We start from the raw sequence: 144,179 nt of genomic DNA on the forward strand, positions 1-144,179 counted from the left end.
AGGATTCACAATTTAGATACCAGTGACAGGCTGTTTAAAAAAAATTCTTAAATGAAAGATACTGTTGGCTCTGTTTATTAACTACCAGTTATGAATATCTGCCTAATTCCTTGTATCTTGCAAACGCTAAGTTATTTACCAGTGTCTTTAGATTTAACTCTTTCAGTGTCCCTAGGACATCAAGAGATTTTAAGGGATTTTACTGGTGTACAGAAGCTGGGGTACAAGGCTAACAATTGATACAAATCATACATGGAGCCTGTGATTGAAATAAGAATTGGACAGATTATTTTCACTCCTTTAAAAAAAAAGTTAAGATTTTTCATTTTGACACATTCTGAGATTAAGCTTACTTAAGTCTAATGTAAAATTGAAAAATAAAAGAAAAAAACTATGCTAAATGAAATATTTTAAGTCAAGCAGTGTGTTTCATTTGATCAGAACTGAAATATCTTTTCTTTCATTTTCATTTTGGCAAAAACAACAAAAAAGACATTTTGGGTTGACCTGAAACAATTTTTTTCTCAGTTCAGCCAGTGAATGGAAAGATTAGTTATTTAGACAGCGCTACTCCTAAATTCAAATGCTGTGCCATTTCCAGCAGGCTATCCTTCCTGCCTTAAATGAGCTTTTCATCCTTATATATGTGTTTATAACAGCTGATGAGAGAAATATTGAGTAATCACATAGATCCCAGTCAAAGTTTCAAAATACCTTTAACTATTTGACCTTCCTTTCTTGGAAGTGCATCCTGTGGATGTATGACTTGTTCATCATTCCAGTTTATAACGAGGTCTTTTTGTTTTTGACTGTGGCCATTTTTTTGTTATTTTAAAAATAAAACCTTTCCATACTAATTTGTTCCATCTCTTGCTTTGTAGTACATAATTTACAGTGATATGTCTGGCCCTAACTGAATGCAGGTTAACTTACAGTAGGAAGGAGTGTTAGAGAAAATACATTGAGTTGTCCCCAAAATAAATAAACCTTGCTTTTTAATTTTGGTTCTGCCAATGACTCTTTGATAATGAATATATAGAAGCAGTATGTTTGTTGACCATCCTACAGATGTCTAATGTTTCAGTCATGTCTAATGAATCACTTTTGCTCTAGCAGTGTTGGCTCATGGAGAAGTAAGTGGTATTTTTCTGATTCATCTTCTAAAAAGATATTACTTTGGAGAAGTTATTTATGAAACACTGAGCGTTAGACAGTTCTGTTTGTTCTTTTTAATTCCTCACCCATTTTTCTACTTACAACACCTTTTCTGACATGAGATGTGCAGCATAAACTTTGTGTCATGCGTCATAGGGTAGAAAACCTAAAATGCTAAACACACTAGTGCTCTTTGGGTAACACCTACAATCATAATGAAGTGTTTCCTGGCATGCTGCACACTGTACCTTAAATCACTTTTATATTGAGCTCAGTAAGTGTTAAGTCTTTTCTCAGCTTCACCCTTCCATTAGTGGCTGAGGAAGGGAAGCAGGCCACGGGTAGTCATTCCCTTCCCACGGCAGCAGGGCTGGTGGAGGTGGCCACCACCATCGGCTTCAGTGGTTTGAGGGGCTGGTCAGAGCTAGCCCGGCTGGCGCTGGCTGCCGTTGGATCGTGGTCGTGCTGCCAGCAAAGCCGCAGAGCTGGGAGCAAGGGAGGAGCAGTAACCTCTTTCACCAACACAGCAGAGTCCAGAAGAAGAAATTTGTCCAGAGCTTAACGCTACAACCCCAGGTCAGCATGGTATTTACGCAAGTGCCCCTCTCCGAGCATACACGCTGCTCCTTTAAAGTCAATGCCATTTCTGACATTATTAAAATGGGTATGCACTTTACAGTCTGATTAAGAGAATTTGCAACTTTTTACAAGGACAGAGAATACTTAGAGAGGCCTGATAGAGCAGGAGGCAAAAAAAATGAAAAGAAACATTGTAGGATAGTGAAGAAAATCCTCCAAATGTTGATAATTAACTGAGAATTCAGTAATTCATACAGAAACCTAGGAAACATAATGCACATTAGATACAACATGCATCTGAAATGCATTAGAAACACTGTAGAGGTCTGAGGTATACTTAAAGTCCCTCAGTTGGGAACATAATACTCTTTTTTCTTGATTATGTTGGAAATAAATGTTACAACTGTGTATTTTAATTCGCTGTGATGGTGTGGGTTTTCAAACCTTTTAAATTTGCTGAGTGCTAAACATTTTCCTAAACAGCCTGACCACCTGATAGCCCTGACCACCTACAGGCCATAACTGCTATCCAAATTTGAAAATTACCATATTGGCAGAAAGCTATTGGTCTTCAGAGAAAGCCAAAAAGACCTAAACTTGTATTGCAAGGCAGTATGAGATGGAGTAGATAACATTAGATAATATTATAGGCATTGTAAAGATTGCTTTCCATATGTGTATGCCTGTGCACATATCAACAATTAATTGTATCTGTCATTTTATTACATAATAACTTAGTACTGTGAGTACCATCCTTCTGCAAGTCTTTGGAAATAATACTCATTTTTACTGCCCCTAAGAATTCAGCATTGCTAGAAAAGGTTGTTCAACTACTGCAATTCTAGGAACTACTTGTCTCTGCCTCCTCAGTCTCACGTAACTGATTTAAAAAACTGGACTTCAGTATCAGGACTGTGCTGCCAAGCCACGGCAGACAAGCAAGAGCTAGAGGTTAGTCAGGCTCACAGCTTCTGCTGGGGACACAAGGCAAGTCTACAAGAGCTCTCAAGAATATAGATGAAGAAGGCAAATATTCAAACTAGATAAAAAATGTGAATGGTAGGGTATATAGAAAATAATAATTTTGTAATGTGATTAAGTTAAAAGAAAAAAATAAGCCATGGCTAGAGAGAACTTTCATATGACTTCAATGAAAATAGTTTTTAAAGGCTGTAAATTAAGCAGGCGTATACATAAAAGTGGACACATTTCCTTCGATTTACACAGCTTCCGTGCATTTCTCATGGATATGAGCTCAAGTCACGTATAAGCTGCAGTGAAGTGAGCCAGAGTGTGGATTTCTATAACATCAGCCATTGCATCCATGGGTGCTCTTGCTCCACAGCTAATGTGAAGTAACTTACATTACCTCTGGCAGCTAGGCTGGCCACTTATGTATGTTAGCTGAAATAAATGAAAATCAAAGTCTACAGCTAAATAAAGGAGTCACACAAGGATTTGAAATACTTAGATTAAATCAGTTTATAGTTCTTTAAGATGTTACATTCTAGGGTACACAAGCAGTTAGGATAAAGATTAAAAAAAAAGTCTTATTGACAGAAACATTCTATGGACTTATTTATGGAATAGTCTCCCAAATTTGTACACTTCTTTGTAATCTTTTAATCTATAAAAATCAAATTAATAGGAGACTATTCTGTGGAGAAAAATCCTGCACTAACCAGGAGAAAGACTGGATGGTGTAGTATTTCTCTGTTATTTGTATCTGATGTGACTATGAGTGAACCACTGAATACTCTTCATTCGCTTAATTTAAGAATGTCTTTGCTATTTTTAAGGACTCCTTCCAAAGTGAACCTTCCCATTCTGCTCATCTTCTGATTTATGCTCATCTAAACCGGGGACATTCTCAGACAGCCTGATATAGATAACTAAATATTATTTAGTTTTTTATTACTGCTGTGGCTTCAGGTCTTTCTCTGAAATGGTTTGGATTTTTTTTTCCTGAAAAATGATCTTTTCTCACTGTATTCATTATCCACTCATAGTTTTTGTGTGAGATCCAGTGAGGACAAATATTTCTTCTCAAAGTTTTAAAAAAGCTCGAGCTGAAGAACTCTGTGACAGGAGTCATTTTTATTACCTTGACACTCTCTTCTTCAAGCTGCATCTCTCCAAAGAAAAGCCTATGGCCATGCTAACAAACCAGCATATCCTGACCCTTTAAAAATCACCTCTGATCTTGGAGCAGAGCTTCCATGTTTCACATGAATACAACCTTCCTTCCCAATCTATTTTGGATATTTTACAATCCCCATGTTAGCCAGGAAGTCTCTGAAGCTCAGCTCCTACCAAAACAGTTTTATACCTTATACCTTTGACAGGAACTGCTGGCATTCGCCTGCAGGAAGCTGACAAGTGATTTAGGAGGGGATAAAACATGTACATGTTTGTTACTTGAATTTTACAGCTCTGTGGGGAATGAAAATCTTTTTCACAAAGGATTTAAAACCTTGGCTTTGTTCCCCACTTGAAAATTTCAAAAATTCTCTAAAGGGAAATTGCAAGATGAAGTTAATTTGGAGTCAATTGAAAGGTTTCAGTCTGACCAAAACAAAATCCTTTTGACTTTCATATTTATTTTTTACATTACATTAATATACTGAACAGTATAAAATATGAGATGTTAGCCCTAATGCTTTAAAGAAATTCTTGAACATATGGCCCAAAAGTAACTGATACATTGATGTCTAGCTGCGTTTATGGAAACCCTAAAACAACAACTGTGGGAGATGTGAAATGAGCTATTCATCCTGATTGGTGTCCAGGAGTGATACTTAATAACATTAATATTTAAAATAGTTTATCAAAGAACATGAGAAAAAGATGAATAGGAGAAAAGAGAATGATAACAGGAGGACCAGGTATTATAAGAAAAATCTTTGTTCAGTGTCAAGAACAAATTACATTTGATAAAAATAATTCACTTATATTCTTTCCAAGTCAAGAAGAATGAAACCTTGAGGAGTAAGGAAGCTCTCGTAGGGAGAAATGGATTCTCAGGAGCTGGATTATTTAGAATCACCAAATCTGGAATCACTGGTCTAATGTGCAGTCACACTTGAGTAGTGGAACATTTTGGTGTATCATTTGTCTGAAACCTATTTTATGAGAAGAGTTTTACCACCACTTCATTACTGCTATTTCCAAATGCATGAAGGTAATCAGGAGCAGTCAACAAGGGCTGATCACACTTGACCAGCCCAACTGTTTTTCATGAAGAAATGACTGGCTGGGTAAGTAAGGGTGTAATACACTTTCATTTCAGTAAGGCTTTTGATACCATTCCACAAAGTATTCTCATTTGTAGGCTCAGGAAGTCTGGTCTGGACTAACTGACTGCTAGATGGATTGAAAATTGGCCAGACTACCTCATTCAAAGGATAAGAATTAGTGGCTCAGCATCAAGTTGGCAGAGCACTCCAGGAACTGATACTAGGACGAATATTGTTCAATGTCTTGATCAAAGAGCTGGGTGACGAAACAGAATCCATGCTTGGCAAATGTGTGGACAATAATTAAAGGGAGAAAGCAGGGTTTGATACACTGAACAGTAGAGCTTCAAGCCAGAGGGACCCTCAGAAACTTGAGGACTGGGCTAACAGAAACCTCAAGATGTTCAGCAAGGAGAAATGCAAAGGTTTGCACCTGGAGCAGAGTAACCACAGGCAGGGAATCAACTGCGTGAAGAGCAGCTGTGCTGAAAAAGACCTCGAGCATATACTGGACACCTGAGTAAACTATTAGCCAACAGGCTGCTCTTAGCACAAATACAGCACACAGCATAGTGGGTTACATTAGGAGGAGTGTGGCCAGGAGAGCAAGGGAAGTTACTGTAACCCTCTGTCCAGCAATGGTGAGGCCATGCCTGGAGTATCGCATCCTGTTTTGTCCCCCCAGTTCAGGAAGGATGTTGAGAAACTCAAGAGGGTCAAAAGGAGGACTACCAAAATGGTTAGAGGCCTACAGCACATGATCTGTGATCAGAGGTTTTAGGAGGTTTTAGAGGACCAGCAGATTATTTAACAAGGGGCAACATAAAAAAAGATGCATCTTGGGAGGTTCACCTCACACTTCAGGAAAAACTTCTTCCATAGGAGGGTAGTACAACACTGGAACTCACACCCAGGTGGAAGCTCCATCCTTGGAGGGTTTTCAGAACTTGGCTAGATGTAGTCTCAGCTGGTCTGATCTATTTTTGGTCATAGTCCTGCTCTGATCATCATATTGCTCTAGATGACCTCCAGAGATCCCTTCCAAACAGTTTCTATGATCCTGTGATTTACTATCTCCATTCCTCCTCTCCCCCCTCTCCTCCCCTCTACCTAGCCCCATTCCTGTTCATCATAACTACAGACATCTTAGAAAGGTCAAATTAAAGTTCAGAGAATCTCCTCTTTGACTATGAAACCATACAAAACCCACTTTGGTGTACTTGTTAAAATAAGCAAGAATTTTTGAAAGCGTAATTTGAAAACAGTATGACTATACCAGAGTGTGTAGTTAACTCAGCTGATAAGCCAATTTGTCTTGCAAAGCCTTTATTACTTAAGGCAATATGCATCAGAGAACGGTTTCACTTGACTGCTATATCCTACATCCTATACAGGAATGGCAATCAAAAATCTAACCCTTTCTTCCCTCCTCCCTCCCTCCCACCCTCCCTCCTTCCTTCCTTCCTTCTTCTGATATAGATTCAATAAAATAATGAAGAGGACTGAATGTGGGAATGCCACTGATTGTGGGATTCTGTTTCCTGGGCAAGTCCAGTATGCAAAAAGAAATAGGAATCATCATGACTAATTGGGAATGAATTCAACAAGCTAAAGTCCTTTCAGGAACCATCAGGCTCGTGAGAGAGGTAATAGAGTACATAGTCTGGCCCATCATTTGGAATTTAGGTCCAAAGTCCTAACTATATCCCAATTTACACTAAATTTAGGCCATTTATGATGGCATACTCTGTCCTTTTCTCTGATGACAGATGCATTTAAATTCTCCATTAAAAAAAAAAGTGGTTAAAAAAATTAAAAATTAAAAAAAAATTAAAATCCTGCTAAGATAACACTCTATCATTTCAGTTCGATTCACTTCTAGTGAAACTCCACTGATTGGACAAATTTGACCATTCAGCCCCACAAACACAAATTCATGCAAGCTTGCATCTCAGACACAGGGAACAGTTTAGTGTTACTTTTTAAGATATATGTAAGATAAAATTCATGTAGTGGGAAATAATACCTACATACAGATTCCCAAGCAGGCAGATAAGAAACAATACAGTGAAACAAGAACCAGCAGAGAAGTTTGCTCAAACAGGGAATTGAAAGTTGTTAATACAGAGATTTTGAAAATGGGCAGTTCTGGCCTCTGGAGAGCCTTTTTTCAGTCTGTGTGGCCCTTGGAATATTTTCATCCAAAAGGAGTTCCCTTGGATGAGATCCTTGGAAAATATTTCCCTTTGATCTCTGGTGTATTACTCCTCTTTTGCAGCCAGCCAAAGTTTAAAACTAACTTGACTCCCCTTTGACTGATACAACTTCTACAGTTAGATGCAGAATTAATGTAGCAAGGATCAGAAAGACCCAGAGAAGCACTGCAAATAATCAAAATGCCACTTCTGTTGGTGTGTTGGACAGTGGGCAAGATGAAAATTTGGGAGATGTCTGAAGGGGTTTGTCACTACAGCACTAGATCTATATAAAGATGTGAGTGAGGGAGAGAATCATCAGCTAGTCTAGAATTCACAACTGCACAGAAGACAATGCAACCAGATCAACCAATATCATCTGAGAGTCTGAGAATCTGGGCCCTAAAGACTGAAATCATAACAATGGCCCTAAAAATAAGTTCCCACAAACTGGCCTACTCGTCAGCACAGCTTCTTGCTTTAGTGAAGCTGGAGATCTGCTACTAATACAAGCTTTTCTGCCCTAAATCATTTAGTTTGGCAGCTCATAAAATATGGAAACTCTAACACTCAATATTCCCTACTCTCTCTTGATTACTGTTCAGGGACAGACTCTTTATATCAAACAGAAACTTAAAGATTGTGGCATGTTATCAAAACCATAATGAAATCTTGTGCAAGCACAGTAATCAGAGAGGGCTATTTGTCAAGACATACTGTAGAGAAAAACAAAATCCCACAGTAGAAACAGGAGTGCTTGCTCTGCCGAGAGATACTGTGAAAATGAAATGAGGCTCTTTTTTCCTCCTCTTTAATCAAAACCCAGTATGAAAACAAAAATATTACCAAATAACCTCTGCTGATAAAAAAAAAAAGTTGGCTGGAAAGGAACAGCGCATAATTTATATAGCAACAACATTAAAAAGGGGATTGTTCACATAGATATTTCTGAGTGTGTGATCAGAAGTTTTGGGCCTGGAGGGAGCTCATGTTACTGCCACTACTGGGTTGAGGCTGGATTTGACTCTCTCTGTGAGACAGTCAAATCTGGGAAGTTGCTCAGGGAATGTTGGTGCGGGCAGATCTGATATTACTTATGAGATCCCTGATGAATGTGTGCCTGCATTTTGACCCCACCTGCTGCTGGAGGTTACCAGCCCTATCCACAAAATATCTGTAGAGGTTTAAACTTGACTCATTGCTTAATGATGAGAGTGCTAGAGGGGGAGTTACACGTTCTGGGATCTCCTTCTGGCTGTGCCATTGATTTGTGAGCCAGAGGCCTACTCAGTAAATCAGGGATAACATTATTAAGTTACTTCAATGGGCTGTCGGGATGTTAATTACCCAGTACATTTGTGGTCAGTTTGCCCTTGTGAAAATTAAGCCACTTTGCTGTCTAAATGATGCTTAACTCCGGGTGCAAAGATCAAACACTTCAGCTTAAACATCCCCATTCATGGCTCTACATGCTTTCATAGTGCCATCATATTTTCAAATACCATCCCACTTCTGGAAGAGGAGGGCAGTGTCAGGTCAGGATTAAGTTTCAACCAGAGATCTGTGCGGAAGATCTTAAAAGAAATAGTGCTTATCTAGTGTTATTGGTTGCACAGTTGCATGAGCACTAAATTACTGAATGTGTATGTAAATACTGATGTGTAAAGGGCAGAAAGGGTGGATGACTGCAGGGGTACAAGAGGATACTTTATTTCTGATCATAAGCACAATCTATTACTGAGGCAGAGCAATGTAGGGTTAGTACCTGTCAACAAGACAGCTGGAGGTCTCTTTTCTGCTGATAAATGTTGAGTGCAGCTGTGCTTGGCACATGCTTGTGCTGTAAACAGGAGCCATGGCTTTAAACACCAGTCTGATTTTCCACTTCTGCTAATTGCTGCTTCCACTTCATTGGGGGTAGCATCCCAGCCACATCCTGAAATCTTTTTAAACCCAGACAGCAACCTGGTTCCTAGAACTGCCTAATTTTGTAGGCACCTGAATTCATTAAGAACCTCTGTATCAACTGAAAGAATTATGAGTGCTTAATTTTAGTTATACTGAGATGCTCAGGAGTTGCTGTTCTTGGTAAATAACCACAAATAGTTAGGCTCCTTTTCATGTTTTTCACATTAATGAATAGCTTGTACAGCAATTCACCTTCAAGAGAGGGAATGAATATAATGTCTGCCAGGGATGACATGATGGTCTTATGTCGGGGCATTTGCCAGAACTGCAGGTTCATTATCTTTAAGGTAAAAATTCTGAGAATCCAGGGCTCCTATTTCCTGAATTTTGGGGCATTATGGAAAAGGCAGTATCTGGAGCCAGGCTTTCAGAATCATCCAGATGTCCATCATAAGAAGAAAGCTATCTCAATTAGAATGAGGTGCTTAATATTATCTTTTTTTGATAGGTCCGTGCCCCATGGTAATGCTATAGTTTTTCCAAATGTAAATTGTATGTGTAGGAAAATTCAAATATTTACATGAAAGGAGAAGGATGTTAGAGTAAAATCAAGACACAAAACATATGAGAGAAGGTAGCAGACAGCAGCTAAATGTTTAATTCAGAGCACTGGGTCCAGCAAATCCATCATTAGAAATGGTCTTCAGCTTCACTTCCTTCTCTCAAAATGTAAAGACTAGTAGGTTGAAGGAAGGAACAGGATAAAAGGACAGGAAGACAAAACTTCCCCTACTTATGAGGATTCACCAGTTTGCTGTCTGTGGGTTATAGGAGTTGTGCTGTGGAATTTTTGAGGCAATGCACTTTGTTACGGGAGGTTCATTTGCACCCTGGCTGTTGCCATAGCACTGTATCATTTCTCTATTGAAAATCTACTACTTTCTCCTCATAATGTCCTCCAAAACGATCTTTGCCAGACCCTTGTAATTTTCCATTCACTTCAAACTCTTTCTCTTTGACCCCCCAAAGCCACTTCACCTCACTGCAGAGCCTTCAAAGTGAGACAGATAAGGTTATCTTCCTTGCTCATTATCCTAAACAAGTACTCTCTCTCCTTTCCTTGAAATCTCTTATTTTTTGGCTTTTCTCTACACTAAATTAAGACACATTCTCAACCTAGAAATCCCTTCACAACTCCAACACCAGAAGTGCTTCTTTTTCATATCAGCTCCTGGTTCCACTTTTCTGCCAACTGTATGAGCCTTCATTGCCATTTTATATTTCTCTGAAACTGTCTTCTATTTGTCTCCATCTATCACAGTGGACATCTTACTGAAGCAATACTGTTTTAAGTCAAAATTCTTAAGACGTTTCATCCACAATGACCAAACTAGAGACCAGGATGAAGAGATTTTTAAAAGCATGTGAATCATACATGATATATTTTTAAAAACTCTAAGCCTTAGTTATAATGCTCTCTCCATATATGGCAGGGATGTGCCTAGATGGCCTTTGAAGGAAGCTGCAAACTAACTCTGCCTGAGATCTGTATCAACTGAAAGTCAATCAGTTCCATTTCAGTGTGCAACCACACTTAACGATGCTGATTTGGAGCTGACTACTTTTCAGCTAGCTTGAAGCACAGGCAGAGACGCCTGGTAACATCTGTTTGACCAAATGTAGGTATCTACAATGTAAATGTCAACATGTAAGCCAGTTGTCTAGGCTGTCTTTATGGTCAGTGGAGAGAGACAGCTGTTTCTAGCGTGCAGTTCAGCTCATCCTAAAATTGCTGCCTAAAGTATGTCAGACTTATTTTGCTTAGTTAAGCTGTATGCGTGCCTATTTGTCTCTATTAACTATAAAAAGAGCTTATGGTAACTTGACTCAGATGCAGATGTCTGCATTATGTGCCTGCAAATGAATGCATAGATTCATAGTTTGGATTCAGTTCCAGCATGAATCTCTGTTTGGAGTTGCTTTTTTTCTTGACTGAATGCACAGGAAGCCTGTGCGAGCCTATGTCCATCTTCTAGGCTTCAAATAGCATTGGAGATCAAATTCATATTGAATGTGGATAAGAATGTGTCAGGTTTCAAGTGGTTACACAACTGGGTCTTCATTTATAAACTGTTTGGTCAGGGATGTTATCTGCTGATGGTGTACTAGATCAGCTAGAATTTTCTTCAACATGATAATGTTTGCAAATCTTAAATATAGCAAAGCAGAATGGTGTGGCCCTCACTGCAGCTGCAATAGCAAAGCAGCAGTTCCCATCACCCTTGGTGGTATCTGTACACTCTGTAGCAGAATGGGGCACTATTCCTGCTGTGTGGTGACTGGACACGATATCACCTCTTTACTAGCAGCATGTGATACATATGATAATGACTTAATACTTACATATATTAAAACTACAATTAAATTTCCATACTGTTAAGTAACTCACCACAGAAACTATTTTAATAGGTGTACAAATTTATCCCTGCAAATAATCAAATTATTTCCTCCAGCGGTGCCCAATGAAATATCACACATAAATCTGGAAGCATTATTTCCTTTAAAATTTTCCTTCATGGTGTTTTATTGATCTCTTTCTTGTCATTGCACCACTACGAAACATCTGTGTTTTTCCTTCAGCTCACCATCAGTTCCCATTTGAAAAGTCTGTAAATTTTGTGCTCCTCTAAAATCTATAGATAATTGATTCCAGGAGTGTGTGTCCACAGCAAACTGCATAGCTGCAGTTCCACTTCATTTAACAATATACAGTTCTTTGTCAGGTAGAGATCAAAGAATATAATTTTATTAACTTTTACTTGCCAGATTTAAAAAGAATGGGCTATTTTAGAAAAAGCAGGTCTAGTATTTTTCTTACGGAATATAGAGTGCAAAGAGAGGTAAAACAAAAACGAAAGTAAGTCATAAGTATCTTGAAGTAGTTTGCAATCAATAGCCTTAATGTACCATTAGGTACTGTACCATTACTACAGAAAAATGTCACTACCAAATGATGATGAACAAGAAAAATGCCTGGGAAATGCAGAAGTAAAGAATTAGTTACCATAATTGTTAGCTCAGAAAACAAAGAGAAAAGAGAAGATGTTTTAAATTCTGTTATGTTCCTGTCCCTCATGTTTTTATGCATTTGAGCAACATTATATAAATCTACTACTCTCAGTACTACCAATTAGCATGAGTACATGTTTTCAGGATCAAGTCTTGCCTGTACAGAAAAGAGCAATGTTTAAGTGCCATTCTACTATGTCTAGAATCCTGAGGTAGTGAAATACAAAAGCATATGTCTAAAGCATGTGACGAGACCTGATGACTTTAACAAAAATATGGCACTCGCATGCCTAAGTGAGGTGAGTTACTTTTGTGCCATTGATTTCAGAATGCTCAGAATCACCCTAAAGGCCTCTGCATTGTCTCAAACTTCCGCAGATTCCTGGCAAATTAAGAAAAACACCTCCTTGCTGTTTCTGAGTTAAATTCCTTACTAAAAGTGCTTGAAAGCAATGGCAGAACAATTTCTACTTCAAATGAAACTCAGAATGTTGAGAGAGGTGAATTAAGCAAGGCAAGGAAGGATGAAGATGCTTTGGCTCGGACTGGAAAAAAGATGAAGAATAGACGAAATAGAAAAAATCAAAACAGGATGTCCTGGAAAGCAGCTGCCAATAGCAGCAAGATTATATTTTGGAATGGAGAAGTTCTCATCTTTTCTTTGGTACTTTATTACTGCTGTTTCAGGTTTTGGAGGCCCGTGTATTTGTTTCTACTTGAAGGCTTGGTGGGGATAGAAAGCAGAGGTCAGTTTTCCTTCACTGTAAATTAAGTGTTTTTGGAATGTGTAATCATCTAAAAAATTTGACAGTGATGAGTACCACGGAACAGGTTAAACAGTTTTGGATACCTGACTCTGTTGATCGACAGAGGTTGTTTTTTCATCTGTGTGACAAAATAGCACAGGCCCTGATTCTTATTTATTTTATAAGGTCATTTATGAAGCTTTGGCTTCCTTAAGATGAGGTTCATGTTCAGAGTATGTAGAGTTAAAAAAGGGACTAATTATTGTACAACATGGCATTATAATTTGAGCTGCTTGCCTAAGAGTTTTAAATTAAAAAAGAAAAACACAGCAAACAAATCCTGACAAAGTGTGAATGTTTGGAAAACAAGTTGTTTTTTACAGTTTTGTGTTGAAAATTATAAACAATAGGAAGAGAGCCCAGAGTTTGAAGTGGGCGTTTTTACATTTTACACTACTTTGTATTGAAATGATTTATTAAATTATTTTTCAAATATTTCACAAATTCAAGATTTGAAAGATTTTTCAATTTTATCTAACTGAAGTGTTCAAAATGAAATATGATTTACATGATTTTTGAAATTTTTAAGAAATTCTCTTTTGGCCTGGAAAAATTTCAAAGTAGTGTAATTCCTTGAGTTTCTTTTCAAAAATTTCCTGTAATTTCAATTCAAAATACACATCAAAAGCAAGACAAAGAGACTGTTTTAGAAAGTGGGCCTTTACAGTATCCAAACAATCTTAACTTTGCAATTAGTAAAAATATATCAGGACGAAAAGTATTACGTTTAATACATAGTAAAAGTAGTTGTTTCTTTGTTCTTCCAAGGCTAACCACAAAAGACAGATTTTATTGTCTTTTTTTTTAATTTCTTCTCATTTATTTTTGTTAAGCAGGAAGTCAAGATACTTGTTTTCGAGGAATGTTTAACACCAGTTAAACATGATGACCATTTTTATGCACCTTGTTTTGTTCTTCTGAATGGGTCTCTGCGAACAATCACTTAGGGATCCAGTCTTGGCATGACTGCCAGTCATGCCAGTAATGTTTCTGAAGGTGGCATGAAGGTCTTAAAACACTGTCCACCTCACACAGGAAATCTGTGGTGCAGCAGGGCAACTCAACCCAAGTCTACAGCTATCAACCAAGGATATCCTTCATATCTAAACATTTTCTGACTTATGCAACTCTTCCCTGGAGTTCAAGCCAGTATTTGCAGCATGAAAAAAGGGCAATGGGCATCTACCGTCAGTTGTTAGATTTGGTCTGCTGCCTGGCCAGATGAGATCTTTCAGTTGTCTTGTGGGCACAAATATAATTTTTGAATTGCATGTGTATATATCTATGTTATCATATTCTTTCACTGTGAAAGCAGTAACTACTGTATGTGGTAAAATGATATATTGTTGTCCGCAAAATGTCTTTGGCAACAGGATGTTCACTAGCCTTGGAATTTTGCCTTGTATAAATATTTTTAATCTACTCCATGTAGGCATATTTTGGCTGCAAAATAAAGGGTTTTGGAGATTAATATATCCAGGCTCAGTTCTGCTTATACATCCTACATACATCAAGGTTTTATTGAGCTGTGCATCTAGAAACTTTGTGTAGCAGCTGTTTTGGGGCCTTCCTTTCTTTTTTTTCCCTGCTTTGCTCAAAGGAGGATTATGACTATATCCTATTTTTATACTCTACAAATGTAGTAATTTAATCTACAGATATATTTTCATTCTTCAGATGTAACCTATATAAAGCATGTTCAAATTTATGATCATTGCTTTTCCTGTAAAGAATATTATTGGCTTCTTTTCAAATGTCCACATTTTCCCAAGGACCATCTAAATAGCTCTTTATCAATGAATAACGAATATAACAATTATTTGACAGTATCAAGTACCTTTCAGCTGAGTATCTCAAAGCTCTTTCAACTATTTATTAATCCTCACTATGCCCTTGGGAGACATCTTTTACTAGTCTATTTTACTGGCACAGCAACTGTGTCTCAGAGAAGTTACGTGCCTTGTTTCAAGTTTGAGAGTCCATCAGTCACAGAAACAAAAGCACAGCCTAAAGCTTGTGCCTCACTGCTGCTCAGTGGAAAAGTCTTGGGCTTGCTCCCTTAAAGCTTCTGCCAGAGCAAGATGAAGTTTAAAGGAAGGCTGAGATGGTTATTCCACCCTGGTGTATTTTACCTGCTCTTTTCCAAACTGCTAATATCGGGGAAAAATATATACGTACACATATATCATGTAATCATTTAATGAAGTTTGCATTTCTGCTGCATTGAGTGTGTGATGCTGGCTTCTTCCCTGACTGTGAATCCTATGGCAGAGAATGCAGCAAGTTAACAGATGAGTCCCCCGTACCTCACCCCTTGCCGTGCCAGCACCCGGACCCTGAAGAGGAGTTCACTATAGGAAAACGAAATTGCAGGGCTGCTGGGGAGAGGGAGGTGAAACAACGTACCAGAGGGGGGTGGTTCTCTAATTCAAATATCAACAGTTCTACTGTGAATGCAGGAATAGCTTTCAGATGGACCACGGACATTAACATCTTTGTCCAATTTCTGCCTGAATCTGGATGTGATAAGATTCCTGCAAACGCCAGTTCAGAATAAAATCTAGCAGCCTCCCAAAGTGCCATTAGTCAAACTCTGTTTTAGCAAAAAATGTTTCCCACTTCTCACAAAACTAGAAATTGCTGCTCGCAGTGGTTATATGTGCTTTTCTTCAAACAGCATTACATACATTTCATATGCTATACAAGTAATATTCATTCAAAGAGATTGTGAGGTGTTTTATTTATGCTCACTACCACATGATTTTTTTCAACAGTTTTCTGGGACAATTAGTCTAGTATTCCTGTAAGCTTATATCTCATTACAGGGAGGCAGACTGTGCCTCTACAACACAGGGACGCATATTAACTCTTTATAGTGGAAATGAAAGGGAAACACTGACAACAGGCTCTGCACCTTCCACACCTGCTGAACCGCCTCTGCGATGTGTGAGTAGGAGAATGCAGTGCTGCAAGGATGGAAATGATTCTTCTTCCCTCGCACTCTCCTGTCCCAGAAATCTGCAGAAAAGTGAATGCATCTCTTCCATGCTTTCAACAAATATTTGGCAGAGATCAGTGCCACAGGAGCAAGATCGGATGGGGTGACTAGACACAGATTTCTAGAAATGCAGTGCAATGCAGAAGGATAAAAATGGCAGTGACTGCTTAGCATGGTTAGAAATGTAATGGGAACCAAGAGATGCTGCCTTTCCGAGAGGTGGCACCTGTCCTCAGCTTGACATTGCCATCACCCTGTCGTGAATTACTCAAAATTGTCACTGGCCACTGATCTAATTTATCCACTGACCTGGAAAGAGAATCAAGTATTACCTAGGTCATGCTGAACATGATGTAGCATTTACACTGTTTCTAGAGTGTCCAGTGAAAGGAGATAGGCTCAGCCTGTCTAGATATCTTTCCTGAACAAACCACAGACAACTGTATTGAGTTGCTTATCACAGCAATCATTGCTGCAGAGAAAACTGTTAGTTCTTTTTTTTTCTTATATTCTGAATGTGGAAACCAATTCCCTGTTTTCCCCTCCAAAATACGTGTTATAGAAAGGAAAACTACATTATACACTGTTTTGTTGTTGTCGTTGATAGAGAAAATAAACCCAATCCTTTCAACTTTTCTTTGGATATCACATTTTTAAAATTCTCTATCACTTTTACTGTGAGTGTTTTCTTCTGCCCTGTATCCAACATAGCTACATCCTCCTTGAAGCCCAGAACTCATCACACTGCTTTCTCCAAGACCTCTGTGAACTAAATTCTCTACCATGATTTATGAGGATTACAAAAGCATCAGGTTGTTGACTAATAAGAAGGATGGGATTCACCTTACCCTCAAAGTTATCTTCTGCTCTACTGCTGTGATGCAGAATCGTGGGGCTTTTGATTTTGGACCTCACAATGATTCTGTGGGTATACTGATTCTCAGGTTCAAACCAGCTGTTTATTTATGGGCCAGAGAAATACTATCTAATCTTCCCTAACGGATTGATCTTGAAAACATTCCCCTTCCCCAGAGACTTCCCCTTCTTTTCCTGCATGGTTTCCCACAAAAGGAGAGCAATCTGGCCCATGAAATGGATGCCATTTTATGAATAGTTAGCTTCACGTGTTTACAATGTGTTAATGATAGTAAAGCATAAGAAGTCTTAAGCTAATGCTATTGCAGACTGAACCATTGTATACAAAGAGACTTTTTTCTTCTTGCCACCACCTTTTTAAAAAAACAATTTTCTCTGTAATCCATTTCTACCTTAACTTCACCATAGAGCAAACTGCAGGCCTCTCCAACAGGCATGGACCATTTCCAAACACAGAGACCTGTCTCTAGCAAAAGTAATTTCCAAGTCTTGCCACAGAATAGCTTCTCTTCCCAGAAAAAGAGGTTATAACAATATCACATGGCTCATGTGACCTCTGTAAGCTTTTTAACGATGGTCACTGTTATACACTGGAGACATGACAAGTGTTGGTGGTAGCTTTCTTCCTTGATCTCTGTGTCCTTGTCTATATCTACCTCTATTTTACCACCAGAGATCATGGAACTAATGCCCTCACACTCCCACGTTGTTCTAATCTAAACTGAAAATCCTTAATCTTGCCTCACAGGCCTTTCTGGATACATTCCTCCTAAGTTTGACTTCACTTACTTCACCCTTCAGGATGTTATAACATTTGATCTTCCATAGTTTTATTTATTATGTGACAGTACTGGCTTCGCTCCTTTGGCTGTACAGGATATACATTTTGCATCCCAGGAGTCACCAGGGATCGTGTGAATGTCCCAGTAACGAAGCATGTAAAAAGTCCAAGATTCAAATACAAAAATGGGAATTAAACTCTTAAGAGCCTGTTTTATACTCAGAATTCTCCAGCTAATGTACCAGCGCTCCTGGCTAGAGACTAGTAATAAAATGTTCTGCTATTTTGTTCAACAGAAAAATTTCAGAATAATATTGCACTTTGGTTATACATGTATAATTGAATAATGCACATTTCTGTGGTTTAGGTAGTCATGTTTGACATGATCTGTAACAATTAGCAAACCTTGTTGACCTATAGCACTCTCAGCTGCAAAGTTGAGTGTGTGAATTGCTCCTTGAGGAAAATTCATCCTTAATGTAATTCCATTAACTTCATGTCCTTGAGATTTATACTGATATCTACCAACAACATCAAAGAGTTTGGCTAATTAAAGTGGCAAATAAAAATTACCCTTTTCCATCCTTTAAAATTCCACCTAGGCTAGAAGGGAAGTCCCCTGTGGTTTTTATTGTCCCTTCCCATAAGGATAAACAACCTTCTCTGAGAGCTCTTGTCTTTACCCACTGTGACAGTTAAACGGACACTGCTGGGTTGAAAGTAATGCTCCTAATACTGACTCTTATTTGCACTAGTATAAATCACTAGTAACTCCACTGCAGTGAATGGAATTACAAAGGTAAAAAAAATCAATATAGGTGGGAAGCAAAACAGACCCTCATATTTACAGCAAATGAAACCGCACTACCTGTATGTGTTGTCTATAACCTGTCAGACTCCCAGAACTGTATTTGTTCTTCTTAATCTAATTTACTTATGCTATTTAATTCATTGTCTTCATAAATGTACAAGGTTTATATATTTAAATTACATTTTCTGTTTTCACCACATATAATAAAAATGCTTTCAACTAGTTTTCTAGTATAATATATAACACTTGTAAACAGTAACATCAGCTAAGTTTTCTACAGTGACATTAAGTATGCTACCACTTTAAACAGTGAAATGCCACTGCATATTTCAGTGCCAAATAACATGTAGGTGTCAAAGTCTGAGAAGCATAGCTGAAATTTTGGAAAGTCCATAGTGTGCATGTGTACTCTCTCAACAGCATTTTTATGCCATAAGCATGGGCAGCTGTGTACCAAGTCAATTCAAAAGACTACTGAATTAATTTTAAGTCAAGATCTTCCCTTTGTGGGAAGCTACCTTTACTTAAAATTATTATAAACCACAACACTACATTTTGGAAAACTAGAAATATCAAAACATTCTATGGAAAAGAAACTTAAAGTAAAAAAGTTGTTTGGTCATAATGGAAATATCATTTTGAAAGTTTCAGAATTTAAGTGCTTGGAAGCCCACAAAGCTCCCCAGGCATGGCTTCCACACCACCCAGCTCCACCAGGACTACAAAGGGTCAGGATATGTGCAAGCTGGGGCCGAATTTGGAGTGTGGCTCCCAGCACTATTAGCCAGAATCTGGAGGACCTCTAGTCTCCAGTCCTGGAAGGACATGGACAGGAGCTATGGACTCTAAAACCTCAAGCACTTTGTATGTCAAAGCCACTCTATTAATATGAACCTTAGAAAAATAAGTGATTTCTGTTCCCACTGCAATCTGTGAGCAGGTTGGCAAAGAACAAGGTAGCTTTCCAGTGGGACCCTGTTTGTATTTCATCAAAAGTTCATCAAAACAGACACATTCCTACAAAATACTTCTGTTTCCCCAAACTGGCATTTTCCAACAAAAGAAGTGTTTGATCGTTGGCTTCCAACCAACTCTATTCTAAAGCGCTCTGTACAACCTGGTCCATAAAAAGTAACAGGTTATTTCCAGCAGTTTACACCTGACTGGCACATACTCAGCTCTCTTTCGCTATCCAAACTATTCCTCCAGGCACTTTTGTTTACACACATATCCTTTGGATAAGAGCATAATTTAGTCTCACTAAGAAAATATATCAGTGGTTACTGATCAATGTAATATACTTTAGAGACTAAACCAGATTAAAGTGAGCCTATTAATACTAGAAAATACCAATCAATATTTGAACTGTTTATCTATATATATGCTAAAAGTGCATTAGCAAAATAGCAGCTTATATACAAAGCAGCCCATTGTACCCACGTTGGTCCATTTTTCTTCAGTCTACAGCTGTGCACGTAACCCCACTGGTTGTAAAATGCCAAAACACTGCTCCTGACAGATCACACCTGCTTCAAATAACACATCTCACCCCACACTAATCTACAGCTATAGGCTGGTTTTAATGATTTAAAAATGCTGGTATTAACTCTTAATGCTCAACTGGTTTTTATGGAAGCAGCAGAGTCCATTTTGTCTCGTTTTAATACAATCCCAATAAAACAGCTGGGAAATTGCAGTGCCAGGGAAAAGACATTCAAATCCACCATTTCCCCTATTGTAATAATAATCAGCTTGACAAAGTCAGATAGTAAAGCAGATTGTAGCACTTTGGGGCTTTTTATACATATATTTAATTATATTGTTAAGTTCCCCATTTGAAAGCAATTAAAAAAATACTTTCAGTTCAAGATTATAAAACTACCCACTTCTGATTTCAGCCTGACATTTTTATTGGTAATCTGAGTTATAACATGCTCAGGTTCATTCCTCGTTGATTGGCTGCTGAGCTTTCTGCCAGAGTTTTATAGCTTTATGGGAAAGTACAGTATTTAAAACTCCTTTAAATTCATGGGCTACTCCTGCTTCTGAAAAGGCTTCTCTTGATTTCTCAAAAATGCATAACAAGAGCCCATGTTTACTTAAAAACATCTGCTTCATCCTTTTCGGTGTAACATAAAAAAGTGGGCTGATGTTTTCCATGCTTTCCCTTTACCCTTGTGTCAAACGAGAGAATGCAATTTCTTTAGGCCCAAACCTGCCGAAAATAAACACAGCTAGTGGAGTTCTGCATGAAACACTACAAAACAGGCGTCCCTGGGGACGAGGTCACACACCACTTACCACAGTCCTGTAAGACTTTGACCTAACTCTTAGCTACCACCTGACAAGGAGGCGACGTGAGCAAATAGCGGGCAGGAGACTTCACTGCCTGGGCTTGCTGTTGGTTTCCTGGCTGGGAATAAAAGCTGCATGAAGACCACTAGAAAAATCAGAGAGATCAGAAGGATCTCTTTTGCAGGTCCTACAGGGAAACTCAGATCAGATTCTGCTAGTAAGTGCAAAGAGCTATTCTTTACACTACAGAAATAAAAAAGTACATTGAAGTGGCACAATATTTTTTATACTTATTGTTCTCCATCATTTCAGTTTTTACATTATTCTGTTCTGAGCTATTTTTGAGTTACAGTTTTTCTTTATGGAGAATGTCGTCAGCATCCCCCTCCCACGCCACAGGACTGGGTAGGTGGGGGAGCAGAACGGAAGATGACACAGGGCTGCTGGCCCATCTTGCCAGGGAGAGGAGAAGGTACCCAAACGCTCTGCTGCCCCCTGAGCAGCCCAGTGGGGGTAGTGTGTACTTGAAGAACTCGCTGCATGATGCCCTGCTCTTGCAAGACTCCTTAAGCATCTGTGATAGTTCCTCTAGCTCAAGAACTATAGCTGTAGTCTATATCAACAAATGCCCAAATAATGGTGTACTTGTGAGCCTCAGAAGAATGATCTGGGCACGATCTGTACTGAGGCCGACTGACAGGCATGCACTTGGATCCATTTCCAGTAGATACGTAAGTGGCTACTGGTGGTAGACATTGTTGCAGTTCATGAGCACAACAATAAGTTTTATAGATGCTAAGCTGCTGTCAACAAATGAGGATTCTCACACCAGACTTCCAAAATACACTTTTGATGTCTGTTAACCAAAGATGAACTGCCTTACATTCACTTACATTGATGTAGGCTTAACCTCTGCAGTGATTTTTATGCCACATAAATGCAAGCTTGCTTCTCCAGAACCTTTTCTAAGAAAGCAATGATTCACAGCTAAGTCTCCCTCAAACTTAACACTGTACTTACTGAAGGAACACAGGGGTGCATGAAAGCATAACAGTAAGAAGCTGTTTATACCCTTTAATATTGTAACTCAGCTTTTGTCATAAATCTCTCTCCTTGATTGCACATACCTCCAGCATGAACTCATGCTCCTTTTGATTTTCCTCTTTATTACCCTTAGCCAACTGAGTGATGTGTGAGTTCCTGTCATGGTGCTGACTCTATTACAAAGTGCAAAGGTAATTTACATCACGGGGCTGGCAGGGCAGCCAATAGCACCATGCCTGGGAGGTGTGCGGTTCCAACAAGCCTCTCTCTTTTATGGATGATGGAGGGCAATATTTTTTTAAAAAACAAACTATAAATTTCTGTGCATGGTCAGAGGCAAGTCCTTGAGCTGGGAAACAAATTTGCACTCAGTCCACTAGCAGCATCATGAGAAGTCAGCATCTTCTTTCCACTGAAAAGCCCCAAGAGCAGAGCCTGAGCAACCCCCTCCTTACCTGAATTTCTCTGCTTCATAGTGGGGGAACCTCCATCTAGAGAATTCATGTTTCTTTACAGAAAAGGTTCACTGTAAGCCAAGACTCCCTGGAGTCAGAGCTGCAGCTTTCACACAGCTCTATACTCTGAACTATTTGGAAATTTTCATTCAGTCTGGATATAAACAAACCTTCACTCTATCTGAGTTCAGGCAGGGGCAAAAGCTCTCCCAGGAGCACAGCCTGAGTGAATGGGGTCAGTCTTCAGAGGGTTGGGAGGAAGCAAATCCTTTCCAGGTGGCACTCAGTGCACACTCACACTACCAATGGAAGTAACTAATTTCGGAGGCCAGTCACCCTGCACTCTCTTTATAGTCATTAAAGAGAGATAGGTACCTCAAAAAGTGGTTCAGAGAATCCTAGTTAGGCTCTCAGTATGATCGGTCCTTTGAAGAGGACGAGCCCTTTCCACTGATATATAAACTGTACTCCTACCTGAGATAAGAGCCTATGGTTAGCCCATACGAATCCACCCATCCGTTGCTCTGTGTGACTCTGGGGCTGCCCAAACCTGTTTGTGGTTGTGGACATAAGCGGAGTGTCAGCCCCATCCCAGGATGTCAGACTCTCTTCTTCTGAGGAGATCAACTCTCCTTTGAACCCTAAACTTTATATGCAGAAGAAAAAAAAATCTTGCTCTTTTCAACAGTTAGACAGTGGTACATCTTTGATCAGATGAATCTAAATTTTGTATCTATCAAACTTCATCATATTTTCCAAACACATTTCTAATATTAAAAATGTTGTCAAACACAAGAGAAAGAGCTGTTAACAAAGACAGTTATTAACAATTATTACAGAAACTCTAGTGAAACTTGAAACCAATACACACATGAACTAACTGCGGAAGATGCAGTGAAAATCTTTTTACTATGGGGTGCTAAAGTGACATGAACGCTCCTATGTATCTCTATTGCCTTTCACATTGCTGAACCTCTTAAAAAGTGAAATGAGACTATCACCATCTAAATGTAAATGTGTGTAATGCATCTGGAGAAGAGGAAGTTTCCTGCCTTCCCATTGCTTATGTGTGAAAAGAGCAGCAGTCAAATTCTTATTCTGATGTTCATTTAGCCTCAGAGGAAAGGCTGTTAACTCAAGATGGTTGCTATAGATCTTTACCCATTTATACATGGATGCACTATATATCTTAGCCAGCTGAATTTCCTAGAAGCTTGCATTATATGCTCAGGATGATTCAATATAAAGGTTCATCTACTTGCTATTACTTTGAGTGCACAGCTTAATTCAGGTCCTTTCATAAAGGACCTTAATATAAGCCTGTGAATTAGGATCTTTCCATAAAAGTATGTTTCCAACCCCTCCCTAAGCAGAAATGGAAAGGAACTGTGCTCAGCACAGTGTTAAGAGAGCCTCAGCATTAATAAGAAAGGAAACTGTGTAGCCTCTCTGTAAATAATCTCACACCAAACATTTCTAGAGGACTTGTTTTTGCAGCAGTAGCTTAATTCCAAAGACATATAAATCTACCTTGTTTGTAAAACTACTGTACGGCAATACTGTATAGCCAAATCTTAGTTCTACTGACATCCATAAGACCAATAGCAGCAGAAGAAAGCAATACTCCCATATGTTTATTATGTAGTATTTTATATGACTGTCATGCTCTACTGCCTTTTCACCGAGTTGAAGGCTGACCCTCAGCTTAGGAAGAACATGCAGGGCAAAGTGATTATACGTAGACAACTCCATTTACTGGCCATCCCTGGGTGTTGCATTATCTCCCTCTGGGGCATGTTCTACATCTGCTTTAAGGGTGTGTTTACACTGGAGTGAGTGTAGTTTGAATAGGCATTCCTAAGCAAGCTTTTTAAGGAATATCTGAGTACTGTTTGCAGCACAGCTGTGATAGCACGGACTTCAGCACAGACTGCCTACCCTCATATTTACTCGCTTTTGAGCTGGGCTACTTGTGCCCAAAACTGATCCATGAGAGACCAGAAGAATCTCTCTGAAATCAAGGGAACTTGAAGACTTCAGATCTGTGTTCTTGTACTGTGATCCTGTGCAAGGAACAATCTGGTGACGTGATAGTATCCACAGCAATTGACTGACCAGCACATTCGCTATCCCACTGTCAGCAGACATCATGTATTAAACATACTTATTAAATAAATCATGTTCTAGACAATTAGGAGAAAAACATATAAGCATGGACTTACTCCTAGGCTGCCTGGACTTCAGCTGAAGACAAAGGTCTATTTGCCTTTAATGATGAGACCAGCATGAGCTCTTAAGTACAGTTTTTGTGAGTGTTACAATGTTGAAGTACCAAAATATTATCCTTCAAAGCTGGGTGAGCTCAGTATCTATTCATCAGCTTATGGTTGCTTTGACTATTCTACATGTCTTTCCTATTCTCTTGGCACTTGGCTCACCCCTCAATTATCTTAGGCAGAGTGAACCAACCCAAGCCAAGTCAGGGGTGTTCAATAAGAAAGAAAAAGTAAACTTAGATGTTAAGTTGACAAGAGGAAAAACCATGAACAGACTTCTCTGCATTGTAGGAAAAAAGCAAAACAAAATTTTCTACTTTCTTGTTATTGCTGTTCTGGTAAAATAACTTTTTGTGCCTCCCACCCCTGCAACTCATACATATTTGTATTTGTTAAGTGTCTGTTGAGTCCCTGTGACTTATAGATTGCATCATTTTTCCTGCCCTTCTTACCTACATTTAAGTAATTACAGTCAGTATGGGAGTATTTTCATGCATGTGATAGGGTCTCCTTTTCTCCTCGACACTCCTCAAGGCCCAGCCAGGGCTCCCAGATTGAATCCTTTTAGATGGTATCTGAAGCGATGCTGCTTATTCAGAGAAAAATGCACAGAAGACATCATTGCAATCTGATTTAAGGACACGGCCCTTCTAAAGACAGTTCTCCAAACAGAACATGTCATCTTAGGTAAAGATGCAAACAATTGCATGAAGTATAACCATTGCAATCAGTGCTATCATGCTCCTGTAAACTGAATTAGGACCCAGGCCATCTGGGGATCATTCTCATGTCTGACACAAGTTTACTGGATGGCGCTGAACAATTTTTTTTACTTCTGAATACCTCAGTTTCTTCATCAGTGAAATAGAGGTAACACACATTTCCTCTGGAATTCCTTTGAGATACATTAATGACAAGAGATATGCACAGAAGAGAAGTTTTACAACCGATTATATTGAATATCTTCATCTTTTGTCAAGTCCACCCTTATTAAAGAGCTGCTGTACTGGTGGAAATTAAAATGGGTCTGGATCTTGCATAGATTTTTACAAATCTGACTGTTCAGATCTGTCAATGTTTGTATCTCCATTTTCCTAAAGAGAGTAAGATTTTTTTATTAGAACTTTCACTGTGCAACATTTGAAATAACTATTCGAATCAGTGGCAGTGAAGCCTGTATAGAGGACAATTTTGGCTATACCTGTAATATTTATAATGGCATCCTTTTATGTATCATAACAGTTCCAAACAGTAAGCAACGTATTACTACAGCTAGCTATTTATTACATCTACTGTACAAAAGAGAGCAAGTCTTTTTTTTTTTTTTTAATTCATATAGATGTTCCTCTAAACCAGATAGTCAAGTGATGTATTTATTTTGGTTGCAAGCCAGGCAGAAATATTTAAATCCTACTTTTGGAAGCAAGAATTATCTAATCACTCACTAGCTTTTATAATAAAACATTTATCATGGAACATTAATCCATTAGTACTTATTTTCCATCCCATCCTTTCACTAGCACCTAGCTTTGAACAAGGTTGAGTTTGGCTGTGATTTTTCCTTTTATCATATATCATAGTTACATGATGGGACACACCAACATAGAATTCAGAAAAAAAAAAAACCCTTGCACTTTGCTTGAACTTGGCACCCAGATGTTCTGCTTGTGCTTCCACTGCTAACAAAATACTGCATGTGTGAGTTCTGAAATTAGTCTTTCATCGTTACGTACCAAGGTTTCATGGCTGCAAGGAGGCAAGTGGAAACAGCTAAGAATAATTACCTGCTAAAGAAAAACTTGTGTTTAACTAGCTTTGTTTCTTCATGGCTTTCATTTGCATAGCACATCACCAAACTGCCACGCTTAAGCTCTCTGGCATTAAAGGCAAAAATGAAACGCTTCGGGGGGATTTCTGGTTTATTTTGTTTTGTTTTGCCAAATTAGAGATTAAAGGTAACCCCTGACTAAAAAGTGCAGTCCCTGACTCTGTGATGCCACATCACCTGTGGTGTCGTGTAAGTGATCAAAGGTTTGACTCCATCGGGCTCTTGCCAGACCCAGTTTTAGAAAGCCACTGCTCCAGCAAATGTCAGTTGAGGACCAACACAAACGGAGGGTGACATGTTCCCTTACTGTGCAAAACCTCTGAGGGGAAGGGGGGCACTCGGGGAACTCCACAGTCCCACTGCATTTTCTTCAGCTTTGAGAGGAAAAATAGAAAGAAAAGAAAGTCAAGAAAATGGGGAAGGGACAGGAAGAAAGGTCTTCAAGGAACCGACCACTCCCAAAGGATGTCTATGTCACTGGGAAGTCTCAGCTGACCTACAGCTCTCGCGTGCTGCTCTGCTGCAGTATCAGTTAGATGCCCCGGTAAGTATCTGCAGAGACAGGTTGCTACAGCTGAATCTCTCCGTCATTCCTCACTGTAGGCTGGGACGGGGAACGGGGGTTTCACGCTGCAAGGCTAACTGTCAGGATCTCAGCTGAAGCCAAGACCATTCCCTTTCACTCACCTCAGACGCTGACATCCTTTGTTTCAAAATGGGGTTCAGCATGCCAGTGTGAAAGGGAGGCTGCTACCTTTGTTCCCAATTTCTGTGAAGACTTTTCTGAGCCAAAAAAACTTCTCTTTTGTAGCACGCATTATAGAATGTACAAAACATTAGAGCCAAATCCCGCAAATTCTGGGTGTAGTATTTACTACTGGAGTAGACCCCTTGCGAGCCATAGGTGTAATAAATGCTGTGTCAAGTTTATACAGAATGAGAGCCAAACTGTTATTAATAATAAGACTGGAAGACCCTGATTTATCCCACCTCTTTTCAGACATTTAACTGAGGTGCCTATGTAGAGTGCCTGCTGTAGGCAGACGGGAACTTGAGAGGATTACTGGCTTTAGTTTTTCCCTGTAGTTAATTACTTGCAGTTGGAAGGAACGATTGGTAGGCAACATGGAGTTCCCACTGGAGCTAGCTAAGTCAAATAAAATGCACACAAAGACAAAACTGACCACGAAAGAAAATGACTTCTGGGAAACAGAGGATAGAGGAGGAGATGATTTTGAAGAATATGTATTGTTCCAGTATCCAGACATATTCTCCCTTTGGTTTTTATTAGATCAATGAGAGTTTTGTGATCTTTGGACATTCCCCAGAGGAAAGCGCCTATCACCCTGCTGGTAATTTACATAGCAAAAGCAGCTGCATACAGAGACAGGAGTATTTCTTTATATGTTTTGGACTTGATGCTTAATAAGAACTCTCCCCTATGATTTTGGTAGGGAAATATTTTTCCTATCAAAATCTTCTGACTGTAAATGTTTAATCCTCAGATGATCATTCTACACCTGCACTTCCTATGGAGCTTTTTGGGGCATTAGCAAAAATTTTGTATGCAAAGAAAGATGGAGGGCACTTTCAAATAAACAAAGCTAATTGTTAAACATCACCCCCCCCCAAAATCACTTTTAAAAATCTTATTGTTGTCCATACATTTACATCAAGAACACTACAGTATGCTCATTGTTCAGAAGGGAACATGAAAAGCAGAGTCCTTAACTAAAGTACATTTTCTTTAGCAGTTTAAGTGATTCCTTTCTCCTGATTTATGTGCAGGTTTTATCTTTGCAAGATAGACCACATGTATGCACAAAGCTATATTATTTTATTTTTTAAAATAGGCCTATTCTACTTGTATTTGCAGTAGACAAATCTAATGTTTACATTTAAAGGCACTTATTTTTTATGTCTCTATTTCACTTTTTTACTAGAAATAGCTCTTACGTATTTTTTAGGAAAGGTAATTCAAAATTATATTTAAAAATGTATCTGGACAGATGATCCGGAGTTATTGCAATTAATAGAAATGATCAGTTTCCTTCTTCACATTGGGGAAACATTAACTGCATTCTCAGAACCAAGTTATCAGCACAGATATCTGAGGATTGCTTGTCATTGAGATGGTATTACCTCATCCTTTAAGTACATTGAGCTGTCAGTGCAGGTGTGTAATAAGGGTTATGAAGGAATTCCCCCAGCACCTACTAAGCCAAAGATTAGTTTAGCACTTGTGTCAAATAGAGTACCATGAAAGCTACCCTAGCTTTTGTAGCTAAAGGCTATCCCAATGGGAAATATAGCAGCCAGACATAGTTAATGAAAAAACACATCCATTTCACCTTTTCTCTTCTGGAATCTGATTCACTTGTATAAATAATAGTATAGAGCATAACATAATATGACATAACGCAATACAATACAATACAATGCAATAATAATTAATTCTAGCCTTGCTGAGGAGTTAGAAAACAGATATTGAACTTTCTATCAATTTCTAATATGAGGGGATTCTTATGAAAGCGTTTTCATACCTTCCTCTGATGAACCTTCTGTTGACCTTGCCAGGGGATGTTCCTACACGATGCAACATCATGTTTCATCCAGTATGGTAGCTTGCACTGTTGTCCTTAGATAGGCTCATAATGTATCTACACATTGAAGAGAGAGACCTCTTTACAGTTGACCTCTATCAAGTACAAAGGTGAGATTTATGACCATGTAAAACAGGCCTCCTGCTAATTCTCTTATGACAGAGAAACTTAATCTTCCAGGACATACAAGCATAGCACAGAACTCAAAGTCCTCTGAATAACAATTCAAATACATGTATATGACTTGCCTTTTGCACTGATTAATTAACTAGTTACAGAAAAGCTCTGCATAAGAAATTTTAGAGATAGGCAGATATTTATGAAAAATATAAAATTTATCATGTCCTCTTATCATAGTGATGGATATGGTGTTAAGGCACCAACTGTTAGCTAAAGTTGCTCTCTCAGTCTTCCAAGAGAATTTTAAATATATTTTAATTTTGTGATTTCCCACCTACAGGAAAGGCAACTCTTCCAATATTTATCCTTTATAAGACTACATAATATTAGTAAATACATTATAGGACTTGTTATTTGGATTTTACCAACTCCGGTAAAATATTTAAAAAACCCACTTCACTAAGGAAAAAGCTGAATGGAAAAAAACAATAACATTGCCTAAGCAATACTATCATATAACTAGATTGCTTGGCGTTGGTTTAATCCATGAAATGTCCTCAGTTCTCATACTATTTTCTGTCTCAATTGAGGAAGGAACTAAAAGACCAGGCTTTTTCCATTGCTAAATTTTCCATTGTGAAATTTGATGTGTTCATGACCGTAGAATCTCTGTTAATCAATAAATCACTAGACAACTTTGATTAATTAACTAGTCAACAGTTCATAAGACAGTTCATTAAGACCATCTGCATTTCCTCTTGTCCTATGTGATTTTTCAGTGAAGTAAAACGTGGCTGTTTCTGTTCCCAGACTGTATGTTTTAAATGTTCAGTGGAAGAATTATGTATTATTTTTATTTGTACTTCAGTAGCAACTAAAGGCCTCCTCTAAGTTCCAGATTTGTGCTAGGTTTTATATGATCCTTTTTCAATAGACAAGGCTGGAGGGAGAAAGAGAGGCACAGCAATTTGAGGGAAGCTTGCCCGTACCCCTGCACAAGCCTGGAGGCAAAGCCAGCACCAGAGCTCTGATGTCTGCAGTCCTAACCCAGTGCCTCACCAGCCACGCTGCCTTTTCTGAGAGAAAATACAGAATGCTCTTGTTTAAGCAAACAGCATTGTTTTCAAAGACAATTTGCCAGCATGAGCTTTCCTCTAAAAGGAACCATTTTATTAGCACGCTGGGTGGGATCTCATTCTCCTACAGGATGTCTCCCATGAAGGCATCTAACCTGCACTTACTTAAATGTTAGGTGCTGCACACAGCTGTCCTTCCAAATTAAGTTTCCTAATTCCTTGGACAGTCAGCAGGGGGGCTGTGGAGGCCTGTAGCAAGCAATGCAGAGGCACCTGTGGTAGGTCACAGCATTTCCCCCTGTGGAAAAAAAGTAAATTTGTGTGTGTATTAGTCAACACAGAATAATGAAGATTGAACATGGCTGGGTCATAAATTCACTCACATTGGTACCATTTGGATATGTGCCACAGACACAGATCGTTCATAGGGAGACAAAATATAAACTTAATCTGACTTTTCACCTTGATGTTCCTATAAAATTACCTCATATTTCAAATCTCTTCAAGAATGTAATAAGGAAACCCTGCATTTATATATTGACATATATTGTTTACTATGCCGATCAGGATTAGACTCTTCGATTACTTTACGTTTCTTCTTTTACTTCAGATGTAACTTTCTCACCTGCCCCACTGACTTTTCCAAACTCTCCTGATCCAGGGAAGAGTTCGGAACCTTCTGCCTGCTCTCAGGTCCTGCGGGGCCTCTTAGCTGCCTTCGGCTGCCCATACTCAGACCATACCTGACCCCGTAATCTCTGTATCCAACTTAAGAGTTTGCCCAACAAATTGTTCTGGTTTATTTAAAGATGTAAGATACTGTATGTGCTCTTATTTTTATTCTCTTTCTACTGATGGATTATATCAACTCATGTTAGACCAATTCTTCCTTCTGTGTTTACCTATGACCTCCTGAAATAAGCTAGTTTTAAACAAAAATAAAAATGTCTATACAGGCTTTTATCATCTTTTGAATTAGTAGTCCATTCTGCTATGTATCCATCTAGTGAGTTTCAACTCACTGTTTTTGAAGAATCACACCTGGATGCAAGAGGATGTTTCAGACTTTATGTCCATTGAGTCTTTTTGAACTACCTGCTAAAAAAAAGCTGGTCTGAATTGTTCTGTCAGAAATGTTTCTGGTAGAAATGCTTCCTTTCACACAGTATCTTAACACAAAGCTCTCTTCTTCTGGCTCAGCTCTATCGATCAGAGCAGGGCTTTCACCACAGCCCATCTTGAAAGATGCAGTTGGGCTGCAGACCCTGTTCCAGAAGAGTAACTGAAGGATCAGACATTTGTGCAGTGATTCCCATGATACCTAAAAAAAGTTAGTAAGAATGCAATAAAATGAAAGGAAACCAACCATTATCAATTCAACCAAGTAAATAGAAATGAAGATTCACAATCCTTCCAGAGAAACACTTTCGGAACTTTTCATTTCATGACAAATGTCAATAGTTGAATATGTTGTTGCAAAACAGGATGAGGAAAACATGAAATGTTGGGATAACCTACTAGACAGAAATTCGAGTATCTCAAGCAGATCTCTTGCTGATCTTTTCAGTGATGACAGAAGTTGGCATTAGTTTTCCTATCATGTGCCAGAATGCACTAGGATCAAGGTGAAGACCAGGGTGTCTTTCCCCTGGCCACAAGTAGTAGTATGCTTTGGTAGTAATTGGCCTGAGCAGCATTTGAGACTTTGATTTCAAACATGCAGATAGCCCTGTTTCCATCTGAAACAGCCAACAAACAAGCACATCAGGAAACAGTACCCATAATGCTGTTATCATAATACTTTTTTTTTGACTAGTTTCAGAAACATAAAACAGAGGCCACTGAGTAATATATTGAAAAAGTTCAACCATACCAACCTTTGAAGAATCACATACGAAATACTATTTTAAATCAAAAAGTATGTGTGTTGCACTTTGGACCAGCTTGCCAGCTGATGTAAAACAGTTCAGCTCCTTTAATCATATGGGGCTATGCCAATTTACATCAGCTGAGGATCTGTCTAATAATAATATGTGAAGCAGGGCTTCACCACATACTGTACTGAATGTTGGAAAACATCCTGTTCTTAAATGCATGCAGCTCTTTAACTCAGAGTATGAGACTGGCCACATTGTTTGACATAAGGGTTAGTTTTCAGATAGTGAAATTTCGGTTGCCAGGTGCCAGAGGCAATTTATCAGACACTCATAAAATAAAGATCAAAAAGCCCATCAGTCTCCCACTGCATCTGGGATCTAGGAAGGAACACTTACAGCCCCCTATCCTTTAAACAGCTCTCACTTAAAGAGCTCACTGTTTATAATAACAAGAAAAGGAGAAAGGGGTCAGGTCAAAACCAGCAGAACAGCAGGTGGTGTTATAAAGTTTTTTTCCGCAGTTAAAACTTTTGTGAAATAGTAGTTGAAATGTACCCATATGAGCCTGTTTCAAATTTTTAATTTGTATTTTTAGATAATTTTTGGCTATTAGAATACAAATCACAAATGACTTGACCTCTTTTTCTCTGCTATTTACTCCAATATATTACAAAAATAATCTTAAAGGATTTCCTTTCATGCTTCCCTTTTGACTGAAAGCCCTTATTACACACTACTGAATTCACGTTTTAGATCCAGAACCATAACTCCTCCAAAGTTCAAAGGGGCTTCTGACTAGTGTTCCAGTTCATAGCCAGCTTAGCTGAAATGGCGCAAGATGAGAAGTCTGGATTCAGATCTGAACGGTACTATTTAATATTTAATGAGCACTCACACTTGGTCTTTACTGAACTTCGAGATGTGAACAGTGCCTTCTGAATATTTTCTGTGTCAAGGCCCTGTTTTTGCCCTCAGTTCTCCTCAGGGGGAGGGGAGAACCATCTCACCACATTCAAGGAATATGTCACATTCGAGTTTGAGCTTATGACACCTCTTATGACACCTTTCCTCAGAGTCAAAATAGCCAGCCTCCATCAGGTATGAATTAGCCACACATGCTGAGAGTTGTCACCAGAAACTCACATAAGAACATCCCTCAAAAGAGATGAAGATAAGATACGTCTTTGTCCCAGAGGAGTTAGTGAACATACCATGAAAGCCTCGTCTCTAATCTGCAACTGACAGTGACAAGCTGATAAATGTGATTTACTAATTAAAATATGCCATTACCACTAAGAACACAAGATCAGAGGAGATCTCCCCTGATGTACTAAATACCTCCTATGAAGTACTGAGCATGCATCACTTCCAGAGACCTCAGCATTTGGGAGAACTGAACACATCAGAGCAGAAAGTATGGCATTTGCCTTGCCTAATTTTACTCCCTTAATCTAAGTATCTGCCCAGGCTCTGTGCATAGTAGGTGGAAAGAAGAAGGCTAAGAGGGCTAAGGCTAAGATAAATTAGTATCCTCACTACAGCCCAACTATGACATTCTGAATAATGCTCCGGAGGCTCTTGCCTCCATAGTCAGCCTTCAGAGCCTTGGCTCCCACACTGAACACCTAAATTAGACCCTTACTATTGGCAGTGTGAACTACCTTCCTAATACTAAAGCAAACTTCCATAGTCTGTGCTATTTTCTCATGCATCCTTTCAGAAGTGTTCTCTGCTGCTGTTACCTCCAGTGAGTCTAACAATTTCATTACCACTGAATTGAGTAATAGCCAATTGTTGGGAACAGAAATGCCTCAACATTCACAAACACAGTGCTCATCATTTTTCAAAAATGTAAACATTTGTCAACAGTTACTGTACAGAGGTATTAAAAATCCATGGGAAAGAAGTGGTGTGTCTTGGATGCAAAAGTAAAATTATTATTTGCTGGCAAATGTGACCTGTTTAATAGTGACCACAGTATTGTTATTAGACATCAACATCCAGTGTCCTAGTACCCCCTAATTTTCTGACTGCTATCAAGCTTCCCAAACACCTTGTCCCAGAAATCATTTTTCTACTCCAAAGCATGAGTCAGGTCTCCCATCTGCTTTGGACATCCATTCAAAAAAGCTTATCTGGCCTTAATCCCAGTCTCTGAATTCTGTGTGGTATCCAGTATAGTGGATGCATTATTTTGAAATGCTGTAATATTGACTATGTTATCTTTGCTTTATAACTATGATCCCACAGAGCTTTTCTTTGTATTTCCAGCATTCATTTCCCAGGCAGTTTTATAAGAACGTAATGAGGTGCTATTATTAAAGCCTATTAACTTATACAGGCTTGTTGCCTGATGAGAACTCAATTTTATTTTCCTTAAGCAGCAGGCCAGATTGCAATCAAGTAGTTTCTCCAGTGAGTATACCTACAAATTCATCACCCTATTTCTTAGTCTGAGATAATGCCACAATAGAGACCAGGCCAAAACTTTTCTTTTGCTAAGTTCCAGCAAGGATATATTTACTCTTTTCACACTAATTGGCTGTAGTAGAGTAATTTTTTCCTTCATTTCTTTGTTTCTTCTTCTTTTTTTTAACTTTACTCCCAGAAATAACACTGAGATATTTATGGATTGTGCTGAGCTCATGGGTTTTGATTAAGATTTCTACATAACTGAATAATTTCTTTACTTTATCTAACAGGACTAGCATTAGGCATGTGCAGCATGTATAGGCATGAGACCACACAAAAGAGGAGGCTTTGCATTCCAGGTCACCATCTCCAGGGGCCAGAGCAGAGTGCGGGCTGCCAAATTGGTGAGATGGGCCCCAACTCCGCCCTGCAGCTGTCAAAGCCCTCCCACACACTGACAAAGCGAGATTTTCCCACCCTTCTCTGACCTCCAGAGATGTACCGAGTATGGAAGCCTGCCCAAAGCACCAAGGTGTTAGGCATTTTTGCTAAAAAGGGCTGGAGGAGGAGAAAGGCCTTGCAATGAAAGCACAAGGTTGTCTGGCTTCATTTCCTAGTAATTCTGCAGAATACGTGTGTGACCTTGCAATTTACTCCCTCTATTTCCACTCTGTTTTGGCTTTATGTTACATAAAACATGAGACGGGAATGAGAACTTCTAGTTGTGATTAATGGAGAAATAGAGGCAATCAAACTGCTCTGGTCACTAGCATACTTTGCAAAAACAGTGCAAAATCAAAAAGAAAAAAAAGGAGCTTTTCAATATAGACTAGAGAATGCACACAGCAGATTTCTTATCAAATAATCAACACTATACATTTTACAAACATTTATAATTCATCAGCTGAGATACGTGATTCTGCTCTTACCCACCAAAAAATGATATTTCAAACATACTGGGCTCCTGAGAAAATATTTTCAGACTGAATCTGAAAGAAAACATCTTATGGCACTGAAAATCTCTCATGAGATTCCTTAACTGATATACTTGTGAGTGTCCAAAATGTACAGATTTTTGGAAAGCTACTTTCATTGAACTGGAATTCATCCTAAATTTCTTTGGCATCCATTTAATGATATCTGAGGTGATTTAACAAGTATTTCACAAATACCAGACCTAAGAGAAAAGTGCTACTTCAAGTTCTCTTAGTAAATAAGATATTAATAGCATGGCTGAGCAACTCTTTCATAGCAGCCCTTTCAGCTGAGGATCCAGTGAATCTAATGTGGTCATCTGGTCCACACTATTATATTCTTAATTTGTGGCAGTCACCAGAAAGGAGGTTCCTAAATTCCCCTAGGCAGTCAATGGGGAAAAGTAAGCCTCTATTGGAAGCCTCAATCTCCCTAATTTTAGACACTTCAGAATGGCAAATGTGACTCCTTCTAGAGAAAAACTTCAGGCACAAGTTACCCAGAGAAATGAGGATCTGCCCTTAATTACCAAATGAAAGGTCACCTAGTTTTGTATAAGGTTTTTCTGTGATACGAAGGACTACCACTTGACGTGTCTGTAGTATCATTTTTTTAATTTGGCTTTGCCCATGGATCTCTTTAAACCAGCTTAGAAGCCAAACCAGGACAGAGCAGAAAAACCTTCAGTGTATCAAATTCAGGTCTCTCTCTATGATTTTCACACATGCTAAAGTCAGAAGAGAGTGTATGACCAGCTGATCTGTTGTGAAACACACGACCTACAGTTTCTCTCTTAATTCACTTTATAGCAATATACTGTTTTTTAAGTTATTGATTTCAGTTGAACACTTAAAAACTCCATGTTTCCTTAGCTAGACTGCTCCAAGGTTTCATTACAGCATAGATCAAGTTTAGCATCTCATTAAATTGGAGGAGTGTGATTAGGAAACAGAACTTGTGATATTATCACTTCTATATGTATGGGTACATGCATAGCTAAATATATGCATACATATAAAAAATTACATATGTATTTCTGATGTGAACCCTGTCATTAAATCTGGTCAATTATTCTTTTTTGCTATTTACAGTTCTAACTCCTCCCTCAATAAAAGCTAGGTTCAGTTCTTGGCTACCTCTTTCCACTGGTTTTGTGATTTTTTCATCTCTAGCTTTTCCTCTCATTATTAATCTTTCTTAGTAAGTCCCAAATAACTTATTTTTTCCTCCTTTCCCTCTCTTCCACAAATCCCTTCATCAGCACCACATCTTATCATGTCAGATGCAAGCTCCCTATTCACATCTACCAAAGTTTCCTAATGCAATTCCCACCTACCTCTGAAGACTTCTCTCTGCCCATTCCCACGCTCTCTCCCCAAGCATCTCCCAACCCTTTTGCCTATCTGCTCCAGTTGGCTCTTTTCCTGCTCCCTGTGGTCCTCAGGAGCTGCCAGCTGGCCCACTCTTCCTTCTTCCTCAGAAAATCTTGCTGTCCCCACTACCCAATCTGAAATGAGGTTCACGTAACCCCATCTCAGCAGGAGAGCTCTAAACTCATCTTCTTGCTCTTGCGCTGTTGTTGACACCATTTCTGGGGCCAGACTCCTGTGAAAGGAAATCAAGAAGTTGTGCACAATTCTGATTGGAGGCATAATGAACTGGCTCATGGACGTCAGCTGCTGGATGGAGTCTAAATTCCTTGATGGTTTTATCAAATTTTTTTTTTATCAATTTGCCTTTAGCTCCAAGAGTTCAGTCTCTTGTTTTGGAAGTAGAAGCATCTTAGTTCTACACAGAGTTAGTGAAAAAACTTCAAAGTTGTCAGCAAAAAAGGAAGCATTCTGTGACAATGTTAACAGAAAAATATTTCATTTACAAAAAGTTGCATTTCTCCCTCCATTGTAGTTTAAATACCAAACTGGCCATTCAGTTTGGTTACGATGTCTTAAGTAGCCATTGATTTTTCATTTCAGAGTGTTAATATCTAGATTACAAATTGCCAAGAGTTGAGCTTCTAATGATATGATTATTTACTGTTTCTAGACAAAGGGAATTATTTTTCTCATATGTTATGAGAACTAATCGTCATGGGAACAAAAGGAAAAGCTGGCTACTGAACTGGAGGAACTACCAGATCTATTACTTTCCTGGAAATGTTTCCTTTTAGTTGGCTAATGTACATTATGAGCTAATGATAATGCAGCACATGTCCATATGGAAAGGATGACCCCTTTCTGTCCATTCTCTGAGCAGACACACAAAATCTATCTGCATTTCAGATGCTGCATAGCACACGAGTACGTTTTAGTGTATATTTACACTAGAACTGGGTGCAAGCACAGCTCTACAATTCCCAAATTGCAGATGGTTCATGTCTGGGCCATTCAGTGTACGGCCTGCAACCATTTATATCAACAAACTCGCACATAAAAAGCTCTTTTATTTGAATATCTTTTCTCATCCTTTTTGCTTATCTACAGAGCAAAATTGTCCTCTTCTAAGAATTATTTTCAAGTCTTCTGGGAGTAAACTTCCTTTCATTTGACAGACATGAATGAAAAGAAATTTAATATCCAATTACTATATTGCCTTTTTTCCCAGATAGTATTCTGAACCTGCATTACATTTATTCCCCTTCATTTTGACAGAGCCAGCTCATTCTTATCTGTATTAACACCATCTTATTTTCGACACCCATGAGATGTTGGAGGGTTCAAAGAACTCACTTTGGCCTTTTTTGTCCTGGATCCATAGGGAAAACTCTCACTGTAGAAGTGGTTCCTCACCCCTCTTTCACTCCCTTCCTCCACAAGAACAAACAGATGAGAGTAGAAATATTTGATTTAGAATCCAAATAGCAAAGGAAATGACTTAACAGAGGATGGGAAAACTACTGTATCATTATTACAGTGTCCTGGAAGGCTCAAATGACACTAGATGTCCTGCAGAGGAAAGTATACCAGACCTAAAATACTTTTTATATCTCCCCACCTCTCAGTTTGAAGCATCAGTGTGGTTCATTGAGAATAAAGTCAGCCTTTTTTTTTAAACCATGTTAAAAATTTATCTCAGTACTGAATTCGCTGCCCCATTCCCATATCACACAAATGTACTGTGATGCAGATCATGATGCTTATAGTCCTTCAGGCTTCTAGCAATCTTTTTGGGCAGGATCTGTGAGCTCTGAAAATGGAGCAACATCACACCTTTTGTAAAGAAATATATGTTCTGGAAGATACTATCAAGGAGGGCAGTAAAATACAGGCTTCTGAATTCCTCCGTGTGTGTGTGTGTGTGTGTGTGTGTGCACACGTGCACTTGTGTGTGTGTATGCAAGCAAATATCTGACATGAAACCTGAGATAAGGTGGGTAGTTAGTTTTTTTCTCATGCCAAATTCTGTGTAGAGAGTGGATCAGGGAAGAAACTATGTGAAAAGCTACAGACTTACTTTCTGGTTTGGTCCCTTATTTAAAACACTTGTGATGCAATTTTTCTGAAAAACACAGAAACAAATTTTTATTCTGCTTGCTGATTGACCACCTCTGGCCCAGGACAGTAAATGAAATACAGTTACTCTTGGATTATACCCAGTTTCACCATCACTGATTGATCTTCTACTGAGAAATCAGCACAGAAATCAGCCTGTCATCTGCTACTGCTTGGCCGAGAGGAGATGGCGGTGTCAGAATGGGACAGTTATGGCATGAAGGCAAAAATAGAATCCTGAGAGCAATCCGAATTTAATGTTGGTTTTGTAACTCATCCATAGTGCTATGTCTTTTATAGTTGGGAATGCTTCATTAAATGCCATGCATTGTTTAATAAGCAGTTTGCCAACATTCTTTTTACATTTCTTTTAAGTCTAGAGCCAGCAAAGTAACTGCTTTCTAGACAACACAGATAGTTTAGCTTCAGCAAATGTACTAATGCTGATAGTGTCAAAGAAGAAACACTTCCCTGACAAGGACTGAGCAGAGGCTGCACAGGAGATAAGGAAATTATTTTTTAAAATGAAGCCAAAGGAAAATGGAATAAAGATAAAAGGGCAATCAAACACTTTATAGTTTGTTGGGGTTTTTTTTCCCCCCAAGTGACAGAAATCCATTGGATTAATACAAAATCAACAGGACTGCCCCTAAGGAACAAAGTTATCTTGAAACTTCTTTATCAAATGAAACATTCTAAGAATCTGTTTTAATTAAAAGCATTACTTCTATCTTTTACCAACTGCAATCTTCTCTTTGGCACAGCTTTAATAACAAATGGCAGGTATTTAAACAAATGGGATTTTAGCCATGGAAGGACGGTATCTATCCATTTGGTTTGTTTAGAGTACATTCACACCTTGACTGATGTCTATAGGTCTTGCACAGATGTAGCAAGAGAATTGCATGTTTTGTTTTGTGTTGTTTGTTCTCTCCTACATAGTAGTGACTTGACATTATATTGCAGGAGGAGAAACCTGCTTACTCAGTACCACTCTCTCCCCCTTCTGGTAGGTAGAGCACAGCTGGATGCAACCTCAGTGGTGATTAACAGATGCAGATTTGTCCCTTCTCACATGATGCAAATCTTGCCACAGAAAGATACCGGTTTAGCTATGCCATTCAAAACATACATTCTGATTTCAAGTAGCTACCCAGTTACTTCAGTAGTTAAGCTTCAAGTATTACTTCGGAAAAGAGCGTGGGAGATTTTCTACATGTGCCCCAAAGGAGAATTTGTATGTCCAGTTCGAGATTGTGAAATACTCCAACTTCTGTTGCTGCTGTTCCTTTTTATCTCAGAGCAAACACATATTACTAGGCTGATGTGCCTGGTCCTTCAAATATTAACACACCGGAATAAACTTTTATGGTTACATGGATCAAAGGGTTGCACAAAATTAAGAACACGTTTAAGTATTCGCAAGATCAGGAATGTAATCTACTATGCCCAAAATAAATATTCAGAAGACCTAGAGAAAACTTTCTTCATCTTGAATTCAGATGAATACTTTAGAATGACCTGAAGCTGAATATGAATCCTTTGGGTTTCATTCAGCTACATGAAATTTGTGTTTAATACAAAGAATAAACAACCTATGGAAAATGAAATTTTGGTTCTGGCTCTGCAAAGTGAATGTATGCGCTTAACTTTATGTAGGAAAAAAAAAGGCATCTATGGTGTTACTGCATAATGGTTTGAACCACTGGATCTGTGACTTTCTTATGATTTGGCATACTTAAATGTACTTTTTTTGCAGACCACAGAAGCAGTCATTGCTCTTCTATGTGTAAGCTAGCTTTCATTCCAAGGGAGTTTTTAAATACCTGAATTTTATTAAGGAATTTGTAATATAGCAGTTTTCTTTTGCAGTTGCAAAACATAACTTCTCCAAAACTAGCTGCCATACTTCACATAAATGTAATATTGCTATCAGCTGCCTATTGACCTAAAAATGTTTGATTTCTCTCTCTCTCCTACTTAGCAAGATTAAAGGCTTAGAAGTTCTGTTATACCATATCATACCATATGTTAAGAGGAAAGGCTAATTTTGGCTGCCTACAACATTCCAAGTCCTATTTAAATAATATTAGCTAAAAGCTCAACTTATATAAATGCTTAAATCTGCAGATATAAAGCCCTGAGTAACAAAGTCCTTGAAGGACTAAAATCTGCAATTTACTGCTTTTGCAAGGTCTGCCATACTCCAGGGAGACCTACTGTTTCTTGGTAGAGTCCTGAAAGGGCTTAGTTTAGTCACAGGATCCATTCACATCCAGTGAATCTCACTTAGGAAGGCATCTATTCAACTTTTCTAGCCACATCATCCTGATGGTTAAAACTTGTTGCACAGTACTCAGTTAAAGATGATTTCTGTTTTTCATTTGCTTACCTATCTACTCACAGACAACTATAAGCAAATGCTGTCATTCTTTCTGTGTTTCTCTCACTATTAAAGAGGGCCTCCATGAAGTTTTTCTGTATGATCCATGAGCTATGGTATCACGTAAGTGCATGGGTAAGAGATGAGCAAGGGACAAGCTTGCTGTCAAAGACTTACTGTGTATCAAGATTTGTAAGTTTAAATTTGACAAACTAACCTTGAAATAAGAGGAGGCAATTGTGAGAAGACAATTAGACATTCTGGATATTAAGGAGAGATGATTACATCCTCATCAATTGGAGGAGTTCAGTAACTTTTTAGAGAACATGTATTAAGCCAGCTCCTGGGAGTAAGGCTACAGACTTTAAAGCAAATGCTTATGGTTCTCTTCTGGGGGTAGTTTCAGTAAATCTTCTTTCTTATGGAACTTGGGCAAGCAGGGCTGCTTAGGTTGCTGCAGCAGGTGAAGAGTATCAACAAGTTTGTGCTCAGAAAGTATTTCAATCTCATGCTTCAGACTACTGCCTGAAGAAATCAGAACTTATTTTTCTATCCTGATGAACAACCTCAAGAGCTATTATGTTCATTTGCTCTTTTTTCTGTTTAGTTAGTGAACTGTTATTTTTGGTTGTTCGTTTTGGTGCATTTCTCATCCTTCTGCAACAGATTGGCCGCTATGGGAGATGTTGCAGCCTTGGACAAAATGGCACTCTAGAGGATCCAGAGGATCCCCTCGGCCAGCTTGGTTATCTGCATGAAAATTAACAAAGTGAAATATACAGATATTTAGACTGGATGATACAATCACCTGCTTTCGCCTTGCCTTCTGAGATATATATAATGACACTATACATTACAAATATAATGTCATTAAAATATGTCATTTTAGTAATTATTTTAAAATAAGAAAGAAAAATCCTACAAACTTTACAGTACATCAATTTTTTGATCCAATGAAGTTGTTATGCTTTCCTAGGTACTCTCCTTTCCATATAGATGCACTTGCCATTCCTTCCCTGTCTTAACTAGATCCTGTATCGTCCATGCGGGATGACTGGTCCATTTAAGTTGCCATGATTAGCTATGGATGAGAGCACTTCAACGATCATAGGAAGCCCAATACTTATTCTAGAAATGTTTCAGTTTTTCACTAGGACTCTATCTGAGGCTCTGCTTTGGAGCATAAACATGTCCTTATGCATTTTCTCTTAAAATTAATGTCTTGCTCATAATGAAGTTCTGAGGGTAAGCAGCAGCCAATAGAGTTTTAATGTGGCACTGCAAATATATGTATTTCACTATACCTTGTAAACACAAACCACTCCAGCTGATGATCTACATCAGACCACACATATGGCAAGCATCAAGAAAGTATTAAACCTGCTGCCTTGAAGAAAACAACACCAGCAAACTCTGATTGTATTAGGCGTTGCATACAAATACCTATTTCCATTTTGATATAGGAATTATACAGTGTATTGACTCTCCTCTCAGATCTGCATTCATTGACTGTTAAATAGCAAACCTTCCAGCACAGCCCCAGCCACATGTGGTGGGTTTCCCTTTAGATCTCACCTGCCTGGACCAGTCCATTTATTATACTTTACTATATAGCCAGACAGCTACTACCAGGCATTTCTGCCAGCTGCCTGTGAGGTTCTCATTAAAATGGAAGATGTGTTGATTAGAGAAGACATATGTTCCTGTCCAGTCCTGAGAAATTTATTTACAATTAGTAGAGACAAAACCACAGATTTTGGTTTCTCAAGAAGACAATCACTAGGAGCTCCTGCAGAACAGAAAGAGATATAATCATGCCTTATATTTCATGTTATCATTATACTACACATTGAACAATTCTACTCAGAAATTACTGAGTAACAAGTAAATTTTCTGTGTTTGAAATTTCTACTGTGCAATGCTTTTCCGTTTTCTTACAAGTACTGGAACAGATTAAGGTCTTCAAAGTTTTTTGTTTTTTTTTAATCATTAGATACAGTGGTTTTGAATTTTGAATGATCTGCAAAAAAGACCAATAGCTTTTCTATTTGTGCTCTAACCTGTGTCTGAACCATCCATTAATGGATATTTTGTCATTTACTTACTATTTTGGATTTTCTACAAATTCTTTGTCCCTGGTTATCTAAACCACCTAGTACTTGGCTTGGGAATTAATTTTGTTCCTTGTTTAAATGAATTTCAACTAGAGTCACGTGATTGTTATCATGCATGACTAACACAGCCAAGTGAAAAAATACTACTGGAATCTCAAAACATCTCTCATATCCTAAATACCTAGACATATTATGTTCCCAAAAGGATCAGGAGTGAAAGTTCAAGGAGACAAAAAACCTATCATCTACTGATTCAGCTGACATGATGCACACAACAGAGGCTGAACAGAACACACTCACCATTGCTGTAGCAATGGAAGCCATTGCCAGAAGAGGAAAGCTGAAAAAAGGAAAAGGAAGCTGATCAATACCGTTTCTTATGTACATTTTTTGATGGCAAGTGTGTTTCTTTTCAAAGCCCAAATATGTACATTCTACAGAGCCTCAGAATGACATTTCTACACTGCTCACACCCCCTGAAGCTTTTTTGAAGGGTGCAAATTGCTTACTCTCTACCTAAGGTAAAAATTCACCCTGAAAGAAGAAAGGCCAAAGTATAGGTTTGTCCTATGCAGAGCTCTTCACATACAGCAAAGATATAAGTTTATTTAATGATGGTCTATTATGATATGGCAAAGTTACAGGCTTATCTTATACCAGGCTGTTTGGAAATGTTGTGCTGATCTATGTCAGTATCATGTTAACTCAGTGCCAGTTTTAGAGGTGCTTTGGTATCTAATAATGAGATACACGATGAGGGATAGGAAAACAAAATGAGAACAAAAAGATTTTTTTAACGGGATTAAAAAGCAATCAATAGCAAAACAGATATTCCCGGTGATAAAAAAGTCTTTGGAAACCAGCCATTCTTACTGTAATGTATGTGTAAGAAGGAGAACCTTAGAATGGTTCCACTCCATTTATATATCTCCCACTGTTTTCATCACTGTTGCTCATGATAAGCCCTCTCCTTCACTTCTGTCTTTCTCCCTCACAGACCTTATGATCTTTCCTCTTTTTATGGTTTTATGTTTTTAAATTGCTCTAAGTCTGCTGGTAAAAGACAATGCCTAAATATATAACAGATACACCCGTTCACCTTGGGATGAATGTTTTATCGGTTCAGATGTCATCATATTCCTCACAATCACATGTTCCTTTCTCCAAGACATATGGCAAACAGCTGTATTGTACTGGCACTACTTTTACTTATAGTTTAAACCTGAGACACTCAGGATTTCAAACTAAACAAAAAATAATACAACAACACTGACTTCTTCTTAGAGTACTACTCTTAATCAACGGAGAAACAAAGAAGATGAATGAGGAAACAGAAATTATGCAATCAACAGTATTTCCCTAGGCTGCAGAAGATGCTGTTCCAAGGCAGAAAGGGCATTATTAGCCCCAGATCTGTATCCAGTGGTACTCTAGAGATGGCCCAAGTTTCTGATCCAGTCTTCTCCAATGTTCATTGAAGACAGAGGACTGAATATTTGCATCTTGCATAGTCAGGCAGCAGAGTGCTCTAAAGATAACAGCCAGTGTTTAAGTAGCACTTTTCATTCAGATGTCTTGAAGCCCTTTCCAGGAATGGATAAGGTGCATCATCCCCATTTTACAAGACAGAAGAGTCAAGATACTCTTGGGTTAAGACACCTGCCCAAAGATAACCTTTAATTTCACCCAACAGACAGCTTCAGATTTAGGGCAATCCAAGCAGTTAAATCCTGCTCTTCTATTCAGCCATTCTCTAGCACTTTCCCGCTCTGGCACATTTCATGTTATGTGAGCAGAGAGAGGCTCTATACGACTGTCTAGGGCACCCTTCAGCCATTCACACTGCGTTTGCATCTGGCTCTGTAGACTAACAATGCCCTTGCTAATGAAGAGGGGAACAGGGGCAACACAGAACTGCTGAACACTTAGTCTGTGGAAACGCTTTAAATTGTAAGATGTTCACCTAAACTTTCTCTTTTAAAGATCGTGATCAGAGATTGCAGAGACTGTAGAGAGTGCAGAGACTGACATGAAACCTTTACCCATTGCAAGCTCTTGGCACAAGCTACTCAGTACAGCAGGAAATCCTATCGCACAGCAATGCATAACAGTGTAGCGCCTGGTTGTAAAGAGCTTGCCTCCCACTCGTACGGTCATCAGGACAGAAACCTTTCAGCACGACTGCAGAGCACATAGCAATCAGCCAATGCTATATTTAGACTGAGAACTCTTCTTTCATTTCTGCTGTATTGAGAGAATGGAAGTTGCATTGCATACAGTTCCCTGACTTCATTCTCTCTGGTAATATACCACTTGCTTTCTCCTTCCCTCCTAGTGACCTGAATTTTGTCAGCCACAACATACAACTTTTTCTCTGGTTGATGGGCAGGGGAAGCACGGGGCGGGGGGGACGTGGGGAGAAGGGGAGGTATTTTCTTGGCACATCTGCACCTACATGCTGGAGCATTATTGATACATTCTTATTTACTGGCAGTTTATTTTTCTCTTTCTCCTTTTTAAACTTTGAACATCTGCCAGTTCCAAGACACTTCACCTTCTTTGGTTTGCAGCAAACTCCTATTTGTGGAAATGCAATCTTTGGGTTTTTTTTCTAACTAAAATAAATTATTTCATGCTCTTCCCCTTTTTTTCTTCAGCTAATCAAGAGGGGAAAAAATACAAGAGCTACTGAGGACTACTGAGCATCAGGCAGAACTGGTCATGACCACCACCACGCAGGATCAGCACAGACAGATTTAATCAGCACATTTTATCTCTTCCCAAAGCCTCCCTGCTATCAGCTGCAGTAGGACTTTTCATGGCTAGTGGACTGCAATCAGTATTATGAAAATAGCACATGCTATTCCAACTCACAGTACCACACAACACATTGCAGCTGAACTGCTTGCTCTGACACTCACATTGGTGCTGTTTACCATCTAACATTATTTATCTTGCTATAGTGCCAGCAGTTGCTCAGCACCAAAAGTTCTTGGAGATAGCTTAAATAGACCATCAATTATCAGTTTGGTTTGGAAGGTTTCATCCCTGAAAATGGTAATGTTGAGAAGCTACACTGATGACTGCATATATGTAGCCTCTCTAATACAACAGATCAACAACTTGGTTGGGCTGAGGGGAAGAGATGTTAGGTGGCTGTGGCCAGAATCAGTAACCAGGATCATCCCAGGGCATGGCAGGAGGCTTCTTGGTTAATGGCAGTATAGGAAAGGGAGTCGGTTGTGAACCAGTAGGATATCCAGCAGAATTATTCAAACTGGGAAGTGGCCAGGACATGGAGACTAACAAGAAAAATGTGCAGAATATGCTCGCTTTATTGCTAACTCATCTCTGCATTTCCCTTTCTCCTCTGCACATTTATTGCTGCTTGATAGTGCTTTCCAATAGCACTGTAACTTTTCAGTGTACAGGCCAATGGGCCATAGAGTACAAATAAGAGACCGGTGAGGCCTGTTTCTTGAATACTTCCAGATTTCTGGGTGTATCCTTCCATTGTTCATCTTAATAAATATATACTGGGATTACAAAATGGATCAAGGGCTATGATATGTCAAAGGGAAGTGCAGCCACCCAGTGGTCATTCAGTGTTACATTACACAGCAAATATTTCATGGATCCCAACACATTTACTATTTCTTAGAGCTATTAGAAAGTCAATTTCAGAGAGTGTGGAGGATGCAAAATCACCACAAACTGTACACTTTGGTTACTATATCCTGCATTCCGCGAGATGAAAGGACAGACTTCAAAAATCTAACGTAAGTGGTTTGTATTAGTCAATTTATCTGTGAGCAGGATTACTATACAATAGAAAGGTATAACATTCTTACTACGGTGTTTCAAATTATTTGTATTCTAGTAGTCTCAGTAAGTCCCAGCTGGAATCATAGCCTCATGATCCCAGATGATATACTGATCTCTAACAAATGGCAGCCTTGTACCCAAAGATTTTAACATTAGACAGAGGAGAAATGAAAAATCAGAAGTGTCGCTAGTCCTCTACATATGTAGGGAAACCAACCCACAAACCGTTTTATGTGACTTCCAAGCTCACACCAGAAATCTGTGGTGAATCTGTGAGATGAATCTCTGTCTTCTGCTTTAGCATTCTATACTGAGAATGTCTACTGATTTAAATTCACACTGCCTTTCATTTTCCAAATGTCTTTTACGGAAACGGTGGAAGCTTGAAAAACTGTGAAAAATTATTTCTGTGAAAAACTGTGAAAAGCTATTTTGAAGCAACCTTTTTCTTATCATGGAAATAGAGTGGCTAGAATTCAGAACTTTTTGCTTAGATGCAATGGACTAGCTATATGATTTGGATTCTAATTTAATTTTTCAGTATTTGATTCACTAAACTGTCCAAAGAATATATCAACTGCATATTCCACGACTGTGTCAACTGATTTCTATAAGGAGCTTTCAGACTATTACAAAGAGAATTAGCATTATGTTAGGACATTTGGCCTCAAAGCATCCTAACTGACAAAAACTATGCATTAGGATAATAAAAGTCTATTTTTTATTAGCAATGGACCAGCGGGGTCCAGAGCTAGGTTAGGGTTGTAATTTAGGTTTGAGAGTAAATTGGACAAATGCTTGGACATAGTAATATCTTGAGGCTGTTTTCATGAGATTCGGAATGTCTGAAAGAGAAAACAGGCCCCTTCCAGTATTGGATCCATTTGGTGATTTGATGCTAAACATAGATATATAAAATACAGTAGAAAGAGGTGGGATTCAATATTCTCTTCAAGTCATCTTTACTTTTCAGCTTTAGTTAAAAAAAAAAAAAAAGTTGTAGCCAATTGGAGGTTGCATATTCTGCAACAATCTTGAGACCTTAATGAAATCTCAGTAGTGAGCAATGAGCAGGCATGGTGAGTGTCAGACTATCTGGGGTGGAGTCAGACTTCCTAAGATTCTGCTATTGCTGAATGGTAAAATAAATCCCACTGACTCAGGCTGGACAAACATCAGGCCAACATTAAGCCCCTTAAAAAATCCCTGCTTCCTGTCTTCCTTTGCACAGAATTAGTACATATGATTGACTAAGTATTAAACTTCATGATTCAGGGCACTAACTATTATGTTAAATTAGGTCTTTGCTGGTGGATCATAGGGGAAGGAGAGATGAACCGTAATTTCCATTGAAGCATCTTGTCTGGTCATTGGTTGCTGTTGGATACAGGCTTCTGGACTATAGAGACAATGGATCTGATCCACTGTGGCAATTCCTATAGTCTTCTTTTCAAGGTACATGAAGCAGAATTTTTAAGTTAATGAAGCTCATCTGAGAGGGAAGACTTGTAAACAAGCCATGTTTACAATTATTTGAAATATTCTGCCTTTAGTCCCTCCTCTCCATGATATTCTGAGTTGCTAAGAAAGCACTACTATTTGCTTCCCAAAATTCAGAGAGTTCCTTTCACATGTTGAATCCCCCTTCCCTAGTCACATGAATTAAGACTCCTTCACCAAACAGCTGCATGAATTAAAGCAAATGTTCTTGAAAAAGTTAAAAAATGTAAAGTACACACACATATATATACAAGTATGAAGTAAACATATATATTTACACAAGTATACAGTACAAATAAAAAACACATACATATATATACACATACGTATTTCTAAAGGCAAGTGGAGGCATGATTCAGATCTCAGAAACTTGTTCACAAATATTTACCCTTCTTATTCAATCAGCTCCTGAGCTGATGGGAATCTACCCAAGCATTTTTTTTTCAGCTGAACTTCACTTGGCACTTTAGGAGTTGTTTGCAGTGGAAATGCCATGCAAAATCTGAGCAGTGCAGGGAAAATGGTTCAAAATAGAACGTAATAGTTACATAAACCTCCTCAAAAAGGGATAGTCCTCAAAGCCACAAAATTAATTAAATCTGATTCCTCTGGCTTAGGATTTCAGGGTTGGATTCTCCAGTATCTCAGAAAGGGTTAGGTCAGGTTAACAACATTCAACATGCTTTTCTCCATAGATAGCCTATTTGGAGTTCACACTGCAGTCTTCCCTTCAGAGAGGTCTCAAACAGCCCTTTCCTGAAATCTGTAGGAACCTGGTGTCTTTGGTAGGTGTATCACTGTCACATGTGGCTGAAATTAGCCAAGATTTTCAAAAGTTATCAGGGATACAAACACATCATCCCATAACCTTTCTTTCTACAGGAAACAAATAGAAAATCAATGTAAAAGTCAGTAGCAACTTTTTAAACAACTGGCTGAGTTTTGACTTTTTTTTAATTATGTTTGGTGGAAAACGGACTTATAGTAGACTATTATCTCATGGCCAAAGTAAGCCTAAGACAAGAATTGTCCTTCCGACTGCTTGTAGAAACCATAATCTGCTAACTTTAAAGATTCAATTTTGTATTCTGTAGAGTTGTAAGCAGTTTTTATTCATGGCCAAACCAGGTCTGGCTGCAAGTACTACATTTGCTTCCAATTGAGTAAAACGAAACTTTGCAAAAGTATACTTGTATTGAGTTCCTGAATGATATGCATTAGTGATCAGTGCTTGCACATTTGGGACAATAATTATTAGTGGGGTCCGAACCAAAATTCCTGGAAGCAAATACCCTCATTTCTACATTAATTTCTAATCCAAATCCAGATGCAGCTCTGAATTTCACAAATGAGATCTCCTTCCATAATGAGCAGAACCAAAACTTCAGACCTGATCCCCTGAATTCAAGGATTCTAAAATCCAGCGCTGTATTTTGCGGTTTGGAACCCAGTCTCTTTCTAGGGATGTTTTCAAAGTTGAAACCTAGTAATGGTCATGCAGTTTCTAATGTTTTTCTCTTCATAAAATATTTCTATATATCTTTCAGCTGGTCAAATTATCCTATTTGAAACGCATTTGTAATTTGCTGCGACTGAGTGACCTGCTTGTGAGGCTATATCTGATCATTTGCAGACCCTGTTAAATAACAGCTTGTGCATGACTTTAGCAGATGGTTTAGCTAACATATAATTTCTATAGGTATATAATATAACATTTGGAATAATAAAACATAATGGCCTCAAGATTCTCTCTTGATTTTTGCAAAGTCATTTGGTCCTAGCTGTTACAGGACAGCAGCTGAAGACTCTACAGTGAATATTATCATAGGTTGAAGTAAGCTGAATGGTAACACTATTTAAGTAATACTCCCTGAAATTCTACTAATATGTGTATAAAAACAACAATTTCACAGAGAGCTACAAAGGGTAAGGTCTAATATTTCCAAACAAGCAAAACAGTTCGATCAGCATTGATTTGATTGTGGTTTCAAATATATCTGCAGTTTCCAGAGAGGAAGGTTTATTTTGGCAGTCATCATTAAAGCTGGTATTAAAAAAGCAACAGCAAACTGTTACCAACAAATTTTTTTTTGAGAGATAAAATAGTTTAAAGGATATACTTTGTCAGAACGAAGTGGCAAGACTTTGCCCAGTTGTCCTTGTATTTTATTCCAGATGTTAATGAAACGGCATTTGGTGCATGGCTTATGTTTTTCAGAGTTTGGAGGAAGAGATATTCCGAAGCTTAACTTTAGAGACAGGCAGTTATTCTCCCTGCACTGCTTCTGCAGTCGACGGAGGGAGTTAAATTTCCTGGAGAGCAAGAGGTTACTCCGTGACACCAGGAGGGCACTCCGCAGTGCGCCTTGCAATCCCGATTCCGGGATGCGCACCCTGTCCATACAGAAGGGAAGGTATGTTCCGCAGTTTGCACCACAATTTTTCCCATCAGGGAATATACTGGAATGATCTGTAATTTCCTCCCCACCTATGTACCTCCATTTCCTTTGAAATCTTGATGCACAAGCAAATGAAACACAACCCTGTCTCCTTCCCTCACACAGCTGGAACGAGGCCACCAGCCCTCACGAACTAAGGTTACGCTGTAGGACCTGTTGATCCTATATTCTTGACTCTGCCAAAGACTCCCTAAGACAAGTTACTGCTTTGAATCATGCTGTAGAAGAATCCACAGCTCTCCACTGACCATGGAGGGAACTTAAGACCATCCTGCTGTGCTCAGTTAGCCTTTGCTAACACATTTGTTAATCATTTGTCCTCTATTAATTACATGGTAGTTTGTTCAGCTAATATAAATTCTGCTGTGAACATCAGAGAATGTCTTGTGCACAGATTTGTGGGCATTCTGCACATGTATTAATGAGACATTATGTCATCCTGTAGAACAAAATGGCTGTATATCAGCAAGTTTTGCCAAAATGTCTCCTCAGACGTGTTTTTCTTAAATATTGCAAGCTACAAAAAGGGGATAGAACTTTGCAAAAATGTTCACAACTTCTGTTCCGATTTTTCTTTCCAATCTGCCTTCCCACCTAGAACACCTTCTCTTAGTACTGACAATGTCTTAAGTTTCCAGTTCAAACCTAAAGCCAATCCAAAATCATTAAGTAGTGGGAGTAACTCCTCATTTTTATCTTTAGGATGGCAGAAAGAATTCCTAGCACTATCAGAAAATGAAAAAAAAAAAATCAATTCTAGCAGAAGAAGACAGAGCTTATAAAATTATCAAAACACATAAAACTATCACTGCCAGTCCTGCAGCACCCACATATGTGATTCTAGTTTATTCTAGTTTATATGAATTGTTCCAAGCCTCATTTACCAAGCAAAATTGCTGTCATTACAGATACATCAATCAGCCAGGAACGTTTTCATTCTACTTTTCAAATTAGAACATGTTGATTAGGTTATACAACTTAATATTAGCTATACAAATTAGAACATACTGATTCGTTTATACAACATTTTTCATGCGAAAATGTTCACTTCAAAAAATAGATTGAAAAACATTTGCAAATTTTTTTGAACTGAGAGTGTCTCTCTAAAAATGAGTATATTCATTTTATGGCTCAAAATGACTGTTCATAGAAAATCCCCAAATATATACTAAAAACAACCAAAAATGTTTTCAAATTACCAAAACAAAATGTTTCAGCTGATCTGAATCAAAACCATACCTTCTGAAATTATAGCCCATGATGTTTTTAGATTTTGACTTCTTTGTCCTGATTCAGGACATAAACATTTTTCCATATTGTTACATTTGGCCAGAATGTGAAATCTATTTCCTGCCTATTTCTTTTTTATTACCATACCGATGGCAGCTCTCCTAGCATAGTAACAGCTGTAAGATATCGGCTCAGCTGCAACTGCAAGAGTGCTTTTGCTGGGATACGTAGTATCAGTTCCACAGACCTAAAGATGACCATTCTGCAAAAACAGTGTTTTTACTTGCTAAGATGACTGCCGATACATAGTTTAAAAAATCCCTCTGATCTGCTTATCTTATGGTGTTAGCCACAAATTTATGAGTAGATTTTCCCGTATTTACATCAATGAGTCTACCTCACCAAAGTGCAACGGGTGTCTTGGGTCTCATGAGGGCAATTTTATTGCCAGCTATCATCCATATTTTAATATGTGAATATAGTGATGGAAGATAAACTGGAAAGAGTCTTAAATTTCCAGTTCCAAACAATACCAGAACTATTAGATTTTAATAGATTTGATCTATTCACTCTGCTAATTTTGTGCCCCATTCTTAGTCCCTTTGTGACTTCTTTGTTCCTCTCCCAGTCTCTGTCTCAGATCAGGGATAACACTGTTTGAATTTCTTCCCTGCCCCAAAAGACAGAAGTGGGAAGACCTGGAGAGGGATTGTTGACTGTATTACTTTCTCCCAGCCAGGTGTGCTCCTCTCTTTCCCAAGCACAATGTTAAAGCAGAGAAGAGCAGCCTTATGTATAGGTTCCATGGGATTTCATGGCGTATCTATAACATTCAGTAGAACAGTTCAGAGACTGTTCTTTACTCTGAGGCCAACTGGCAGACATAATACATGTCCACAAGGGTAATTTTTTTTTTTCCCAGAGCACAGTGGCCATGTTGAAATAGCCATATCTGCCACATGAAATCTCCACAGCACGCATGGGAATGGTGTGGAAGAGCCCAGTCTGCATGGCTCCAGCATGCCAGGTGCAAGCTGACACCAAAACCGTACAGGTGACCATGGGCCAGTGCCAGAGCCCATCCCTCGGTCCTGAAGTATTTACTAGTATAGCGCTAGCTGCCCATTGTAGGATCCTAGCAAGAGGGGACAGAAAGGAATTTGTGCTGGGGAACAGCTTCCAGGACCCCAAGCCAGCAGAGGAAGTCTTACTGCCACGAATATAGGTTAATCCCCCAGAGACAAGTCCCTGACTCCAGACAGTTGGGATCAGCTGGAGAGTGGGGGTTCATATATGGAGAACTACCCCTGCCCTTATCTCCAGCCCCCTTGAAACCTCATTAACCCTCCATTTACATTTTATAGTATAGCAAAGCTTGATGGTGTCACAATACTTTGTTGGCACTGGTATCATGAAAGACTTGAACAGTACTTGCATTTTATATCCTATCTAAAATATAGCATTGTAATGAATTTCACCCTGCTTGAATAAAAAATGAGATTTATTCTTTTGGCTTAGACTTTTCCTTAAATCTGTAGGTTTCTAGAAGCAATTTTTTTTTTATTTTAATTTATGTATTTATGTATTTATTTCTTACAGGGAAATCACTAATAAAAAAAAGAGGGCAAGGAGCATGAAAGATGGATGAAAGAGGTTAGCACTTTTAATTTTGACCCTAGCATCGCCCCTGGACAAACCACTAAATAGTTCAGTTTGCACATGATATAAATTTCTTAGACCCATGTGGCTAATGAGAACTGCGGAATAATGAATCACATCATCACTTCAAAAGATAATATGTACAACCCTAATGTTTTCAAATTTCATAAAGATGACATGAGGGCAGTTGGAGACCTGCCAAACTTCAGAACAGTTATAGAGTTATATGCACAGTATCAAGGCAGAATGTGCAAGGAGGAAAAAACAATGTTTTGTAGAAAGAGACAGAAACTGGAAAATAATATGTTAATGGATAAACAGACATACAGAGGCCCACTTTTTTGTTCTGTGATATTTCACAGGCTGGCTATGTCTCATGCATGATTAATTAGTCCCCTCCATGTTATGACCCCCATAATGCTTCTGAGATGGTAGACAATTAAATTGTATTTACTTTTCCTGTATGTGTTAGGAACCTCTTGCAACTGCAGAAAAGATAGTAGTGATCTTACATATACAATCAGTGGTTTTGCACATTTGTTAACAGCTAGCTCTCCATAGCTCTCTGTATAAAGTAAGAGTTTGATCTAAGAAAATATGTGAAAATATATTGTCATTACATATATATATACACACACACATATACATACACACATACATATATATATATATATATATATATATATATATAAAAATAGTTTTTATAATCAGATATATTATTAGCTGGCAACAGATTTTGGACCAGGATCTAAGTGTTCCTGTGCTGCAGTTCAAGCAGTAGTGGCAGCCAACAGACCCTTCAAAGGCACACTGCCTGCTCTGGCTGCTGATGTAAGAGGCAGCTTTTCAGAGGTGAAGCGAGTGATGCCCAAAGCATGCCCTCTGCGGATGCCAGTGCAGCTGCAGGAATGAAGGAGCTGCTGTAATTTGGCTTGCTGCATGCAACTGTATCTCTTCTTTGCTGTGCCATCATCAACAGCACACAGGAGTCCAAAATGCCGTTAGAGGCACATATGGTAGTTACAAGGAATAAAAACTGTATGACGTGTTCCCCTTTTTGACTAGAGCTGAAAAATGTTCTTTTTTTGGTGTTACTACTGAACAATTTGCTTGTGCAGGATCAACAATAATAATAGTATTTTAGGACTATATTCTAATTGTACCATAGAGAATGAGATTGGCCAACTCCACTGGCCAGGACAGGCCCCATTTCTATCTATCCCAGCTTTGCCTTTTTACTCAGGAAAAAAGCTATAGTGAGAGCTGGAAAATAAATCATTAGGTTTCAAGTGCAGAAAGCACAGGCTTCTTTTTCAGATTTGGTGCCAGAATCACTTCCAGGTATGACCACAACTTGGGAACTTGCACCCAAGTCCTGTGATTTCATAATGTTCTTTCTCCTTTGCCTTCAAACTGAGGAAGCACTCAGAGAATGCTTTGCAGTAGAGGTGACAATGAGGATTGCAAGTGCCCTTTTAAACACCTCCATTAAAAAAAGCAAAGAAGTGCAAAATATGTTGCACATTTTAAAATCTGCCAATAATTTATCAGCACTCGGAATGGGTGCTCACAATTACTATTTGAGCAATATTTTACTCTAAGTACTGAGGAAGGGAAATTTGGCCAAAACTCAGAACAAGTTCTCTGTTTTGTCAGTGCGAAATACTTGATAATTTGTAATGCATTTAGCCATTAATCATTTTAAAGGGCTTTTAAATGGGCATGAAGTCCTTTGAGTCTTTTCCATATACAGACATTGGATCAGGGACCTTTGCTACAAATTACTTTTGTCTGGACTTCTAATACAAAATCAACTTGAGAACAAGGGAAATACATCACTGTTAAATTTTATTATAAGACAGAGCCATTATAACACATCATGGGAAACATTTTTGAGTTGTTCTATTAATAACAGCAGTGCTTGATTTCTTTGGTTTAAACTTACCTTTTTCACATTTTCTTGTGACATTTTCCAGATATAAATTGTTATGATGAAGAGTCATTCAAAGCAAGGGAAAAAGCTGTAATTATGTTTCTCTTTTCCAAAAAAGAGTGGGGCAAGAGGGGGATTATTTTACACAAATCAGTGAAGGACACCCTAATAAAGATCGGTCTGGAACATTTCTTTTTATGACAATTGACTTATCAGCAAGAGCCATTGTAGCAAATCTGGAAATTACATAATTGCCAGAAACTGTAGATATTTGACTTGGCAAGAACCTTAGGTGTCTCTGATTTATTATTTTAAGAATTTGGCTCTGCAGAGATGAAGAAATGTTTAATGAAAGAACAGTAGAATACAAATGAAACAAGCAGAGATCCTGTTTTCAGAGGCTATATTTAACTACATTGTCACTATTACCATAACACAAATAAACTAAACTGAAAATGTCCAGCATGGCAAACTGGCACAAACAGCAATCCGGCATGATTCGGTTTCAACAACTAAGCAGTCCTCTTTTCCTCTCCCCACTCCCCATAACAGTTTTTGTGCTACCCTTTGGGCAAGTTATTTGTGGGTCATTCATTTTATTAGATGTTATTCCTTTTAGCACATGCAAAATGACAAAACTGTGAAACTGAAAGAGACATGTTAATGAGCACTTGCATTTTTATCTGTCCTTCACATGGCAGTGAAGTCCCTTCATGCAACAAAGGCTAAGGCATTAGGCATTATTAAATATTACAGATATATTGGTGACTTCAAGATCATTGTGGCAAAGTGGGAACATTGTAAATACTTATTTTAGGTTTGGAGGATTTGCAGACCATAGCATTCTGAAAATACCCATAATTATTCTCTGTATCAGAAGGCCAGGTCACCACACAGTAGATTAAGGTGAATGTCTTTGCTTAAACCATTTGCATCAAAGAGATTTACTTTGGCAAGTCCTCCAGGAGACATTTTCCCTTTGATAAAGTTCAGTCTCTTTGCTGGAGAAATGCTGTTTCCTGAAAATGGATTATCATCTGCTCTTTAATATCTCCTTATGTTTCTTGTGTTTATCTTACTACCTCATGGAGGAGCTGCTAAGAACATCACACAGTTTATCTGTCTTGGAGCTCTGCTGGAATCAACCACTACTGCTTCTCCGCACAGCCGTTGTAAAGGGAAAGAAATCCTACCACAGCAGTGAGATCGACATTCCTATCTCCCAGAAGACACACGTGCTGGCACCACCATCATCCATTAGACCAGCAATTTTGAGCCTGCTATCAGGCTGGACGTTCTCTGCTGGCACTCCGACAGATCACTGCCCTGCCAGGACTCTCATCATCTCAGTGTTACGGAGGAGTAAAACACACATTAGAAAAAATGATTCTGTTGAAGTGGAAAACTCAGTTGATATATTTCATTGTCAGGAGATTAAGAAGAAATATGGCAAAAAGTCACATAAAACTGCCTTGCTATCTCCACGATTTTTTTCTAGGAGAAAATAGTGAATACATGTTACGTAACATGTTGGGAGAGGGGAGATGTGTCAAAGAGTCTAAGGTTACCATTGCTAAATGTTAGAGATATCACTAGCAATCAATTAACCTACTCCATATGCATCCTAGTAAAACAAATTATTAAATACTGAGGCCAGATAGGCAAAGGTCTCTCCAGAGATCTGAATGCAGACTAGAATGAGCAAACTAGCAGAATTAAGCTTTTTAACAAATAATAATAAATGAGTACTGTGGCCATCAGCAGTAAAATGTCTAACCATCAGAAAATGGAGCACCTCTGGTGTGTCCAGCTTGGGCTTCACCACTCAGTCAATGTAAGCAGTAGTAGCATGGCTCAAGCATTATGTCATGGGCTGTAAGAGCAATTATTAAAGGACAGTTTTAGGAAGGTTTTAGCTTCCTCTTTCTTCTCATTAGCACCAGCGGCAAGAGCATTCTCTTCAATAATTTGACATGACTATGGCCTTGCAGACTTCCATCCAGCTCTGCTCTTGGACCTCTGCTCTTGGATTACTTTCATCATTTTGCCTTCCTTCCAGTTATATTACAGCTATTTCATATATCTGCATTTAAAAAGCAATGAAGAAAATTTTCCCAAAGACAGAATTCTACATTAGTGATCCTATGTGTCCATTCTTTTCTTCTGAATATGAGAAAGCCATTTTAATGTAAATATTGTCCTTATTAGAATTTTATTTTCTAAGGAAAAAAAATCATTGATCTCATCTTCATGATTTATATCACGTATCATATTGTGCACTTTTACTGCTTTACAGAATAAATGTTTTTGCTTAAATATTGTTCTTTAAGTATACTGCAACCCTTCAAAATAAATGAAATTCAGAAAGTCCAAATAAGTTTTAGAATAGCAGAAAAATCACTGACAGGAAATTTGAAACTAGTCATAAGAACATTATATAATTATTACTTCAGCAGTGACTGGGTGTAGAAAAAATACTTCAAAAGGTCTTAGATGTCCTTTTCACTCATTCTCCATAAGGTTATGCAATAAGACTCTACAATCCAAAGGCAGGAGTGAAAAGGGTTTTCAGCCTCATCCAGATTGGGAAGGAAACAGAATGACAGAAACTTTCTAGAATTCTTGCTCCTCACATATACCTTACCTGGTGCTCAGTGTGCTTCCTCAAAAACTGAGAGTGGCCACTGCATTGCAAAAAGTACAAAAGCTGGAATCAGGTGTCTGCTTCTGGAAGCCCTGATACGAGACTCCTCTCAGGGAACTGCGGTACGAGGAGCTGCTACCCCAGCAGACTGTGGGTGCTTCGGCATCAGACTTCCCGGCAGCTGGAGAGAGAGATGGAGACTTGGAGAACCTCTGGGATTTTAGTGGAAGCTGGAGAGGATCCTGTATGTAAGTAAATCATAAATATTCTGTGCTATTTGAATAAATAACTTCATTCATAGGCTCTAAACAAAATTTTGAACTGAATGGGGTAGCTTTTTTGCTTGGGAAGTTAACGTCTGACAACCCTATGCCAAGGATCAAACCTGTGTTCTGTCATTCCAGGACTAAGGTCTGGACTACCGTTTTTTTGAAAGAAAGAAAAGAAGTACTTTTAGCACACATTGGAAAAGTCAGGGTGTGTACAACACTGAATCGTTGTTTGAGAAAAGTGATAGTTATACTTTTTTAAAGATCTAACTGAAACTATGAGGAATTTTCATCACCTCAGTAGAGTTATATAGACTTAAATAGGAGAAAGTATTCTGAAATGGTAACAGGACTTGAACTTACCACTTTTGCAACATACCATGAGACTACTCACAATAAATGCCTCAGACTGGCTTACAGAAAAACACATGCCTATTATAGTTTATTGTTTTTGCAAGATATCACAGTTGTTGGTATAGCAAACTTTATGGTTGCTGTTTTCAAATATTTTTGTAATATTATTTAACTTTATTGAGATATACTATGAAACTAGTGTCCACATGCTCCAAAAGACACATTTTATCTATGTTTCTCTGCTATGACTTAACTGACTATTTACCTTCCCTTTGTTTTTGATCAGAATCATATGTAGGACATGGTCTGCTCTTTAGTCTTTTCCTTGGCACTAAATAAAACCCAAGAATGTGGCTACCAGTCATTTCACCGCCTTCTGTTAAGCTGCAAAGAGTTCTCTCATTTTGGAAGGAATACACTGTTGGCAGAACATGTATTAACAGCTATAGTTAAAGCTGACTAATATTTTCCATTTTGCCAAACTTTAATTCTTTGCAATTTTTATTATTATTATTACTCTAAATTCAAATTGGACTGAGAAAACTTATTTCAGCAAAATTTGTTCATCTGCATCCTAGAATGCAGTTTGGGAACAATATATTGTTTGGCTCATGCAAATATTTTTAAGTAACTTTTGCCATACTTCTGAAAATCAACTTAAATTTGCCAAGTTATGAGACTTCGAAAAATCTGTTTACACATGCTCAGGAGAGATATACTTGAGTTAGCAAGACCCCTCTGAAGATACAATTTGCACTGAGCATAATCCATTCTCACCCAGCTGCCCCAAACCTCCTGTCAACAAGATTTTACATGCAGCAACCGCTGAAAAAAATAAGTAAAATTATTCTAAACTATGAAGACAACAGTGGAGTTTTCCTGATCAATGCTTTTGCACTACCTGGAAACTATTACAGTGAGAAAAGCTACAACAAAATACAGGAAATTGTTTTTTTTTCCCTGCTCTCAGTGGTACTTTTTTGACATTCGTGAATGGCAAAGATGAATAACTTGATGAAATTCAGCTGACTTGAGTTCTGAGGGGCTTATACAGAGGTTTCTACCTTAGACAATTCTTACAGGACCAGAAGAAATCTACTGCCCAGATACAGTACAACTTTTCCATTGCAAAAGCATTTGTAGCCACAATTATTCCTGTGCCACTTTCCATTTCAGAGGTGTTCTATTAACAGCTACAGATTTAATTTCTATGGGGGCTATATAGAAACCCTGTTACCAGAGACCTGCTCTGGCTTATTTGAGCCCCTTCCAGGATAGAGATACCAATTTCTGGAAGGGTGAAATTCTTCTAATGCAAATCTCTCACTACCAACACAGGAAAGACAGAGCTTTGACCATAGACTTTAATTTAAAGATGTCATGTAGAAGATGTTCTGTTTCAGAAGGAGGAAAACAATAAAATTGATTAAAGGTGACATTGAGATATACCATATTCAAGTATCTGTGATATCATTAGAGAGATAAATATCATCAGGAATTGGTGATGCACTCAGGATAATGTGAATGTAGGGAAATAGACACAATAACTTAGGAAATTTCTTGTTCTTTGTTGTTTTCTCTACTTTATTTACAGAATATGACAATATTAAATTACCCATACCGAATTTTAGCCAAGTAAAGTCTTCAGCCTTAAATCTGTGACTAGTACCTAGCAGTGGTGATCAACATACTGGTGCTGCAATATTGTTGTTAGAGAATGAGTTCAGAACCAGCTCAGCATTCTGGCTCAACAATTCCTCTTTCAGCATCACGTAAGCCCCGATTTAAACTAATCTTTTCAGCTTCAGAAAGCAAATAGGGCAGCTTAAAATGACATGGCTGCTGGTCACAAAAACACTCAATGCAATCGAATTAAACCCAGCTGCATGCAGGGGCAAGCACCGTCGACAGGGAACTGGCAAATTAAACATGCCATTGGGAACTGCTGGAGCTCTGCTCTCTGCAGCGTCACAGACCCCCAGCTGAGTCTCTCCAAATGCCTCATGCTTTACTCAGTCCCATCTCACAGTGAGTCACTGAGTTTAAAACCATGAACAACCCTTCCTGTCAATTTAATTTAAAGCTGCTTTGGTACCTTTGACAGCAATCCTCACAGATTCTCCATCTCTTGGTAGGCTTGACTGAATGCTTGCACTGTCACATTATTTAAAGTTCAATTTTTTTTTTTTTTTTTTTTTTTTTTTGTCTCTAGCTTCCAGCTCTTGAGTCCTACATACACTACATGTTGGTTAATAAGCCCACAATACATTTGAGGAGACAGAAGATTAATCTTGTTTAAATGTTCTGGATTCAGACATGGATTCATTCCCCCTGCCAGCCCAGGATTACACATTTACCTGAGGTGCCTAGCTTAGGAACGAAGTCACTGTAGGCTCTCTGCCTGAAAGAGAGGAGCACCTTCAGGGGCAAGCTGAGCCCTCAGTGGAATGAGTTGTCTTCTACACATACCTCTCTCCCTACAGAGGAAGCCCATAATGACTATGCTTCTAATCTAGGAATTTCTGTACCAGAAGGAAAATAGGATGAAAGCAGGACAGACACTTTAAATGTTTTGCCCAAAGTCAGGAGATGAAACTGATAATGCAACTCAGATCACGTGATTCATGGCTTACTGAAAACCCTTTGAGTTTATCTTTGTTCTATGATTTTATAGTAGAACATAAAATGGGGATCAGATTTTGTGATGTAGACACAGAACAATATACTGTAAAAGCCTCCTACTGGAAACATTGCTTTTATGTTATTATTATTGTTGTTACTTTTTTTGCCATTACTGCTCTTACTGTTATCTTTCCAAGCCCTTACGAAATACATTGAAAACAGAGAAATGTAAATACTGCTTTGATGTAAATAATACAACTTGAAAGACACATATAACTGCTAAAGTATTTTGTTCGCTGCTGCATGGATAGTGCTGCGCTTTATTGTGAAATGATGAACGAGTCCAAGAAACATGTTAAGTCACATGAAAAAGAGACAAGCCATAGTGCAAGAGGCCATTGAGTGCGGGTCTCGCCCTTGGCTCCAGCACCGCCTGGTAACCCCGCTGCTGTCTCACGACCCCCGCACCAGACAATTCCCATCAGTGGGCACACAGACTAGGTCAGCCCAGTTTTCTCTGGCACGCAGGGGCAGCGTGAGAGGAGAGGGACCGCAGCGCTGCTTTGCAAATGTGTGAGCCAGCAGCCTGGCTGTGGGAAAACGCGAGGAGAAGGCCAACAGTGCGAGTCTCACACTTAATGCCTGAGATCGCAGAGATCTGCAAAAGTAATCTTCCTTCTCCTGAGAGGGCTCGAGAGGGGAGAAGGGGTGCCGTATGGGGAGCGCCTTCCTGTGTGTTCCTATGCTATCAAACACAGTTCCCTGATGCTTTTTGAGGCCCTTGGAAACTACCATAACACAAACAAGAACGCATGATCATCGCTATTAGTCCTTATTTGTTCTCTCCCAAACGCTTAACACGTCAAAAGGAGGGAGGGCACCTCCACCAGAAGTGGGATACACATTCACTGCAAAATGGAATCGTGTCATAACTTAAAGAACAGACACGTTGTAGGCCGGTTGCTGACAGGTTTGAAGCCACAGCTTAGAGGAGCCCTAAATCTCCTCTCGTATTTACAGTCCTGGCTTCTCCGTCCCCCTCAGGAGTGCTGCACTAATCACTTACTTACAGTCCTGTTCTTGGAACTGGGCGGTAGCTCTGCAGTCAAAAGCACTCGCACTGCGATTAAAGCTTGTCTCCTTTATTAATAGGTATAATCACACCATACGACACCCCTATCTTGAAGCGAGTTGTACATTTTCTGACTATATCCTTAGCCTTCATTGCCCAGAGGTGTTTAGAAAGCACATGTTTTCGTGTACTCATGAGAAACAAACAAAAAAGGCTTTTTTGTCAGGGAAAGTAGTTGGAGGACTGGCAACGTAAATGAAAATCCTGCCTTTCTGGGTAGATCCCATTATTTGTGACTTGCATCCAGGCGAAGAGAGGAGAAGGGTAGAATGAGATTTTATATGTATCTGAAGGGGAAAGGCAGCTGTTTTGGTTTTGCAAAACAGAGGGTCAGTTTTTCGCAAGGTATATGTGAAACAGCCAGCGTTATAACGCAATCAGGGGACTTCTTTGCTCTGACAGTTCTGCTTTTCCACTGCGAGCGTCCTTCAGCCTGCACGTCGGGACCTTGCACCAGCCTCCATTAGTGACACGTGGGTGTGCACATTGTTTGACGCCATGTGCCAGGAAGGAAATGGTGGGAAACAGCACTGCGTGAATGGGTTCTCTACGTATGGCATGGAGGGGCGAGAAGAAGCACAGCTAACACGCTCGCCTCTTCGCTCATTTGTTTTCAAATATAACTAGCAGAGTGCAAAAAGGATTAAATGGGATAGCTAAGGTATTTTTGCACATGCATCTGAAAATATGACCTAAGAGGGTTTTTTTCTTTTTCAATATGTTTTTCTCATTAGAGAGCCTAAATTAATACGTAACATGAATCCTCATGGAAGCTAATCTAACCTAATAGCTAAATCATTGGGCATTTAATGCAGGATAGAACATTTAATTATCTGACTGAATCTTAGAATAGTTTAACTTCTTTTGTTATGGTAAAATCAATCAATGGGGTTTCAACATTGAGGTTTCAGTCTTGCACAGACAAGTCCCTGTGCAGAGCAGTTTGCCTGACTGGAGCCTTCATTTATTTCTATAATCAGAGATAATTAATGTGCAATGAGAAATATTTAAACAATTGTCTCTATTACATAGAGCTGAACATTTAAATTTTTCATGATACTGTACTTTTTTTTGTAGGAACCAGGTAATAGGGTTTGCATGTATTTATTCCTATTCTATTTTATTTGTGATGGATTTACAACGCAAATATTCATCTGTTTAAGCCTGGAACACAGACAAGTCTTTCCATGGGTCATCTATTTTTTTTTTAACTGCGTTATCTTTGTGGCCTGTTCTACAAATGCTTCAAGAATAATCCAGTACTGTTAAGTCAAATCCTGATCAGCTAAACCTATTATCATTATTTCTATAGTATTTTAATACAGAAGTTACAAATTTATTGTTTCTTTTCTAAGCTAACTCAGAAAAACTTTCACACTCCCTTCATGATACGGCCCCATTTCTTATGTGCCTTTTGTCAAACCTCTTCTGATCACTTCCAACAAGTGTTCTTGTCTCATTTACGGTATTCTACCTTTTTTTTGGCTGGACGGCTAGGATAATGTGAAGCAGGACTCCTGCTCTGTTGTACAGAGAGGTCATTGAATGTGTCTCAGTTCTTCCGGCAGCAAACTACTAGGCACTGGCAGGCTGCAGCGAAGACATTTTCCAGCCTTTTAACTTTTTTAGTTACATAATAAACATTTTTTTCCTGAATTACAGAATTCTTCTTCATTTCTTTCTGAAATCTTGCAATTATGTGATGAGCCTTCTTTGCGGGCAAAAAGCTAGCTCATAATTTGTTGCTTGGCTTAGAAGAGTTAGGAAGACAATTCCGTTCTATGTTATATGTTATAGATTATATTTTCCTAAGAAAAATTATATTAAGCCCTGTACAGAGAAGAAATTGCCAGAAGGCTAAAGACACAACTTGGCCATGGCTTTCATCTTGACAAAATTAGGGAGCAGAAAACTTCTGTAATAGGAGAAAGAAGACTTCCGCTGCAATAATTAGACAGAAACCTTATGCCTTGCCTGTAGCAATCCTCTGTACCTATGCTAGCTTCACCTTTGGTTGTCACCTAACCTGTCACATGAACACTGGAATGAGCCATGTTAAAAGTGATGGAGATGAAAAATATCACCTACAAAACCATAAAATCTACATTGCTAGGTAATTTATGAGGTAGTTGTAAACAAATATATTATTAAAGAAGGACCAGCAGCAAAGCAAAGCTAGGAAAAGGCCATAAGGCGGTTGCCATAGGTTACAATGTGATGTCACCGATTTTAGCATTCTGGTTCCCCTGCACAAACACAGGGAGAGGAAGGGAGAGTGGACACCAGGGCTGGGGATGAGGGACTGTAACAACTTCACCCGGAACAGTAAGATGCACTGGAAAACAAGATGAGCAGAAAAAGGAAAGTACTTTGATGGGCTCAAAAGATTTATTCTGTGAATATACGCCTTCAGGGCATGGCGTAGCTTTGACACAAACCAACTGCTTTTTTATCTTTTTCTGCCTGTGTTAGACTGAGTTTGACCAACAGGAGGCAGGAAACTAAAGCAATACAGACAGTCTGCGATCCAAGTTGTAGGAAACATGGAAAATCAGTTGTGAATAACAAAGGTTAAATGGTTTTAAAAAACAGTTCCTGAAATCTGGGACTGCATTAAAATTATCTGTATGACCTAAAAAGCAGAAGGGCTTTCCAAATTATTTATCTGACAGGTCAGAGATAATCCGGCAGTGTTGCCACACATTTTGTCATGGCAGGCTGACCAAGACCAATGTCCTTTTCAGGTTCCTTTCTTCTGGGAACACCATACATTATGGTTTGAGTCTTGGAGTCTCAGTGCAAAAAATCACCACGTATATATGGGGCCAATGCAATGACACCCAGAAGTGATCCTGCTGTGACTCTGAATTGTACTGGAGAGTTAGGCCCCAGAGACTGAATGTTTGTGATATAATCATGCACAATACAAAATAGGATCTACACATCCAAAGAGAGAAAAATGCCCTTCCATTGCAAGTCTTTTCCTTACTTTTGATCTCAGAATTTTAAATATTTCACATCTTTCCAGAGAGAAGTAGGTGAAAAAAAAAACTTAGCAATGCATTCTGAGCTCCTTCCTGAACAAGGACATTTGAATTTTACTTAGTGGTTATTCTTGAGTTAGAGAAAATACAGGCAGCTCAGGCAGGAGAACTTTCTTTTCAATCTCTCAGTTAAAACAGACTTCAGAGTAGGTGGGTGACTTACTTTTGCTAGCACACTTACTACAGAAAGAACGCACATACAAAAGAAGCGACACATTCTTTTTTAATAAAAATGCCCTACAAAATAATGGGTGATAGCAGAAAATTCCTCTCCTAATTTTGCTCAGAAACCACAAAGCCATTGAATTCTGTATTCATTCCCATTCTCAGACTCCCCAGGAGATTTGGTAAAAGCAAGACGTTCACTAGAACTCTACATTTTTTAGATGTAGATAAGGCTGCTACACTTTGCATTTAGAAGGTCAGGATGTCATTTATAAGATGCTGAATCTATAAGGCTTTCATATTAGGCTTTTCATATTAAGTTCACGATCTCCAGCAAAAGAGGAAATGGAGGGATGTCAGCAGCAAGCAGTGGAGCACAGAACAGAGATATCTCAGTTCAGTGCATAGGTTCACACAGTTGACTGCAATGTAGAGATTACAAATGGATCTGGAGAGCAAACTATTTATGTTAGCATAACATTACTTTCACCAACAGCACTTCAACAGCAGCACTTGAGCACAGGACCAAGTCACTATCTTGTAATTTTTCAGGTTTCTTGCAAAGGTTAAAAGGAGTCATCACTGCTGACGGAGGGCTCTTTTCCGAGGAGGGCAGGGGGGAACATAATCAAAGAACATGCTCGTGGCATTCTAATTTCACTCCTGAGGACATGCAAGGTAGCAGGGAACACAGTACAGCAGGCGACATCTCAGGCACTGCTTCGGAAAGTGTGTTGCCATAGGCTCAGGCAGACAGACATCACAGTTCAGCTCTGCAGCCACCACAGAACTGGTTCCTGATTCTTCCTGTCCTTTACCCATCTTCTCCACAGGCAATTCACCCACCTGCAGTATTTAGCCAGGAGTAAATGCATGGATAGTCTCTTCTTAGAGATCACCTTCTTCGACTGATGCTGAAGACTGAGCAGGGCACTGACGGTGACTGTGACCAGAAGCAGTTGCTCTGTGGGTTGAATCCCTTTTTCTAGCTTCTCTCCATCTTAGCCTGGCAGATACTCAGGAAGAAAAGAGCTGGGAAGCCGAAATGTGCCTGCAGTTTACTGCACGGAGAGCGTTTTAAGTAGTAAATGTCACCCTACAGCTCAGACAACAGGCAGGACAGTGGGATATTCAGGGTCAAATTTCAAGGAAAACAAGCTCATTCATCAGTGGCAGAGCCAGTAAAACCAGTTTTAGTTCAGATTTGTTTGTTATGCCCTTGATATCTTCCCATGACAATAACAATCTACCATAACCCTAACTCTCCTTTTCACATCTCTCTCCCTAATATATTTCTCTCAGGTACCTCTCCATGTACATCTTCATTTCCAGTTCCCCCTGCCCAGTATCAACTCCCACTTCCCACTGCCTCCTTGCTTGCAGATCCCTCCCTGTTCAGCAGGGCAGCAGGTAATGCAGCAGACCTGGAGAACACAGATCAGTCAGGCAGTATTCATCTGTCATTAGACAGCAGAGCCCAAGCAGACAGAAACATTGCATTTCTACTACAGCCTTTCCCCCAGCAGGGCAACACTTTCCATGCTGCTGCTGATTTTCATTAAATGCTTTGAGAATTTAAATCTCTTTAAGATCTTTATCCTTCTGTCAAATTTGTTTGGAACTGGACATCACTGGGCAACGACGGACAGATGGTATAATCACATAAGCCTTCTTTCACTGGAAAGCCATATTAAAAACCAACAGGCAAAGCGGTAAAAATAATTATGCTTTTTGGAGAAAGGATGGAGACAGAAAGACCCGACACAACTAGCTAAAGATTATGCAGCAATCAGGGTCAGAAGCCATGTTTAAGGTCTCCCTTTGAAATGTTAAGAGTCCTCTGAATGGTGCTGACACAACTGTGATGCACAGATACCACCGGCCACGAACAACAGCAACGGCTGTGGGTATGGTGTGCCGGGCCGCACAAAACGCGGGAGGAAACCTGCTTCCTTCCTCTCTCTCCATCCTCACCCCCAGCGCGCCAGTCTGGGGAGTGAACTGATGGTTCATGCAAGCAGGTCTACAGAGGCAGCTGGGAGCCTTTCAGGAAGATACATATTATATAAAGAGTGGGTGTTACATAAGTAGCCCTAGGTGGGGATCTGCCTTTTAGGGCAGCCCAGACCAGGTGCCAATACCAGCTCCTTGCCTCTGCTGTATCTCCCATCCCATGTGGTGCTCACATCGCTCTGTTTCTAAACGGTGCTTTCAGAGTCACAGTGCAGAATAACAGACCCCAGGTCACTGACAACCAGCCCATTTGGATTGCTGGAAATATTATGATTGTTTTATACGAAATGTCCCGGAAAATTGCTGCTGTTAATGATAAATCAATTAAGTTGCTGTATCTAAATAACAAATCTCTTAAGGCTGCTGCGCACATCAGGGAGGCTTCGGAGGCTGTTGCCTCACGCTCCGGCACTGCTCCTGGAAACGCTGCTGCGGAGAAGAGCGGCCGCAGCCGAGGCGGGGGCCGGAGCGGGGACGCTTTAGGTCCGCATCTCGCCGTCCCCGATGGGCAGCGGGGAAGGGCTGCGGCTCCGGCGCCTCCTGGGAGCTCCCCGCCGGGGGGGCCGCGCCGGGGCACGGGGAGAGCAGCGGGCGGGCGGCTCGCCCTTCCCTTCCCTTCCCTTCCTCCCCTGCCCTGCCCCGGGCCGGGCGGGGCGCTGAGGGCCGGGCCGGGCCGCCGCTGGCGCCGTCCCGCCCCGGCCCCGCTGCCGCTGCCGTCTCGCCGCAGTGCCCGTCCGTCGCCGCCGCAGCCACCATGAGCGGCTCCAGCCCGGAGGCCACCAGGCCCGGCGGCGGCGCGGAGGAGGCCCAGCTGCCGGACGCCGAGCAGGACTCGGCGGCCGCCAAGGCCTTCCACGACTCGCTGGCTCCCAAGAGACTGCGACCGGTGAGTGCGGCCGGGGGGCGGCGGGGGGCGGCGGCGCCGGGGCCGGCGGCGCTACCGCGGTGCTGCGCTCGCTCCGCAGCCCAACGCGCTGCACGCCATCACGGTGGCCGTGTCCTCCCGAGCGCTCTTCGACCTGGTGGAGGAGCGGCGGATCTACGAGGAGCAGGGCCTGGAGAAGTACCTGCAGTACCAGCAGGACAACGAGAACGTCACCCTCAAGCCCGGCCCGGCCTTCTGCTTCGACAAGGTGAGCGCGGCCGCCGCGACGCCCCGGGGCCCCGCGCAAATTTCGGCGGGGGAGGAGGAGGAGCGCGGGGCCCCGCGGGCGGGGATAACCCGCCCCGGAAAGCCGCCTCGGGGCTTGTCCCTAGCGCCGGAGCTTGGTTGAGCTCAGCCCCCTCCCTCGGGCGGCGATGCGCAGCGCCGGGCAGCGAGCACGTCCCGTTCCCGTCTGCGCTGCGGCGTTTGGGGAAACGGGAAAGCTGCAAAGCGCCCCCCTTTTGAGAGCATTTAAAGTACAGGTAGCCCCACGTTGTGCAGGCTTGTCGCAGCCTCCTCCCCTACAAACCCCCCCCCCCCAAAAAAAACCCCACCTTTGTTCCCAATTTTAATTCCACTTTTTGTCTCACTTAGTGGGATCGAAGGCAGCGTTGATTCAATACCCACTGAATTACTTTGTTCAGAAATAACCTTTTCTCTTGGTTGGTTGGTTTAGATTTTCCTTACTTTCCGTGTTCGTCTGGATGTCGCCACCCTTGAGAACCAGGAAAGGACACAGACCCCTAGCTGGGAGCCAGGGTCTAAGCAGAGGGAAACGGAATATTTTGTTTTCATTGCACAAGATGAGAGAAATGGCCAAGGCAAACAGCTCCCAGCCTGGAAATCACGTTTAATTACCAAAAAATGAAAAAAATGAAAATACGCATGGTTTTAAGGAATGCAGGTTTTAGTGGGACTGAATTGGAAAAATGTCATCCATGGAGTTCATTCTCTACGGCGAATTGTTTGATAAGGGCCACCAAAGCAATTTTAGGAAGTTCATCACATCATACTTAGCAGCCACGCTTGCTGACAGCTGAGTTTGTGGCAGAATACTTCCTCCAGGTGTTAAAAGTAGATTTGCTTAAGGTTCAGCCTCAGGAAATTAAAAAGGATTCAGCATTGCTGATCAGCTTCTGGACATACATAGCGTAGTGGAGAAAAGACCTACGTCAGTACCCGTGCTTTTGTAAATATAGCTGCGAAGTGTACCAACAACACAGGCCTAGTAAAGGTATTTCTAGGGTAAAAGCATGATCACAAAAGAATTCATTCAGTTCACTAGGGAGGCTGTGCCCGCTAGGGAACCGACTGCAGTTTTTCCTAGCACAGTTAGTTTTCAAGAGACTCATTACAGCTCAGTGTCAAATACTCTTTGAATATAAACAAGATTTGACTGTTTAACTCCTCACACTTTGAAAATCAGAGCTGTTAGCTGTGCACTTTGACCTCGGCTGCCTTCCAGTATGCTGTTTCCATTTGGATTCTTTACTTTAGATTTTTTGTGAGATTCATAAATTTCTTAGTCACTGGTATCACCAGAGCTGAGCATTTAAGTTTGCTGGGTGAGACTTTCTACTTAGAAAGTAGAAAGAAGTATCTTTTTGACTCCTGAGGACAAAAAAGTTTCTTGATGCTACTATTCACCAGCAATGTTTCATTAAAATATATTAGGCAATATAAGGGGGAATCTTGTACACTTCTAAAAAACAGACCTTTCTGTTCCTGGAAAAAATGTTTAGCATCCAAAACAAAACAAAAAGATCAATCAAAGGGGAATCAGAACAAATTTATTTCCACCACTGTAAGCTAAAAAGTGTGGTTAATAGGGATTTTGATAATGTTCAACAATGTATTGATTTATTCCAGATGATGATGAGTGTCCAGAGAAAAAGGATTTCCATTATAAAATTCTGTAACTTTCAGCAAAATAAACTTATTTGCTTCCCTTCAAACTAGTCCCGTCAAATGGCTCCTGGGAGCAGAACAGAAAGGAATAAAGCCATTTTGCATTCTCCTTCCAGATAGTTGTCTCTCAGAAACCCCAGTGATTAAGAAAGAATTAACATGCAGCTTCTCTGTGAACTTCCACATTTTTAACCTGCAGGCACTGGAGCATGTCAATGCGCGGCTCTGTGAACTGTACCCTGATGATGAAGAACGATTTGATATTGTTCTGATGACTACTAACCATGCCCAAGTGGGAGTGAGGCTCATAAACAGCATCAATCACTATGGTAAGTAAAATAAATACTACTTTGTAGAACTGCCTGCTGTTATATAATAAAATGAAGTAACATTTTTTTTTCTTGTCAGAATAAGTGAAGTTGAGTTAAACTGGATTTGGTCCAAAGCTCTAGATATAACCTGTCAAGTGTGAATCTTAACTTCTGAGAAAAAGTCCTTAAGCACTTCTTATTTGGTGTTTATGCCCCATACATATTCCTTCACAGCAGTTACTCTGCTTGGAGGGATTTTTCTGTGGAATTCTTAGGGAGGAAGGAATGATCAGACACTGCACTCGGTTTAAGTTGTTTAACTTGTTCAAATTACAGTGAATCTTTTTTCTTCTTAAGTTTATTACTAGTTGAAGGCTTGTGTTCCTTTTTACAGGTTCCTTTTACAGGTTTGTAGTATCAAGGTGGAGTCACAGCTTGTTGTGCTGGTCTTATTTTAGGTTTAACAATCGAATGTTTCTGCATGACGGGAGGTAAAAGCCCTGTGGGTTATCTGACTGCATATCTTACCAACTTATATCTGTCTGCAGACTCTGAAAAAGTCCAAGAAGCTATAGAAGCAGGTTTGATTTGACTTTCTTATCTCTTAGGTGAGCTTATTAAAAAGTGAATGCAGTAATTGTGTCTTTCACAAAAGGTAGTGCTGCTTCATTAAACGCAGAAGGTCCAACTCTGCATGGTACAAACTTATCACTGATACTTTTACTTCATGTAATACAATCAGGTTCTTATTTTTCTATATTTTTCCTCTCTGACCTTCAGCCTTGTGACAATGACAATTTAATCAGCCCCTTCCTTTGCACTGCCTTCCTGCCTTCTCCCATCCTGCCATTCTACAAGAAAGAAACTCCCCTTACGCTCCCACTTATCTCTAGTCAACCTCTTTCTAAGATGCATCTGTTTGACAGGACTTACAAAAACTAACTTCTGTATTTGAGAATGAGTTAAAAAATAGCAAATAGTCTCAGTTAACATTCTTCTTGGAACTTCCTGCTTTGTCTCGCCTGCAGCATATCTTGAGGACTGGTTTTGCATATTCTTAGATGGAAGTGAAAGGAAGCATGTCTAAGAAAAAGTTATGTCAATGGGACAGCTTCCAGACACAAGGGCCATTACAAATCTGCTTTAGGGATGTTTTGTGCCCACTTTATATAAAACTCACCACAAATAAGTTGTTGGAACTGAACTAATGACAGTTTTAAGAATGACTCTGCAGGACGTGCTAAGTGAAGTTCTCTGATATATTTTCAGGCATTGCATCAGCAACAACGTTCACTGCAAACAAAGATGTTTCTTACTCAGATACAGAGCTGAGAGTGGCATTCGATGGGGATGCAGTTCTCTTTTCTGATGAATCAGAACAGACTGTCAAAGAGCAAGGATTAGACAGATTTTTTGAACATGAACAGCTGAATGAGAATAAGCCTCTTGCACAGGTGTGTACTTCCTCAATCAGTGAGTTTTCAAAACATCTTTTTATATTCATTGCTGATAGCGTGGCTGTCTTTCTCCAGTTTCCCCTGTGTGTATTCCTTCTTCTTTGCAGAAGTTTCATTTGTAAGTTGAAGTATCATTTCACTGCCCTATTTATTTCCTTTTTCAAAGATATTCTTTAGAACATGTCTGACACAAAAGGGCCCACCATGGCAGTCCCTTCACCGGATCTCGTGCTTTACTGAGAGAACTGCATACACAAGACAGTGACTTACAGTTTTATTTTAATTATATCATTTAATTATATCATTACAAAGAGGGAAGGCTACTGTATTTTTTATGACATTGTGTAGATAATGTTTGTTTCAAATACTGGGATGTTCTGATTACTGAAATAGGGCAATATCTTTGCTTATTCCCAAATAAAACTATGATAATTTTCTAAAAAACACAAATACTTTAACATTAGTTTAAAGTGAAAGACCAACTCTGATATTGTTAACAGTATGATATACATGAAATATTTATACCAAAATTTTATAATAAGTGGTATAAATCCAGAAGAATGCAAGCTTGATTTGTGAAAGCTTTGGCAAGTTCAATATATTGGATTTTAACTCTGTATCGTTTAGGGTTGGTTTTTTTTTTTTTTTTTAATCACAGTGTAATTCTAATGCTGCCATTAATCTGGAATGATTTCAGTCAAGTCCAGGTAATTAAGTATCTTCACACAAAGAAAAAAATGCACACTGTGGATTGTAGCAAAAAGAGCTCAGTGTTTTTAAAGAACACGTTATTAAATTGGTTAAAGACCATAGTTTTAACTTTATTTTCCAAGAGATCTTGTAAGCCTTAGTCAGAATTGGTTTCCTACCGATCATACAATGTAGGATAATGGTTTTAAACTTTTTTTTCTTTTTCAATTTGTAAATTCCTAGTGAATTCACAATTCCAAGTGCAAACCCTTTCAGAAACACTACATACATAGACTGCTGCACAGCATAGCATTAGGGAAGGAATTCTGTGTATAACAGGCAATCTGGAAGAAAACGGATAATTTTGTAAGCTGTGGACAAATATTTAATATGTTTCTGGTATTTCATACTCAGGGTCCTTTGAAAGGTTTTCTGGAAGACCTAGGGAAACTCCAGAAGAAATTTTATGCAAAAAATGAACGATTAAATTGTCCTATACGGACCTTCTTGGTCACAGCCAGAAGTGCAGCAAGTTCTGGAGCCAGAGTACTGAAGACTCTTCGTAGCTGGGGTCTGGAGATTGATGAGACATTTTTCCTAGCAGGAGCTCCTAAAGGACCAATCCTAATGAAAATCCATCCTCACATTTTCTTTGACGACGAGATGTGCTCGAAGGAGCACACAAATTACGCACCATAGCTGCACATGTTCCCTATGGCATTGCTCAGAAATATCACAAATCCACGTAATTGGATGGCACCATTAAAGATGATTCTTAACTCAGCCAGCCTCTAATATACCAATAGTTGTGTTCGAAAAAAACTATATTTATATATTTATATATAGCAAGCACTATGTTTTAAGATTTGACTTCTGGCTAGAACAACCTTTAAAGGAAATATTTTTAATATAGGTAAGTTTTAATAGAGTTATTTTAATAGTATTCTTAAGCTGTTTAGGGTTTTGTTTTTCTTTCATCCATCTGGAACTAACACTGTGTTTTCAATAGCCGGAAAAGATTTGGACTGTTTTTTATAGTTTAAACCATATTTTGAGAAAAGACAGAACTGTTATATTTTCTCTAAAAACCGTTAACAGGTTATTTATAACAAAAATCATGCTGCAGAGATAGCTCCTGCAAATTTTCTCTCAAATTACAAAAAGTGCAGTTTACCTATACGTGTTTACCTGTTAGTGGGGGTTTTTTTTGTTAAATATGTGTTCAGTAGGTTTTATATCATGAGGTTTCAACTTCTATTGGCAGTTGTCTTTCCAGTGAAATGTTGGCTTATTGATCTTGTGTTTAGAGGAACTCTTTATTTTTCTATACTACTTTCCTATTTTAATAAAGCTGGCTTTACAGAACTTTGTCATTTTTTTATGTAGAGACTTTAACATAGTTTCCAGTGGAAACAAGATTCGTGTGGTCAGTGTCTCTGTATCCCACTCTCCCCCATGAGATTTAGAGCCAGCTGACCACTTTCAGTCAAATTTGACAGAGAGGCAGAGGTCTCAAAGACACTTAAGTTCCAACAGATTTCATGTAAATATGAAGCTGGGTGGAAGAGCAGAGACCCTGTCAGCATTCTGACTGAGATAAAGACTGAAGCATAAGAGCATACCTTTGTAACAGCAGAGAATCTACACTGAAACAATACTGCTGATGGAAGTATTATTTCTTAACTAGATTCACTCAGAATTTACAGCTGTTCTGTGATCTGCATGACCTGAGTCTGGCAACCTCAGATGAGTTTCCAGTGGACAGGTGTCTATTGCAACATGAATTCATGTACATTTACACCATAAGTCTATTCTACCTCTTTTATGTTATGTTCTTGTATTCCACTGTCATCATAGTAGCTGAGCACCTTCCAAATGACACAACTAACATCTGTCAGATGGCGTTTGTTCTCTTTCTCTCCCTCGTGGGACAAGTGTCCTGTTTTATTTTTATTGTTGCTATGTATTCAAATTAGAAGACATAAAACCAAAAGAATGTGTTTTGCTCTGGATGTAGAAGATGGTGAAGGCTGGTGATAATCTGTGGTTCCCGCAGGAGTTCACCCCAGAATCTCAAGTTAGGCCCTGAAAAAGTTTGGTCTCTTCTGTCCAGATGAACTGTCCTGTTATTGCAGAAAGCTTCATTGCATTAATTGTGATTTCCATCCCAGAAGTATAGGCAATCTTTTAAATGATCTGGGTCCAAGCCACAAAGTTCTTTAAAAACAGGGTGAAAGCCTTACCTTGTACGAAACTTGTATAGAGAACATCAGAAAAGTTTTTGTGTGTTCACACCAGCATGCGTTGTTGATGGGATACACTGCAGAGTTCTAGTATACTTGGAATTTCCTAAGTGCTAAAGGCTTTGTGCCCAAATATATCACATTTCTATAGCTCAGCCAGGAGGTGAGGAAGACATGAATAACGGAGGTCTGGTGATCGTCTGCCAGGATGGGATAGGGTTACCTTGCCAAATGGAGATTACAAAAAATGTTATTAGCAGATGTTTTTATGTGAAAGCTCAGAATCAGCAAGGAATCCAAAACTATTCCTTAACTGTGGAATACAAATTGTGCATATACTGTCACCACAGACGCCTGGCTGCAAATTCCAGGAGTGTGGGTCCTGTCTTGCTGAAGCAGAACACGACTAGTCATTCTTCATCCATCCATTGTTAGAGCTATAGATGTGACAGTTGCGTGGAGACAGAGATAAAGGATATATATGCCGTGCACACATTGCTGACACTTGACTCCATGTTGACTGAACATTGAACATAATAACTCAGGTTTGATACTGAAAAGGGCTAGTGGGATTCTTGATACTTGTGGGACTCCAGAGGTGAGTGTCTCATGGACTCTCAGTCCTGATAGCTCTAAAGTATGTGTGAAGGGAAATAAAGAATGTAAAGACTATCGCAGTTTAAATTTATATAATAGGTTTCTTCATCAGAGAATTCAAATCAACATTAAAGTCCAGAAGTCGTCATTAAGGTCCAGAATCACTTTGCCTAAGCTAATTGATCAAAATACATTTAGATGTTTCTTCAAATTACATACACTGCCTTTAACTGTGATATAACTCTCCCAGGCTCAATGGCTGATTCTCTGCATAGTCAGTTGGCAGCCTTCTGGGTGAGTGGGCTCTCATTCCTTCACGCAAATGTCCTTTGAGCCTAATTTAGAAGTCTGGTGAGATGCGGGCCTGCTAAGTACTCTGTGCCCAATATAATCGTCATCTCTTGCCCCAGAGAACAGCTAGGCTAGTGGATCAAGATCATTGTTTTCAAGAAAATTCTCTACAATGGGATGGGAATGGAGTGGGAACTGAGGAAAAGGGCTTGAAGGAGGCAGCCCACTTCTTTATTTTTGTAGACATAGACCAGAAGAAAGCATAGGCCTCAGAGACCTATCCAGAATAATCTTAATAGCATTCCAGGCCAAACAAAAATACCATGCTTGTCATGCTTATGTAGACAACATGGATTTATGTTCTAGCACCTCATATCCCTAAGCCAGCCACAGTTACAGCAAAGGATAACATCTTTTAATAAGGGAACAGAAAGAGGAGGAATGTTTTGGACTGTCCTGCCTATCAGCCGGTCCATAACACTGGAAGACAGACTCATGGAAAAAGACACTAGCATCTCAAACACAACATGGAAGAGGATTCATGATAATCCAGATCCATTCTGCGCTGAGACAGACCTTCATCAAGCAAAAAACAGTCCTTGCTCCCTTAGCAACTACATTTATGCACCAAATCATAGTGAAGAGTCCAGGTAGGACAAATGGGAATGTCTCCTGCGGCTACACATCCCCAGAACATCCATGGACAAAATGTTGGAAATAAGACCTTGAAGGTAATGTGGCTATTTTTTCTTTTATTTATGGGAGAACACATTCCCAGACTGCATTGGATACTTCTTACTAGCTAACAAGATACAATAATCTCATGTTCCTCGGTTACTTCACCCTTCAGGACACCCTCTCAATCTCCAGTCCAGCATGTCCCATATAGCAAGACAACAATCTGGAGGGAACAAAATACTTTAGATGAATACTGGGAGATAGTTGTTATCACATATGTTCCAATATGTGCCCCTCCTGGACCATGATCTCAAGCCTCAGGAATTACAGGGTTCCTGCATCCTCAGCAGCATTCACCAGTACCCCTACTTGGCTCCTCTGCCTCTGCCAGAACCTGTAACCTACACTGACATGCAGTATTGCTAGCAAGAAGAATATATCCATTTATCTCCTCAAATGCAACAGCTAGGGAGAGAAAGTGGTGAAGCAGGTTGATCTGCCTTAGGAGAAAAACATGTTTTCAGTTACCTTGCTGGGCAGTGCCTGGGACCAATAACACCTGAATGCAACAGGCCATCCCTGCCTACATGGGCAGCTTCTGATAACTATCACAGTGAGCTCCTGCGCAGAATGCTCCTTGCACCGAAGGCTAGATTAACTGCCAGTGGCCCCAGGCAGACCTAGAGGCAGCACCTCCAACATGTTCACAGTCTTTTGAAGGAGAAGGTGTATCAGAGATGACTGCCAGAGTCAGTCCCCATAGCCAGATGCTGGATAGCAGACTCTTTACCCCCACAAGAAGGATTCCTTGCAGCAGGAATCTGTTCCCCTAACAGGGCATTTCCTGGTTCTCTTATTTGGGCATCTCCATCACCTGGAACCATTGTTCCTTTCAGATGGTCCTTGGCTGCAAAGTCACGGGGCAGCAGAAGTGGGCAGGGCTCCAACACATCCCAAAGATACAATTCACACTGAGCAGAGTGTATGGAAGAACATCTCAAACTGGTTATGTCTCTAGCAACAGATTAAGGATGCAAAGGCCATCTCTGTCACAGAGCAGACACAATGGTGTGCCCTGGTTAAAATACTCTTTGGTGTAGCCATGAGTCTCAAATTGAAGTGCCAAGAATGGAGAGAGACACCATTTCCTGTGGTGAAAAGAAAGACAGAAGAGGTCTCAGAGAATCCAATGTGTTTAGCAGTGATACCCATGGAGCACGTTCCTGCTGCCTGAGAAGTGTGACAGATAGCCAGGAGAGATGGTGAGCACACTTCCAGAAGAATCTGATACATCTCTTTGGCTGTAACATGAGCTGAAGTCAACCTGAGAACAGACTGTGGCAGTGTGAATGGACCGTGGGTGATGTCAGTGCACGGCAGTTAAGTGGATGTTACTATTGCAGATGGTTATCACATTCAGAGGAGCCACAGGAAACTGGATGAAAGGTTCATGGGTTTCCTCTTGGGTTTCTCACATAATTCCCCCAAACATGCCAGGTCTGGACTCGGAACAGACATGCTAATAGCAACCAAGCCTGTTTCTGATCTTTCCCCCACCCCACCTGTTGTCTCCCTGGACTCCACCTACCTGGCTTCCTGGCCCCTAGTCCTGATCCTGAATTTCTCTGAATCTGTGTTGATCTCTCCTCACTGTCACTATCTTATTCCTAAATCTGCACTCAGCCCTATTATTGTCCTTTCTTTTCTAACCTACGTTGCTCTTGACCAAAATTCTGTTGCCCTTTTATTGTTTCTCTGCACATTTCTGCTTGCAACTCTGCAAGGAAAAGGATGAAACGGATTTTGAGTGAGTGAACCTCAGTGGCCACTCCTGCCTCATTGGATGCATTCACATTTCCCTGGGTGGGATGGTCATGGTCTGGGATTAGTAAAGGCACGATCTAAACACAGGACATGAAGATGATGGTTGAAAACAGACTTTTGGCTGAGGATTCAAAGCTACATTGGCAGGATGGGGGAAGTGGAGGGGGAAACTTGAATTTACATAAGATGTAGGTGAGATGGGATCTTTCTATACCTAAATCTGGATGCCTATTGGATTTAGATGTAGAACAGGTCCCGAGAAGAGGAAGCAGAGAAGAAATGGGAAGCACCAGGAAACAAGATTTAGCCAGCCCAGTAGGCATATTAAGGGCATGTATCCCATTTGTACTTTAATGTTGAAATTGCACATGCCAACCTCTCAATCTACCAGCTTCATAAGGCCCCAGAGATTACTGGCTACTGGTGAAATATTACAGAATACATTCCAGCTAAAAGTACATTAATATAAGTACCATTTCACACTTACAACAGAAAGAGGTGCTTTTTGACCACCTTACTGCAAAGGAGCAAGGATGCACTTTAAATTTCAGAATGCTATGAGACTATGATGTGCAAATGTATCTTTTGTTTTCCTCAGATCTTAATTGCATCTGAGGAACCTGCATCTTAACCTTTTGTTGCCTTCAGCCTCTCAGGAGGGCTGCATTAGGTTATCTGACCAGCAGCTAATCAAATTAAACGATCCAGCAAGGATCACAGGAACAGTGACAGATCGAGGAACCCAAGTAACCTAATAAAGAAGAGAACACACTGAATCTGCTACTCCTAGTGGATTGGAAAGCAGAAGTATGGACAAATGGAGGGAAAGGGGGATAAAACAGGCTGGTCTCATGTAAGCAGGTGGCTGGTCAGTATGTCTGCCTGGGCAAGCTTTATGTCTGACCATTGCAGACTATCCTACCTTCTTCCCAAATACTGTTTCTATTTTATATATGAGTCATTTAAATACGAGCCTGTGTGTGTGAACTGCTGAGGAACTTCAAGCTGGATTAGCTCGTGAACAGGATAACAGATCTGACTGGCAGTCATGAGAGAGAAAGGCAACAGGTCTGAGGGCCCCAGAGTCTGGGTGTCAGCAACTGGAGAGACCCATCTGGGTGCCAGAAACTGGAGAGAACTGATCTAGGTTCCAGCTACTGGATAGACCAAGTGTCTAGGACCAGCTGTTCGATGGACATATGTTATGTGTATGTGTGAACCAATAGCAAACTTTAATTTGGACTACCTGGCATAAGGGAAGAAACCAGCAATACCCAATGGTAGAGCCGGTGCCTGGGTAGAAGGTCTATGGGTCTGAGCATAGCTATTGTATGGACTTCAAGTCTGTGCTAGTATTTAAGAGACCAGTGAATGTGAGTGTGTGTGTGAGGTGAGAGAGCGAGCGTACATATATGTTCTGCGAGCAGCATCTCTTCTATCAGACTGTGATGGGATGAACCCCCTCAGTCCAGAAGTCGACTACATTTGTCTGCCTCTAACAGTGTGCTCTAATATTACGCTACTGAAGTTGGTCCTAGAAGCACATGTTCAATAGGTCTAACTATCATCTCACTGGTATGTCTGCACTCTAAACCAGTTATCAGAGCACCCACAACCATAATGTTTTTTGTAATCCTCCTCAACATCACTTCTGCTTGCAACCTGCTGATAGTTCATGAAGACATGCTTGGTAATGTACTTACATCTATGGTATGCCCTAGCACATACCTCAATTTGATTCAGAGCCACAGGACCAGCTGAAATACCAGAGAAAGAAATCTGGTTTTGAAGGCAGCATGGGGATAGAGTCTCAACATGCTGTTCTGACATACTCTTCTACTATGTTTTTACTAATAAATTAAACTCTTCCAGAAGATTTCATTGACACAGAGGCATGGAGAAGTCCATATTCATACTAACTCTCCAGAACACAATAGCTGCTTCCAAATTGCCTACTGGGAGCTCATGAGCTGTGGGAGAGTGCTAGTTGGCCTTGGGCCAAAGCCCTGCCAAATGCTACTGTCACAATACAACATTAAAGATAGTTGCATTCCTGTTTCTGGGAACCATCCTTGGCACTGCTTAATTTACTGCTGTAATCTGTGCATCTCAAACTGAGAACTGAAGAACCAAGGCAGACAGAACTAAAGGTGGTTTTTGCACAAGCATTTAATCTAGCCATGAGATTCAAAGATTGATAATGAAATATTATTAGTGCTGCTAATATAATAATTTTCCCTGTGACAGAGTCAGCTCTGTGAGATTAATAAAACATTGGCATAATCTCTACTGGCAAACTAAACACTGCCAGGAAATGTTCCTGGGCACTAGAACTTAGTCATCTATATGTAATTAAACTGTTATCTTTGTTTTCTAAAGATTCTAAAATTGTTAGAACAATCCCTGGTATGGTTTTGGCCCAGAGCAACCACCACTCTCCCAGACAATACTGGTCCATGTTTCAGGAGGTATTCAGGACATATACCAAGAGCCATCTTGGATGCTTCCACTCTGATATGTGGATCAGATTTAACAGCGTGAATGCAAGACATTTTGTGCCAGCTAACCTCAGTACCAAAGAATAGATCTGGGTACGTTTAATTTATTAGTATAGGCATAGCTATTAGAATAGTACCCTTCAGACAAAAAAAGTTATATTGTGAGATAATTTTAAAGCTAAAGAGCTTGGAAAGAATCAAACAACCTGGAGCAGCAATCTCTTAGAGATAACTTTGACCATAGTCAATGGAATTTGCTTTTGTTTGCCCTTCAGATCATGCTAGAGCAGGAGAGGCCACCTTGACCAGGGAGAAGGACTTTTCTCTCAGATAGGTGGTGGCTCCTGGTGAGTTCAAAATGCAGAGGGGCTAGGAGTTGCTCTGTCTCACATATGCAAGATCTTGTTTTTGTGAAAGAAGGCAGCTCCTGCTGCTGCCAAGTTGGGAACTAAATGGAAACCGAGGAACAATGAGTCATAAACTAATTTCTTTCAGAGGCATGTGTCTGTGATGTGAAATCTGGGAGATCTCAAGTTTCTCCCAAAAGCAGAATCTCACCTTTGAGACATTAAGTGTCTCCCTGATCCTCTAAGCTCCAGCCAAGTCAGATTTGGAAAATGCCACCTGTTTGGGACAGTGCTGGGAAAGGCCGTGTGCAGGGATCTGAGCTCCCAGCTCCTGTTACATTCTCAATTCAATGAGAGCCTGTCTTACACAAAAATGATATTTTGCTTCTCTGAGAAGCACTGGCTTTGTAGCCTTCCCACTCCGCAGTGCATTCAGGGACTCAGCAGGAACAGCTGGCTTCCTGCCTTCTCCTCCTATTTGTCCACCCATCAGTTGGAGGTATGGTGCCGCTTAAAATAAAACTTTGGCTGGGGGACACATTGCATACTATATGTTTTCCACACAAAAGCTGGGCCACAATTTTCATTGCTGAATGACAACATGATATGCCTGAACTAAGTACCAAAAAGGTGTTCTCACTTTTCAAGAACGAACATTCGACCAGTTCAAAAACAGCCACTAAAAAACTTTAAAGTTGAGATCCTAAAACCATTATTTTGTTGGGTTTGTAATAAAAGATCTTATTTCCAAATAATTTTGTAATAAAAGAATATTATTTTCAAAACTGGAACACAGTCATTTAAAAGAAGTCATGAAACTTAATAGATTTGTTAATGCCTTTCTAGCTGGTAGATAAGCAAAGAAAGATCTCACTTCCCAGGGACCAAGTTTTGCCTATCGATTTATACCACTTTGTGGTCCCAACAAAATCAGAAAAAAAGAAGTACTAGAGCAATGCCCTAAACTGAGTAATGGGGTAGCAAGAAAAACAGAAATGTTGTCAGAATACAAAAATGTTTGCTGTTATGTCCTTGTTAGATTAAATCACCAACAGGGAGTGTAATCCATTACTATGAAGCCTCCAATAGGCCATTCACCTGCTTAATGCTAAATGTTCTCTCTGCATGAGTGATAACAGCACGTATACTTGGAAAGCTCTGAAGGCTTCACACAGCAGGCAGATGGTGCTGGGGACCCAATTTATTTTGTTCTTCTTTAAATACATAATGAAGTTACCTGACTTGGAATATTCGAAAAAAATGCTTCAGTAGAAAATGTATTTTGAAGTTGAAGCCATTATGACTTCACAATAGATATTCTGTACCCAATTTCTGTTTTAATGATGACCTTCAGGCTTTGCCTTAAGATTGGCCCAAAGAACATACAGCCAAACTTAAGTAAAATAAGTTTATTCCTTACAGAAGATATAAAAGCAAACCCTCTCTGAAATATTCAGTATACAAGACTGACCTACAAATATCTGATCCCTGTTCATGTGTATGTCTGAGATCTCCAGTATTAATTTCACAGAAAATGTTCACATAAAATCAGCAATTAGTAAGATATAGGATATGTGTCTCCAGACTTCCTCTGTATAATGAACTTGCTAAGTTCTCATCTTAGTTCTATACAGAAATTGAACATTCTTAGCCCATCACTACACCAGCTAGTATTTTTATCTTGTGGGATTTGTTAAGCTCAGTCCTCTTTGACACTGATAGGAAATCTATCAGGAAAATGATGATGATTTAGGAAACCAAAGTTAAAAGGTATAAGTACTTTGATTTATTCAGTGTACTGACAGGATGATTGAGAAATCCAGTTCTGGAGAGAATGTAAAAGAGCTCTTGGCTGTATGCCATTAAAGTCTCAATGAGTTAACTGGACTTGTAGTTTAAATGCCAAAAATGGACTCAGCTACTGTCATGTTGAGTGACCTAATATTTAGTCCTGGCCCTATGGAGGAGTCCAGATCTTCTGTCAGGCACTCAAGGCTGCCTACATGCTGGCTAGGGGAGTTAGGTACTTCAGAATAGGAACCAACACAAGGCCACTGATTAGGGTATTTAGAGGCAGTTACTAATGCAGTCCTGAGGAAACCAGTATGCCTCTTGAAAGTTCTTAAGGTTTTCCTAGTGTTTCATTGCCATCTCCTCTCAGAAACCTCAGCTAAGAAATCTCTAAGTTTGCCTTTCTTTCAAAAACAGTACAGATGTCTTCGTTTGTCTGCTTTAAAACATACTAATCTTTAGCACCTTTTTATAGGCTAGTTTAATGAGGATACATTCACTGAGGAGGCAGAACACGCCTGATGAGTCCCTTCTGTCTGAAGGGATTTAAACACTTTCATATTCTTAGGGAGTTGCCTCCCAGGATGCTTTGGACTTGGTGGACATGTTAGGAAACCTTCACACTAAAGTTGTTTCAATACACAGAATGGATATTCAAGATCCATTAAGCTACAGAAGAAAAATAAAGTGAAGAATACCTCTAGTCTGTGATCCAGGATGTTTCTAACACACACCAACTGTGGCACACAGCACAGAGACGCATGGTCTAGCTCGTGGTCTAAAGACCAGTTATGTATTTTTACATCTGTATTTGATTGTTTATACAGTTGGTTCCTAGAAAAACGCTAGCTCATGTTTTCAAGAATTATTTGAAGCTGCATGCAAGTCCTCTTCCTACTTACAGAGTTTGTAGATAACAGCAAAAACACCAGAGAGATCACAAAAGATAACTGACTCTAGAATCCTGTATAGTTTTGGTGCTCAAAATTTGAAAACTTAGAGAGGCTGTAGATAACCACTACAAATTTATTCTTACAGTTAAAGTAAGTATTCTTACTATTCAAAAGTATTCTTACACTTAAAGAGCTCAGGAGTATTCTGACTATGACAATCTAAGGATAGGAATGAAGCAAGATTTGTGCAGAGGGGTAATATCTTTTATTAGACAAATTGATTTTCCAATAAGATGGTCTGATAAAAGATAGCTTCTCCCAATACAAATTTTGCACCACTTCAAGAGATCAGCCTGTTTCATCTGTGTCCAAGAAGACTGGGTAGTTAATTGGCATTATTTCTGAGCATCTGAGTACCCGAGTACTAAAGAGCTCTTTTGTGAAGAGAAGAATACGCGTCAATGACTGGAAACTGGAGTAAGATAAACCAAATAAATATTAAGACTTATTTTTCCAGCAGTGAGAGTAGTAATTGCTGAAACAATCCATTAAGAGAACTAATAGATCCCTTGTCTTCTGATGTCTTCAAATGGGGCTGCCTTTCTGGGAGACAGGCTTTAGCTAAATGCTTCCGCTCTTGCCAATGCAGGGTAACTGGACGGAACTGGGTGCTCTATAATATACAGTACATCTAAGCAGATGACCTTCTCTGCTCTAAACCTCTATACACTCTTTTCTGTCACTCATCAACTTTTTAATACCCTTTACAAACAAAGGTATCATAATTGTACACAGGATCCTACTACTGACCTCCTGTTATTGTACTTTCTACACATGTCCCATTCTTAACCCTGTGCAGTGTCATCAGACCAATGACAACCAAACCCGTCTCATCCGGACTACTCATACTATACAATCAAAAATCAAACAGAGCAAACAAGCCACTCGCGATCCTCTTGTCCAGTTGAAGATCCAGCCTGTGGAAACTTCCCTGTGTGATCGCTCTCCGATTCATCGAGAGACACATACTTTTGAGAGTATCTTCTGTAAAGCTTTATTTACCTCACAGTTCGAGAGTATACAGTTGGCAGCAGGAAATACAAGAAGTATACATGAGGTGGTAAATTAAGATTCCTTCTAATCATCACTAAACACACTCCTTCTAAGACAGTCTTAAAAGCCTTACAGTACCTTCCTCATTCCATTTGACTATTCTCTTAAATCTTTGACTATATCCTTCCCACATTAAAAAAGTGAAAAGAAGAACCCCATAAGCTTCAAATGCAGAAAGGAGAAGCATAATAGGGAAAAGCAGCGTGCATGGGACTACCCGTCTTTAAATCTTTAAATTCAAAAATATACCTTTTTAAGCATCTTTTGGAAATGGATTCCCAGGTGTCTCCACGGGGCTGGAATAACCTCAAGCACGTGCCGTTTGAAGAAGCTTTTTCTGCGGAGCCCGAAGTCACTCCAAGCAGCCTCGAGGCCGAAGCTGCCTCAAGCGGCTCTGCTGCTCGCGGCCTGCGGCTGCCCCACCACACGCGGCCTGATGCCTGGGTCTGAGACATCGCTCCGGCGGGCAGAATAAGGCCACAAACACTGAGAGGAGGCTGCAGCGCTGAGCCCCTTCTCCCACACAAGCTTCTACTCGCGGACCCACCGCGGGCCTCGGAGGATGGGCCTCAGCGCCGCCTCCGGGCGCGGCGCCCGCCCTCACGCCGCCGGGGCCCGGGCACGCCCGCGGAAGACTACAAGACCCACAATACCCAGCGAGGCGGCTGGCCAATGGCAGCGCTCCCCCGGCGCGCATGCGGCTGGAGCCACGCCTGGGCCGTCGGGTTGGGCGCTGCTCGGCGCCGGCGGCGCAGCGTGATGGCCGCCGCCGTGGTGGTGGCGGCGGCGCTGGGTGGGGGACTTTTTCTCGTCGCCTGGCGCTGGCTGCGGGGGGCCCGGGGCAGCGCGGCCGCGGCTGGAGCCGGGGCCGCCTCCGCCTCCATGCGGGGCAAGACGGTGATCATCACGGGGGCCAACAGCGGGATCGGCCGCGCGGCGGCGGCCGAGCTGCTGCGGATGCGGGCCCGCGTGATCATGGGCTGCCGCGACCGGGCGCGGGCGGAGCGGGCGGCCCGCGAGATCCGCGCCGAGGTGGGCGAGCGGCCGCCGGCCGAGGGCGGTGGTGAGCTGGTGGTCCGCGAGCTGGACCTCGCCTCGCTGCGCTCCGTGCGCGCCTTCTGCCACCGCGTTCTCCAGGTACGGCCGCGGGCCGCGCGTCGCCATGGCTGCGGCCGCAACGGCCGTAACGGCCGCCCCGCAACGGTCGCCTCGCCGAGGGCAGCTCGCGCCCGGCGTGGCGAGGCCAGCGCGGGGGCTCCTTTCCAGTCCCCCGGCAGAAAGGCGGGAGCCCCTTCGCCAGGGGCGGCCGTGGGGAGCGGGGCCCGCCTGGAACTCGGCGGGTGGCGGCAGCGGGTTGCCCCGGGAGGCGGCGGGGCCTGCCGTCGCTGTTAGTGCGACTTATTTATTAGCTGAATATTTAAAAAAGATGCAGGGCAGCGGCAGCCCGCTCTGCTTGGTGCCATGGGCCTGCCCCCTGTGGCCCTCCGTTCAGGTCTGGTCTGCAGCTGGACTGTGAAAGAACACTGACGAATCAGCTGAATTTTATAAAGTTTTATGCTTTTATTCTTCTTGTGATTCTCTCTTTATCAGACTTGTTCATTTGGCTGGTAGTCTAATTTGGATGGTACTAGATGTTGCTGAGTTCTGCAGGATTTGAAAGGAGGATGTCAGTAAAGCAACCATGGTTTGAGTTAGTACCTTGAAGCATAGAGTTCACATGGATTTGGACTGCTCTAGTACTGAAAAGGAAAAGCTTGTTTTTTACAGGAGAGAAATGCTTTGCCTTTCCTTTTTTTTCTTTTTTCTTTTTAAATTAACTTGACTTTACTGATTTAAATTGATGTTACAGCTCAGCTGTCTCCAAAGGAGAGACTCACATGAATGCACTGCTCACAATTGCATCAGTCCTGTCTCCTCCCCACTCATTTTGAATGTGTTGGCCAGTGCCAGCTGAATTTAGCTGATCAAATATTCAAATACGTAAAGTTTTTACAAATTTCCTGAAAATCTGAGGTTAAGCAGAACAGAGACATCTAATCAATTCTCCTGACAGAAATGCTGCTAGATGAGTTTAGCTGTATTTTAGACACCAGAGTTGGGACTCATCATATCTAGCTGATCAAACCATGAGACACAAAGTCATAGGAAACCAAGCTTAACAAGCAGTTCTCTAAGCTGCAGAATTTATTAAGTACTTGGAAGATGCTTAAGTGCTGTGGAAAAAGATAAAATGGAGAGGAACTATATTCCATTAACTTTCAAGTAACTTTCACAAGACTTAAATGTCTGAAAAAGTCAAGTCTTGTGTGCTTTAGTGGAACTCTGTGTAGTCATATACATGAATCAGGTGATAAGGTCTGGTCTTGCTTCAGCGTTCTAGGAAAATGTGCATATACAAAAGGATATAAAACATGCAGAATAAAAACTAGAAAAGAAACATTGTCTAACCTTTTAAAATTAAATTAGAATTAAAATATAGTAAAGTATAAAAAACATCCAAAAATGTAAATTGGTTAGTGTTTCTTTAGAGTAAATGACTGTAAATGAGAAATGGGTGGAGAAAAAGAGAGCACCTGTATTTTCAAAGTGCTGCTGATACTTCCATTTTGATTTACATTTTTAAAGTAATCCCAAAAGCAAGTAATGGCAGGGGATGTAAGTGATTACAATGTCCAGTTCAACAAATACTTTCAAGATCTTTTTGAGATGAAGGAGGCTCAAAGATTAGTAGGGTGGGGAAACAACGCAGTCCCACAGCCTAACTTAATCTGTGGAATCCATTGCAAAACTGCAGGTAATTTCATCTTTCACTCTTTAGCCTTATTGCAAAAAAATAAAGGACTTGGAGATGTTAGAATGCTTCATGGAAGATGGAGAGAAGTGGAAACAAGCTTCAGAAGCTAAAACAAATAGCTTTGCCTGTCAGACTGAGGTCTTGTACACTCTGATGCACTTGATCATAGTAGCTGCCTGCTTTGCATTGGTCACCTTACTCTAGAGTATTAAATCTAGAAGTCTCAGAATGTAGCGCAAGCAGAAGACCTGCTCCTTGAAGTGTTAAGGCTTGCAAAATAAATCCCCAGGTCACATGATACAAAAAGTATTTAAAGCAACCTTCTGCTCTAAAGAAGAAAGTGGATGTGTCACTTTAATGAGCTACAGGTAATACCTACTATAGCTAATATTCAGTTATATCCTTGTTTAGTTGTAGTAACCATTATGTCTCTGAGGGAAAGAAGTGAGCTTGATGGTCTTTCATTCATGCGTCAGGGACCCAATTATATGAAACACTGAGCAACATCAAGTCCCACTGAAATCAGTCAGAGGTTAAAGTATTTGGTATTTTGTGTGTCAGATGCCAGCATCGTTAACTGAATGCCAAGTACAAACTCAGATTTTGCTCTCTTTGTAAGGCAAATGGGATAAAATTTATCTGGAGATTCTGCATTTTTCATTAAAGTGATCCAAAGGGATCTCTGCTTGCCACATTGGGTTTAAAGATCTAGTACTAAAGAAAACACGTGCTGCTTTTTCTGTACAGTGAATATATTTTTGTTAGTCATTCAAACATAATTTTCCTGTGATAAGTTCAGTCTTTGCCAGAGGTGTGTGAAAGTGCTGAATTCAGAGCTTATTTAAGAAGTTTGGTTTAATCTTTATTTTTGAAAAAAATCATTGTTACTTTTCTATGACAAGTTCTGCTCTCTAGTTCTCACAAACCAGCACAATGATGTATAGAGAATTTAAAATAATGTTTAAAATCATGAGAAAATTGTTTTGCAAAGTTTTTCATGAAATCTGTTCCCCAGTGAGACGATGGCTCTACAGCTTGACAATTTCTCTTCCAAGTGAGGGTCATTCTTTGAGCTAACATTTTTTTTTTTCCATATTTATGCTATTTTTGCTTGGTAGAGTCCATACCCATGGCTGAGGTTTGCTGTAATTCGAATTATGATGATGCATAAATGCGTCTGCTTTCGTAATGTGGTAAACATTACTTTTCAGAGAAAAACAGAACATAGCACAAAGAAATTTTCATTGAGTTGCTATATGAAAAATTGTTCCTGGAGAAATAGATGATTGTGTGCTGCCCATATTAAAAGTAGATCTAGACCTACTCACATATATTTAGATTCTGCCTGAGGCATATATTCAGTTTAGTGGTTGTTTATTTCTTTTTTTCGGTAGTGCATTAAGAGAATATCAGGAAATTGCAATTTAGAAGTCTAGGAGTGAAGTTATTTCTTTCTAACAATGATTAATGAAACAAGCATAATGGTATGTTTTTGTATGACAATTTATTATCAAACTGAATGATTTTTTTTCCTTTCCTATTTAAAGGAAGAGCCAAGGCTGGATGTTCTGATTAATAATGCAGGGATATTCCAGTGTCCATACATGAAGACAGAGGATGGTTTTGAGATGCAATTTGGTGTAAACCACCTGGGTCACTTCTTGCTCACCAACCTTCTTCTGGGCCTCCTCAAGAATTCTGCTCCGAGCAGGATTGTGGTAGTATCCTCAAAGCTTTATAAATACGGAGAGATCAACTTTGAAGACTTGAACAGTGAGTTTAGTTACAATAAAAGCTTTTGTTATAGTCGGAGTAAACTGGCTAACATATTATTTGCAAGGGAGCTGGCCCATCGATTAGAAGGGACAGGAGTCACTGTCAATTCACTTCATCCTGGAATTGTCAGAACAAATCTAGGCAGATATGTGAATATTCCTTTGCTGGCAAAACCGCTATTCAATTTGGTGTCGTGGGCTTTCTTCAAAACGCCTCTGGAAGGAGCCCAGACTTCTATTTATTTGGCCTCTTCTCCTGATGTAGAAGGTGTCTCAGGGAAATATTTTGGGGACTGCAAAGAGGAGGAACTCCTGCCCAAAGCCATGGATGACTTGGTTGCAAGGAAGTTATGGGATATCAGTGAAGTGATGGTTGGACTACTGAAATAAGTGCCAGAGACTATCTGCTAAAAAGAATGCAGATAACTATGCAATACGTGTTTGCAACACTGTAATCCTCACCTTAAAGGTATGGGAATACATACTACTTTGCTCCTAGATGTTAGATAGAAGAGTGATTTATGCTGGAACTCAGTTTGGAAATAAATAGTAATCTGTATTTAATAGACAAGCGTTTAAAAAAATCTCAGCATTTGAGAGTGTGAGTATAACTTCTGATTAAATCTCTTTGGAAACTCATGTTCTACAAATAAACAACTGTGTTACACAAAGTGTATGCTTATTTATCATGTTCCACTGCTTGTAGTCAGGTTGGACAATGCAGGATATGGATGGTGAAACACTTCTGTATAAAGGCTATGAAAATTGATCCTGATACTGATAATAGGATTGTTGTCTTGAGCCATCGCAATGAGAAACGGAGTAAACAGTTTTACTGCTGTCTTACACTGTAATCATTTAGGCCTCTCAGTGCCAGTGAAGGATTTGTCATCACTGATATAGTTCAGTGAACAAGAACTCGAGCCATATATAGCTCAGCTGTGAAGCACAAGTCAACTTTCTGAATAATGTCATTGCCATTCAATGAGTATATACGCTTCGTGCAAGCTGTATTTTTCTCATGTGTACTAAGCTTGCTATTTCTTGATAAGCACAGACACCTTCAGTTTCATTGAAAGCTTAGTTGACCGGTGTGTTATGGTCTCAGAAGCAATTTGCATGTCATGAGCTGTGTCCATGCAAAGTTCACAAGGAGATCTCAACCCCGACTAGACCGAAAAAAATATGCTTTTCAATATGTGTTTGGTTTGACTGATGGCACTTTAACTCGGTAATTAGATAAGTCTGTCTAATAAAGCTTAATGGTACACTTTAATAAAAATATTTTAAAAAAGACTTAACAGCATTCATTCTTTCACTGTGAAAGATATAATTCAGGAACCAGCACTCTTGACATGGCAGCATTATTTCACAGCTAAAAAATTTGCCTCTGCTATGTTGAGTTAGCAGGATTAAAATGGGCCCCAAATAAATATATGAATATTACATAGAGCTGTCCCTATTTATTCTTTTTGAATTCATGTAATTAACGGGTTCATATGACCTCTTGTTTTGCTTTGAATTAGTAAAATAGTCTAATAGTTAATTAGTTAAATATCCTAAATAGTTAATTTAGGATAAGTAGAATAAATAGAAAGTGATTAAGACTGATCTAATGAAAACACAAATTGCTCACGTGGTATTAGTGATGTATTTCATAGATGATTATCACCTACTTATAAATACATATTAGTTCTGAACTTCAGGTAGCACCCCTCTTTTTGAGATTCTTTCTCTGGTTGTTTAGGCAGGCTCATCATATTTTAACTTTAGCACAGTGGAGCGGTAATCATCTATCCTTCCCCTTTGATAGCAAGGCAGTGCTCTGGGTGAGTGATGTCAGAGGAAGATCCCACTTTCATTCCAGAAAATCACAAGGCAAAGTAGGAAACTGAGTAGCCTTTTAAGCACATCAAGTGCTCACTGTAAGGCAAGGGATAGACATGGGAGTGTTGTCTCAAAGCATAGTCTGTGTTGAACAAAGTTCTCTTTTAAGTAATGTCAGAGGGAGGTTAGTAACGTCTTTAGAGAAGATTCTAGGCTTTGACCTTTACTGTTGCATTTCACATTTTCATTCTAAATACTTATGAATAACTGTATGCAGCACTCCTGAAACAGCCAGATAAAGAATTGAAAGTTAATTAACACGTTTAGTATGCAGTATAGCAGTAAAGTGAGAGAATGTTTTCATGAATTGCAGGTTGTCTTAGGCAACGATATGGAACACTTCTGCCAAAGAACAAGAACATCCAGCTTTAAGGCTTTATCTATGGGGAGATACAGACAAGCTGAAACAAACTTGGATTTGTGTTGTAAGAGCTTAGGAATATATAACTTTCCAGACTGAAGAACCAGCATATGTTATCCACCAGCCTTCAAAACAGCAAAGGTAGATCTGCATAGATATAAAAGATGTGGAATAATAAGTACCAGCTCTGTGGTGTAACTATATAAGAAGTAATGCTTCATGCATCTACCTTTTCTTTTTCCTGAAACACTGCAGAAATAAGAACTTTTATCAAAAAATGATTACCTTCCTGTAATCATATCTAATTCACAGCCCTTGTCTTATAGGACAATGATCACATGATACTCTTAATGAAATATATGCCTGAGTGAATATTGCCTGAAAACATTTTGAACAGATGCATTCTTAGGAACAGTAGCATCAAAATGTAAGATTTTTCAACATCAGACCTAAGTAAAATTTGTCATCTACAAGGTTGAATGTAATTTAGGCTCTGGGGTCCAGAAAGCCTTGCTTACTCTGTTAAGACTGCTGTTGCTGTTCGTTTAAGTGATGCTTTTGTTCTAGTAGTATCTATGAATTCTAGACCTCATAGGCCAACAGCTCTTTGCACAATGTATGTAAGTGCAAAACCAGAGAGGAGCCCTTACCTCAAAAGCAGTCCTGCTGACTTGATCTAGATTAGAGCCAATCATTTTGGCTAAGGAAGTATACTATACTACATTAGATCTTAGCTCAGTTATATGTCCATGGTTTGAGGATTGCCTACTGAATGTCTTTTCTTGGAGCTGGTAGAGGGATTGATGGCTTGCTCCAGCCACTTCACGCTTCACTTCAGTATTACAGCACTTGCAAAAAGAGATGGCAAGCTGTCTATGTTACTGTTCTATAACCTATTTAATCCAAGGCTATTTGGTGTAGTAAAGCCAAAACAGAGTCACATTCCAGATACCTCCCTCCACCATCACCACCACATAAGCACTACCACCCTCAAATAAACTGACATCCAATTGAGAATGAAGACTGTAAACTTAAAAAATAATGGAGTGAAAATTGGACCGTAACCAGGAATAGTACGTAAAGTCCAGGAAAATGCAAAATGGCATCTTTTGCAGTTAAGTACAGGGGCTGATCACATTGCTAGTGACTGCATTACAGACATGCAATGAAGCCACAGCTATGTTACGATGCTTTTGAGATCTGCAATAAACATACATGTTCGGAGGCAACTCTTCCAAAAGCCAAAATGTATGTTCTTCACTTCCATAGCTGAGACTAGGAGGGTCATAGGGGTGATTAAGTTGTATGTTTGCAAACAGTGCTCTAACTTTCCCCATTGGAGCCTTAGGCCAGTCTAGGCAATGAAATGAAGTGCTTCCAAGTGGCCCCATTTCACATTGATCAAATTTGTATTCTGCAACAGCATTGTAGACTAACTTTATTCTAAAAGGGTTATTTTAAAATCTGTGTGTGAGTGAGTGTGTGTGTTTGTGTGTGTAGGCACATGTGCAGGTGCAGTTTAATCCCTTATTTGAAAAGACCAACAGGAAAAGCTGTCATCAACTTAATGAGGAATTGAAGGGAGAGTGAGAATTAATTGTTAGCCTGAGAGTGTCACCTGCTGCCTGGATTGACTTGACATGTGATGAGACATAGGGCTCAGGGGCAGATCTGTTGGGCTTGATCTCAGTGTTGAGCTCAATTGCTTAAAGTTGCATCCAGGTAGACATATCCGTTGTCTGCTTGCAGTCAGAACACATCCAAGCACAGCTGAAGGAAGGAAACATTTGCATATAACAGATGAGGAAAACAAGCTTAAAGTGTTTTAAGGGGAATATTTCAAAACTGCTTCAGAGTGATTTATTAATCTTTGGTTACGGTGCTTTTGAAAGTGTCCCTATAAGCAACTTGCCTTATGGTTAGACCATGGTTAGAGTTTGAGAAAGAAATTGTTTCTATTCTTTTTTGATTCTCAGTCCCAAACTGTAACTACAAGCCAGTCCTCCCTGCACATATGGTGCTATTATAGCTGAGGTTTCTGCCAGTGAATTAAATTGCAGTTGCATGTATTTATTTTATATGCCACATCTGTTTAAGTAAAGAGAAACTTACATACGTTTAAAAAAATACTCTGAGTCTGTCACCAATTTACCTTCCTTACCTTGCCACAAAGCCCAGCATCTATCATTAGCAAAGGGACAACACTGCTGTTTTGGCTGGCAAGCTTATAAACCCAGCATGAGTCCTCCAGTAAAAATTCTCCATCTTAATGAGATAAATGATCAGTTTTTCCATGATGCAGTAAAAACAGAAGTATTTAAACTGTCCTCTCTTTCTTCAGTGGTTGCCTGGTTTGCCTAAGCTATATGAATGCTTCACTGGGTTCAAAGCCAGGGCCCTGCAAATGTGTGCTGTGATTATACTTCTGTTTAAAAAAAATGTGGATAATTCCCACTTCAAGCACACTTGATTTCTTTCCACCTAAGGCCATAAAGAAAATAAATAACTTGCAAGAGTCATACAAATAATTTTAAAATAGGAAGCCTGTTCCCTTTTTCACATAACTTTTTCCAAACTAATCACTTAGAAGGTGATTGACATGCAAAAAGAGCCAGGAGGCCGACACAGTTCAATTATTATTTTTAATCTGTCACAGAATGGTACAGCTATTTCACATAACAGAAAATGGCTACTGCCATTCTAGACCTTCTACCTACCACTTCAGCTACCACTAGCAGCCTCCCTCCTGTTGTAGCTGGATTCCAATCTGATAAATTAGATTTGAATATTTAATTGATTCCAAATGTCCTACATAACATGGAGAAAGGAATTCTTTCCTAATCACTTATTTTGGGGAAGGCTGGCACATTAACCACCTAATAAGGTTAATGACCTTTTTTTTTTTACATTTAAGAATGATCACAGCTTTTCAGATAATGTAAAAGAAACTTAATTAAGCTAGAGAGGGAAGGAATAGATAGCTTATTTGCCATGAAAGATTCAGAAGGCTGTCACATGCTTGAAATCTATAATATCCTGACGTCTGCTTCATGGCCAAAGAAAGGAGTCTGAAATCTTGGTCCTACCAAAAGTAACGAGAATCAGGCACCTAAATATTTCGGCTGATCCTGGTCTCCTGCCTTTAGGTTTGGGCATTAGGACCAAGAGCCAATTGGATGATGACTTGTTCAAGCTTGATGAATGAAGCTGTATGCACTTCTGTGTATGTGTGGCTTTTTTAGAAAAAAAAAAAAGATTTTACAAATTATGGTTCTCTTTATGTGAATATTAAACATTCTGGCATTCCCCCAAATGTCATTCCATCTCTGAAGGTGTCAGGATGCTTCTCAGTTTGTCACTTGGACTGCAATTTGGTGATGAGTGATGTTATTTCAGTTTGTCTCAATACTGTTGCAGTCTCCCTCAACAGCAGGCCAGTATCCTGGGCCCCTCTGAAGTCATTGCATGAACATCCATTCTACAAATCCCATCTGCCCTTCAGACAAGCAAAGCCAGGATCTTTCTAGATTTCTGTTTTCAAGGAAGGGGTCATGAACAGTATCTGCAGAAAGGCAAGTGATGCACCTGAAGGCCCAGGACTCATGAACATTGCAATAAGTAGGTTTTGTATCATGTTATGTTCTGCTTCGTGGATAGAAATATCTTTTCTGATGTATATGGATCAGTATTTTAGCCACCAGCCTGATCTGAAGGCCTGTCTGTACAGCACTGTAGGTGTAGTCCATGGGTTAAATATGGCAGGCTGAAAAGTGCAGCAGTATACCTTTTTTGGTATTCTGAAGGGCTAAGATCCTTCATGTCCTGTTGAAGTCAATGATAATTCCAGTTCCTCTAGACTTTACTTGGCTTTGAAAATACCTGGGGGGAGGAGGAAGGGACACTCATTAGGTCTGGGCTATTTTTTTCATCAAAATTTCATTTTCCTCATTTTCAGTCAGCCCTACTGGAAATCTTCAAAGATTCAGAGATGTCCCAAACTCATCTGCACAGACATTGAAAAAACACGTAAGCCTGCTTTATGGAGGTATTTGTTCATAATATTTTGCTGTAAGTAGATACTTTCATAAACATAACTTTACTTTTTATCTGTTAGCTAGATGACATTGTGAACTAATTGTATCTCAGTACACCCAAGACTGGGGTCCTGGAATAGTAGAGCAGAATAAAAGACGTGCTATCTTCCACACACAAATTAAAGAGAAGCAAACTGACGGGTCAAAAACAACAATTAAAAAGGTTTGGTGCAAGTTATTTTGTCTGTATTTTTAAGATTTTTTTGTTTAATTCTCGATACCTGATACTTGGAAAAAAAGGGTTAAAACATCGGCAAAGGTGCAAACAGCCCTGTTTCAACAAAGCAACACAGTTCTTCACTGTGGAAAACCCATAAAATGAAAGGAAATGGCTTAATGTAGTAGGTGTTCATTTTTAAGGGTTCTGTTGACAGAAGTAGATGAGTGAAAATACTGTATTTCATATTCGCCTTTTGTTCAGTAAATAGCATGGAACTTTGATGCTGCCTAGAGGGACAGCTTTATACTATGGTGGCCTAAACTGGGATTTTTCATTAATATAACCAATCAGAATAGTTATTTTTTTTAAAAAAAAGGAAAAGCTGAAGTCAGAGAGAAGACCAAGAAAAAGCACCACAGAGTTTATCTTTTACTCATCTGGAAGAGTTTATTTTAAACACACAACATTGTTTGCTGCTGTGGAAATGAAAGTGAGAGTTACAGCTTTCTTCCAGTGCCATCTGGCAGATGAGCAACTTGCGTATGGTATTCACTAATCCAAATAACCCTGTGTGTGGTAGCATTGTGTCTTTATTGATCATGCAGCTGAGCTGGCTGAACCTCAGATGGCTCGCACAAGGCTATAAGGAAAACAATGCAACAGATTGTTTAAGATTAGAACAGTATTAAGGAAAGAGATATGCCAGATTCATCATGCTTTTACCTTTATTAAGCACTTTCCTAACCTGGAATGAGCTTGATGTTTCCTTTTCATTCTATGACTATTGCTTGTGGTTTTATTCACTCCAGTCCTACTTAGACTTTAGCCCTCTGAATTCAGTGCTTACATGTAGCCTCAGAGCTCAAGTGGGACCAGAGCATTGGGCATCCTTAGATTAGTATCCTTACCGTTACGATAATCATGTTTCCTCCTGTAAGATCCCTTTCTGACTTCATGAATCCTTTATTCCTGCTGAGAAGTAACTCCATCTCAACAGGACAGCTGTATATTGTAACCAGTAGCCTTGTGGTAAGGAACTCTCCTAGGAACTGAGTCATCTCCAGCTGAGGATATTCCCATATATGAGGCAAAAGATCTAATTATTTCCCTCTTATATTAAGTACTGCCTCCTTTGGCTGTGATATGAAAGGAAAAGCCTTGACTGGTTATTTTGGAAAGAAAAATAATTAAAGAATGCTTCAAGAAGCAGACCCCAGGCTATGAGTAGATGGAGACATTCACTTATATCCTTGTAGATCAGTTCTAGGGAGGACTTGGTGTTCAGTTGCTCTTCCATGCTCAGGACTGTTTACTGGTTCCCTTCTCAATATGTGGGGGTTTTGAATGATTTTTCTGAGGCGTCTAACTTTGACTGTGTGCCAGATAGTTCCCCAGTTCTGGTTTTGGATTTCACTCTGAGGACTAAAGACCTAAAAGTCAAGTGTTCGTTGTGCTTATCTGTAGTCATTTTTGCTTTTCATTGGATCTGGTCTTGATAGGTCCCTTCAGAAAGCTGATGTTATTATTTGATTTGTGATCCTCCTTTGCAGAATCTGCCTTTTTGATTTTAAGAAAGCTGAACAGTTCTGAAAGTGTGGATTTTCTTCAAGGATTGATCAAAATCATTTATATGTGAAATTAAAGTATATACAATATAGAGAATTTTGTAGCAACAGTGGGGAAGGAGTTGAGAGCACAGCTCTTTTACTGAAGAGCGGCTGACACTTTGAGCTCACTGGCTACATCAGTATTTCTAAGCATAAGTGCCAGGACCTGTTTCCTGAACCACAAGCTGAATGGAATAGTGGGGGCACATTCATGTTGTCAAATTCTGTTCTTCCCCAGAGCAGGCATGGGTACATCCATACTGCTTGTTAGGGGTGTCCGTGGCCCACAGTAACTCCTGAATCATGCAGAGCTGTTTTGGAAAGTGTTAGCTGTCCGGAGCCAAAACTGCGCCAAGAACTGCCCTAACTATTAAACAGTATAGATGATCAAGTTTCAGTGCCTGGGCCGGAGCCCTGTCACTGTTTAATTGAGTAGAATAAGCATAGCCAAACATATGCCCCCTTCCTCCCTCAAGTGTTAACAGAATAAACGTGATTTTCAATTTATTTTCATGACATTCAGAGATCCTTCTGGAAAAGTGAAGGATATTTTCTCCTACTAATTTTATAGTGCTAAAATTCCACTGACTTACTGTAATTTCTATTGACTGACCCTGTAAACACATGGAGAATCGGTACTGTTATTAATATCAGCATGTCGTCATGCTTTTTTCTTTTTCAATTTTATAACTATAGCCTGATCTCTTGGAATTGTGTCTGCTAACATAGCAGTGGACTATGGAAATCTTATTTTATCAAAATGTGTTATTCTTGGACTAGAATTCACAGAGTTACACAGTTGTTCTTTATAGATCCATAGATTTTTAAAGCCAGAGAAGGCCCTTAGATTATTTAGTCTGACTTCCTGAATGACACAAGCCATTTAATTTAACCCAGTTAGCCTTGTGTCAAGTCCAGCAATTTGTGTTTGGCTAAGGCTTATCTTCATGAAAGACGTCCAGTCTAGATCTGAAGCCATTGGTAGTTGAAGAATCCATCACTTCCTTTGGCAGTGTATTCCAATGGTTATCACCCTCACTCCTAAAAATGTGTGTTTTGATTATTGCCTGAATTTGTCTGGCTTTCACTTCCAGCTATCACCTCTCATTATGCCTTTTTTCGTGAGACGAGAGAGCTGCCGTTATTGCTCCGTATTTTCTCCCTTTGGTGATACACACTGTAATCACTGAAATCATTGCTAGATGTTTTTATTAAACTCAACAGACTGAATCCTTTTAATCTCTTATTGCAAGGCCCTTTTCCAAGGTTTCAGATAATTTCTGTGGCTCTTCTCCACATCCTCTACAGTTTTTTACCTCTTTTGTGAAATTAGACAACAAGAACCGGATGTCATGCTGCAGCATCTCTCCATTTATAGGTGATCTATGTACTTCTCAATACTTTCCCTCTGTTGCTCTTAACACTATCTGTAAGCCCCTAATTTAAATGTGCCTGGGGCTATTCCTTGGCAATGAGGCCAGCTGGAATATCCCAATCCGCATTTGTACTTTTAAAGACTCTTCCACATCTTCCACAACAGGATGTCTGCATCCAAACTACTTTTTGAGAATTGTTCCTGGCAAGTCCTAACATTTCAGTTGTGTTAGAGAGTTGTCTAGGAAAATGTTAGCCTGGGTCAAAATCATGCCAGGGATCAGTCTAACAGCCCCGTGGTACAAATGGTCAACGACCAATGCCTTGGAACATTTCTTGGCACTTTTTAATTCACTAGTGCAGTCTAAGAGTTCCCAGATCTCTTCAAGGCATGACTTTGCTGTTTTTAGCTTCAGTGGAAGTTTTAAACAAAGATATCTTTCTCTTGATAAGAAACCTAAAAGTCAGGTACGTGGTCTGAGCTGGTCACCTATGTCAGGTCATGGCGTAGTCAAGTTGGAGACAAGCACCTCCTGATTTTCATTCACCCCATTTCCCTTAGATGCCTGTTTTTGAATGGGCTGTCTGTTTGGTGGGATTTCTCTTTGCCCACCTCACCACTTACTACAATGGGGCCAATTAAGAATTCAAGTCTAGCTTTTTATAACTGGACTTAGGTGAGATGATTCCTACTCAGCTGCAGTTTTGTGAGATGACTCCTACTCCTACTCCTACTCCTACTCCTACTCCTACTCAGATGACTCCTGCTAGTTGCATTTATGCATTTAAGTCACAGAAGTATTTTCTCTGAAAATATTGCTCACAAATATATGTTTACATGGATATTTTAAATAGTTTTTTCATTTTTTTCTCTGACTTTTACCCTAAGAATTGGACAAGAAATAAAACCTCCTATGCCAAGTTTTGAAAAATCGAACAGTAGTTTTGTCTCCCCATTTAGTGTTGTTCCCTTGACATGGCGGAACAGGTGATAATCGATAGATCCTACAGTATCTGATCCTAAGACTAACCTGTGTTCTGCACAGTGTAGATGTTTTACTGGTTAGAACTGTTTGCTTGCTTCCCTCTCCTTCCTCCCACAAAAGGCTATGAGGAGCATAGTCTGTGCCTATGTCCTTAAGCCACAGACAGGATGACTGGAAGTAGTATGTTAATTAATCTCTCTTCTAGTCTAAACCAGCATCCACCTGAAATCAGCTGAAGGATTTCCACTGACTTTAGCGGGTATTGTTTCCCAACCCTGGAGCTCCCAGAACATCTTGAAAAATATCTAGTTGTTCTGATGGATGGAATGAAACACCTGCTACATCTCTTTCCATACTTACCCACAAGCCTAGTAAATAGAAGGTTAAGGCCAGATGCAGCAAAACACTTAAAATATATGCCTAAAGCCATTTTTATTTTCAAGCTGCTCGCCTATGTGCTTGTGCATAGCTGATCTGCTTTGTTGGGGTGTTTGGACCCAAGGCACAGTTTGGACTTCAGTTTGTTACTATATTTCTAGCATTTGATCATACTAATTTAGAGGTTGCATATTAAAGGAATGCACTTAAAATGGTGCAAAACCGTGTGGGAAAGGGATTGAGCATAGGTATAACTTTGACTCCCTGATTATCCATCCTGACTTATTTTTAGCATGTCTCATGACTCTTTTTTGGCTCATTCCAGCTGCTTCCCCCAAGTCATGAAGTGAGGGTAGCTCTCTCCTGGCAGGATAGGTAGACAAGACTTAGAAGTCATTACCTCTACTTTATGCAGTCTTCCAATATTATTCCATCAAGCTGTGTATCCTTAAATGCTTCTGTGTGCCCTCATTCTGCCTCTCAGGGTTTACAGCTCAATTTAATGCTGTAAAAGCATGCTGGAGTACTCCAACACAGCTCTCATTCAGTCACACAAAACTGAAAAACATACACAAAATGGCTGTTTTATGGCCACAAGGTCATCACATGGTACCTTGAGTGGACACAATGCTAAACTCTATGGAATATGAAAACATCTAGTGTCCTCTAGAGAGAGCTGGGCATAAATAATATAGATGTAAGTCAATCTGCATCATTTGGCCTTGAGACCAAAGTTGACCTTTGACCTTTTTAGTCAACACTGTAGACATGCTCTTTGAAATATCGTTTGCGTTAATATCTTGTTGAGCAGAGGCCATAGACAACATAAAAGGCTCTGATTCATGCATACATCTAGGCTGGTTAAGAGTTAAAGGTGGTTCTTATGACTGCTGTTCACCTTCTTCAAGAGATGGGTACTAGTGAAACAAGAAGAGATGAATATATTCAAGTCATTGCACTTCACAGGCCAGCTTGTTAGCAATGACTGTCACCAGTTTCTGTTTTACACTGGGCTATGACCTGTCGTAGTCTTGAATCAGATTCATGCTCTGTTCAGCCATTTTTGTTGCAGGGCAGTAACTCTTCAGAAAGAGTGGGAGGGACAGCAGGGTATAGCAACTGTTTCAGCCACCCGAACTAAATCTACCTGCACACATGAAAAGCAGCCTTGAGTTTCTTCTCATTTATAAACCAGCTTTTATATTAACTTGAGTGAACAAAGACAAAGCTTGAACTGCTATTAATTCCCATCTCAAAAAGCACTTGTGTTCAGAAATAATTTGAAATGGTACCTGATCTGGGGTGAAACAGACCAAGGCCTGTTGCAGACATACAGTGGGGATTCATTATTACTTCCATTAGGTTTTATTATCATCACCTTCAGTGACACATATAGTGTTTATTTCATCACTTTGTAAGGAGTTTAAACATTACAGCAGCAGTCTAATATTTCTCAGCACCTGCCCATCTGGCAACCCGTTGTTCTCTAAAGTTTGTTCTGCCACCGTCAATTTTGGATCAGTACTTTTGCAGCTGATCAAGGTGGTGAGATTACTTAAAACAAATATTTCCTAGGCAAATATATCACCATTTGGTTCCACAGACCCCTGCCACTGAAAAGCCACTGCAGCAGCTTAGGCCAACAAAATGAGTGTATCTGCAGACAACTATGATGCAGCTCTGTTATTTCTGATGCATTGTAAATTCAGCATTTTCTTCCCTTTATCATTTGAGATCATTTAGAGGTCTCTTTGAAAACTAATTTAGGAATGTTGGCAAATATTATAGTGTAACATATGTAATTTATTATGTTAACAATGCCCGATGAAACAATAAATATGAATAATCCTGCTGAGCATGGAGAAAGCAAATGCACTCTATGCTGTAGTTTGATCTGATCTTGGTATAACACAGTTAATATATTTTGAAACAGAAATATGCATGGCAAACTTTTGTCATAAGACTCTAATAAAATTCTTTTTCTTTCTTATTTTTAGTTTTTCCTTTCAATCCTCGCCCTTGTTTTGTTCAAATGAAAAAATAGAAAGCATGTATTTTACCATCTGTAAAAAAAAACAAATTCTTCTCAGCTGCTGCTATTAAAAATGCTGGAACTCCATTCCATTAGATTCCTGTTCACCCTCTGCACAGTATATAGTATAGCATGGAAAACAGTCCAGAAACCCAATGTCATTCATGGAGATATTAATAAACTTTCTTTTCTTGTAGGGAAACCAAGAAGCTAAGCAAGCTGGAGTTTCATTGCCTAAAGATGATGGAAACAGCATAGGCACAGTCAATAGTCAGGCAGTTAATATAGTGAGAAATCCATTTACGTTGTTGACTCAGTAATTTATTTGCTGTGCTGTTGATTTAATCTCTGCCAAGAGAGGGCTTGGTCACGGTTTTGTTAAACGCATCGTAAGAAGTTATATAGAACGACTGGAAGAAAATAGTAATGGGCAGGTCATGGTTGGACTGGCTTGGAAGAAGCCTGGGAATTTGCGACTGAGAAGGTCAAACTCCTCCTCTTTGTTCCTCAACTCCTCCAAATTGTTCTGGGCTTACTCCCAATGTCGGGTGTACTTCACCGATAAACCCCATATGCCCATGTGGCATCACACTAGGCAGGCCACAATTAAGCCTTGGAGCATTGTAAATTCACTTCTATCTGCCTTACCGAAATGCTTTCTCAAGTTTCAGTCTTTCTACTCAAAACTTTCCACGGCTCACTGGGGGGAAATTCAGAAGTGGAAGTCCCATTGATTTTCCAAGAGAGGACTTTTTGTTCCTAATTCTGTTAGACGATGTTAAAAAAAAATCCTCCTTTCTGGTTGCTAATTACCAACAGGGTAGCTAGTGCCATTGCACTGGAGGAAGTCAGCAAATTAACCCATGTGTAAATGAGTGCTGTTAACCATCAAATTAACTTCCTCAGCAGTGGGCAATATCATACTTCATTAAAGTTCCACTCTTATTGTCAATTTGCATCTAATTTACAATTTTAGTCTAGGAAAGTTTATCCCCGTTTTTTGTTAGCCAGATTAACTTTAAACACAGTACTTAAATTATGTTTTTTGGATCTTTCAGCAAGTCAAAGTGGCTGCCAGTTTTCTAGAAATGAGCAAATTGACTATTTCTTATGAAATGTATTGTTTGTTTGAAATTTGCACTGAGGCATTGCCATGTGTTTGCACATATGCTTCAAGGATGGATCTGCTCCCTGCTCATAAATTATAAAATTGCTTTTCATTACTCCTTATGCATTCATTGTGAGTTTGATGTTAGTTCAGGATACAGTGAGATTTCCATGAAGAAATGAAAAAAATTCTTATCTATTTGCCATTCATGCTGAACTTCTTGATTATAATGATCTGCTTCTGAAGGTAATCAGCAAAAAACCCAACCTTGTAAGACTTATCTGTATTTTTATTCTTGCCAGTTCTGTTGCATAAAATATATTTCTATTTTTCTACTGACTTTTCACTGGTAAGAAATTCAGGTCTTCTGTTGCCTAAACTTGATAAATGAATGGAGAGGCAATGAAATTATGACTTTAATAACTTCTGGTTATTATTATAAGTTAAGGGGTTTTCAGAGTTAAACATGTTATTCACACTGCTTAAACTGTGGTGTTATCAAAGACTGAACAAATGAACATTTTGAGTAAAGGAAGTTTTTGTTTAACTTCTTGTTTACAAGTATATTTAACTTATTTTCCAATAAAACCTTCTGTTCCTCGTATTTCCAAGGTTTAGAAAGAACAGAAAGGAGAATATATGTAGACATTCCTTTTACATTGTAAAAAGGCAGGGAAAAAATGGATGTATAATGTCCTGAACACCTTAAAGGGTTAATTACAAATTTTGTACAAAATACATTGGCAAACAGAAACATGAGTGACAAAGGCCAGACAGCACTGGAGCCTTCATCTCTTAGAAGACATCTCTCTAGTTGCAAGTCAGCATCTGAACTATCGCAGATCTGACTAGTGAAATACCCTATCTGATTAAATTTACTGTATATGTATTCTGTCCATTCTAGCCTCCAAATCTGAAACCTACAGCTTTGGCAATGCTCAAAAGAAAATGAAGAAAAACCTCTTAAAGTTTCAGAAGAGCAGCCTTATTCAGCAGAGGCCTGATACACATGTCTAAATTCCTTTGAAGTTAACCAAATGCTTAAGTCTTTATTGAATTAAAGCTCAGACTGTTTGGGACAGAGGTAAGTTTATTTCAGATGAAAATTGTCCTTTCATATATCTGGAATATTTAGTATTGTTTAAGGATTATGACTTGTATCCAGAGACAGCAGCTAATACAAATAAAACATTTTTACTTTAAAAAGAGTTGTATCTCCTCTTCCACAGAAAATAGAATGAGTTTCCCCTGAAAAGGGAGACATCCAAGTGGCAGCTCAGGAATCTCACTTCCTTTTTAGCTGAGTTGTTCCAGTAATTCTTCAAAAACAGAATTGCAGAGTGATGAGGAGTGTGACATATACAATAGTCTGTAGTACATTGCGTTTAGGGTGGATGTGAGCAGAAACCAAAGTGAACGGGTCATTCCCTTTGAAATGCGCCTTGTACCTCCTCACAGGTCAACCTTGTCATATTGGTTGAATATTTTCTTCAATCAAATGTCATTTATGGAATAGATATTATAGAATGTAGAATTATTTCTTTTATGTATCTTATTTGAGAAATTGCCCTTGCTTTCTCAGGCAAACTGTTGAAGCAGGTCAGAGTTTGTAGTTTTTCTGTCAGCACAAATTAATTTAAAAAACTCCTGTGTAATAATAATAGCTTTAAATTGTTTATAAGGTTGATTTTAACAAACACTGCCTAACATAGACCGGTGCCCAGCATAACCAGTTGATTCAGTGCCAACATTATATCATCTTTCATTGGTGCTCTGAAGAACTAGCACAAACAATGAAGATGTCTGAGGTATGTCACAGTACTGTGATCAAAAGACATGTATTATTTAAATATTATAATAAGCTCAGAGATGTCTTTTGAAATAGAATGATTTTAATTCAAAAACGTCTGCTTGAAAGTCCACAGAGATTAGCAATGTCCATTTGTGAAAACATACAAATTAAAGGCTCTAAATACTTAGAATAGTTCTCTGGCTATGTAAGTTAGTCCAACTGATAGCAAAACTCGACATGTTTCATATTATTTCAACTTCCTTTATTTGAACAAGGGAATAGATAAACAGAAGGAAAAGATCCCGTTGTTTTTTAAATTGTGTAAAAATATAACCCGAACAGAGGTCAGTCTTCAAATGCATGGTCCATATGGCTTGGCTGACACAAGTAGCTGTGAGGATAATATTGCTTTATAGGAAGAGTGGAACTCAGCTCTCCCCAACACTGTGCAGTAGCAGAGTGGAAAAAAATGTAAACCAAACTACTGCTTTATCCACCATTTTTGGTGCCTCAGCTATATCTGAGTCATTAGAGCCATAGACTACTGCTGTTCCTGCGTCCATGAATAAAATTTCCAAAAATAATTATCATCTACTTCATATAAAACAATGGAATAACTATTTTGTGTTTGGCCTCCAAGTCATCAGATGTCATCATTACAAGTGGACTTCAGCTATATCATGGAGGAACAGAGAAACACTTGTGTTAATTGAGGTGTCACTGTTCTGAAGAAACTGCTGTTTAGTTTGCTGCTTTATGCTCTTACTAGTCAGGTATAATTCAGCTGCACTGGTTTAGCACAGAACTTCCCACTGAGCAGGCCAAACTGTGGAATATCCTCTCCCTTGTTCCTCAGAATAAACAATGCTTACCAGTGCATATGAAGTAGTATGTAGCTTAGTTATGTGGGTTATGCAATACATGTATATAGGTGAATCTCTGCCTGTTTTGGATTTATCTAATGTCAAAAAACAAATGATCAGGACAAAGTCACTGAGTGGACGATTGTCTGCCCAGGCTCCCTGCACAATTCACATGCAGACTTGAGCACTTGAGCACTTGCGTTCCCAGAACATGACAACCAGAGTGGGAAGCCTCCTGTCATAGCGAGGAGGAAAAGCTGGAGGCCAGGCTGACTTTAAGCTGCCCCACACAGAACTGAGTCCATCTTGTATTCTGTTTTAATGGCTATTAACTATTTCCTGGAGTTAAGTATTTAAACCAGAACAACCTTGATTATAAAAAGAGGAAAAGAAAAAGCCTTTATGATACCCAGATAGTTAGTTCAGACTGAGGTTCAGACCTGTCCTTCTGCCCGTTTTGGAGCTGAGACTTACAGAGAGACCTCCTGCTACTTAAGTGTTCAAACTAAATATTTAGTGTTCATCCTGTTATGTGGTATTCTGGGGTGGAGCTTCTACAGGCTTTCTTACTGAACCTCTGTGTTGTACCCTGTGTACTGCAGTTAAAGATGAATCAGAGCAATATCTGAATCACAGGGGAGTTCCCTGCAGTTTTCATTTTGCCTTGGACTAGATGAATCTGACTGTATTTACCTCACTGATAAGAGTCTGGCATCTGGGGGAAGCCAGGGTCCTGACGTGACAGAAGTGACAATAGGCTGTTAAATAACTCAAGGCACTAATCAGCACTTCAGCCTTCACTCACATAATATGAATTGCACATTTTATCTGACAGATCTGACTGCAGTTCTGAAGCAGATGACTTGATTAAAATAAATCTATAAAATCTGGATCTTCTCTTTCTGCTCTCCCACTTCCAGCTGCAGATTACTATTTCCTACCTTAGCTGTACATCAGAAGACAATTTTTTTATAGACAAAGCTGACTGTATGCATTTTGTCTTCCAAAATGGAGACTCAGTTTCCAGCATTCAATGCTTTAGACATCAGCATTAATAAGAAAAAAAGCGATCACATTGATCTAGCAGAAGGGGCAAAGAACAAGTGGTACCTTTTTTGTCTTTTAGCTCAAGTTCTTGTGTTTCCACAGACTGCGTTAGGATAGTCCCACTGGGTAGCTAGCTCTCATGCTGTGAGTTACTCAGTGGGCTCCCCTGAAGAAGAGAGCTTGGCAATTACATTCATAACTTAGTTCAGCTCAGGGATATATATCTTTGTTCATCTGCTTACATCTGTACTCTCAAATGATTAGGTCTCAGTTCCTCCTGGTTCTCTGGCTGCCTATATTCTGTCAAAGTAATGTAGTTCACTTCAAGCTTTCTTTTGGAGCAGACTAATTAGCTTTCTTAGAGACCACCGGGTGTAAATCCCAGGCAAATTTTGTTTCCCATGCTGCTCCTATTAGGCAGAACAGATAAATGCACCAGGACTGGCTCTCTTTGCTCCATGCTGTCCTCTAACCTTCTCCAAGCAGGTTCTGCACCTTTGAGCTCTTCTGTCTGCTCTCATGCTGCACATCAGGGTATACAACACATAACATCTGTCTCACACCACAAAGATACTATTCTGAGAAAAGATGTAAGGGGAAAAGATATAAGGGAAAATATATGGGGATACTGTATGGGGACAGAGGAAACCCATGGCCAAGTGCTATCTTGTGTGGACATGGCCAATCTGCTCTGGAGGGAGCGAGCTGGCTGGATGTGACCGTTCTGCACCAGTGGGGCTTGGATTACTCTCTGGGGCAAATACTTTTAGCAACAGAAACACAGCCTCCGTGACTCAGTTTCTCAGCCTTTCTTCATGGAGTGTGTGCAGAGCTGTGTAAGCATTGTGCTTTTTCATGGGATAAGACAGACAACAGCAGAAGTCATGCAAGCACTGCAGCTGGACAGAAGAATAAAGTGTGTCATAAGGTACATCATGGATTTCATGAATTGTTCTCTCAGACTTAATGAATCTTGAGGTGGAGGTGACTCTTCAAGCAGTGTTTTCAGGAATTTTTAAAACTGATGCTGAGACAACATAGTACAGCAAGAGAATAAACATGTCATAGTGATTAACTCTGAAGTGATACTAAAAACTTGCCAAAGCACTGTCTGCAGTTTCAGGTAAATCTTTCTGTTTTTCATAAGACAGCAGGGGAAGAGTTTGCAGCTGTTCTTGGTCAAATATCAAGCCTTCCTATCCAAGTTCTATCAGTTCTTGAAAGCTGGTACCCTCCCCACAGTATTAAACATTTATTAATGATGAGGAAAAGATAAAGCATTATTTTTCTTTTTGCCTACAGAGATTATCACATGTGATGGATTCTCCCCCCTCAAGATATTAATTGTTATTAAGAACTCTTTTCTCTGGAAACCTTTGAAATAGTTGAACTCATTTGCGTAAGGTGAGATTTATAAACCAAAATCACGAAACTCATTCCACTGGGAACTATATTATTCACACCATCACTTCCAAGGCTAAATCCAACCTTTTTCCTTGCACTTTCCTTTCTTCATATCCTTTCAATATGAACTTTGCTGTAATTTGTTAATATTGAACTAAATATAAACACATATCTCCCTTTATGAGAAAAATAATGTTTAAACGTCCATGTTGTTTATTTTTACCTTTGGAAGACATTCAGCTATACTATTGCCATGAATATAGTATAAAATGTCAACAGAGCAGAGCAATAATAACGCCCAGCTGTTAGAACACTGTTTTGCAGATCTCAAGGTGCTTTATAAATGGAATCCATGTAATTCCTCACTTTGGATAGACACAGAAGTTGAAAGAACAAGAAACCAGATTTTTTTTTTCCATGATCACTCATATATCAGTTGTAGAAATCAGTTTGCTGGATTCCCAGCCCATATCCATTGGGTTATGCTAGCTGTCTTTGAGCAATTAATACAAGCCATATTCCAGCCATAATTTAATTGGTTTTAGCTGGAAAACTTTTTGGTGAAAACAGGAACTACTTTTCACAAACATGTTTCGAACAAATGCCCCTCAGTTGCAGGGTCAGATAACTATTTTTTAAGGACTTCTTTTCTGTGTTGTGAATGTCTCTAGGCTCCCAGGTGGCTGGGCATTAGCTCTGAGCACATGACTGGCCAGCAGTCCCCTGGCAGCCAGCTGGGAGCACTGTGAGTGTCTCTGTGCATGAGACTCATCTTGGAAGCACCACTACATTGTACAGAACTGAGAGTCCTGGAAGAGAAGTCAAGGAGCCAAACAAAGAACTAGACAGAAAAAAATCTTGTTAGAATAGCTTTCCATGAGCATTTTTAACAGAATGATCATTGCTTCAGGCATGCTGCTACAGTCAAACAAAAAAGTATCCAGAGAAAGCTTGGTGAATTCAACAGCATTACATAATGAGCAACAGGAAGAGAAAAGAATTTACCCTGCTATCTCTTCCACAATATTATTTAGTGGTTATGGCAAAAGCCTCGGAGTTGAGACTGTTGAGATATATTCATAACCCTCTCGTCTGACTTATTTATTCACCTGCAGAATACTTAAATTAATGCTCCCCAACTTCTCAGGACTCTTTTCATACTTAAATAACATTTGGATAGTTCCAGCAGGATAGCCAGATGAAAGACGTTAAAGAGCAAAATACTGTAATTGGCTGCAGCAATTGAGTTAATATTGCACAGTAAAATCCAGATTGAGGCGAGCTAGGAATATTGGCCTAAATACATGACCCCAATACCAACTGGAGGCTCCAGCACAAGCATCTTCCAGGGAATTACATTGCAAAGGTAACATATCCTTTTTTTTTTCACTTTAAATCCCTATAGAGAGAAAGGTTTGAAGGAGATATGATTTCAAATAACACAGTTGATGACACTGACCTTTGGTCCTGGAGATCTATAAAAACATTTGCTTTTGTTTACTTAGAAAAATAAGCTTGCTGACCTCTGTTCAATTCCATGATTAGATTACTCGTCCATGGCTTACAGCCAATGCTGAGCATGGCTCACTGCAGCACAGAGGGGCTGGGCTGTTCCGCATGACCGGAGGAAAACAGTTGATTTGCATTAGGAAAATCTATGGACTTGCTCAGCCCATAGCTTGCTCATAACCTTCCCATAGTAATTCAATTAATAAGATTTACGTGCCCATTTTGGTAAAAGGAGAGAAAGAAAGAGTATTGGGTGAACTCCTCTGCCAGTTTAAGTGGGTTGGAGCCAATGAAATAGGGCTTGCATATGTTATACATAATATAACTCGTTGACTCATGGAATACAAGACCAACAGGACCATCACGATCTGTTATTCTGACTTCCTGTTTAATACAAGCCACAGGATTTCCCTGAATCCTTGCAAACACAAATCTTCTTTTTCTATGGACTGGAAAACCATAAATGTATATGTTACCCGGAGGTACTTCTGTTTATATTACTTATGGTTCTGTGAATAATTTGGGTTCACACTGTAGGATTGTTAAGTGAACTAGAGCTGTTCTATCTCAGCTGGATCACAAATGAAACAACCTATAGTATGTGTAGAAGCACTTGTATGTTATAAATAGTATTTTTAATCAGTCATTGAAATAATAATATTAAGTTCATTTTATTAACATTTGAAAAATAAATGTCTTCACCTCCCTTCATCAGACTTTAAAGGAGGAAAGTTTTACATTCCCTGTGAAAAAAATAAAGTAAAAAGTGTTTAGAGAAGGGGGTGATCTGACTGGTTAGAGATCACAAATCGCTAATAATAATAAGCTCTGAATATCAGATGCCAAACAGCTGCAGAGCCTCTTAAACCTAATTCCCCTATCTTGGAGGATACGACAAGTTTGGAAAAGAGGCGATTGCCAAACCCACCACGAAATGTAGGCAGAAATTTTTCTTTGAATAAATCACTGTCACCTTTGATAAAACCATACACAAGTATCTTGGCATGGGAGAATGCTGCAAATTAGTGCACACAATGAAGACAGAGTCCGTGAAGGCAACAGACACAAAACACAAACCCAGCCCAGATATTCTAGTAAACAACTCGTTCATAAGCAGGAGGTGGTATGTGTCGAATTTATTGGATATACTGCTAGACATTGCATGCTTTCCCATTACACGGCAAGGTACTATGCAGCTTATTCCATTGCAGTTTGCCACCTGGTATAACAATGTATAAAATTCAAAGAGCAATTATTTGGAATAGTCATATGAATGTTAAAAAATTATATGGAAGATGATTATGCCTGTGAGCCCTTTCCTCACACTCACACTTTACAGGGCAGGTGTCAAAATTTCAATTTATATATTTAAGAATTATGGAAAGTTTTAAATTCTCAATATGGAATATTCATCCCTAATAAGTGCCAAATGTCCCAACTTTACAGATACTGGAAAAGCAGTTCATCCACAACTCTGTGTGAGCCCCTCTCACAGTCCTAAAGCTCTACTAGCTATGTAAATATAAATCATTGCGGTAGTAGTTACTTTTCAGCACTTTGTTACAGGCATGTGGTGTATTACAGAAAAAAAATAGACAATCCAGGCTTCTAGAAACCTGCAGAAGAGCTATAGAGCTCATGGTTTGTGAGCAGCATTCAAAGTTCCTGCTTCAGAGAATATTTATACGGTGGAGCACCTTTCTTTCATTGATCCCTCTGCCAGAACAGCAGTCCAGTGGGCAACCCAAAACATGTGACCTGCCAGTGCCCAGGGAACAACAGCTTTTTAAACAAATTTTAGAAGACTGTCTGCTTTCTTTTTGTCCCTTTTTTTTCCACTGGAATAAGTTATGAAGCACCTTGTCATAGGGAAACAAGTAATAAATGACTACCTCTCGTTTACTTTGTAATCATTCTGCCTGATAAAGCTACATTCCTCCTGCCAAACGCCACCCAGGATCATCCAGGATTCCTGATTAATATGGACTAGCATGGTGGCAAAAAATTTTATGGAGAGACAGAAAAGAGTTCTCCTCAGTGAAGGAAGATAGGTTTGCAGAAAAACACTGGCCTGGACTATCTGAGAAGTCGGTTCGGTGCCACGTCTCTGTGAATCTTAGCTAGCTCCAGTCTTCAAGCTAGCTCCAAAAATAAGCTTATGCCTGCCCTTGCTGGATGGCAGCACACCTGGCTCCCAAGGCAGAATCCATAATCTGCAGCTCCTTGGCCCCTTGTTCAGTATGAGGGGGAAGGGAGATGCAATGCTGTGCGGAATCAGAATGATTCCTCAAATCCAAGCCACTTAATAGAAAGCCAACTACTACAGCTAATAGAAAATATTTGAACAAAAGAGGACATATCCAGAATCCTTTTCCCAGGGACCAGAGCTTTCCCTCTACTTAGAATTAATTCTTCTAAGTGATACCGTGGAGCTGGGAACTCAGGGCTCAATTCAAAACTGAATCTAGACCGGTCCTTTTTTCACAGCTGAACAAAAGATCACTTCCTCCTCATCTGTCACTACGGACAGCACATTACTTACAGTAGTTGCTTGGGATCAAGGTTATCACTGCTCAAATCTTTATCCTGCAGAGGTCATTGGGAAGGATCAAATATGGCCCTGTAAAATCACTGAGAGAGAGAAAGGGAATCTTGGATTCAGTGAATCTTGGATTCAGTGATCCAGTGAACCCCCCAGTGAATACTTAATATGACACAGGCAAAATCGTGGAAGGAGAAAAATAGCCCTTTCAGGAGAACCCTCTCATGTTCACTCTCTGGCTCAGTTTTTGACTCTCTGGCTCAGTTTTTGCCTTTATGTTAACTGAATAGCCCACACAGGTTAGCACTCCCTTCCCTCTGCTCCATCTTTCTCCTCCATAGGTCCTCCCTATAACCTACGGAAAAGCTAGGTTGTTTGGGAACTATTTGGTGGCTAGGGTACTACTCCCAGAGGCTTCTACACCCTCTGTGAGTGCTCCAGTGATAGTCCTGTAAGACAAAAGGCAGGGAATGACTACATTTTGCAAGGTGTAATCTGAGAGCAGGTTGGGCAGAAGAATGCCAATTTTCTGACTTCTGTCAGGGCATACGGATGACTTAGCCACTGAGTTGCTGCTCAATGATCTCAAGACTGAGGGAATGCAGAGCACGCTGAGAAGCAAAAGATTAGGCACCAGAGGAACTTTAATATGGGCTTGAGGATTATGGATATTGGCTACACCAAGGTGAGGTAGCAGCTGAAAAAAAGGCTATTGCACATATGAGTACTGAGATGTAATTAGTGAACGTAGTAAGGTGAAATTAATTGGCTTAAGTTTTTATTTTGGAGTTTTCTCTTCTTCTGTAACATTGAACAAGCTATGACACCTCTTGGTTGGTCTCTCTCCCGATTTTACAGTGGGATGATAACAGTTATCCATCCATGCAGGCACACTAAGAGATTAAATGTATTAAGGGTTAGGCATTATCTTGGGCAAGACATTTGCACAGTCACATCAGCTTCATTATTGTCTCCCTTAATAACTGTTGGTGCGAGAATAGCTCAGAGCAAAATTCTGACCTCCTTGCAATGAATGGAAATTTAACAGTACTGGCTAAGGAAAACTTTTGTTAATCTTCGTTGTAAGACAAACATTAATAGATGTGCCTTTGCCATTTACATTTTCATGAGGAATGCCCAATGCCTTCAGAAGTCATGTGAAGCAAAATTCCAGTCTACAGTCTTCAAGACATTACTGTGTAGAGCTAAGATGAAAGATCCTTCTGAAAGCTTTCCAGAAGAAGCTCATCCACTGAGACATATTTCCCTCCATCATTAGTCTTCAACCATGTACATTGGATATGCTGGAAAAATATATACTATTTCCAAGGCTATGTCTTTCCAGCTATGAAAACAGTAAAGTGTTTTGACAAAAAGTAAGTGAAAAAAGTAAAAGAGCTATGCATGGATTTGTATCTTTCTCCCCTGTCTCATCCCTCTTTTTCTATTGTTCCTCTTACATACACCAGAGAGCAGCACTCTTATATGTCCTATGTGGTCCCCATCAACCTGTTCACATGCCTTCATGCTGGACCATCCCATATGTGAATGTTCATACATCTCTGTAGTCCCCTGGCTATTATGATATTGTTTCCTCAGATAGCTTTTATCTAGGCATTACCTCGCTTTCTAATGTATTCATATTTCTTATTGATGGCTCCTTATTAATAATAATATTAATTGATATATGGAGAATATATAATAATCCAAGGGATTCCACAATTTTTTTCCCTGGAATTCCAAAATAAAATGCAATACTAAAATCTCCATTAAAAAGATTCAGCTTTGCAGTACTGTGTACAGTAACCATTCACTTTGAACTGTTCAGTAAGACCCACAGCTACAGACCAGATACATCTTCACTGCTGAACAGTTTAGGCACACTTTCTGGCCCTGAAGCACTGTCTGACCATATCTATAGTATTAAATTTTTGTAGCCTTCAAAGCATGACAGTTACATATAAGCTGCCTGTCAAGAAGGGTCTTTGGTCCTTGCTAAGTCCTGAACAGTGGCTGAGGGTTGTTTGGGAAAATGTGCCAGAGACTGTTGTAGAAATTAAAATAAGTATATGATCAAGTTCCCATGCCCATGCCTGGTACTATCTAATTTCTGGTGTATATGTATAACCACTGGTATCCTAAGCAATGCACTGGAAAAAATAGGCTCATAAGATTAAGATCCCGTGAAATCAGAATGAAAAACAAGGGTCCACCTAAAACATTTAGGAGAAAAGGGTGTTTCCAATGTGCCTTTTTGAGGACTCAGCCACCCCACTTTTGTCCACAGGGAGAAATCAGCTAGAAATATTTGATCTGTTTGTCCACAAAATCCTCTTCTAAAGTTCACCTATGCTTTCTCATCACATGCACATCAGGGAAGGTCAGAAGCTAAAATGCCATTCCAAAAGGAGGAATGAGCACTAAAAATGCACAACCTTCTACTTGCTAAGTCCAGACAAATAGTGCTACAGTCACAACGGCATGCTATATCACCTACTGAAGCTACTGTCCTTGGACATCTCCTTGCTATCAGCTGTTCAACTCTTGTGGAACATAACCTTGTTATAGAGGTAGGGTTTGCTACAGTGAAATCAAGTAATTCTGAAGCTGTCATATAGACTTCTTTCACACAAGTATTCTGTCCTTATGTCATTTTCCTCTAGCAACTGAAGCTCAAGTAGTACCATGCTGAGTCTGCCTCTAGCATAGTCCTCAGTCCCAATAAACAATGGCATTGCCTGATTTTACCCTAGATGTCCAATGCGTGGACTTTTCCAGTGAACAGCGTGGGGCATTTTGGCAAGAATACACCTTGGCAATAGCACAGAGATGGGCATTGGCATCTCTATGGTAGCGGCCATAGCATCAGATTAAGACAAAGCCTGCCTTCACAGACAATATCACTATGACTTTCAAATATCATAGCTAGATTATCCTGGTCAGTTCCTGCTATCTTCATTACTTATTACCGTGCATTAAGTATTACATAATGTCTGTGACTTGTAAATATTTGATTATAAATTCAAATACGTGTAAAATTCACAGTCAGGTATTAGTCTCAGATAGGTTGAAATGTGGATATTTCTTGCAGGACTTAGTCCAGAAAGCCAGAGTTAACACCATGACTTCCCAGCAAAACAATTCCAGACCCTTGAAGGGCCAGAAGTATGGCTGGGACCAGTCACTCCTATCATTGGCTCAGTGTGTATTCAGGGAACTCTTACAACTCCTTGACTGTGGTGATTGGACAGTATCTGAGACTTTGCCATTGATTATATTGCCTATTTTTCTGTCTCAGCCCTACTTATTCACAAAGAAAGGATTTCTGTATACGAAGACCAAATAAGGGAACACAGCTTTACTGTTTAGAAATCCAAGCTGACTTTATAGTCACTGTGTCCATATCCACACTGGTAAACTAAATTATATCTGAGGTACAACACCCATAGGACCTGGCTTGTAAACTCTTGCATATTCCCAAACAGTGTGGAGATATCAAAACTGCCTAACAGGAGCAGACCCCTGACTGTGCTAACTCCCCAGATGTGCTAGGGCACAGTGTGATGATGTGGGCTGAAACTGTGCCAAGAACTACTCCACCAGTTTGACAGGAGAGATGATGGAGTTCAGTGCCTGCTCTTGTGTCTCCTGTTTAAACGACTAGATGCACCCTGTTTGTCCCAAAGAGCTCTGTCTTCACTCCTTCTCAGGTTTAAACCACATCTGCTTGCAGATGTTCAGCCTGTGTGTGAATGTGTGCAAGTTCTCTCATTTCTGGGCTGACCACACTGGCACTTTACCAGCCATACCTTTCCCATCCTGCCCCTGTCACCCAGTATGCAAACCACCCCACATCTCCCTTCTTTTTTTCACTCAGCCTGGGATGTGCTACAGAGCCTAATTCAAAACTACGCTGCTGCAGCCAGTGAGGATTAACAGCCCTGCTACCACAGCTCATCACCCAGCATGTGGCTCCCTCTTCAAATCCCTTTTTCTTCCTCTTGCTGCAGAATCTTCTACTTTTCCCTGCTTCCCTCTAAGGGTCCAGATCCAACGATAACTTTACCATGGTGGCTTTTACTGAGTGTGTCAAAAACTAGAAACAAAGGGGTTTATGAAGAACATTTCAAATCATTCCACCTGTCATGCACTGCAGTGTACACAAGTTTTCTTGGAGGCATTTTCAAACTCCAACCTGTAGCAGCTGTTAGTGCAAGACCATGGAAGGTGTTTTTCTTATACAACAGGTACCAGGCAATGCATAAAAACATATTCTAGTCATACTAACTGCAAATGGCTGAAGCAATAGTTTCCAAATTTCATGTATTTCACAACACTTTGTGCATGCCTGAGAAGTATAGAAGATGGAAATGTAAGCTCAGTAAATCCTCTACTATAGCCCTTCCACTTATTCCAGAATAAATAGCTAAACCTTTTAAAACCACTCAGAGCATGAGGCGAATAACAAGAGAGAATACTTTGTTTTGCTCCCCTTAGACCTCCTAAGCAATCAGTTTCTCTGCTTCCTGAGCTCATGGATCAATGATAAATTCTCCAACATTATAACTGAGTTATAACTGCAGAGATGTCAGTGCCATTGCTAACTTATCTGCCCAGAACAACTAGTGCCTGCTTCCCTGTTTGGCTAAATAGTCTTGCCCTCATCCTGCCTCAGCATTTCCTGCAAATAAAGATAAAGCCCATCTCTATGCCTGCCAACCTACTTCTATGACAGAAACCAATAGGAAAAACATCAGGCCAACAACTCAGAACAGTCATTTGCTTACAGCAAAGACGTTTGGAATACAAACAGAGTTCACTGCATCAAGACTTCCAGGCATATGAATGTTGGTTGGAAAAGACTTACTACCTTCAGTCTCCTGAGGCTGACAAGAGATTATGAGGATGAAATCTATAAGAAGGAATTGTTTATTTGTGCTAGAAATCAAAAAAAAAAAAAAAAAGCAAAAAAACCCCTCAATTACTTTCTGAACCATGAGTGGGATTTAGCCCAGCAGCTTTCAGAGACACTTCCCTTATCAAAATGTCTTGCAAAATCTGAGGGTGAGGAAATGGTTGGAGAACTCACAGCTTTTCAAAACATAACCTAAACATGTGAACACTGAAGGGGCTGAGAAAGAAAAGGCTAGAGTTGCAGCCCAGGAGCTGGCAGAGAACTGTCTTTCCGTGAATAGGGAGTTGACTGAGAGAAACCTTGCAATGACCCTGGGGTCGGTGGAAAGGACAGGGAGATTAATGTGATTCTGAGTAGACAAGAGCCCTTGTGGAAAATATGCTTCACTCCCACTCTCCTTTCCTTGGCACTGTACTGCAGCCTCAAGTGGCTCCGTTGCTGGACCCAGAGAACTCCAAGGAGTCATCAGATGGGAAAAACAAAGATCTCAAGGACCCATGCTCCTTCTCACAGGGCATGGATCACACCAGGGCCCACCTTGGATTCCTCCAACTCAAGCAGGACTTTACTGCTATATTCCAGCCCTCCAGATTCCTGAAGGGTCACCAAGAAGAAAACTCATAGCAATAAACAGCTGTAACCTGTAACCCTCAGAGCTGCAGGAGCTTCCTTCATTGTACTGTCAATGAAAAGTTAAAAATGTAGTATTTGCCCAATTTTCCCTTTTTCTAAAAAAAAGAATATAATTCTGGCAACATCGTATCCACCATTTTTCAGTGTTTGTGTCTTTGCATTTGTGGTTTTGGAAAATGCAAAGAATGCTTTTACTTCCCTGCTGTAATTTTAGTTTGCAGTTCATAATAAAAGTATGTCTATTAGACTTCCACAGAATAATTTCTAAAGAATTTTACAAAGCAAAATTCATAAAAGATGACCTGTGACATAGAAAATATTTCTCAAATCCTAGTTAAAATTAATTATAAAGCTAAACAAAGTAGGAGTCACATGGACACTATGCAGTGACAGCATAGGCTTCTGCACTTTAAATATTTCTTGAGCTAATCAATGACACTTTCATGAAATAATCCCTGAAAAAGTTACAGAAATCATAATAGCAACCACATCTGCTCTGGAATTTAAAAATACATATCTCTTCAGAGTCAAAATAAAAGATACCCTTTATCAGCTGACATGGGTTATTTGGGAGGGAACTTCTTTTGGGTTTCTGAGAGCAATCTGCAGTTCTGCAGCCCAAAATTCAATCACTATTTCACAGATACAATAAAAGATAAGGATAACTTATCACTCTCTATTCTATTTTAAGACAGTGGCTATGTCTACTTTAACAAGTAATTTGACAAAAGAGGAGCAAGTTAGTAGATGAAAGCAGTCCATGTTAAAGATTTTCCATTTACACAACATGTAATTCAGGATTTTAATTCGGGCTAGATTTAGTAGGTTTTCCTGGGTGCACTACCCCTACCAAAAGTATGGCTTGAAGTTATTCAAAGAACTGATGATTAGTTTGGACCCGTATTTCCAGGAGCTGGAAAGTATGTGGTGCAAACCTGGAGCTTATGTTTCAGCTTAGAGTCCTTCAAAAGTTCTCTAGCTTACACTCAAGAAAATCACTCTAAAAACTGAGCTGACTGGGTAGTAAATGAGGTGAAAACCATGTTAGTCTTCCAAATAAAAATGCTTGCAAAGTCCAATCAATGTGATCTCATGTGCTGTCCCTAACTGCACCCTCCAGTCCCATCCTGAAATTATCTAAGTAATTATTAAGGTATTCATTATTAATATTAATTATTATAATTCAGAAAATATGTTATCAAGAAAAGTATAATCTATAGTAACCAAGGAGCAGGCAAGATTAGTATATCTAATCTATATCACGGATATATCCATGCCAACAAACTAACCAAGGCCTGGACACAGACCCACCACTGTCACTCAGCCATCCACAGAATTAAATTGGCTCCCTGGCAAAGTTTTGGTGAAGACCATCAAACACCCTCCCAGTCAATGCCTGGGCACAATTCAGATAGCACAGGCTAGGGATCACTCCTAGCTCTGTTTTGGAGGGGTAACAAAGTCAGCAGTGTGAATCAGAGCCATGTCATGCCAGGTGGATTCAGGGCCAAATTACAGTCCTTGGCCCATTTAATTTCCTAGTGTAGGTATTGTTTCTCTGTGTCTAGAGGACTTGGGAGCTTGTTTTTGTTAAAAATAGGAACACGAGTTTCTGCAGATCCTAGTACTGTGCCTCAGATCATAGCATTATGAATCCTTGTGGAACTGCTTGATTAATCCTTTGTTATCCAGACTTTCTGCCGGCACCTTGTCACTGCATCTCAGCCTAATCCTGCAGCACAACCCCTTCCAATCAGGTAACACTCAGTTCAAAGGCCCCAAAGGGCACTGCGCAGGGTGAGGTGCCTGCAGAAGTGTGCTGTGAAAATATTCAGTCTGAATGGGAAAGGCCTGAAAGTAACCTATAAGTGTATGAACAGACTATTTCCCATCAGATAGAAAACAAAACAAAACAAAAAAACAAACAAAAAACCACGTGGAGTCAAAGGGTAGATTAAAAGGTTATTGTTTTCTAAGTCCATCACTCAGGAGTTACAAAATGAGACAATTAAAGTGGCCAAACAAAGTGACATTTATTTGATCACTTTTGTATGAATTCAGTACTATACATTCTCTAATTGTGCAGCAACACCCTCTTTTCTCAAAGGATCTCTCTCTTCTTTGAGAGGAGTCTATGTTGATATTTAGGACCAACACCGAAGCTGGTTTCAGTCAACCCAAGCTGTATGTACCTCCTTTTCTCGTTTGCATCACACCTTTCAGACTGCTCCAGAGCACTACAACGTTTTCCTGAAGTGCCTTTCTAGAAATTAGTCTACAAACTCTTTTTTTACTTTGCCAGATTTGTCTTGATATATGAGCAAAAAAGAGAGGATTTCCCTGTTAAGTTCCAGCCTGGACTGTGGAGAAGATTGTGATCTTGTGGCCAGAGATTCTTCTGTTCATTCTTCCAAGCAGGACTTCTTATTGTCCATCCTTCCCAGCTTGAACTAATCCCAGTCTTGTTCCTCCCCTTTGTTTCACTCATGTTCTCATGCCAACCTAGCTTTTGTTTCTCATTCCACTTCTAGGCTCCTACCGCAGCAAGTCACTGGCCACAGTTTAACATACATGTAAGTCAGCATGCACCGAAAGAGGGATCCCACGCTCCCTCCCAAACACCCAGACATGCTCCTTCACCTATTCTCAGCCAGTTTTCATGTCCACTCCCATATCCAAAAGTCTGTGAATGCTATCAGTGTTTAATGAACAATTCATCTGCATTTTCAGTATGGGACAAGAAATGTGTTTTCATTATTTTCACAAATGTTTGCTCTGCCCACCTGAGATTTCCCAGTATTATTAGTTTTAGGTTGACAGTCACCATGGAAAATCACAGCACTGGCTGCGTGAATTTGGCAAAGTTGTAAGGAACCAAAAATAGTGCTAGTGTCTGGCTAATGTCTGGTCTGCTCCTTACAGGCAGAAGCTTGCACTTGTTTGAGAGAAGCTAGGGTTTCCATGCTGCATTCTATTCTACTGAAAGACTATCATCTTATCTAGTAGAACAACAAGTGTGTGCTAGGAGGAACGTAGAATGACTGTTCAAATCGGCTGCCAAGTCCTGAGCCAGCTGGTTGAAAACTGTCTCCAGCAAGCACTGTTCCTGATGATTCTTGTCCTCTCTCGTCATCTTCACAGGATGCTCCACCCAGTACTGACATCCCCTTGCTAGTGCTTGGATTTGGAGTCCCTTGTCTCACCCTTCAGTCCTATCCATATTTGCAGTGCTCCCAACACCTCCAAGTTTTTCATGCCTTTGGCCTCAGGCCTTTGAGACCCTTTTGGCTTGGTACTGCATTTGAAGAAGGATGCAGTCCGACCAGCTCCTTAACTGGAAGGTAGCAGACACTGGGCAGGAGGGAGTGCCTTTGATACCTTCTCTCTTCCAGGGCAAAGGAAAATAGGCTAATTAAACCAGTGAACTCAAGGAGGTGTTAGCTGCTGCCTCACACATTGGGTTTATAGGCTAAATCTTGTTCTCCTTAGGCTTACAGATTTCTCTCAGTCACTGTTTCTCCTGTTACATTGCTTCTTCTGTCATATACTCAATGCTTGTGCTTGCCCTTTGGAAAAAAATACAGTCCTGCACTTCATCAGTACAATAATTATTTCAGGCTTCACTGTTAGACATAGCTGAGCTAGTGTGAAGCACAGAGAAGTGAAAGGAAATCTTCTTCTTGATTTCAATAAGCTTTGAATGGGGTATTTTTCCTTGATGAGCCCTGTTTCTTCCTCTTCTTCTTTCACTCACTTTGGCATTTAGTGTGTGTGTGAGTGTGTGTGATGGTGTGCTTGTGATCTCCACCTCCTGGATGTTAGTGCTGAGAAGGATACAAATTTGGGAGATAAACTCTAAAGACATCATCGATGAAGCATTGAAACCAATTTCATGTTTTAATCCTGCATAAATTCTCTTGGAACACAGCCCACATTTATGACGTGTGAGAGAATAGAAAAATAATGGGATTACTCAGAAGTTTCAGATGATTATAAACATATGGTGCAGGACGGTACAAGAACAAAACATTCTGAGGGAAATATCATCAGTAAATGAAAGGTTAATAATGGAAAAAGTAAGTAAGTTTGGAACCTCATATGTGGTCTATTATCAAACACTACTGACATGAAAGAATTCCTGCAGAACTGTTAAAAGTGGACAGCTAGTAGTTTAATGATTGTAACAAGAAAACTTTAAGGCGTTGGAAAGGAAACTATATGATTATAAAAGAAATCATCACATATTTAAGCCTCCTATGAAAAATGGTAGTTTTGTGCCTGTGGTTCCGGACTGGGACTCAGATCTTGATTTATTTCCCAGTTCTGCTACAGATTTCCTGTGTGACCTTGGGCCAGTTACTTTTGGAGAAACATGTTAAGGCTCCTAAATGAGTCCCTCTTTCAAAAGGGGCATAGCATCAGATTCATGAAGGGACAAGTGTGTGGTAATGTTGACTGTAGCCATGGCCACCCCCAAAGTGACAGTGTGCTATCCCATCACTTTTTGATTCTGCACCCTGTGGGAAGTGGCTGTCTTCTGAATGCCTATAGAAAATGAACAGGAGATGGTATGGAAGGGATCAGCTGCCATCTGACTGTCTGCAGGTACTGCTGAGCAGGCAGCCTTGGGAGCATGCTCTCATGGTTTCAAGCTTCTGCTAAGTTTTCATCAGTGACTCAGCTCTGGGAGAGGCTCTTTTGCGATTCCTGGCTCCCAGGCACACTAAGCTTTGCACAGGAGATACCAGTGGTGACCTCGTCAATAGACTTATCCTGTGAAAGACAGGGGCTTCTGGCTCTTGTAGTCCTGCTTGGTTCACAAGAGAAGGAACCAGGAGCAACCATCTCACTCAAGGGCAAGTGATTTGGACGTGGGAAGACTTCCACCTGACTCCCTGGCCACTTCTCATCTAAGAGTTCAAATCCACATCCCCGAAGTCCAAAAGAAGTGGGAAGAAAGAGGGGCAGGGCAGGGGCATGGGGCCTTGCTTCGTCCCCAGTTTGCTGAAGCTGAACTGTAGTAAAACCCGGAGATCCCCTTCTCTTGTTGAGGTCCTTGGGCTTCAGTAACAGGATTAAGAATGAAGTAAGTGCTTATTTTTTTGCCAATGCAGGAATTAGCTTCCTAAGGAATCTTACATAGTAACCAAACGAGGTTGTAAACCAACCAACCAAGGGTATAAACTTGAAGGACCTGAGTGCTGTTGCTTCCAGATTTCAGACAGCTTTGAAAAATGGACCTTATTCTTGTTCCCAGCCTGTGAAGTATGAATAGCAATAGCAGAATACTCTTTGTCTCCCTCATCCTATATTAGTTCATTGTGTACATAGTCTCACAACATGAAATAGGAATGCAAGAAGTAATAAACCTATAATATAGGTAGGGGAGCCAAGGATGAATATGCACTCTAGCTTTCCATGTGCTGTAGCGCTGATAAAAGGATCTTACAGGCATTTCTTTCTCCGCCTTAATATGTAGTATGGTCATAATTCAGAAACTGCTTTGGACAGGATTCACAAACTGCTATGTCTGTGTAAGTCAGCTGAAAGTAAATAACATACTTTCCGCTTCAATGTCTTGGATATCTCTATTTGCCATGGTTTGTTTCATTCTGCATGGAAGTATATGAAGCTTAAGGTATGTGGTAGATCACAAAGATGAAGACTATTAGGTTCCTGAGAATCAAAAATATCTTAGCAGAGGATGTCTCTTAAAACTATATATTTTGTTGTCAGTGGTTTTGGCATAAGCAAAGAATCTATACAAAACATATAAAAATGTAGGGTAAAGGTATATGCTTGTCATTCAAAATGGAATATTTTAGCAATCAATGATATTTGTCGACAGGAGGGGGGAAGTACACAGGCATTCAGAAAGATCAAGGAAACGTGTTTTACACTTTGACTAAAATGTTTTCAACCTGTGAGTCTTCTCCTATACCTATTGCCTTCTCAGCAAGGCCAAGAAAGGCTGAGCTCACTGCTAGCTGAGCTTGATGCACTGAAGGAAAACTACTGTGAGTATTGACAGTTGCCAATTTACATTTCATCAAAGTCATTTGACTCTTCTGGGTGAGAGTGGGAACAATTTCACGTACACAAGTAGCTGAAGTTAATAGGTTAGGTTCCATAGTCATAAAAGAAATAGAATTTTTCTGTCACTGTGACCTTCTGTGTCTGTTTTTATAATCAATGTGATCAAAGCAGTCCTTGTGTCACGGGACAGGATTCCCTTCTGGAATATTTCCACAGGACTGGAGACAGCTGTTACTAAAACATATTTTTAAAAGCTGCAGGAAATCTGTCTGTAACTGATGCTTTTCTCAAGTTTAAGTCTTGAAAGAATCTTTCTGCTTCCTGTAAGGAAATGTCTCTTTTCACTTGATGTATCTGGTTGTAGAGGGGAATCCTTTCAATGTTAGGCTGCCACTGACATTGTCTAAAATTGCTTTGGTCAAAATATCTATTTCTAAATCTGTTGGCTACTGTATTTGTCCATGACTAACTGTGATTGAGCCATAAGCTTCTAGGCCAATGGGGTCATTATGATCACCTACTCCGACCTTAGGCATAGCACACATCACATAATTTCACTTGGGGATTTCCGCAGAGACCCTGTTTCTTCTGGTTGAGATGTTCATCCTCCACAGGGACAGATTTACTGTCACTGCTAGGACTACAAACACAAGGGAAACATCTGCGTGGCAGTGGTGGCTCCTCCTAAACATCATGGCTGTGCCCTATCCTGGTCCTCCATTCTTATTTCTGGAAAAGCTACTAGTCCCAGTTCATTTTCCATTTATTCTTTCTTCTTAACAATTTACTGTCTGTATATCTAATTGCCCTGCAGCACCATAGGAACTGAGGATACTCAAAACTGGTTTTGTGTTAGGGTTTTACAACACAGCCAATGACTGGTGTCATCCAAGCATCAGATTGTGGTGAGATACATTAATGTGGTTCTGGGGAATTGAGCTGTGGAGAAATCACATAGACTGCAAAGAAGCACAGGTTCCCTGGCTGCAGACTGGCCATCTCTTTTCACAGCTCGGTGAAACTTCATCTCTTTCTTCTATTGTTGGCAGTACATTGCTATTCCCTCACTGCTGCAGTTAGGAGGTAAATGATGATCCCTCGAACAGATCTCTGCAGAGTTTTGCTCCATGCTTCACTGAAGCATAAAATATGGTGTACATTGCTGTGTTTTTTTTCCATGCAGACAACTGCATACCCTTCCCACTGCAGAGTCCCATGTCTGTGGGAACTCCGAAGAGGGTTTTCTAGTCTAAAGAGCTTTGTGCCCCAAATCTGCACACCAGAACCTATTTGCAGTGACCAGTGTTCAGAGTTATTGGCCCTATGAACCATTTCACAGGCTGTTGAGCATCCCCACCAGTACATTGAACACTTACTGTTTTCACATTTCCTTGCATCTCGTCCACTACCTTTGCACTCTGAATAACCCAGATGGGCATTGGACCATCTGCATCCACTTACCTTTTTGTGACAATCCAGAGAAGATCACCATAGCCAGTTTTGTTTCCTTTATTATTAATCTCTCTAAATCCATGATCTGAGGTGCTAAATACAATAAGTATGTCTTTAATTTGACCCGATGGATAGAAATTTCTGAGGATCTTTCAGCATTCCCTAGTAAGAAGTGCCTACCGCACACTTATTTTCAGTTTATGAGAGATATAAATCACATTTATTTTAGTTCTGTTTCTAAATCTTAATTTATTTGATTCAGGAGGACTGAGGATCTGTCCTTTCAGTCAAGTTTAAATAAATCAAGTTTGTTCATAGATTCTTCATTTCATAGACATTTCAGACCCATGTGAACAAGGGAATATATTGTAGGTTCTTCTTAAAAAAGAAGGAGAAATAGTTTTAAGTGGCTTAACTGTGATCAGTCTGTGGGTCTACATGATTGAGGGAATTATCCATCTTATTCTGTTTTTAAATGAAGATTTTGCCTCTCAGAAAAATAAGATTTTGACATCTCAGGAGATTTTGAAGATTTTGCCTCTTGGAAAGATATACTTTGGTCAAGAACAAGCTATTGGCCTTAATTCAGATTATATCACAGTGTTTAACAGGACAAATTCACTGATTTCTGCTCCAGAATAAAACTAATTCCTTCATAAGGTTTTTGTTGGTTTGATTGTTTGTTTGTTTTCCTGTTCTGTAACTGTGATATGAAAGCAAGGGTAGAGATTTTGGTTAGTGTCAGTAGGAACCAATTAGGTAAAAGAGAATGCCACATTTTAGGAGGTGTCTTACATTCATTTTAGAAAATGGGTCATCTGAATAGCTTTCAAAGCTTATTGTTCCTTAAAGAGGAATGGGTTACTTACTTCCTGCCACAGGTCCTCTTATCTTCCTGTATTTATTAATGTTTTATTTAAAAATGGAGTACGTCTGCCATTTGGTTTTGATGTGTTCAGTTCTTAAACAGTAGAGCAGTAAAGAGTACAAAGCAAATGAGATTATCTGTGACTAATAGGCTAATCCAGAGTGCTGGAATTTCTTGTGCATGATTTGATCTGTTGCATAACATTCTGACTGCAGACATTGCATCTCTGTGCTTTTCATTTGAATCTGTTTCTGAGATATATCACTTCTGTAAGGGTTAGTATATATGGGAAAAAGGTATTTGCAGTTTTTCATTCCAATTTCACCTAATAACTCTTTTTAAACACTGCATTTAGAGTGAGGAAACATTAATAAATGCAAAAGAGTGAAAAAATATTGCAATAGAAGAGAAAAAACACAAATAAGATTAGAAAGAGTAACCCTACAAACACTAAAGAGAGAGACTTTAGCAGATACATATATGCAGTTTATAGAATAGCCTTTGTTTTTTTCCAAATTTTCACAGTTCTCTAAAGATTCCTACAATGTATCTGGTTTAAAGCTTACCTTTAAAGCAAAGAGTTCCCCATTTGTACTTACACATTTTTGTTTACAGCACAGGCAATGGGACCCACACAGCATGATTTTTAGGTACTTATTGAACCAGTCCTTCTAAAGCAAGTGCTTAAATTACCCGTTTCATCAGTGGAGACAAGTTTCCTCTAAACTGAATGGAGTGAGATCTTGTATTTACACGGATAAGATAAAGTGTCCTCTTTTAGGTCTCAGGGATATGGGTCTGTTCTTTATGATGACTTTTTGGTTGAATGACAGTTCTCTAGAGAGTGAGTTTTAGAGGGTCCTGCCGCAGTGCTTAGCAAAATAACAGTCCGATATATTCTTAAACTTTCTCCTAGTATATTAATCTGAGGTGATTCTGTCATTCTTAGGCTTTGTTTCCAAGGTGATAGCAAGCTGTGAAACAGGGTACATTCTACTTTATTGTGAATAGAGGGACAGCTTTGTATTCTGGCCAGGGAATAGGTGACTGTTTAAGCAAATTGGGATGGTAGAACAGAGCTTTTCAGCTTTTCTACTTGCTGAGCAGAGAAGATATATTTTTTAAGAAAAATAAAGCATATCTGCAGCTCTAAACTAGTCATGAAGGAAGTGCTTCAAAGAAATGGAGGTGGAAAGAAAAAGATTACAGAGATTCCTTTAGGAATATAAGGAATAAAAAGAGAAACTGCTTGGCTGGTTTGGGTCACAATAATACTTCACCCAGATGCTGTGTTACATGAGTTTCAGATGCTCTGCCCCCTCCCACCCCCACAAGACCCTTCAGACCTGGAATGGCCAAGTGAGCAGGGGTACTACACAGTTGGATAGGCAGCACATGGATGATATTTAGATGTCAAAGAACATGTCTGGAAAAAACAAGAAGCTCAGCAAGGTGCTATGCTAACCAATAGAAGACTCTAATGTAGGGAATATATTAACTGCCAGTACTCTCAGAGACATTTATGCACACCTTACTCTTTAGTCTTTTGAAAACCTATTATTTCCAATTAGACTTCAAAACTTTGGGCCCTTTCCAGGATGTAGAGATCTATATTAAGTCTTTGTCACAAAAATATAACCAAGGAGTGGATATGGTACTATCAGAGTTTAAAACATCCATGTTGTGGGATGTTCATGCTCAATTCCTGGGTGATGGAGAGGATTTGAAACTATGTATTTGTTCTAACTTTTAAGTTAAATAGCACTGCAGAGAAGAAAGTTCTGTCAAATCCTATTGAAACACCACTTCTTATGAAACACTGAGTTAGTGAAAGAGAATAAGATGAATTCCTAGCTCTATGATTTAGGTACTCAGATGGGAAAGAAGAATACAATGTACCACTTTCTCCAAAAAATATTTCATACAGGAACTGGAATATGAGTTTCTATGCGGTTCAGGTGCATATCCTAGTGCACTGAGCACACTTCTTACACTGGCTTTAGGCAAAGGAACACTTAGCCTGTGGGTTTGTAAGAGCTAGTCCTATGGATGATCAGTCATGATTAGCTGGAGATAGGGCCAGTCATGCCTTTAGGTCTGTGCTGAAAACAAAACACTCTAGGATTAGGCAGCAGTTTAGTAGCAGAAGGATAATTTTGAGGATCTTAATTTTTTGCTTGACTGCCTATAGGGGCAGTTGGTATGATGTAGATGATGTAGGTACCAATAGCCTTCTCTAACTTTAACAGTGAAGATAGGGTTCATCTAGTTAAATGTAAGCACCTATATCTTAGATGCTTTCTGTGGATATATGTTAATGGATCACCTAGACTTGATTCATAGTCAGTGGAATGAAACCTGAATCTCTAGAAGGCAACTCATTTCATCCTGGAGCAGTCAGCATAAGAAGACTAACTCTCAAAAAGTGTCTGTTTCTCCCCATTGACTAGGAAGAGAACCAAGGGGAATCACCTTTCGATTAGTATATTGCAGATGTCTACAACTAGGTAAGATGAATTATTCTCTGAGTTCCTAGAGCTGAAGGCTAGAAAAGGAAAGACAATGGGGTGTGAGGAAAGATCTTGCAAACTCCTGGGTTAAGCAGGGAGAGGGTTGTTCTTAGCTTTCAGAAATTTAGAAGGATACAGATAGTCATAGATAGATCCTTACTGTGTGAACAGAAGGACCAGCTGTGATATGGTTTTCCATGGAAAGATGTTACTGGAAAAGGAAAAGATGAACACTTCACTCTGTCACTCTGTCCGTGTCTCTTTGAGCTTGACTCTTCTTCCGAGTAGAGGGTATGACTGTCATCTGTTCTCACAAGAGTGAGAAAGTAATTTTTAAGTGCATTTGGACAAAAAAAAGTGAACGATGGAAAGCAACTTGTTGCAGCTTAAGATGCACTGATTTTTGCTGAGGCTTCTTATCACTGGCTGGATATGACCCAAACTGTACTAGTAATGAGTTTGGAGATGATGTATCAAATACAGGGACATTCACAGGAATTAGTGGCCTACTTCAATAAGATGCTCTTGAAAAACCTCATAGGAACTTATCTGCCTCTATTGTATATAAATCTGTCAGAAAGATTTCTGTGCTCATTAATGGGCCTGGATATGAAAGAAAGAGATCACAATATGTGATTTTCTAGGTGCTTTTCTCTGCCTGGTTCATGTACCTCTGAAATGCTATATATGATTTGTTCATTGTATGGAGATACTGCATTACAGTAAGGATATGCTTTGTGTGTTCAACCAAAGGGGTTAAGTCCTGTCCTCTGTTGCACACAACAGCTCCAGTGAAAAGTTTTGGATAAAAGTTGATATTATTTATTTCTGAAACCAGAGCAAGCATAAATATCCCATAGGTATAAACAAGCATTTTGGAAAATGAGCAGCACTACAATAGATACACGGTTGTCTGAACAATAAAGAGTATGAGGAGGATTATATTCAGTGTCCATTTATCCTTCAGTCTTTGTAGTATGCCCCCCTTCTTCTTACTTTCTGCTTAGCTAATATACATTTTGAATTTGTACAATGGGGATTCTGAATGCTAAAAGTGCTCTAAGCAATTCTCATTGGCAAAACATCCAAGGAAAAATACAGTGGAAGGGTGATTAATCTTGTGGGTTTTACATGCCCCCTGGTGGAAAAGTTCTTCTGTGTAGCTGTAAAGATTTTATGCAAAAACATCTCTGTAAACAGATGTGTGGTTTATGAAACATACCTGAGTTTCATTCTCATTTGAGGCACTGCACTATTATCAGCGTATACCCCATGAATAAGAACGCATACGAGCCCAACTTCCAATGAGCACCTGGACTCATTTAAGTCCTGCTAGCATGATGTACATTGCTAGTACGGTATAAATTGCTGGCCTAAAATTTCTTGCAGGCAAATGATGCCAAGCTCTTAATATATATAAAATGAACTCTGGTAACTTAAGCAAAATAATCACAATTTTCCCCACAGTCTTTCCAGGATTTCAAGCTGGAGGGTTTCGAAGGATACACAATACCTTGTTACAAACCATATAATGTTTTAAAAAGTATCCAACTGACAACCTTGGCTAACATCGTATCTTCTATCTAGATTACTTCAATATGTCATGTCCATATCACACCACTCTGTCCATGGTCCCAATGCCAAGGATTTCTGCCTTGTCCAACCTTTCCATCTGGAAGTAATGAGCTTAATATTCTGGCTCTACCCCCATAAAAGCCATGTCACAAAAAGTAGCAGTCTTACGAACTGTTGTATACCCTGAAGACAAATTTGAGATCCACATAGTCTCTCAATGTTCTACTCAGATTCATTTAAAGACAAATTTTCCTCTCTACTCCCAGAAGACCTACAGCATACCATAAGACTCTAAAAGTGATTTGACAACTATTTATGCTTAAATCCTGTCCTAGACATGTCAAAGGACCATACTTAACAGATAATGAAAGGCTATGATATTCCTTTGGGGCAAAGCACATTGGGTTATGAAATTTTCTCTTAAGATGGCTATTCTTTTCATTGCAATTCCTGTGAAAGGCTAAAACAAAGAAAAAAGAAGTTCTTTGTTTCCAAATCTATTCTCATCTTGTATAAAGTGAATGCAACATCTCTAAGAGCCCATTCCATGTATGGAGAAAATAATGAGGCAGGAATTGCCCAGCTTGAGCTTTAGCTCTAGCGATAGCTCCACATTCATCAGCACCGCCTGGCTGCTGAAAGCATCAGCAGTGCTTCTTTCAGTGCCTCTGTGCTGAGCTATCTAGGCCCGCTCTGAGGATGGTCTGTGCTAAATTGCTTTTGTTTCTATTTTCTTCATTTATCACAGAGCGATAAAAATGTGACATCATGCCTGCCAGAGGTTTCGTAAGCAATAGCCTAAGAAATATCAAGAACTATCATACCACTGATGATGAGTTATTTTCTCATAAGCCATTTTTGTCTCTTTTCCTAGTCCTAGCAGCAGTTTGGAAGACCTGGAATCCTGAGCCCAAAGTGTGACAGCATTCCTCAGAGAAGTCACCAGGGTTTCATTAATATAGAGAGGGAAATTCGTATCACCTACCTTAGGCAGCTTTTTAGGATGGAATGGAGCTTCCAATGGAAGTGCCTCTTCCACCACATTAACTGTAAAGAGACAGAACCCTGGATAACCAGCCATGAATAATGTTTAAATAACTAGAAAAAGGTAAATTAAATCCCATTTTTGATGCCAGGATGAAAAACAGAACTTGCTGAGTCAGCTCTCATGTCTGTCATATTCTTAAAATATTATAAGAATTCATTTTTATAATACTTTAAAATTTAATTGGGTTTAAATTGAACATTCTAGCATTTAATTTTTAGCTTTGTTCAAAGCTCATCAAAATAGAAACCAATTTCAAGAATATTAGCTCATTCTTCAGTAGTAAGATGTACAGGTGAATTAGTCAAATGTTTGTACAATCAATACTGTTGTTATTGTAGGCCAGAAAAAGATGAAGAATCAAAGAATGAAGTTGTTCTGAAACCAAAATTCTTTTCACAGTCCTGTCAGGTTTGCTGAGATTAAATTTTGGCAAACAGAAAGGGATATTCTGACATTTCCAAACTGTCTTATTTTATAATTTTGGAACTAGGAATCAGATATTTCCTTTCAGAACAGTTTTTCTTGTTTAATATTCTTATGATGTGTTTCATTTCGTGTTCTCAATATAATTAAAAGGTCAGTCAGAATCAAATGTTTCTCTGAGACATTTCAGTTGATGTGTGACATTTTTCTTGAAACTTTCTTTTTCAGGTAATTTCAAAATTTTCAGAAGTCATACCTAACTGGTACAGGACTAAATCTGAAAATCCTCTGCAAATTCATTTTCTGCATAGATATGATTTATCACTGATCTCCCACTAAGACTGTGTCAGTTTAAAACCTCTTAAAAAGCTGAAAGGAAAAGAGATTCACTGTTCCTCAGAGAGGACTTCACATTTACTGGACCAGGACTTAAAATGTGTTTCCTCAACTGCAAGAATACTCTGTACCAAAACACTTTTCTCCAAGAGATGCTGAGGAGAAATTGGTAATTTTTTTTCAAAATTCACTTTTTGAAATTTAAAGTAGAGGACATAAAATGAAATATCATCATCTCCAAAAATACAGCTGTGTTAGTTTATATCGTTAAAAAGCCTGACTGGTTAAAGTTCATGGTTGCTATCATTTGCCTCTGTGAAGAGCATGATCTAGAAACCAGAAGCAGAATATTTCTATGTACCTATAGATTCATAGATATCAAAATTGATACATTTATTTATTAACATCAGTTTGTATAACAGTGTCTTGAAATACAAATTTGCTGTAAGGAGCCAAATCCCTCAGTCTATTGAGTTCATTTTATGCTGCTTCATAGCTCACTTCATAGCAGTGGAAAATGATGCATACCATCTGGAGATTCCTCCTGAATATTTCCTCTAAGAAGATAGATTCTCTGATTGTTGTAAAGCCAGCAGAGATGTCTTCACTATCTGGATCACCTTTGCTGTACTGCCTAGCATGAGGAAAATGGATGTATTTACAAAGAAGATGGAGAGCAGGGAGAGAAAAGGATCTGCTACGCCTGATCTTCCCAGGGCCTATGAGTTCCATTCACTAGCAATATTTCAAAGCATTTCCCAGTAGTATTTTGCCTGAATGCTGGCTAGGCTGTAGAGCTAACCACTCTTTATCAGCCACTGTCTTCACTGCTTTGCTCATTACCAGGCTAGAACTCAACCCAAAGTTGCTCCTGAGCACTTATACATGTCTTCAGTTTTTACTGCTCCCCATGCCACAGCTTAGACTCTCTCCTGGTGCTTGGGTTGATGCAGATTGACTCCAGTGCTGAGATGTCACACTGCCCGCAGCTGGAATCTGCAGGTGGATGGGCATCTCCCTGTGAAGTCCTCTGTCCTCTGACAGGTTAAGCATAGTAAAGCAGCTCCTGTTGTGGTAGCAGCTCCCAAAGTATATGCAACTCCTTGCCTTTGGTGACTATTTAAGGTTTTTCTTAAAAAAAGCATTTCAAAATCTACCATATTAATAAAACCCAACACCCTCAACAAGCAAGCAGGCTTCCTAAACCCCAAACACTCCCATGCAAATTGACAATGCTCAGAAAAGGGTAAATTTCACCTTTTATTAAATATCATAATGATTTAGTCATCGATCAAGACTCCATCATATAAGCAAAGAGTAAATTTGCTGTCCCTTTCCGAAAAAGTTTATAGTATTAATGTAAACAAGAAATATGAGATAGATATAAGTGAGAAGAATATGGAAATAATGAGACGATATTAGTTGTTGTGAAATGCTGTAGCATCAGCTCTGAAATCTGAGCTAGACCATCCTGCTTCCTTTAATCTTCCTACCTGTATGTCTGTTTTTTCTAGAGTTCAGTCTCAGCAATGTTCACACTCAGCGTTTTTATATTAGAGAGTGAATTTAACGACCCTGAGAACAAATGTATCTAGGATTAAAATGATTTATTTTAATGATTGTGGCTATTCTGAAGATGGCATGAGAGTCTGGATAATTTTTACACCAACCTGCCTGAAGAATAAGAAGCTATCTTTTGAATTTTGTGCTGATATCCAATTATTTGTCCACAGATCATGTACATTCATATGACTAAACAGGTTACTTTTATGTACTACTGTTGAAATTTGAATACAACGGCTTTTCAAGTTTCATCTAATTTTTCAAGACTGTCTTTCAGAGGAAATGGAACCTAATGTGATTTAACTGTTGGGAGAGGTAGAGGGGGGTTAAATTCAGTCAATTTATGTTCATTATAAACAAATCCAAATTCCTAGCTAGTATGGTATGACTAACATATGTCACATACTACAGCATGTCTGGTGTACCCTTTAACATTTTAACAGTCCATCAGACATTAATGTGACTTAAACATCAAAAACAGGTTCATTTTGCCATTAATATCCTGAAACAAGAACATCTAATATACACATCCTGAGATTTAATCTGTAAACATAACCAAAAATGTCTGGATGAAGGGGGCTTGTTTATATTTCAGTAGTGCTACTTCCATGAAGCATGTGTCTGCTATCTTTAGTATGCAACTCTAGCATCCTACCATTGAGAGAGCCCTAATGTCTTTGATACTGTTAGGGAGGCTTGTAAGTCTTCTGCTGACATACCAGTCCCTTTGTAGATCTCCTAAAGTTAAAGCTACTGATAAACACAACTTGTCTTATAAAGAGGGAAAGAATTTTAAAACCACTTCAAACATACTGGAGATTTCCTTACTCATTATTCCACGGTGTGAAAGCAGGTTCTGAAGTGAGGTGGAATTAAGAGGACATGCTTCGCTTTACAGATGTAATGACTTATTTAATAAACAAGAAGGAAAAGGGAAAGAAGGGAACATGCATGTAGAGGGACAGCATAAGCATATCTGGGGAAAAGCTCGTATAATGCAAATGGTCATTCATGCCAGTTAAATCTCTTTGTTTATTTTTCTGTCAGTATTCAAATACTTGATTCTTGCTTTGATGAATTCTCAAGGAGGTACATTCTTAAGAATTAATGTAGGATAAAGTATATATGTACTAATTGCCTCCAAACATGGTGTCTCTATCAACTCTGTTAGCAGTGAGCAAAGTCACTGCAGTCAGGAGGAAAATGAAGGAAAAGGAGAAGGAAAAAAAGAATAGTTATACCCTTTGATATCACAAAATTGTTTAATCCAGCTCTTACCAACCATAGTGTAATTGCTATGGAGTGAACTGCTTTAGTAACTGTGGCCTTGGAATACCAGCCAGATACATTCAAGGGCTGAAGTACAGATGAATACTTAATTGGAGGCATTTTTTAAATCAGACATTGCATTAGTGGAATTTGTCAAGGGCATAATTTCTTGAAGAAAAATGCAGATTCATCTGAACTTTTTACACCAGTGCATGTGTTTCCATTAAATTTTTGTCAGGAAGGTTGTGCAAGCTAAGGCTGGAATTTCTCATCAAAACCAGGCAGAGAGAATCCCTTCTCAAAATAGCTAGTGGCATGGGGAACTCCTCCGGCATGTAAAAACAAGAGCAAGGCCTGGAATACGGTCTCCTAAGCAATGTTATTTCAATAAGCAAGACAGGGCAGTGCATGAACCTGAGCACCAGCAGATGGTTGTCAGTACAGTTAAATTGTTAGCGTGGTCCCTGGCAATGTTTTGGCCTGGGCTAACTACCACTCTCCCAAAAATGTCCTGTCACACTTGAGGGGATAGTTTGAGCCCATAGAGATATAGTCAACATGTTTTGAGGGGTAAAAGCAGTTAGCTGCATCAACACAAGCCATATAAGCTGGCCTCAAGGCAGACAGTGGTCCCTGGACAATATTTACTTGTACAGCTGCAATACAGTAGTCCCTGTGAGCACACTGGGGGGTTACAAGATACTAGGGGAAAAGGCTTTTTCACACGCGTTTTTGCTGCAAATTTTTCTGGAATGGTCTCAGCATTGTCCCAGTGCAGACTGAAAATGATTTCTGAAACCATGACTTTTTTGCAAATTAAAATTCTTGTTTTCTGGCCAACTTGAGTGCCGATTTGACAATATTGACATAGAAACTAATAGAATTTATATTAATGGAATCCCTAGTGTGGATGCAGTAATGGAGATAAAAAAAATAGTTTATACATACCTCTCTTGTTCTGATATTGCCTCAATGCTAGGGGTTCACTCAAATTTCTCACTCAGATTTTTACTTCGTCAGGTTTTTTTTCCCACATCCTTCTCTTTCTACAAATGTAGCATGAAAAAAAACCACAGGAACCGAGAAAGAAGAAAATATGGAAGAACAAAGGCAGCATGTCTAAACGCCTGTGTTGCTTGAACATATACAGTGTTCAAGACATAGCTACATATGTGCTTCTCTGATGAGGTTCTGGTGGTTGCTAAAACTTAGGACATAAGGAACACACTGGTAAGGCTTATGAATTATTTTAAAGGATATGACTTTATTCATCTACACATGAGAGCTGTGTATGTAGCTTTAGAACATGTACATTCATCATTCTACATGTAGACGTCTGACTTTGTCACCTGAGGGTGATTTTATGGGGAGAAGGCTTAGGCATTTCTAGGATACCAGTCCTCACACCCTCAGGCAGGTGTCTAAAATCCCAGAAGATCTATTTTTCTCCAATATCCATAAAAGCAGTTTAGAAAGTGATCATGCATACAGATGTCTATACTTAAAACCCCTTGAAGTTAGGTGAGAAGTTTCTCACATCAAGTTTCTAACCTAGGACAATTACATTTGTACTAAGCTCTGTGGAAGCACTCATAAATATTTTTAGTCTTTTTGCATAGGAAGATTTCCTTTTTCAAAGATAAATTCTGGCAAATGGGAAATATAGTGATGGAATGAGGAAGAGAGTGGCCTTAGGAAGAAGCAACAAGTTAGAAGGATGTAGGTTTAAGTTTAATTGAGATGTTCTTATCTAAGAACAATGCTAAAACCTGAAGTGAGGCACTGAGCACATCTGAGAGAGGTTTTACAATTTGTGTTGTTTGCCTACATATAGGTGTACAGTACAAGACCCTTCTGCATCAGTCAAGCCAGTCTTTATAACATCATGAGTCTTTCAAGCTTTGGCTTAAATTATTAAAAGTTCCTTGCACCCCAGCTCTTCTAAGAGCATGCAAGATGTTCTTATGCTTATTGCCTGTTTGGCTTTGTTTGCAGTGTCATGTAACTACTGTACATTGTGCCTGGGATCAAACTTGTACATAAAGTTTCAGTTCCTAGAGACATGTTGTTATGTTTTAGTTTCCATTAAAAAGCAGTGGCTATCCTCTTTGTTGTATAAGAGGAAACTAAAAATGTGACTCGTGAAGCAAATGTAACTTCATTATTTTCTTATGTCTGGGAAGTTGACTCGCGCTTGTTGAACACTTGGACTTAAAAAGGCACACGGTGACAGATACTTCCAATACGCTAGTATCTCTTTTTATTTTATTAAGATCAATAAAAATTAGTCACCATGACTTTGTGTTAACATCCTCTTTCTAAACAAATGTCCATGCAGAAATCAGGTTCTCCGCAAGGATTAGCTATTGTGAACCATCTTTCTCTGCTTTCATTTTAAATTACTTGCATTCTGCCTTACAGCCAAAATGAAACCTAGTTTCTCTCCTTTGACCACATCTCAGTGTGGATAGTATGGAACACTAAGAGCTTTCCATTGCTGTGGTATACACTGTTAATTGCTAACATATTCTGCCACATCATTTTTCACATCATTGGAACTTTTTAACTATACCACAACTCAACAAATATTAACAGGACCAGACATGTCTTGGAAGATGGTACTGCTAGTATTTCCTTCCTCCTTTGGTTCCCACTGAGCAGATGTAAATCACTTTGGGACTGCATTTCAGTTCTGAAACCTGTTTCAGTTTTGCTCAAACCTAATTGGAGGTCATGTGGAGTTTTTCTTTCTTGCTTGCTCAATAACAGCAAAAAAAAGCAGCCTTTGAGCTTTAGTTACCACGAAGCTCTCCCCCACAGAATCCAGGATACCCACTCAGGCAGTGGTGTCCTATGTTGTAGGATATCCATGAAAAACACAGCCTCCAATTTTTACTAAGAAACAAAATTGTAACTAGCAAAAACTTAGCCTTTCAAGACCCTGATCACGTGTCCTTGTTCCCTCTGGTAGTTACTTTTTCAAACTGTCTTCAGGACCTGGGCTGTCTTGGGTTATGCATTCTGCAATGTGCCTTGCATAGTAGGGCATGATCCTCAGTAGGGCCCTTGAGTACTCCTAAGATTCAAACAAATGATAATAAAGAGCAGATCCCAGGCTGTAAATTGCATTTCATTCACACCATTTGGATCTTGCTCCCACAAAAGGAACTTGTCTACATTCATTTGGTGGAGAATGAAGGATGGACTCAGGTTTCATGACTCTAAAAACAGAGTTTTTCTTCCTCCATTGGGGAATCTAAGCCTTCTTTTGAACAGAAATTTAGATTAAATAAAAAAATACATTGGTTCTTTCACAGCCTTCTTGGCTGGGAGCCAGGGACTCCTGTCTGTAATTCTGAGTTTATTCTCTGCAAGTTGTTTCTGAACATCTATGTTGCCCTGGGCAAATGAATGTAAGTCTATTTTCTCAAATGCGAATTGAGAACAGTACTACTTATGACATCTTTCAACCAAGGTGCTGGGCTGCCTAACATTTGAATCAGTGCATAGTATTTATATAACTCAAAGTAAATGTTCAGCTACCTGATTAACCTGAAATAGGACTTTCATTCTATTTCTTATTTCATTAAGAATGAAAAAATTCATGTACAAAAATATATTTCTTGTTGCTAGTTGAAACTTTCTTTTTTTTAAATAGAGGCAAAACACTGGTGCGGAGGGAACTCCTGGGGTATCCAAGAGTGTCTTCTGTATCAGGAAGATACACATTTTGATCCGTCTTACAGAGACTGAACGAAAACTGTAATTTTTACTCCAAAAACGGTGTTACAGAACATCACTGCTTTGGAAGAGTAGGGGAAAGGCAATTAACTTGAAAGAGAGGGGAGATTTATATTAATTTTTTGATGTAGAAATATGTTGTTTAAGAGTCCATTAATTCTTCATCCCTTGAAGAGCATGAGTAGTGACCTGCAGTGACCCTAACTGACTTTTCCTTATTCTGTCTATCGAATCCAGCTTCATTCTCTTGTTCAGGGCCTTGGAAGGCTACTTTCCTTCAAACAAGTGAGTACACATCAATAGTGCTCTAATTTTTATCACTGCTAACATGGAGTAGTGGGATCTTATTGCCTGTAAAATGCCACATGGAGCTGTATCATCGCAGTGTTAGGGTACATAGCCAGTACTGAGGTGCTTGAATGTAGGGACTGTAAGGATTTTCTGTGGGTTAGGTTTTTCAGATGCTTGTAAGTAAAGGAAAGAAAGTTTCTTTGAGGCTGGTGTCAGCTTACAATGTAATGTTTTCCAGAACTGAGAAATCTCATCCAAAAGTAAGGTTTAAATTCTTTCAATAACATTCCTAAGTTGCATAATACAACACCTTTCTGTCATGTGTTTCCAAAAGCTAAGTCTTGCTTGCTGTGCAAATTTAGGCAGCAGTGAACATTTTTCCTGTTTGTTTTGTAAAGTTGGCTTTTAAAAACAGAGCTGGCTAGAAAACAAGAATTCCATTTCAGGAAAAATTTCCAAGGTTTTCACATTCATTTTTGTTCTGATGCAGAAGGCAAACAAGGCATGCAATTTTTTTCAGATGAGAGAATAATTGATAGCACTGCAATTCAAGTATTTAGCTAGAATTAGAGAAAGGCTCTACTTTAAATTCCTGTCCTGAATGGAGCCACCACCCTTTTCAGTATAGATCTCATTCTGATTTTGAACAGACAGTACATCCTGGACCTGGAAGGGCCTGTCAATGAAAATTACTTAAAAATAAACATCCTTTTATGAAGTACCGGATTTGAAAAATCTTTATTCAATAACAAAAAAGATCAGCTCAATTTTCTGCTTTATAAGACTATGCATAAAGAAGAATGCATAATTTTATATGTGTATATATATCTTTAATTTTAAATTAAATGGTGTAGAACTTACAGAGTCAAGGTAAAGACTCATTTCTCTTCATATTGCTCATTGTTCATTTGCAACACCCTGGGAGAAAATGTGTTATTATGGCAAAATGCACCAGCACTTTCAGTGTATATAGTGCATATACTATGTAACTGTTGTGATTACTGTTCCCATAGAACTTAGTTTAAAACTTCTAAAAGCTAAAATATGAGCTCAGATATACAGCTGCCTTTAGTTCCATCTGAATTTTCTGGGTTGACAATACCATTCTCGTGGTTATGTTTATACAGAAACGGTATCAGGACAAACTTCTACACCAGATTTGTAGGTGGCGCAGAAGATGAGCAAATATGGGCTGAGGTGTAGGTGGATAACAGAGGACCCAGAATGCACGAAGGCGCCTGGACAGTACCACATTTCTTGGAGGGTTCAGAGAAGCAGCAGTCTGCAAGTCATCTCTCAAAGCACTGAATGAGCAAGAGGTAAGCAGCAAGCTGGTGGACACAAGTTTACTCTTTCAGAGCAAAACAGGTCCACGGAAAAGACTCTGGAGTTCTTCTGTCTGAGAGTGGCATTGCCATATAGGTGCAGGAACACAAGCATCTTTACTGCTAATGATCCCAACACAAAAGCAAAGAAACACATGAAATAGGCTTATTTGGTATCACTCCAATGAGAAGACAGAAATACCAGCATTAGCCAAGCGGGAAGGATGAAGTCAGAAGAGAGAGTATTTTGTTTCCAGCTTTAGAAGGCACTGCAAGCAATGGAAAGAGAGAAGGAGGTTGGCTTTTATTTCAGAAAGAAAACTCTTTAGCATGTAGTTTACACTGTTGTAACAATTGCACTTAACATAGGCCAGCTTTATTTTATTTATTTTTACTTGTTTGCTCAATTTTAGTTGGGGTAAGTGAGCCCTTAAAAATATATCCTCTGGGTTCATGACAGACACCAGAGTTGTATAAATCTCCTAGGAGACTTAAACACAGAGAACCTAAAAAAGATGTTCCTTATTTTGCTGTAGTTCTGCCCATGATTAATGGAAGCCTCTGATGATGACTGTAACTCAGTATATTTCTTGGCACTGTCACCATGTTTTCCTTTCTTCTCAGCTGGGTCAAGTCATAGTGACTATAAAAAGTAGAAGCTCAAGATTTTTCTTGACAGTTCAGTAATATAAAAGAGGGCCTGCTGCTGTACAAGGTGCTGTTTTGTACATAACTGTGGGTGTTTTTGAGGACATGATAGAGATTAGAACAAGATAAATAGCAAAAATAGGAAGGATTTAGATGATTTTCTACAAAATCAACTCTGCCCCATTTCCCTGTTGGCAACCATTTCTGTGAATGGCTCTTTGTACCAACATGTTAGCAAAAAGAGATCTCTATTTTGTTTCTATTTAGGCTGCAGTATTCAGGGTGACTGTGATTCACATGAAGTCAAGCATGCTGAATACAGTTTGGGCAGCACAACTGCTGTGATGTCGATGTTTCAAGGGTGACAAGTTTTGCAGGTTTTCTGCTATCCTGAACTGCCAGACCCTGGCTTCTGTCTTGGTATCTTCCAGTGAGACCCCTTGTTCAGCACACTCATAAAGCAGTGAATATTTTACCCTCGAAGCTACAGAGGAAAGGCCATATATAACAAGACATATACAGACTTTCAGCAAGCAACAGTTGGCACAGCTTTTACTAACTTTACTGGAGCTTTGCTGACTATACTAGCTAATTCACTTGAGGGGATCCCACAGAAAACTTCATTTAATACCCTGTACTTTGGTGGGTTTTGGTCTTTTAGCATTGGTGCAGGACATGTTGTGCAGATAGTGACCATTACGGACAAAAGTGTGGACTTAGTCATGTCTTCAGGCTCCAAATAATTTCGAAAGAAAAGGCGGGGGGGAGGGGGTAAACCATGAAGAAGTCAACAACTTGATCAGATTTTTCAGCATTTCTGTGAATTCACTTAAGTAAAAGTGCTTGGGGCTAGTGAGGCTCAGGCCATTGCAGTGGCACAGAGGATCTTTTGGCTTGGTGAATAAGAGCTGCCAATGTGTCCTTTCAGTACAGGCCACGAATCCAGGAATTTTCAGGAAGTCCTAAATCACTCAGATCTGGTATGTTCCTGGACTACAAAGCTCTGACACACTCTCAAATTTTGTGAAGGGAGAGAAAGATTAGGAGGCTGAATGTCTAATACTGTTTTCTTGCATGGCATTTTAACTAAATCTTGAGGGCTTCTTGGATATATAGCACCTTTCTATCACTTAATTTTTTCAAGGACAACTAGGCTACACCTACACTTGTAACCTAAAAGGTGTGCTTTGACCACTTTGGTCTGCACCCTACATTGTTTAAGTTACTAGCATAGCTACAGTCTTTGGATCTTACTCAGGTGCTCCTATACTTTTCTTGCTCAAAACTGAAAAAAACCATATATGTTCCATCTGACAGCTGCATAGTGGAGCGTGTGAAAAGAGAGTGAGCGATGTGCCGGACATTTGTTGACCAAAAAGTTACTGCCACAGTCATTCTGAAACTAAACTCATTAAGAAGCTTCATATTGCAAGTACCACTGTGAACACAGCTTCTTTCTCACCATGGTTTCTTTACATTAAAAGCAGAGGGAAGGTTTAAACATATCCCTTCACCTTAGCCACTGTGAGTATAGGTAATCCACTTTTCATTGTCAGCTTATTTCACAAATATCTGATAACTATATATGTAAACAAATATTGCTAAAGTAACTGAATGTGCCTTGGAATGAAGACTGTGAAGTTCAGCAAAGTATTGGAGCAAGAAGTTAACTATAAACCGTTCTCAGGTTCTTCTGTGTTCAAACTTTATGGATATGCTTGAGTGCTTTGTTAAACCAGTGCCCTTTTTCTTATTCCACTGCCAAGGACATTTTCGTTAAAATGTTTACATATACATATACATATATATATATGTATGTATATAATGTTTCACATGGCCCAATCCTGATGCCCTTTGCTTTGAGCTGCCTTAATGCACATTAATGCTATTAGACAATAAAGAGCTACTAAAGTGTCATTTCACTAAGAATATCAGCATAAGTGCTATGTCTCCTAAATACAGAGACACTTAGTCCAGTTTGGGGAAGGGAATATTTTAGTACACATCTTACGCACTGAAAGCTGATGATTTTTATAAGCGTCATCTTTTATAATCACA

The 144,179-nt window shown here is 39.5% G+C and overlaps 2 protein-coding genes and 1 long non-coding RNA gene across 3 annotated transcripts; 2 read left to right on the forward strand and 1 right to left on the reverse strand.

Moving 5' to 3' along the window:
- Positions 1-28,861: 28,861 nt before the first annotated feature.
- On the reverse strand, positions 28,862-86,411 carry LOC112985065 (uncharacterized). The gene is made up of 4 exons (XR_003259655.2): positions 86,025-86,411; positions 58,611-58,852; positions 30,277-30,409; positions 28,862-28,972 (listed from the first exon to the last, which is right to left on the reverse strand). It is a non-coding gene; the product is annotated as an uncharacterized LOC112985065 (long non-coding RNA).
- Positions 68,575-74,865, forward strand: NT5C1B (5'-nucleotidase, cytosolic IB). Its single transcript, XM_026103415.2, is given in 7 exon segments — positions 68,575-69,095; positions 69,175-69,342; positions 71,242-71,371; positions 71,812-71,934; positions 72,623-72,807; positions 73,915-74,164; positions 74,167-74,865. Coding segments are annotated over 7 exon segments (1,071 nt in total). The 5' UTR covers positions 68,575-68,963; the 3' UTR covers positions 74,250-74,865.
- Positions 86,412-86,458: 47 nt separating the features above from the next.
- RDH14 (retinol dehydrogenase 14) lies at positions 86,459-91,640 on the forward strand. The gene is made up of 2 exons (XM_026103416.2): positions 86,459-86,912; positions 90,117-91,640. The coding sequence occupies exons 1-2, from the start codon at positions 86,535-86,537 to the stop codon at positions 90,732-90,734; spliced, it is 996 nt and encodes a 331-aa protein (XP_025959201.2). The 5' UTR covers positions 86,459-86,534; the 3' UTR covers positions 90,735-91,640.
- The last annotated feature ends 52,539 nt before the right edge of the window (positions 91,641-144,179 follow it).

Source organism: Dromaius novaehollandiae, chromosome 3 (genome assembly GCF_036370855.1).
Source record: "Dromaius novaehollandiae isolate bDroNov1 chromosome 3, bDroNov1.hap1, whole genome shotgun sequence".
Taxonomy (NCBI): domain Eukaryota; kingdom Metazoa; phylum Chordata; class Aves; order Casuariiformes; family Dromaiidae; genus Dromaius; species Dromaius novaehollandiae.

What these genes read in the sequence shown, in the direction of transcription:
- RDH14 (XM_026103416.2), top strand. Translation starts at nt 86,535, where the DNA reads ATGGCCGCCGCCGTGGTGGTGGCGGCGGCGCTGGGTGGGGGACTTTTT. An exon ending in TCTGCCACCGCGTTCTCCAG is followed by an intron (nt 86,913 to 90,116) that starts GTACGGCCGCGG and finishes TCCTATTTAAAG; the next exon opens with GAAGAGCCAAGGCTGGATGT.